Source organism: Diadema setosum, chromosome 2 (assembly GCF_964275005.1).
Source record: "Diadema setosum chromosome 2, eeDiaSeto1, whole genome shotgun sequence".
NCBI lineage: Eukaryota > Metazoa > Echinodermata > Echinoidea > Diadematoida > Diadematidae > Diadema > Diadema setosum.
Genome location: NC_092686.1, coordinates 39141373 through 39275118, shown reverse-complemented (window position 1 = coordinate 39275118; position 133746 = coordinate 39141373). Strand labels below are relative to the sequence as shown.

Genomic DNA, 133746 nt, shown 5'->3' with positions numbered 1-133746 from the left:
AGTCTTTTATCAATGAGACGACCGCTCATGATATACGCCTAAAGGCTAGTGCAGTATAATACATCACTGCTAACTGGTTTGTGGCGTTACTGTTTGGTCTCTCAAATGGTTCAACGAATTGACACTGTTAATTACTCACATAAGTTATGTATGGCATGCTGCCATGCTTTTAGTATAACTATTGCACAACTCCAGGATAAATCGTATGTTAAAGGATCAATAAATGCATATGATAGCAAAATACTAGACAGAGAAATAATAAACTATCGTGGAATGCTGCTGTATCAAACAAACTCAACTTTTTTTTTTAAGGAAATACAGTCGTTTTCCTGTTTCACTCACTATCAAGATTGCCTTAAAAGTATACTTAAGTAAATGACCTCCGTGTTTTGGCAGAAACATTCTTGTGTAATTGCCTTACGCACTATAGTGATAAAGTGTACTTGATATCGAATGGAAAAAAAAAATCTTGTGATGTGCTTAACTTGTACTAACAAGTGCACTTTATTGTTTCATATGTACTAATTTGTTGTGAGAATATCACAGCCCCCCTACTCAGATATTGATTGTAGGTCTAATAAATGAAAATTTCCCATCAGCAATTTCAAACCCTTTGATAGTCTTCAATATTGACTGACCTTAAGAGCAAGTACGCCATTATACTTCTAACCTTTGTTGAGAACTGTGAACATAGGGGGAATCGAAGATTAACGGAACACAAACTTAATGAACGTTAGAATCTCCAGACGTGCGTAGACAATCAGTGATGTATACAAATTATGTGACCCTCATGTATATAAAACTTTTATGGAATGGTATACAGGTCAATTCCAATCCAGATGATGAACAACTTTTCAACTGTAAGATGAACATTATAAAAGTTCATATACCCCACATCCATCCTATAACCCCGAGAAACACTGAAGCAGTGATTTACGAGCAAGTGGGCAATCCCCGCTCACTACAAACGCCAACCTCTTCAATATTACCTATATTTTAATATATAGAATACTGAAAATCCTTGACCACCACATTCCAATGTTTTGACAATACACAAGTGAAAGCTCACAGTGTCCGTAAATACCCATGTCAACAATATGGTCAACAAGAATTGTGTTCTTGTTCTTGTTAGGCCAGTGCTCTTGCCGCCAGGTAGAAACTATTATTTTCCTCTTCTTCCACTTCTGTCCCGATTGGGAGCATACTAAAGGTCCTGTTTACCTTTGGGAACAGCGATTTCAAAAAAAATTCAAGATATGACATTTAATGCATAATTCTATGTGTAGGTCTGTTGTACCACAAAATTTTTGCGATAAAGCCTAAAATATGAAGAGATATCTGTATTTTCTCAGTAAACCGTAACTGTATATAGACGTTTTATAATCTGGAAACATTCTTATTATAACTATTGTTCATATTTTGTATATTTAACAATTACTTAACATCGATTTTTCGATTCAAATTTTTACAATGCTTATTTCTATCCCTAACTCACATTTTAGAACTATTTTAAGGCACTAATGCTGGGTTTTTGTTTCATCTGCAAATGGTAAATTATGCCTTTAAAATACCAACTGTTCTATTCAGTAGGCTATTGTCTTCATCAGTTGTGCCGTTGTTCATTAGTACACCAGACGAAACTGGAGTTAGTGGAGTTAATTCCTTATGAATTTGCATAATCCGGCCTACCGGGACTCCTGCTTATCTATTATTATTTTGCCATATATCACTCCATGTATAAGAGAGTGCATCACTATTTTGTAAATGTCTCTAGGATTAGTTTTATATCATATACAATTGTATTGCATATGTTTAAATTTAGCATGTTTAGTGCATATGTTTAAATTTAGCATGTTTAGTCTACCTAGAGATATGCCCCATGATTAGCTTTTTATACCTAGAAAAGGACATTCTCTCACACGACACTACATGTATAACACGCCTGAGATGGCATCTTTGTCCTTTTTCCTAAAACATTCTACGGCGTAATTGATATTATGGTATGAATTCTATGTTTTGTGAGGAAGAACATGTGCACGACATAATCTGTCCTGCTTAGATAAGTTTGCCTTTGTCTATGCTTAATAATAAAAAAGACAGAAGCAAGTTTGTAGCCCAAATGCTATGGATTCAGTCGATTCCGTTGATCATCTTAAATACGCTATGTGCAGTGTATCATTAATGTCAATGTTGCAATATAATTGATTATATAATATAGGCATACATCAAACGCATCGTTGTTGATCAGAGTATGAATTAATATATGTATTTATTCATTCTGGCTTACAAAATCTGTATAAATTTCGAATGTGCCTGTCTATATTTGTGTCCTTCTGTCTGTGCGTTTCTGTGTAAAGTGGATGAATAGAAGTTTTGTTTGAGTTCAGATATGAAGATTATCCTCTAAATTTCAGTTCACTTGACCAGTGCTACCATCCTTATCTCAACAATTATATAGACAATCACTGCACTCCAAGAATAAACACAATTATCTCTACCACTTGGGTGCATAATTAATCTTACAAAATGGTGATATGAACCGTAAACAAAATAATGATTGACTGGGAGATATCACATGGCCAGTATTTGACTTTGCCTCAAGGTCTACATTATTTACACTTTTCACCAGGTGCTCGTAAATGGCATGTTGTATAACAATGACTGGTACAACTTCGTATATACTAAACTACTGCTCAGCTCTATTGTCTGTTTGCTACAAACGGATTGCAAACTTGCAATAGTTTGTGTACGGTTCAGTCAGCTTGGAGACGGTACTGGCCCTGAGAATTAAGTTCATATAACAAATAATGCACAATACTTATTCTGACGTCAGCAAAATGATCCATCTCACTTACAAATGTAATTCTTGAACAATCCGAAACGCACTCAGCCTTGTCGCTGGTTTCAGACTGTTCCAAAGATACTATCGGGTGGAAACAATAATATCTTTATTTAGGCTCTGTGTAAAAAGCGCACTATTTGTATACGTATACTTATTTATACCCCGTTTGCTCCATGCCTATCTCATACATGTACATGTATATGTACTCATACTGTACCGTATAAAAGTATATGAACAGGCGACTCCCGTTATAGCAATGTTCTCGGGACCGGCAGTTTTCCTTCGTTATTTCGAAATTTCGCTGTAGCAAAACAGTAAAAGTGTGTAAAGATATGAACATACAGGTGATAAATTGGGACCTGAATTTTGTTATGTATCTGTGTTCGTTGTGTGCAGTACTGAATACGCCAATCCACCGATGCGCTTGACGATGGACATAATACATATGTATCTGGTTCTGTATTTTCTTGCCCATCGGCTACCTCCTGAAGAGAGACACGTTCAACTCACTCACCTTCATCAATCTTAATGTGTTACCATGTAAGCCCTACTCTCCAGTATCAATTATACCCCCCCCCCCCCAAATGGCGCTTCTCCAACTACCTAAAGGAATTTTGCATTGTAATAAACACACACACACACACACACACACACAAAATAACAAATGCACAACTCCGAAAATGTCAACGTTTACAGAATGATCTATACAAAGAGCCATACAATAGTTCTGCTTGTAAATGGACATGACTTTTAATTTATATCACATAATTGCCAATAAAAACAGATTTGAATAAAAAATAACCAGTGAATAGGATACACAACACTGGGGAAAAATGTAGTTGACTGCAACTTACAGACACCTTACCAGAAACCAGGTATTTAGATTATGGGAACCTCTTGAACAGCGTAAGTATATCATGTGAACTGTATATTGTATTAAAATAAAAATAAGTCCGCTAATGTAAATAATCATCTCACACATACTACCTAATAAACTTTAGACATACTGCAAGTCGTTTGTGTTTTGATCTTTTCCCCCTAGAAACTTGCTAGATGGGTACACTGTATATGGGTAAAATAGTCGGCTCAGGCTGTGAATAGTGTACTTTACATACAGATACCTGCATATGATGGCAATAAGTAAAACTGAAAAAAGAAAATACTTCTCATTGATCTACTCAATTCAGAATACAATTTTTGTCTTTTAATGAAACATCCTAGTAAAAAAAAAAAAAAAAAAAAAACAGCACACGCACATGACCACATTTAAATGGCCACGTCAAGTTGATCCAAATGTTTTAGCAATTTAATTTCTTCTGATGCATAGAAAAGTGTGCAACATGAGAACATTATATCAATATAACAACCTGAAACTAATATCTCTGTACAAACACCTATAAGAAAAATGCATTACAGCCTATACAAACATACACAATAAAATAAATTGGTAACTTTTAGGCTTGAAGAATAACATCATCTTTGCATGTGGAAAATTGTTGAAAGACTATGAAAATGCTGCTATCATGGATATTGTTCATTGCTTCATAACATTTGATGAAATCTAACACATAAAAAAAGAGCCTCCAACCAATGAGCAGTTGCATTCTCTATTGTTGTGAGACGTGAGCTAGGTACACGGTTGGGCAACATGGATGAAGTTCTTTCATAACTGATGTACAAATTAATTGCACATTTTCAGAAATACAATTCATGCATAAATGCAAAAGTGTGAATGTTATCAAGATTTCTTCCAAGGATATTCCTGAGATAGAAAAAGCACGACCACCACCAATCTGCTACTTACAGCTGTCCAGACAGTGAAGGTGCTCATGCTGAACACATTGCACCACATAATACAGTACGTAGCTCTAAAATTCAATGACTAATTCAAAGTGACAAAGTCAAGAGAAGAAAACAGCCATTCTTCAGTAAAAATATCTTTGAACATTCTTCTTTTGACATACCATGTACAGTGTATTATGAACGTATGTTGTACTGACATGTAGACAATGTTTTCATGAAAAGATTTTACACAACACAGTACAGCCATTGAGCAGAATACACTCTATCACATGATTATAACCATTCTGTTTGTCATTTGCATTCGACAGTAGCAAGAGAACTAGTATTTACTGGACAGATTAATTATCTCAAGCTTGAACTTCTCACCATGGAATGGTTAGTTTCAGCTTCAAGCCATCATTTGTCTGGAAAAGAAATGAAAAGTTTTCATGCAAGTGTGAATACAAAGATATGATGACTAATAAAGGTAATAATATTAATAGGCACTTCGCACAGCAGGGCCACAAGGGTGGATGATAATATGGTTATTGTACAGTTTTCATTTGTAGCATGCCCATGTTTACTTATTATGTAAACTCTCTCTCAACTCTAAAAGATGCCCACCCCTCCATAAACATGTAGCTGATTCAATTTATGATTCATCTTCTGCATACTTAGACCAAAAAAAGCGCCAGACAGCATCACCCATTTTTTCACATTGAGGAAAATCTGTATTAAAAAATATATTTCCACCAAAACGAAATATATTTCACTGAATCATGCAACCCAGAACTTTAACCTAAGATAACAATCTCCATGAAAGGAAAATCTACTTTGCTGAATTATGGACCCCTTGATGACTCAAACCTAAAGATGAGGATTTCCTCTTTGAGGTCTCCAAGTCTCCAAGGGTAGAACTAAGATCATCCACCTCCCCAGTTGTAAGGTGGTGGTGCTCCTGCAGCTGTGTCATTGGCCTCTTGATACTTTGTGCCTGCATCTAAAAACAAAAAATAGAAACATGTAGCAGTGACAATAAAAACAGTGCAGTTACACTTAAAAAAAAAGAAGATACATGTAGTTGAAAACTGCTGTCACTGATAACTGGTGGGACTTCTTGTGATCAAAATTTGTGTATTCTGATGCAAAAGAGCTAAGTGAATATGGAAATTTGTGTCCTTGTATTTAAAAGAAAAACAGCACAAAAACAAAAAGCAAAAAGCACAACAAACAATAACAATTTACATAAAATGCTGGTGCCATGTTGTTGTTTCAGGGGGTGGAGAAAGACAAACCAAAATGAACAAACAATAACAGGAACTAACATCTAATGCAGGGCATATTATGTGTTTTGGGTGTTGCTTTTCTTATGGAGGTTGATACAAGTCAGGGACATAATTCATAATGTTACATTTCTGCCATGATTTTCATTGCAAAAAAGTACATAAATTTGAATTCATTTATTTTAAAGCACTGATGTGCTGTACATGCACAATTTGTTTATATGCAAAAGTATGAATGTACTGTCTGGGTTTTAATTGCACAGTCCTGATACTTTGGAAGCCAAGCGCTTTACTCCAGTGGAAAATGCACTTCAAAACTACAGTGTATGTATTTTTATCATTAGGATGCATACGTACAAGTAACTGCAATTTACACTGTAGACTCTCACCCTTGCTGTCATTGCCCCTTAGAATACAGTTAGACCTGCCATTGCTGTTTGGTGGACTCCCTGCCTTCTCTGCATTCTCCCCTTCTGCTTGCGAGCGAGACTTGAAGCATCCGCGGACAGCCCGGCGGATCTGAAAGCCTACGTAGCCGCAGGCTGTGTGGTACAACAAATTGAATGAGTGTAGAAACTTCCTTCTCTATTACATGTACATTTATACATTTATCTGTCTCTGGTCTCTGTAGATTTCTACACAATTACCAGCCCAGTGAAGATATGAGACAAGAAACACATGTCAACATCAAGGAGAACTAAAATAAAACATACACAGAAAAAAGAGAAAACTTAGTTGCCTGAATGGGCATACAGAATTGTTAAAACACCATCATTATTAGGCCTACTGTACTTCCCAATATTGATACTACTTAACCTAGCTGGATGCCCCCCCCCCCGAAAAAAAAGCTTAATTTTCAAAAAGATGTATGCATGCAAAAGACACATGCAATCATAGCTACAACAAATATGTAACATGAAAATGGAGCAATGAATGTACATACCCATTTGTTTTGCATTGTGGTTGTATTATAAATACACACGAGACATATCTGACATGTAAACTTGACATTATGTATACACTTGTCCTGAAACCTAATGTGATTTGCAATTTTAAGGCCGCAAGGGTGCTAGAAACCTACATACTGTAGCTTAATTGGTATATTTGTTATTAAAGCGCTGGCAATATAAACACTCTCTAACAGTGTACGTGTACACTCGTCATCACAGTCATAAGACTAAGAGGCCTATAGGTTATATGAGTGACACAATGTTACAGAATATAGAAACATAATCACTACACGAATACATACGGTTACATACCATGATATTTACGCAACTAGTATCTCAGCTCAGTACGAAGGTTCTGACTAGATTCTATACTGCATACATAAGCTCAGCTAACACTAGACGTCTGACGACCCGTCACGTCGATGTCAAATTTCAATTCCTGTATTATACACTTACCATCAATTATCAATCATACCATCTTTTGATAGTATAGCGGTGGTCAAATATCGTCAATTTGATGACAAATGTACTTGTATCGTTGCACTACCAAGCGGATTCCGCTGTGCTTTCTGAGCTGTATCCGGTACAAACTCTGTGTACAACGATGTGTTGTCATACAGTACGGTACTGTACTTCCCTGTTGACTGTGCGATATATGCGTTCATGAATGACGATGGTGTATGGGTCCTATTCGTGGCACATGATGTAATCTCAAAAGCAAGGGTTGGATGAACCCCGAGATATACATACATTCTTGTACACGCTTACTATAGTGATAGTATATGAATGATTTCGCTTCGTTTAGTTGTCTCTCTTGGAAACAAAATCTTGTGGGTATGATAACCACCCCTTTTTTACTCAAAGTACGGATGAAACATAATAGCAAAAGAATCTGATGAGATCTACAATGTATAGGATACAGCCTAATAACTGCCAGATAAGGGGTGGGGTGATCGATGGCCGGGGGAGGGATATGTAATATAGGTTTCTAAGTTGTGCGACCATGTTGTGGTTGTTAGTTTACCCAAGGAGCTATCTCCTTGGTTTACCTTAGTTGTCTCCTGCAAATATGGCGACGAAACTCACTGACACTCAAATCGTAATCCAGTCAGTGCATTAATGTACACTGTACCTTACTGATCGAAACATTTCTGAGGTTTCGTTAATTGGTGCATGATGAAACATGATCTTATTAGTGATATGATAGCGAATGATCTTGTAAAGAAAAAAAATAAATCAAAATCTTGAGTATAAGCCGAAGCGTATAATTATCATACACTGATAGGCCCTACTATTAGGCCTAACTCAACTAAAGTTGGGCTTAAACATCCCTATCAATTCTAAGGGTGGTCACTCTCAGGAAAATGTGCTACTGCATTCAGTCATTATATATAGTACGTCCAAACACCTCAGAAATGAACCCTCACAATGGCGTTCTTTTACGGCGCATCATTAATGTACACTCCTCATAGTGGCGCCACACCTGTAAAGCATGCCCGGATTGGCGCCACCAGGCAGCATACCTGAAATGGCGCGCATGTGGTCGTCATGGTACCCTATAAAAATGGCGCGACGAATCACAGATAGCGCTTCAATTCATATTCTTTTTCTATAGAAGAGTTTCATTAAATGCAAAATGAGTGAAGCATCACTTTTAAACATTTTGCAGAAAATCCATCCTCGGAGCAAGATAAAACCTGCAACTGATTAACAATAATTCGACGGAAGAATTTCATGAATTTGAAACCTTTCCACCGACATCTCACTTGTTGCACAAAGGTATATATTCTAGAAATTATGATAAAAATCTTATAAATTCTCATTAGGGCCCTACATTCTTTATTTTTAGCATGTTTGATCACATCGCAAATATTCCAGGTTAACAAGTTTGGAGTTAACTCTAGGTGGGTTCAGAATATCGATTTTTTTTTAAAGGAAACTTTAAAAAAAAGAGAGAAATTGCTACACATTTTTGTCGATCTCCCATATACGATTACGGATATCCACAAAGACTATCAGTAGTAGGCAAGGTTACCATTTGATGGCGATGATATGATGTACATCATTTCCGGTGTGGCGGCATTATCATTTGCTTTAAAAAATAATGGCAGAGCGTATTAGTTCTTACCTGCTGTTTTGAATCGAGGTTACGATGTATTTTTGTCATCATATTATAATTCAATTCAATTCAATTCAAATCAAATCTAATTTTCACTCTTTTTCAAAAAAGGTACAGAGAAATATGTGAAATTTGACATGTCTTTTGTCGAATCTATTCAGTCTATTCAATTTACAAGAAATCAGCCCAGGACATTAAAAACCTCTTACGGACAAAATCTTGTTCTCCTTCCCCCTTCACCTCCCCCCCCCCCCTCCCTCATCCACGATCACCGTCTCCTCCTGTCTCTCTCTCTCTCTCTCTCTCTCTCCCTTTAAAGGGATGGTACAAGTACATGTAGTTCTGGTTGAGACGGGAGTTAAAGGCTTCCCTTCTCTGAGCAAGGTGCTACATTAAAAAGTCAACTATAACTATAACGTATTCCCCCCCCCCCAAAAAAAAAAAAAAAAAAATACAACGGCTCCCTCTGCAATGATAACTTTAAAAATAGTGAACCAATCCAAATACAATTTCAGGGTATGAAACTGTAACTTATTACCTACATCTTACAGAACACCCCATCCGATTTGCTTCAGTGGTCAAAGAGAAATGAGGATCTTCGAAGAGCATGTCAGGAATCCCTTCACGCCACGTTCTGTCCATTGTGTTCACACATTAATGTGCAGTTCCCAGAGCATCCAAGTGCTAAACTTGGAAGAATCAGACTCATGACAGGTTTACAACGATCCACATTTCTCTTCAACCACAAACCAAATTAAATGGGGTTTTTGGCAAAAATATGGGTAAGATGTTATATTTCTAGACCTTGAAATAGTATTGATACAGTTTCATCATATTGAAGGTTATGAATGCGGAAATCTGGTAGTATTATTACTATTATTATTACTATTTTTTAAATTAATTAATGAATTTATTTATTTCTTTACTTTTTTATTTTTTTATTTATTTATTCATTTATTTATTATTATTATTATTTTTTTTTTTTTGGGGGGGGGACATACTGTATAATTATGTACCCATAATTACAAGTTTTCTCTAAGGATTATCAAAGAAGTCGCCACTCATTGAACAGCCAATTTAACATGTCTCCCCCTTCTTCTTCTCTGTATTTCTAGTTCTTTGAATGTCTAGTCACCATGCAGCCATATTTATTTGTGCTTAAAAATGAGATCATTAATACAGCCCTCATCATGGATGTGTCTCTCAATTACGCCTTCATTGTTTGTTTATTGTTATTTGTTTGTTTGTTTGGTTTTTTTTTTTTTGGTTTTGAGTATGTCAGCCTATATAGATGTGTGTGTGTGTGTGTGTGTGATATGTATGTGTGAGGGTGTGTGTGTGCCAGTGTTTGTTTGGTATAAAAGGGACTATGCAATGCACATGCATGTTGGCATGTATCGTTTCATAAAACACTGTTAATGTACATACAGTAATAATTTTTTCTACCATGTTTTTTTTTTTTTTTTGGGGGGGGGGGGGGAGGGGATCACTTGGAAACGCCCAAAATAAATCTTCCACACTAAGATTTTGTCAATGACATCATCTGTCAACCTCTGGTAATAATAAGTGGGCCTACTTCAGTGGCGGATCTATGCAGGGGCACAGCGGGCACGCACCCCCCTTTATTCATTGATCAAACAAAAGAAATAAAAGGAAAAAAATCTGGGGAGCACATGCGCCCCCTCTAATTTTGTAAAGGCACCCCCTCTTTATGGGATTCCTGGATCCACCCCTGTACTTGTAAAGCAAAAGTCCATTTCTTATCCCCATGTTCATGTTACAGCTCAGTCTCTTACAGCCACGTGAAGTCTCGAAATACATCAAACCCTGACCAATATTATAGAGGGTGTTTAATATCTGAATTTCATACTAATTTCAGACTAATTCTTGCAATGGTTAATGGTGGTGGTGGTGGTTGTGTATATATGTGTGTACAATGTATGTGTTTTTTCTTTTTTTTTTTTTTTTGCTGAGGAAAATGTTGGGCGTGACGGTGATGGTGGTGGTTTACGTGTTTGCATGAGAAAGAGAGAAACAGACGGGCAGACAGACAAACAAAAAGAGACAGAGAGAGAATATTTGTTCCAGCCGGGATACAGATTAGAAACACAGGTGGAGATAGATGTACTCTCATTGCAGTCGTACAAAAAACAACACCCGAGGTCGTATCAGAATTGTGCTCTGTTTTTCCACCTCTTGTCTGTTTAATTCATTCATAATAAATGCGTTTACATAATCATCTGCAGGTACATGATGTATTCACTCTTCCAACATTCTAGAGATTGTCGGACATGTGACACTTTTGAATTACAGGTCCATTTTCCATGGCAAACAGAGAAATCCTCATTAAAAAACAAAACAAAAACAAAAACAAAACTTTTTTTTTCTCCAATACATGTATTACCTCTTTGCAAAATTTGCATATACATCATTAAATGTACATGAGGAACAAGTACAATGAACGAGTAATACAATAACAATGTCTACCAATGTATTAAAAACACTAATGCATTCAAAATTGCATTCAAAACAGGTGGTCTACCTGGTAATCACGTTATTATGAACTTGTGATATCAAAAGAAAGCAGCATGGGCTATATGTAAAAAAAAAAAAAAAGGAAAAAAGAGGAATCCTGCATAATAGATTACTGGTACTTTGATGTAAATACGACTGTATAGTATTGCTGCCACACACTAGACTAAATACTTGTATTCTGTTTTCTACAAAATCCCAACTTCACCACCATAAATATGGAAGCATGGTTGGTTAGGCATACATTGTATACAATTCAAAACTAAGCATTCACGAGATGAACATTCTTGTGTGTGCCTGACAAATTTTATACAAATTACAAAATGCAAGATAAGTTATATATATTATATATATATATATTTTTTTTTTTAATGGAAAAACATATCATCATCTGTAGTACAGTACACTGACAAATAAATCCACACTAGGCATTTCTGAAGAAAAATTTCATTGGAATTGAGCAAGTGTATAGTTAATTGAGATGCTTAAGAGGAAAGAAGAGATGATTTAAAATGAGTTGGAGTAGATCGAGGATACACAGCCTACACAGGTAGGGAACATTGTATTCAATGCAATCTGTGACTTATTGTTGCTGTTACCGCTATACACTGCAGAACTAGACCCCACCCCACTCCCTCCTCCTCCTCAAAAAAAAAAAAAAAAAAAAAAAAAAGGAAAAAAAGAGAAAGATATATTAGCCATCACATATCTAGGCTATGCAAAAAGAGGTCTATCTATTGCTAAACCTCAAAAACCTTGAAAAAAAGACCAAAAAAAGAAAAGAAAAAAAAAGGAGCTCATCATGACAGTGCGCAAAGGTTTACCTGGTACATAAAAAGTTTGTCATGATATACATGTATAAAGATAAGACTCACCCATCATCAATTGAAATGTGCAGATACGATAGCTGCTCAACAGTGTCTCAATTATTAACCCATTGAAGTCACGGTCTAGTCAGGTCCTGAATATACTCGGCTAGGTGTCTATAGGAAATTTGGGCTACAGCAAAAATCAAATTGTACTAAATGGGTCAATAGATTATCTTGAAAGTTGATAAAGCCAGATTAAACGCACTGCTTTTGAGCTTTTGATGGCATTATAAGGTAAAGTTAAACACCTGATTAAAGCTGAGAAATGACCACTTCACTACATCACAGAATCTAATGCATGAATGTGTACTATCATCAACTAAATAAAACATACAAGGGACTTACCTGTCCAAGAGGAAGACACTGCGTAATGACTATTATTTTGAGACCTAAAGAGTATGTTGACAATCAAGGCACCTATTTCGTTTTGTTTCCTATTATTGTCATTGAAATTCATAAAGAGTGATTTGCAACTGCACTGATTCACTATGTATCAGGTGCTATTGAGCATGTGAAACATAGCATGGTATCAACAAATTTTTGGTAGAACAGGAACAAACACCCCGTCCGCACAACATCCAACAATGACCACCAGTCCCCCGATGTCTCCTTATTGTGCATTCCACATGAGGTTCTTGTGAATACAAGGAGATAATGAGCTACAGTGAATAGTGACCTACATGTTGTATATAGTGAATAAAGGGGGTCTGGTATCGGCAGACTACACGTCAATGTAAATTATCCACATAGATAGTCTCCTCCAGGGAGTTTTAACAAATATGATAATGCAGAGTAGAATATCAGACCAAAGAGGTTTTATATATGGAGTTCCAACTGGCTGCAATTATTCAAACAGTAGCGTTGTCAGATTTCTATTGATTTACAAAAGAATTCCACAGGTGCACTTGTGCCTTTGATGATCGATGTTCCAAGCCGCCGTCTTGCCAAGCAATCTGAAGATTCATTTTGAATGTTATCATAATGTTGGTCATATTTTGCTTATTTATTTATCAAATGAAATGAAATTTCACTTAATGACAGAGCATGTAAAACAAAAGTCTATCCTGTCCAGAAATTTGTGCAAAAGTGTAAATCAGAGCTGTATCATGTGAAAATGTTTACAACTGTACCATCCTGGAAAGCTGGTTTTATCACTTTTCCGCTTAATTTCCACAAATGAAACTAATATGGAATAATCTTCAAGTATAATTCTTTATTGATAGATATATCAGATTAGTGCCCAGGTATGCCCAGTCGAGTAATTTTCATCTTTATTTCATCATTTTTTGCTCAATTTCTATTCGCGCATCCTCGTATCTGTACCACCTACCTTTTATAAGAAGGGATAGCGAAAAGTAATTACCATCACAAAGACATATCTTCCTTTGAAAGTGGCTGGTGATTATGCAATGAGACACGAGTCAATTGTCTTCGTATCTGCGCTGCAGATCCTGTTTGGCACATGCTTTAAATATTTTTGAGCGGCGGCTTCGAACATCTAGCAAAGGGAATAAGATGGTTGTGACTCCATTCTCTAGAACCTCCTTGATCAGACCTTTACTACAACAAAACCAACGGATTGGAGAAACCTGTGTGACAAACATGTATTTAATGACAAAACAAAGGCATAGAGGGGAAAACTAGAAATGTCGCTACGGCGACTGATGCCTCCGCCATAATGCATGATTCTCCCAATAGGTGTATAGTACAATGTCTTGACAATGTGTGATGGCAGTTTCACATAACTGGCAAAATATCGAAATAACAGGTTTGTCAGAAATATCTTGAATGTTCACTTTCCACGAACTGGGTTTGCTATAATTGTCTATTAAAGAGTGCAGGTACACATATTTGGGGAATTGAAAATTTTTACTTGACTTCTGACCGACCTTATTATAAGTTTATGCATTGAGTATAATTTTCAAGGTATGAAGAAAGAGTGTAATTACAGTACAAAATATTTTTTTTTCATTTAAACCTGACCTTTGACCCTTAACCTTTGACCTTCTGGCTGGAAATTTCCAAGAGAATCTCCATCAAGTAATACATGTACATATATTAAACACTTTTAAAACTAATACTGCAATCATTGCATACTAGTATACATGTATGAGGGAAATACAGTAGTAACATTTTGAGGAGTTGACCTTGACCTTTGAACCCCTGACTATTGACCCATGACCCCTAAATTCCCTAGATAATCCCTGCCAGTCAGTACATGCATATGCACCATGTTCCATGAAGATACATTGAACCATTTGCGAGAAAAGTGATATTGCAACATTTTCACCTAACCTTTGACCTTATGACATGAAACTCTCTCTGGAGAATCCTTACGCAGTAGTACATGTCTACACTAAGTTTCAAGAAAATAACTGTGGGCATTGCATAGATATGGGGGAAATAGCAACATTTTTAGCATTTGACCTTGACCTTTTGACCTTTGACCTCTTGTCAATGTCACTAGAATCTACTTAACTAATTGTCCCATCATACATCATCCTTGGACCAAGTTTGGTGAACGCTGCTTCATCCAGTTTTGAGTTATCACATAAACAGATAAATTTTAGGATTTGACCTTGATCTTTGACCTTTGACCTCTGTCCGATTTCACTGAAAAACTAATCAAGTAATTGTCCCATCATACATCATTCTCCAACAAAGTTTGGTGAAATTTGCTCCATACAGTCTTGAGTTATCGCGTAAACGGATACAATTTCATGATTTGACCTTGACCTTTGACCTTTGACCTTTAGCCGATTTCACCCAAAATCTTATCAAATCGTTGCCCCATCATACTTCATACTTGGACCAAGTTTGGTAAAATTCCAGTAAATATTACTCAAGTTATCGCGTAAACGAAAGCGGACGGACGTACGGACGTACGGACGTACAGACGTACGGACGTACGGACGTACGGACGTACGGACGTACGGACGTACGGACGTACGTACGGACGGACGGACAACCCGAAAACATAATGCCTCCGGCACCACTTCGTGGCGGAGGCATAAAAAAGGTTATATATGTATTCAATTGAGCATAACGATCTGCATGAAAGGTGATCTTATCATATGATGTGGGAGGCATTTTATGTACATGTAGTCACATCCATGTAATATGCAAAAGTCTGTGGTGATCTAAATTAAGAGCACAAAATCAAGAGTTGAAAGTTACATTTTAGGTGGCCTTCTTTGATCTTCTATGGGATAAATGCTCACAAATAGGAAGACATTCTATTAAAGGTCAGAGAATGTTCCAATCATTTAACATAGATTGCATGCCTTAATGTGTCATCCAATGCTATGTTCTTATGTCATTACAGAAGAGGATTTCACATTACACTGAGGGGGAATGTTTTCCTGATAAGAACACAACATGATTTTTTTTTTTCATTACAAAGCGAGTATACTAAAAGCAATAGCTCTGTGTTATTTCTAACAATACAAACACATGACAAAAAAGAAAGAAAAGAAAGCTCTGACTACTTGCTATAAATCATCTTACAAACCTTTTAAAAACAGGTGTCTCCTTGGCATAGATAAAAACTGCTATCAAAATGGTCACAACTTTGACATTTGGTCCATTTTGTTTATATATTTGCTGATCTGTGGTCTTCACCTGTTATTTTCCTTAGAAAAAAAAAGGGAGAGATACATTTTAACTAGAATAAATTTGCACTTTATTTTTTTTTGTACAAATTTCACAGACACTAGAACCAATAGTCTCACATTAAGAAAATGTTTTTTTTTCTTCTTCTTAAATACATTACACCATAGAAAAAAGTTTATTTACAATCTTCTTTTCTTGACCAGCAATTTCATCTGTATATATAAGTCAATAACAAACAAAAATGATGGCACAGCCATATGCAGACACTTCTGACAAATCATTTCTAATCAGTAGAAAAATTGCACACTTACAACAGTGCTTTTCAACAATAACAATAGTCGCCATGCACATGAAACATGACACAGGCTTGTCTCTTATTACTGCATATATCAAGTCTCATTTCATCAAATACATGGATTTCAAGTTACACCATGACCTACCAAAAAATGCACTATCACACTGAAACATTATTGAGATACTTGAAAGCTCCGGTACGCACAACTTGTCTAGTAAAATCCAGCACCACTTCAAATATCATGAGAAACACATCAATGAATTGTGCATGACACAGGGTGCGTTCAAGCACTTTCCTAAAGCGTACTGAACCATACCGTTGCCACTACAGAGGAGTGCTCGAACGCTCCTAAAGTATACCGCACAATGCTGTACCGAGCCAATAGTGGACCACTTCCCGATGTGGTCCAAAAGGAGAGCAAAACCATACCAGAAGTTGGCATGTGAAGAATGCGTGTTACATATAAACACATCATAATGCAAAGAGTTTGTTTCTTTGTTCGGGACATATGTAAGCACATTGCAGCTTCAGCGCGCCAGGTGAATGACTCTGTTGCTACAAAATGTGTGACCCCCTCTACAAATAACTTATGTAACGCTCCACATCTGGCACAGTACAATACGGTTCGCATTGGTTCAGTTCACTTTGGTTTTCTTTGCTTTCACTTTTGAGCGCTCAAACGCACCCACAGATCAGTCAATCTTTCACTCTCCTTCACTTGAACAGTGACTTGGCAATCTTCATCAACTTAAACAAAGACAAAGAAGCCCTTGCACATCACACATTTTAGTCTCTGCTGGGACATCACTACAAACCAAAATGATTTTCTCAAAACACACGTGAGCAGAATTTTATCAAATTTAGTTTTGCTCCTCCCACTCCACTCTACATTAATTGAAACAACGATCTCACTAAATGAGCATCTTTTTTTACATGCAAGTCAACAAAGGAAGAAAAATATGTGGACCTTTTGATGTTTTGTTTGTTTGTTTGCTTTTTTGAAAAGGAAAACCAAACAGATATTTTACTTCAAGTTATTTGTTTGATTTACAGATCTCCAAAGTAAAAATGGAGCAGAAAAGAGAAAATTATTACGGAGTGCACAGATTTTACTCTGGCATTGCGACCAGATTTAAGGGGGGGGGGGGGATAGTCACAAGTTTTGTTTTTGAGCCTGAATATGAAATAAGATTGAAAACATACAAAAGATTCATCCTCAAGGAAGGAAGAGTAAGAGGAGTAGAAATTTTAAGTACGTCCTAAAGGAATTTCTGAGGATAGATCATATATACAATATGAATGTAATTATCACGCAACATGTACTCAGCATTTACTCCTCTGCTAATTGTATGGATGCTTTAGGAAGAAAACACTGATAAATAGTCAGTAACTTTATTGTCCAATCCACCCACAGCAAGAGATACAAGACTGCAGTGTGCATTCAATGATGCTGAAAAAAGCCTGCAACGATACTACAAGGGATCAATATCTCAGGATTTTTGAGTATAGCTGGCTGTGCATGAAAGACACATAATCCAATCTTCAATGACATTAAGAGCGAAAAAGGGAGAAAGAGGGAGAGAGAGAAAAAGGGAGAGAGGGAGAGAATCAACAATACTATGGTACAAGAATTGTTGCAATATTTTGGTGGGTCTGTTCCTCTCGTGTTAGTTGTGGGTACAATGTTCCCCTCTCTTCTTGGACGTCTTCATCTTTGTGGCTTGAGCGAAGAACTCAGTTACGGACAGACTGGGTCTCATAAGTGGACCTGCGCACTGCGAACATCGCTAGGTCGTAATGCCCATGTCCTGGGAGGAGATCGTGGCCTTCGTGGGTTGGCTACTCGCTTCGGAAACCCTGGAATGTGGAGAACGACCAGATGTTTGAGGAGCGTATCAATCAGTGTACTTTTAATAGACTGTGAACCCTCACATCAAACTGAATTTATTGCCACTTCCAGTGAACTAGAATCAGTTCCCTGTTACTCATTTACATAAATACATGCATACATACATACATGTACATACATACATACATACATACAGGGTATCATATACACATGTATTGCAAATTTTGCAAAGTGTAAAATTTCACTTGAAGAAACAGGACTGGTGTTTACTATGACTTGGACTATGTTTTGTATCCCTTAGTATCAATGCATCAAATGACATATTGCACATTTCACAGTGTTTTTGTTTGTCGCAAAAATACACATAAAGCCTCCTGCTAGCTGCACCAAGCCGCATAAAATAATATGATCCAAAGCAGGAAATCACTAGCGTTTCTCCCCCCCCCCCCCCCCAGGATGATATCTAATTCTCAGTCTGATACTGTGGTTATTAAATGTGAATTCAATCACTTAATATCAATTGCCTAATAACGTAATTACCAAATTGAAAAATACATGGCGTATCTATACAGTACCTCATAGCTCTGATGTTGATAAAATATCATAGGTCTTATATACAACAAAGTTTTTTTTTTTCTTCTTCTTTTTTTTTTTGCAAATTCCTGTGGATTCATGCATAGGTTCTCACAACATTTTGTGATTCTTTTTTTTTTTTATGAGAATCCACACTGAGTCAGACATTAAATGAGACTCATCTTTACAGGAGTGAGGTAAGATTTTCTTCTTGTTTGCCCCATTACGAGATATCCAACAAACTACAGTATTCCCCAGTGGCTCATGCTCAAGATTCCAACAGGTTTACAAAAGGAGGTAGTCTACCAATGAAACCTTTACAACAGAACAAGAAGACACATATGGAAAATTAATAAATGACAAAACCTTTGCAACAACAATTTCATGCATGGTTCTTGAGACCAACATTACATTCTCCACTACAGCCACATTTGTGACATAAACCTGTTGCATCATAAATGGTTGTAACAAAATCCACTCCTATACAGACATACATGTAATTTCACTTTTTCCCCTTTCTAAAAACACATTCATGATTGCAATAAATGAAAATAAAGTGGAGGCACATTGCTGCTTCTGAAAAATGTTGTTCATTTCCTAAGCAAACATAAAAACAATCAGAAAATAACTCAAAAGGGCTGGCGCTAAGGCTATAGTGTCTGCGGCAAAAGTGTGAGGGTACTTGTGTGATGTGACGTCATACTTACCTATGTCTTGCTCCTTGTACATTACTGGCCCCTCCTTGTATGTCGGTGGGTAATCTTTGAGTGTTTTCTCTGTTGAGAGGCATTTTGCAGTGTACAACATAATATATAATGTGCTGTGTTAGACTTGGTCATATGTGACCCGCGACAACGGTTTCAGGCAAAAGTCGCAAGAGCAAATTCCCTCCTAGGCGGGGTACAAAGATTTTGACCATTATTTTTGTCGATTTAGGTTTTTTGCAGAAATCGAATCTGTGATATGTTTTCTACATCTACACTAAATTTCATAGCATAAGACTAAGTTTTTCCTATCGAAAACGCAATTTTAAGCACCCTATGTTGGATCGCACTCGTCAGTTTCGAGCTTCTTTCGAACGCCGCGCCAATATCCCCAGCGTTGCTACGGCGCAGGGTCTCGCATGCGATTGGCTGTTGCGTCGCACACATTTACATAGTTCGGCTTTCGGAGACACCAGTTGCAGCGTTTTGTGAATGCTTTGTCCACGCGTGCATGATTACATGCTCCATTGTTCTGTTAAAATAGATACGCTCGCTCTGTAGTACGTGCTCTTCGTTTGGCTTTCTATCCGAGCTGTTCTACGGCAATGTTCGACAACGGAAGTGAAACAAAAAGTGAACAGCGCTAACATTCAACGTGAAAACAGATTCATGGGGAACGTGGTTTGATCACGTCAGAGTCGCAAATCACTACACAAATCGTGCATCATGCTATCGGAAACTCACCTGTCGCTTGTAGCATGACATACTTGTGTGTAAAGAAAACTAATATTCTTAAATTTGTCAGCTCGTAGTACAAATTATGACAGCAGGCTGACTCAAGGGAAGGTAGACGAGAGGAAAGGAGAGGTCACATATTATGACCAATTATATTCAAACACGACATGTCAAGATTGCACCTAACCAATGAGTCCTATTTGTTTGTTTGTTTGTTTTGATATAATAAGCATCACCGAACAAAGCATCATATGCATGGCTTGTAAAAACAAAACAAACAGGAAGCGTGACCCTTGCCAGCTCTAGTAATTTTCTGCCTTCAAAAGGGTCGCCAATGATAAAGACAAACCAACTACAATGAAAACGCTATTTGTAAATGTGTGGATTCGCCACCCGCTCCTGCTAGTGTTATAATAATTATACATGCCCACGGTCATGGCGTGTGGATACCACTGTGTAATGCGTGCTCCATACACACGTACACCATCACGCTTGCAATATCGTATCTGCCATCTTGAAAGACGTACTGGTAGACAAAGCCGAACGAAACACATTGTTTTTCGGCTCCCATACGCTGAGCTCCGAGGAAGGTGCCCGGGAAATTTGACTCTCTCAGTGAGCCAATCAGAAGGCGATGTGGTTGCTAGAGGTGGAGCTTAACATCGATTGGCACCACTGTACGGATGGGTGATTCTCACCTCGCATCGCCGCTTGGACATTGTCTTTGAGAAAGAGGTGAATCTTCAAAGCCCGTTTTCTCGCAATTTTGTCAGGCTAACAACTTAAAAAGCCCACTTTATTTCGCTTTCTGTGCCCACTTATGGTGCCGAAGAATACAAGTGTTTGATATCAATGGAAAGCTTAGGAAACGGGCAGTGTGATTCAGTGAAAAAACGAATTTTCAAAATTCCCGACTTTTGCCTGAAACCGTTGTCGCCGGTCACATATTTGTGATATAAGCAGCAAACTTAAAAAACAGCATAAAAAACAATGAAGTGAGATGTTCTGTTGCTAATATAAAGATATATTTTTAAAGGGAAACATTTAATAGGCCTAATGCATTAAGAAATAGTGACTGTTAGTGCTGGTGATTATAATGCAGGGATTTGATATTCACCTTGAATTCTTATTTTTCAGTTATTAGCTTTCCATTTCATCGCATCTAATGAAGCCTTTCATTTATCCTTATGGTATGAGATATCTTTCTTATAATCTGTTTACTTAGCTTCAAATTCACACATGTAAATGTTAACCATACTACAACTCCCTCCCTCTTTCATCATATAATCTTGGTAAGTAGCCATATTTGATGCATGCACACTCTTCATCAAGGGATTTGTACATTAGCAAAGCGTTGGAAAAAAATGGTCAAGAGGACATAAAATAATGAGCGGTGATACACTCTTGTTACCATTGCAGTACAGTCGTCATTGTTTGACTGGAATATTACCAATAAATGGAAACACTGCTTTCGCGTAATAATATCAAGGTATGGTTTTTACGGCACATCATTTTACTGCTTTGTAGGGAGAACATGCTGAATGAGCAATGAGTGACAGTGAGTAACGTCAAATGAAAGTTATATAACACAGCAAAATTCCCATCTTGTTTGTGAACTTACATAGTTTTAACTGCAGTGTCAGCAAAGTGCTAAATGTCAACAAAAGTATTTCAATGAGCATTTGATGTAAAAGTTCTTACTATGAGCTCTCTCTCTCTCTAACACTTAATGTACATTAGCACAAACACCAACATAGACACACACAACCTAGAGGAATATACAAATTCTGCTTGTGTACTCACCTAACAGCTCATTGATATTTGTGTGTTTGGCTGTAGTGTCTGCCTCTGATGGGTTGCCATGGCTACCACTTGCCTCTGGTTTCAGCACCTCACCAAGCTGGAATGAACATGAACAAGAAAAAATCCTCTCAACAACACACACAAAACAACTATACAACAATAAAGAGAAAAGGGGGAACATCCTTAAGAATTTGTATCTTTCTATTACTTACCTTCAAAATCCAACAGATCTTTTGCCTTGTTAGGTCGACCAATGTGGTAAACTAAAAATTGTTCAATGCAACTCACATTTTCTTCTACAGTTTATACTGTAAGTTACTGATCAGTGTTGAACCACTACATTATGAATAGATTCATACTATATTAAATATTATTCTCTTCTTTTTTATCTTTCCTTTGTTGAAAAGTCTCTCTTGTTTTTGCATTGAATACAACACACATTTTCTTGGACAACAGCAAAGATTCATGGTCATCATGTACCATAAAAGGAACGACAGTTCTTCTTTTTTTTTTTCTTACCAGCAGCAGCATTGTAACACTCACAGCAAGGCAATCGATTCTGATACCATATTCATATACATCATGATGAATTGAAAACTATTTTGCAAATGTGATTTCTACATTAGAGAAGATTTATTGTTTTTTTTTTCATCAAGGTGATAGAAATGCAATGACAGATAGAAACATGCAGACATATTCACTTAAAAAAAAAAAGAAATGTTTGCCTGTTGGTAAAATGATACATCAATCACTGAGGTTTTCTATAGATAGCTCCTGATGGCACTCTTGAATAGATTTATTTCTTATTATCTAGTCCCTAAATAATGTACTTACTCCAAGAGCAAAATTTTTACAGCAAGAATATGACTCTGAAACATACCGGTATTCTCAACAATGCATGTACAGGGTCTATGCTTGAAAATTTCACTTAGAGGTAATAGTGGAAGATATGACAAAGGTCGGGATCCATTAAGAACTCTCTGTAAATTTAAAATTTATCATAATTTGTCTGAACGTGGCATTTGGTTCTTGACTGCATGTGCAAACTTTCACCTCAAACTGTCTCTGAAAATAGTAGAGAGAAGTGGAAGAGAGTAAACTGGGTGCAGGCGTGCAATTTTGGCATTTCTTTATCTGCACACGCCACCTCAAAACTGTCACTGGTATCATGCACAATCACGGGGGGTGTTTCATCAACGCTTGTCAGCGCTGACAACTGTCGGTGCTGACCAATTTCAGCAAAATCCTTGGTTTTGATTGGCCAAGATGCTCTGGTCACTGACTGTTACTATGGTAATTCAAGTTGTCAGTGCTGACAAACGTTGATGAAACACCCCCCAGGACACCATTGGTGATTAGACGGTTAATATGGCATTTCATATTCAGTATGTAATAAGCCGGCCATCCATTCAAGCATACCATTAGTTACCAACAACTTGCTTATTTCTGCCAATGGAAACCAACAATTTCATGCCTGTATCAAACACAGTGGAAACTACAAATAGACACATCTTGAATAATTCACAAGTACAACTGGGACTCAGAGTGTTTCCACTCTTTCTTCCACACCAGGAAGCTAGAGATAATATTAAAGTTCACTGGTGTCAAAACAAAACCACAAATTAAAGGAAATTTCATAGATACATATATCTCAAGTGCAATTCATCAATCTATTTCATTTGATGATTTCCTTGCATTCCTCGTATTCATTCAATGTAGAGCTGCAGAAATCAGGTTTCTTCAACCACCTCGTCACCAATATAGTTTGCATGGTACATGAAAGCATTGCATGTGTAGTATAGACAGAATATATAAAACAGTTGGTGAATAACTTGACACAGCCACTGCATAGCCCACAGAAAATCACAATAAATGCTTGTGAATATAATCATAAATATTCATTACTTCTCCAATATGTTACAGGATTATATAGAATACATTAGCTACTCATACTCATCTAGTGACTGGGGTCACACCAAAAAAGCACCCTATCCTAAGTGACAGTGCCCACCAAAATAGAGACTCCATCCCAAAGCATCTCTAAAGTAGGAGATCACGAGCACAAAGTGCAACATCCCTCGTGGGGAGACCAAGGCCCTTTGAAGTTTAACCCGTAGAGGATGGGCTGATTTGCTACAACACGCATTTCCCACAGAAACTTGCCTGAGTATACTCAGGACTCATCCTCAACGGGTTAAGGGCCTGAACGCTCTAGGGTCTATAGGGTAGATGCTTTTTGGTGCTCTTTTAGCCTTGTTTTTTTGTTTTTTATGACAAAACTAATTTTTGCTGAGAGAACACTAAATTAACATGTAAGTGGGAGAAAATACATCTTGTAAAATGTGAGACACACAGCTAGGGAGGGAGAAATTCACACTTGAGTTGGGAGAGTGGGAGATTTTTCAGAAAATGGCCTCAAAGTTGGGGACTCTACCTAAATGATACATGCACTGCGGAATGTATTGTATCTGGACCAACATACTTGACCAAATATTCTGTGCTTAAATCACATGAATACTTTGGCAGGCAGCTTGTGAAATCATGGGTGGTGATCATTCAAGGTCCCTATATTTGGCTGTATGACACTCCTACGAAACTGGAAATTGTGGCATTTTATAGTTTGTGTGGTACACTCAAATTGATGTCATGTGCAGTTGAGTTGAGAGTGCAGTCCTCCGCAAAAACCATAGAGCTACCAATGCCACAGAAGTGAACCGACCACATTAATGACTCTTTCTATCTATCTCTCTCCTTTTGAACACACAGTTGCACTGAATGGCCCGAATTCACGAAGGTGGTACAAATGAAACCATGGTTTAAACCATGGACAAAACCATGGAGCGCCAAGTGTAGCATGGAAAATTTTGTTACAAAATCTGTCTTTTCGTCGATTAAATGATTATTTTGTAACAAAATGACAACATTTTGTAACTAAATGAACATTTCGTCCACAAATCGATAATTTTGTCAATGAAACGGTCATTTTGTCGACGAAATGACCAATTTCGTAACGAAATATTCCGTGCGACACTTGGCACTCCATGGTTTTTGTCCATGGTTTAAACCATGGTTTCATTTGTACCATCTTTGTGAATTCGGGTCAAACTTTTGTTTTCACAGTCAATCCATTGCAATTGTTGTAGGATGCAAATATCCTGAAAACACTCCATTTGCCACAATGAAAATATTTTGAAAATGTCATCAAAGTTGTAAATAACTTTTTAAAAAATAGTACAGACACAAACTAATATAAGCCAGCAAAGACATAGCATCCTTGGTGGAGGTAGCAAACAAATCAACTAAAGTCATAAAAATAGTTCAAGAAGTTTCCAACAATCACCATAAACTGGGCATATATGTGTGTACAGGTATTAGTCTAGCAGCCAGAAAGGGTCCCCGTGCACCCCCCCTAAAACAAAATTCTACAATATGTTCGAAGATCGTCAGAACCTGTATTTTCCGAATCCGGTTGTCGCCAGTGGAAAAAAAGGTTGCGCGCGCGTCTAATTTGCATATTTCTAAGATGGGCGCCGCCCGTTGCTAGGAGACGGATTATTTTTGAATAACTTTAGTTAGGAATAACAAATTACCATAAAAATGGTATCATTTTGAAGAGAATTAAATTTCCTACAAGCTGATACCCCATTTGATGGGATAAATAGATGTTGTCATGAAATATTAAGGAAGGAATTATGTTTTTTAGCATTTTTCTAAAAAGATCCGGAATTTGGTTATAATGTTCTTTTCCATACATTTAATATGCATTTACAAATAACATTTGAATTTTCCTGTAATTATCCCCCAAACATAGCTATTATCATGTGAAAACGGCTTTCCAATACATCAATTCCTTTAAAAGTTACACGACATTAAAGGGGGATATGGTTCAATAGGTTTTACAGCAATATCTAAGGGTTATAATGTCTCCGCGCGCAATTGCGTAGGTTCTGTATGTGGGGTTTGTTGTAGATCACTGCTATCTATTGATCAAATCTCATCGAAATCGGCGAAGAAAGAAAAAAAATTACACTTTCTATTCCTTATATGAAATAAATTTGTTTTTTTCTATTCTGTGTTACCAAACTCAATCCATTCAGCTTCCCATATGAACAGTTTCTTGTCTTTTTGGATTCCCTCCAAGAACGTGAAATTAATCACAACTTATCTGATATTAAAAAGTTAAAGAAAAAACATTTACGTGACAGTTTCCTCTTATTGGAAGATTAAAGTGAAAAAAAAAGAAGAATCTTATGCTAAAAGCCCTAAGAAATAAAAAACTTGTTAAATGGCCTTTCAGAGTTTAAAATGAAACATGGCTATCTTATTTTTTCATAACAAAATGAAGGGAAGTATCTGTGTAGTTCATGTCGGCCCATACTGGGTTACATCATAAATTCTTCAGAAATGGTCCCCGTGCACCCCCCCCCCAAAAAAAAGAAAAATCTACGATAGGTCAAAGGTCAAAGATCAAGTGAAATACATGCTCTCCTATTCATCCAATTAAACCTAGGTCAAGGAAGGTGACCATTCAACACATTTGTGACAAACATGCCATTATAATATTTTGCCAATTTTGTGAAAATGTAATCACACATTGTCCACATATACTATAGACCTATTAGGAGAATCATGCATTATGGCGGAGGCATACCAGTCGTCATAGCGACATTTCTAGTTTAATATTACAACGAAGATTACGACTATTATTAGCAGTTGGTAATTAAGTGGTGTACGAAGACTAACTCAAACAATACATCATTATATGAGTGGCTATAATGTACAATTGATAAAAACCCAATAAATCTGTTTGGTTTTTTTTCAGGTTATACAGTGCGTATCAAAAAAAGGTAATCCAACTTTGGCGGGCTACTACTTTACAATTGTCAGCTATGGAGAGCTCAATGTTTTAATTCTAATGATATCACAAACCATCGAAAGCTATGCTGCCGGCTGAAAGCAATAACAAATTTACTTCTTGTATATTATAGAAAGAATGGCCACGCGAAAGTAACAAGATTAATGCTCTGTTACTGGGAATTTGAAAACAATAATGACATTGTTTCCATTCCTGTTGTGTCGTTGGTTGTTGGCGTGTTTCCTTTCAAAGAGTGAAAGTAGTAGTAGGTTAATAGATGTCGGCGTTAAAGCTTGTACAATATAACAATATTGGTCACAGTTTATTATTCCGAAGGTTCATTTTTTTTCCCCAAAGGTTCGTTATTCCGGAGGTTCATCATGATATAGATAAACGGGCCCAAATTTGTTATTGCTGAAAGCAATAACAAATTTACTTCTTGTATATTATAGAAAGAAAGGCCACGCGAAAGCAACAAGATTAAATGCCCTGTTACTGGGAATTTGAAAACGATAATGACATTGTTTCCATTCAAAATTCAAAATGGTCACCTTCCTTGACCTAGGTCTAATTGGATGAATAGGAGAGCATGTATTTGGGGATTTTAGGACTTTAACTTGACTTTGGCCCTTTCATAAGTTTATGCATTAAGTAATTTTCGAGGTATGGAGAAAAAGTGCAATTTTTGTATTGTGTAGAAAATTGTTACCATTTTCATCTGGCCTTTGACCCTAAAATTCATAAGAGAATCACTGTCAGGCAGAACATGCATAAATATGTACTGAGTTTCAAGATGCCATGAGCCACTTCCGAGACATGGAGGAAGAAGCAAGTTCAGCACTTTCTCTTGATCTTTGATCTTTGACCTTTTTGGCAAAAAGAAAAAAGAAATTGCCAGAGAATCTCTATCTTGGGTTATACATGCATACACCAAGTTTAAAAAAAAGTCCTGCTGGCATTGCATAAATATGAGGGAAATAGTAAAATTTTGAAGTGTTGCCCTTGACCTTTGACCCCATGAACCCCAAATTCCCTAGATAATCACTTCCAGTCAGTACATGCATAATATATACTATGCTCCATGAAGATACCTTGAACAATATCCAAGATACAGAGAAAAAAAGTAAAATTTTAACATTTTCACTTGACCTTTTCACATTTGACCTTAACCTTATCACCCCAAACTTTTACCAGTGAATTTTAATTGGGTAATACCTGTATACACTAAGTTTCAAGAAAATATCTTTAGGCATTGCAGAGATATGAGGGAAATAGTGAAATTTTAAGCATTTGACCTCGACCTTTTGACTTTTGACCTTTGACCTTGAGCATGTGCACCCAAAAGTTAATAGGCAGAATTTCACCCCCAATACACATACATGCCAAATTTCAGGGTTTTTTTTTGTTTTTGTTTTGTTACGCTGTCCGCAAAATTCATTACGGACGGAGAGAAGGACGGACGGAAGGACGGACAACCCGAAAACATAATGCCTCCGGCACCACTTCTTGGCGGAGGCATACAAAAGAATCTAGATTACATAGGTGAAGTCATCTTTGAAGATATGTAAATATTGATATGTACGGTATTGAAACTGTCGTGTTGATTATCCTTATGGTACGTTACCACTCTCGTGGAATTCACTAAGCTGGGTCCACTTTCTCGATTCGCCCGAAATCGTGGTCTTACTCGGGGACTAATCGTGCTGATCATCAGATAATCAAATCTTGATGTCAGTCAAAGACATTGTGTTGATCGTAGTAATTTTTCGAACAGACCAATAATTCTTCTACGATCAACACGATTACCACCATAGACCTCAAAATGTGATAAGCCATGATAAGATCACCACGGTCACTCGTAGACTAAGAATCGATTTGTGGTAGATAGTATACAAGTATTAGCATATCGAGACTCGCGACAATGGCAACCTAGTGAAAGTGTTTAACGTGCAATGTCAATAATCTTTTGGGTATCAATAATGCACATTTATAGTTACTCTATCTAAAAAGGACCGGCGGACGAGTAGGGCATGGATATCTGAAAACATTGGATGGTGCATTTAATTCATGCATGAGTTAAAATGTTATTCCAGCGGAACTTACATGCGCTCTAAAAGGGGATTGCACGTCAGATGCGCCTATAGCAGATACACTTCAAATCATTTTAGCAACTAATTTCTGTGGAAAACATGAAAATATTGTATTCGTTGTGGTTAAACATTTACACTCTGACTATGTCTAATGTTTAACACATTAGTCATACACATACATCCTTGAACACAAACACACACAACACAAAAGTATACAAACCTGCATAAATATAAACTTGATATATATATATATATATATATATATATATATATATTTATATATAGATATAGATATATTATATATACATAGTTATAGTATATACATGCACACATACATACATACACGCATGCATAGTTAATGTTCCCTCAGACATTTCCCTCATGTTTTATAGATCCATGCATTAAGGTCTACTTAACCATAACATTTTTTTTCTCTCTCTCTCTCATTTTTGTATAATATTGATTATTAGTCACTCCTAACGGATTTAACAACCAAGTTTACGTTGTATTGCATTTAAATCAACCCATGTAATAAAGTTAAGTGCATGAAATAATTTCTTATTAAAAAAAAAAAAACCCACAGAATTTGAAAGCGACTGGATTTGACTTGCAACTATTCGTTTTTATCAATGCCATTCCTTGGTATTTGTAATCTATCTATTAGTTTCTTGGCAATAATAAACGTATGAGCAATATGTGTAAAAACCATCAGGTGAACCACCAAAGAATGAGAACACGTATGTGCGATCTTATCTTAAAAAAATAAATTGATTTCATGCTAGAGCATGGTGAGAAATATTTCGCTTGTGCGGTATACATGTAACTCTTATTTCGACATCTAAATAAAGCATTCGAGTTTGATGTTCCATGAATGCATTAATGGCGTATTGAATAAATTCACGAAATTCATGACTGAGCTCATTTCCCCTGCATGAATGCCTGTGTGCGATACTGGAGGTGTGAGTATGTGTGTGAGGATGATCAGAAGAATGAGAGTTGATGAAGAGAAGTTTGATTAATATCGATATGTTGGAAACCCCTATCCAGGTAAGCCCGTTTCGGCCGTCATGAAATTACACCTCTCGTAAGGCCTTCATTCTATTTGATGAAAAAAGACGTAAACTAAAAGTGAAGCTGAGTAGATCAAAGGTGATAGCGAATAAAAAATTTAATTTGTTTTCATATTCCACAAGATTTAATGATATTTAATCAATAATTTGGATGTAAGAAGTGATAGGGTCTCATACTTGCAATGATTATTATAGTATTACACGCGTTACGCAAGTGCGGCCGTCGACATTACCCTTAAATTTCTGTATAACCGTATTGAACCTTTTCCCTTTAATGTCGTGTAACTTTTTAAGAAATTGGTGTATTGAATAGCCGCTTTCACAGAATAATACTTATTTATGGGGTTTAACTTAAGGAAAATTCCGATGTTATTTGTAAACAGAAATTAAATGTATGGAAAAAACATTACTGAAATCTGTATTTCTTGGGAAAAATGTATATAAAAAATCTTTCCTTCCTTAGTATTTCATAACAACAACTATTTATTACATAAAACAGGGTATTAACTTGTAGGAAATCTAATTCTCTTTAATATGATACAATTCTTATGGTAATTTGATATTCTTAACTAAAGTTATTCAAAAATAATCCGTATCCTAGCAACGGGCGGCGGCCATCTTAGAAGTATGCAAATTAGACGCACGCGCAACCCTTTTTTCCGCTGGCGACAAGCAGATTCGCAAAATACAGGTTCTGACGATCTTCGAACACATCGTAGATTTTTTTTTTTTTTTTTGGGGGGGGGGGGGGGGTGCACGGGGACCATTTCTGAAGAATAGTAACCCAGTATGGGCCGACATGAACTACACAGATACTTCCCTTCATTTTGTTATGAAAAAATAAGATAGCCATGTTTCATTTTAAGCTCTGAAAGGCCATTTAACAAGTTCTTTATTTCTTAGGGCTTTTAGCGTGAAGATTCTTCTTTTTTTTTTCACTTTAATCTTCCAATAAGAGGAAACTGTCACGTCAAATTTTTTTCTTTAACTTTTTAATATCAGATAAGTTGTGATTTTGGAGGGAATCCAAAAAGACAAGAAACTGTTCATATGGGAAGCTGAATGGATTGAGTTTGGTAACACAGAATAGAAAAAAAAAAACATTTTTATTTCATATAAGGAATAGAAAGTGTAATTTTTCTTTCTTTCTTCGCCGATTTCGATCAGATTTGATCAATAGATAGCAGTGATCTACAACAAACCCCACATACAGAACCTACGCAATTGCGCGCGGAGACATTATAACCCTTAAATATTGCTGTAAAACCTATTGAACCTTATCCCCTTTAATGTCGTGTAACTTTTAAAGGAATTGGTGTATTGGAAAGCCGTTTTCACATGATAATAGCTATGTTTGGGGGATAATTTTAGGAAATTTCAAATGTTATTTGTAAATGCATATTAGATGTATGGAAAAGAACATTATAACCAAATTCTGTATCTTTTTAGAAAAATGCTAAAAAACATAATTCCTTCCTTAATATTTCATGACAACAACTATTTATCCCATCAAATGGGGTATCAGCTTGTAGGAAATTTAATTCTCTTCAAAATGATACCATTTTTATGGTAATTTGTTATTCCTAAATAAAGTTATTCAAAAATAATCCGTCTCCTAGCAACAGGCGGCGGCCATCTTAGAAATATGCAAATAAGACGCGCGCGCAACCTTTTTTTTCGCTGGCGACAACCGGATTCGGAAAATACAGGTTCTGACGATCTTCGAACATATCGTAGAATTTTGTTTTAGGGGGGTGCACGGGGACCCTTTCTGGCTGCTAGACTATATGTGACCATCTGACTTCAAATTTCATACGATATTCCAATGCTATATAACACCTCATTTCCATGTGGAAACAATACCTGATTTTCTTCCCTTTTCTTCTTGCATTACCACACTTTGCAAGCCTGATCAAAACAAAAAGGAATAACTTGTATTCACTTTGCATTTCTGCATCTGATTTTCCTTTTTAAATGTTGCCGAAGAGCTCAGAGCTGAAACAAATTGGCGCAGGCAACAGACTTCATCTATCAATTTCAGAAAAAAATATTTTGCCAAGCCAGCCAGCTTTATCTCTATGACCTTCTAATTTCAAACATGAGCACCACACCTTGTTTGTTCAGTGTATGAACCATCTCAGTAACAGCCACACTCTCAGTAGGATATTTTTGCTCGTGAGAAAGAGTCTGCTCATGGGGGTCTGGGCAGCCTATTAAAGTATATGTCTCCATGCATCTCATTAACAGTCACTTACTACGCCTTTTTTTTAAATTCTTTGATGCCACTATAAAGCTGCTAACGTTACAGAAAAGTTTAACTTTTTCGATGAAATTTAGTAGTCCAGTGGGGGGCGTTTCATCAACGAGTTCGTCGGAGATTTCACCGACAAATTTGCTATCAGCCAATCAGACCAAGGATTTCATTAGCTTTTAACAGTTGTCAGCGTAAATCCTTGCGTCTGATTGGCTGATAGCAAATTCGTCGGTGAAAACCTCCGACGAACTCGCTGATGAAACGCCCCCAGGAAGTCAGACAATACCTCACAAAGAGGCATGTTGATTTACAGCCAAGTAGGCCTATTGGTGTTACTATTATAATGAACAACCTTTTGCATAAAAATGTCAAATCACATGATTAATCACCTTCTTATTGAAATCAAGTCATTCTAAAGTAGTTAAAATGAGCGCAGTATAATAGTAAAGTTGTATTACATAGCTTCTTCATGACCAATCTTTTCAATCACAGAATAACAACAAACTTTCCAATGATTAGAATATGCAACTGGAGTAATGGATAGTCACACATATGTATGCAGTAGATACTAGTAGGAGGAATTTATCTATATGCATAGAATACAGACAAAAAAGACAGTAGCTCATAGAATGAAATGACAGTTCATAGAATGTGGGATTTCATTGAGATTGCAGCAGGCTTGATAGAGTTTATGATATGAGCAAATCAGAAGTCTTTCTCTGCTTGTTTGGTTCAATGGTAGTTCTGTTCTCTTGGCTTTTTTTTATACTCCAGAGCGCTAGATTACTCTTATGATGTTGTGCTTTTTCTGAGTTGTCAACTTTAGTATTTGACTTATAATACTACTTTCTTTTATTTCTTTTTTGTTGATGCTGAATTCCTACAAGGGGCAACATGTGACCTCTAATCACTTTCATACAAGTTGGATGTCACACATTCACCAGAGTCTAGTTCACAAAAATGCTTGATGCAAACTGCACATGAAATGTTATGAGAATAGAGGGAGAGATTACTGGTTATAAGATGATACTGGTGGTGAGTCTAGAGGCATTTTGAGAAAAACAATGCAGAAAGTGCATTTTTATACTCGTGGATGGGGTTCAAAAGTCTTGTAACGAGGCTATTCACCTTTGACCAAGAGAGCCGCTGCTCGAACCAAGACGAAGTATATGTGCGGTACACCTAAATATATTTATGCGACAAGCAGTAATCATGTCCACAGGTTTGTTAGTAGCACAATGGAGACCAATGACTTTGAAAGCTACCGGTACATAATATGTAGGTATTGCTGTGCACAGGCTATTATTATGTGATAACATCCTCAAGTTTGCTGCTATAAAGTATTCTACATTTGAAAATTCACAGTGATGATACATTTTATGCTGACATGAGAATTCAAAAATGATTGTACAGATGAGTTAGTCCATGATATTATGCATTGCTTATTAATGTGTATATGGGTTTACACTAGAAGCTAGTCTCAAGTCAAAGACCCTTTGCATGATTTCGAACATCATGATTCTATATTTCTTTTTTTCTGGCCTATAAAAAAAGAAAGAAGAAAAAAAAAACAGCGAATAGTCGATGTACATATCTGGGACATCCATTCAACCCTACAAAAAAAAAAAATACTTTATCACTTCATGGGAAAAATTAAAATGAAATTTCCAAAGAAAAGTACAAAGAGGTACATGTATGCTAAGGCAAATATGGGTAAGCAGCCATGTAGTGCTGTTGTGATAGACGGTGACATAACATTTGCTCCGACGACAATTGGGCGGGTCTTATTTTCTCCAAGGACATAAGGTTAGGGTTAGGGTTGTGATGGGATTTTAGGTTTGGTTTGATGTGAGAATTAGGATTAGGGTTAGGGTCATGTTTGTGGGTAGAAATTACATTTGAATTAGTGTGCAGATATTCAATAGGAGCAATTGTCGTCGGAGCAAATGTCATGGAACAGTACCTCAAGTGATAGACAAGAGCTATCTAGTTCCAAGGCACTATTGTGACAAGGTAGGCCTACTGTAAAACTTCTTGCGAACTCAAGCCCGGGAGAAGTTGCATGCTACTGTTCAAAATGGGTAGAATTTTGATTAAAAAAAACTGAAAGAAAAAAAAAATTGCTTTACATTATTTTTTCCCTTTACATTATCTTTCCCCCTCTACGATCTGAAAGTGGGTGTGTGGATCATACACATTTGTGGGTTTTACACTGGCAAATATGGAATATCAAAAGTCTATCTTCAGTTGTCACATTCTGTCATACCAAGGCAGCAAATTACACAAAGTGCTGCATTTCCCATTAAAACATACAGTGTAGATATATCATTCTTTACCAAACCCAGTCATATGAGGCTCATTACCACCACATCATTAGTACTATTACTAGTATGTGTGATTTCTGCAGTCTACAGCCTCCAGGTGGAATATGACAAAAATGTGTAATAGCAAAATGCCATGCCTACCCGCATACATGGTGTATTTTGTATCTAAAATGAAAAGCAGCTTCACATGAGTACAAACACCTGGCTAAAAAGATCTACAGAAGAGAGACAATATTGTTACTCTGATTCTACACTTCTTACACCAAAGACAAAGGCAATATAACCAAGCCTTTACTCCCACACATGAGAAGAATGGTTACTAGTTTTTTTGTTTCCTCTTTTTTTAATGAATAGCAAGCATTAGAGTGTAATAGTGTGAAGAGCATAGGTACTACACCAGTCTCCTGAAAGAGGAAAGATCTAAAAGTGTGTATCAAATAGACTGGGTCTTACACTCTTCCTGGAATGCCTGTCGGATTGTTTCTTGGCATTCACTCTGACTGATTCGGAATGAGGGGCGGCCGAGGAGGCCGTGGATGCCCCCTTCTCCTTGTGCTTCTGGAGGGAGGGAAGGAGAGGCGAAGGCAGAAGACATCAACCAGAAGAAGTTTGTCCAGCCTAATGAATCTGACTCACCTATAGCTTTTACACCTACCGAGTTTGCTTTTTAATTTGAAACACGACTGTAGTGAAGCATCATTAGAATTGTGTTTCAAATTAAAGCATTCTTGACGAATGAATGAAAACCGGAATCACAGAGGGTGATTTCAAACTTAATTCCAATCATGTTTCAAATGACGGTTCAGAGGTGTTTATCAGTCACGTTTCGCCAGCATTATATTAAGCAACGAAACTAGCGTGTGAACATTATTCATATCGATTGATACCGAACTCCAGTTGCGTTTTGGGGGGCAGGGATTACAGTGACTTTCCAATCACTCTCACAGAGAGGAGGCTCAAGAGTGATTGATGGGAAATTCAAAACTGGTTGTGTAAACGGACGATGATTCCAATCGTTATTGCAATCGTGTTTGTAATTCAGCATTCAAATTAAGCACTCTCGGTAGGTGTAAAAGCATGGTACGTCACCCAGGACAATTCATACGATCCTCTTTTCTTTTCTTATGATTTGTGTGTGCGTGCGTGTGTGCGTGTTTTCAATTGAAATTTGCCTCAAATGATTTGGCACTTTCTACATATGAAATTCATTTGCATCTGGCTCTACACTACCTATGAAGTTACATAATGACACTACATAAAGTATATAAAAAATATAAATTTCGACCTGCAAATCAATACTGTACGAGCTGAAATTTTCGCGGTGGTTTTATTTTGGCGAATTTCGCGAATCGCCTTTGAATCGCGAAAATAACAACACGCGAAAATAACAACGCGCAAATAACTAAGTTCAGTTAGACCCTCGCAACCGCGAAATTAACAACACGCGAAAATGTCCTCTAAGGACCAATTCGCGAAAATATCTGTACGCGAAAATTTCAGCTCGTACAGTATGTATCATTTCTAGGTATTGTCTATGCAGCAATGCTCTGTTAGCTTGTCAACCATAAAATGTCATTCTGATGGCTTCAATCGATTCGTAAATACCACTACACTCCTTTCATCGATCATACCTGCGAGATCAATTGATCATTGCAAAAGACATTGTTAATGAAGCTAAATCAGCAGCCTAATAACGATACTGGCAGAGAAACACAGAAAACAAAAATGTGGTGTGGGGGGTGTGTTATTTCTGTTGTAAATGTTGTTGTTTACAAGAAACAAAAAATAGTTACCCTTTTAAAGAGGCCTCTGGTGTTGGTAGCAATCTTGGCCTGCTGCTGGCCAAAGATGTCCTTGGAGCTGGCTACTGTCTGCTTCAACATGTTTGTCAGCTTCCTGTTCGCAGAACATAACAGTGAAAACACACAGAATGCATGCATCAAAACACCAACAACAACCAAACCTTGAGCCTACAGCGACAAAGCAAATAACAAGATAATCCAAACATCTGTACATTCATGACAAATATGGAGAACATGTTCATGCACACAAAGAAAAAAAAATGACAGAATTGTAATGAATAAAAGAGATAAAAAATCAATGTCTTTACCTCAGCACACTACTCATACTGGGTGTGGCATTGCAAAAAATAACCGACACATCAAGGAACAAGTATTGTGTCAAGTTGGTTTTGGAAGTTCCTTTCAACACACACAGTACCTCCTTAATAATATTCTAAACTACAATTTGTAATTCATAATTCATGTTTGCATGTCACATGCATGGAAGTAATCTTATGGAGTTTACCAATGTCCATGTTTGCACAGAGAGAGAAATGTAAACAAGTTATTTCATTTCCTGGCTCAATATATATATATATATATATATATATATATATATATATATATATAATAAAACAAAGATATACTGTAATGTCATACTACTTCCTTGTGTGTTTGGTCTCCTTTCAAGTAATCATGATACTCCAGTAACAAAGTCACTTGATCATTCTCATTACTAAACTACCGTAGGCTACGATAAGAAATTAGAGCCTCCTCCTTCCCCAATTCAAAGATTTAAAAAAAAAAAAAATCTTGGCTGTCAGCCACAGAACTTTGTTCCTGCTTTATCGATAAAGTATCATGACTAAAAGTATGTTCTCTTTGATTTCAAACACATCGCACAGGTAACATTTCCTTAATATATGTGACAAATACCTAATTAAAACAAATCATAAACACAATATTGGTTGGTGAGAAACCAAGAAACTTTGTATGTAAGTGATATTTATCATAATATAATGAATGTGATGATTCTTCTAAGAATTATTTCTAGAATTGTTCTACTTGATGTTAAAAAGAAAAAGTGTAAGGCAACATGGAGATGGCAATTAAAGTTTATCTGACTTTTGACAATTTCTGCTACAATCGCATACACAATGTAGACAAGTAATGATGCCAAAGTCACATGTCTGTTTCTATGACTTTTATATAAAGATAGACCACACAATCATTCTCTTATCAATGCGTCTGCATCAATGACCATCCTCCTCCCATAATCTTTACCAAAGTCATTGTGGTAAATTGCGCTAGTCATGCTTACTTTGTGTCCCTTACTTCCCTGCAAAAACTGTAAATCAAGTGAAAATCATTCCGTCTCGATTCTAATTTTGACTGATTTTCTGCTTGAACAAATTGACTTTATTTCTTCAAAGAAGGCAACTAGAAAATGTAATGAACTACAGCACTGTATCATGTATTTGCTACAGAATATGAAAGTGGCTTACCCTCCAGCCGATGGAACCTTTTCATCATCTGCCACAAGAGAAACAGAAAGAATGCATGTGTTAGGACAGATCTAAAAACACATTTCCTGTCAATATCTGATGTCATACTACAGACAGCAGACATATTTTGTCTATAAAATCACAATTATTTACTGTACTTTGAGGAAGCTTGATTCATGCACATGCTGCAAACAGAATTGCTGCAAGGCGACATACATAAACTGCATACCTGCGCATGCAGGGATAGAAACATCTGTAAACATATGAACACACACAAACACACTATCCACACAATGCTGTCTTTTGGAGTTGCATGTGGACTTTGCTTCGTAATCTATGGAAACTTACAATTATTCCTTTCAAAACAGCAAAGCATGAAATCAAAACAACGTCACTGTCGCTCTTCATTTGAAAAGATTTGTGTACAAACTGTAAGTAATATATTTGCAGAATTTATACAATTACACTGACTGCTTTAAAGGGACATTCCAGACGATTTTCATAATTTCACATCATGAAGTACATAAATCGACAACTCCATGTATCGATCTCTGGAATTTGTTGTGGTTTTTGAGCAGAGAAACAATACTTTGAAAATTTTTAAACAAATTACACTGAACAAGGATGATGACATAGGAGGTTCACATATTTCAGAAATGTAGCAGTGTATTTCCTTTACAATACCGCTTGCTTGCGAGTTCACCTGTGTATAATCTATGCATGCCTTCTTCTTTTGTTCTGCTTCCTTGAGCCCCAACTCATGCATTCTTGTGGTGACTCTGCCATGTCACCATCCTTGTTCATTGCAATTTGTTCTAAATTTTGAAAATATTCTTATTCTTCATCCCAATCATCACAAATTCTGAAACTCTGTCCTCAGTATAACTAATTTATAGTTGTTCAAATGTAAAAATCTGAAAATCATCCGGAGGTCTCCTTTAATCCACACAAATATTCAAATACAGAACAACTGCATATATCTTCAGCACTCGTACTTTCTGTTCAACTAAATATTCCATGAAGAACAAATTTCAAGTGCATTGAGACTTCCTCAAATGCAAGATGATCTTGACATACATAAATGGCTTTATGTTGTCGTTTTCACAACACGAGGCCTCTAGAATAATGGTAGGTAAGAATGACATACATGTATCATTAAAGAGCATACACACATGGTTAGTTGGCCCATTAATTCTCCAAACCAGTTGTGTAGTTTGGTGCTGTTTCTTTTTCTTAGTATCATTTGGTGCTGTTTCTTTTTCTTAATATTTCTACTACAGCCACAGCCACATTATGTAAAACAATGGGTAGTTTGCTTCCCGACAACTTTCAGAAGTTCGAGCATGAGGACACACTACAAACAAAGCTATGTGTACTTTCAGTGATACAAAACTATCTGTAGTTTGTTCTGATCTCTAAAAGGCATGCTCTGCACAGGCAAACACTGTGCACCCTCCCTGAAAGTAAAAAATGTAAAATTTTGCGCAAGAGCTTACAGAAAAACCCCCAACAATAACAACAAACAAAACAAAACAGAACAAGACTGCACAATGTGCATAAACAACGTACAAGGATCTATTATCCCATCATACACTTCTTTAAGAAATAACAGTAACTTTGAAAGAAGCGAGAAATTTCCCTAGGTCATGCAGGTAGATCCACGGTAAGTTTTGCTGGTGACTTCTTGAGAAGTTTGTGGTCACACTTCCCAAACTACGTACGCGTAGCAAAATACTGGGTAGTTGCAACTACACATAGCTTTAATGAGAAATTTCCCTAGGTCATGCAGGTACTGTAGCTCCACAGTAAGTTTTGCTGGTGACTTCTTGAGAAGTTTGTGGTCACACTTCCCAAACTACGTACGCGTAGCAAAATACTGGGTAGTTGCAACTACACATAGCTTTTAATAATGAGTGTGACCGCACCTCATATACCACAGTGCATGAGACCACTAGCATAATTCTAAATGTAGCTAGGAATGGCATGTCAGTAAAGAGGATATGGTACACATGTGGTCAAGTGAAGAGCCCATCAACTCTCGAAAACCAGTTTTAGGGTTTGTCTCTGTCTCTTTTTGTTGTGATTTTACCATTTATTGGCACTTGTCTTTATTTTATGAGATTAATAATTCATTGTCAGTATTTCATAGGGTAGAATTGAAACTCTCTCTCTCTGTTTTTTAGCTCTGTTTGGACATTCTGTATCTATGTTGCAGAATTATCAACTTCCTTGAAATGTTTAAATTGAAAAATATTGTTTTCCATATGTGACTTCATGAACTGCAGTAGTCTCCTCATCTAGCAACGGTGGCACCAAGACTTCAAAAAACTTTGGAATGGATTGTCCGATTTCCCTCAAACTTTTCACTGATGTGTTCTAGTAATATTGCTGTAATCACTAAATCCACATGTACATGTATATCAGGGCTTCAACCCCCTTTTGCAATAATGAATTCAACCAGTTCCACCTGGTACTTTCTCAGTACGGGATTGACAGTAGGATTCAAGGTTGCCAATTTGATGAGGAACATGAGACAATGATTTCTGCAGCAAAATAACTGCAGTATCTGATGGGTTAAAGAGCATCATTATTTCCCTGAAAACGAGGGCAATCTGTTTCCACTGGCAATACAAAGGACTTTGTTTGAAGGAACAGAAACCAACCGTGTCAATCTGAACTTCATAGAGAGGAAGATGAGACAAAGCCAGAGTTTCACATTTTATACAGTCTACTTGAAAGACCAAGGCCAAAGGAAATATGCCTTGCACATTTAAAGGACAAGTTCACCTTCACAGACATGCGGGTTTAGTCAATGCAGCAACAATAGTAGAACACATCAGTGAGAGTTTGAGAAAAATCAGGCAATCCGTTCAAAAGTTATGAATTTTTGAAGTTTCTGCTTAGTCACGGCTGGATGAGAAGATTACTACAGTACTGTAAAAGTGGTTTCTTTCGCGGTGGTTTTATTTTCGCGCTTTTCACGCTTTGAGGTTGAACCACGAATTTAACATCACGCGAAAATATTTTGAAAAGTCGCGCAAAATTAACCACGCAAGGAAATGTTTTAAACTCGCCGCTTGTTTATACAACGCTATTGCGCACATGCACACACGAAGATTCCGGGCATTGAGTGTATTGATGGTCAACACACACAGAGCGATACCGCGCAATGTAGGTACAATAAAGTACTCGAGAGACAGGATTTCAAGTAAGCCTGCATTTAATTTTAATTTCTATTTAATGAATAAAAGAATAATTGGATGGGTTTTCATGTGCAAAATAAAACAGTTTTTGCCGACTGTGAATTCACAGATTTTGCCGATCGCAAATTTAAACACACGCAAAAAGTCGGCACCGATGGAAACCGCGAAAGTATCTGTACGCGAAAGAAACCACTTTTACAGTATACCTTTAGATGCCACATGTCTACAACGATATAAAGAAAGAATAAAGGAAATTAACCATGTTTTCACATTTCTCGCATAACAAAAGAATACTCGACTTTTCTCTTTCAGAAGGCAGGGGGAATAATATTACCCTTAATATACGTCAGTAACAAGTCAAAGAAATGTGGACTTTATTCAAAAAGTAAAGTTTTGTGAAATTCTCTTTTTATTTTCCTTATATCGTTGTACGCATGTGACATCATACACTGTGGTAGCCTTTTCATCCAGCAGTGACTGCGCAAATATTCTTTAAAAGTCATAACTTTTGAACAGATTGTCCGATTTTCCCCAAACTTTCAGTGATGTGTCCTACTAGTATTGTTGCATTCACTCAATCCACATGTATATGAAGGTGGACTTGTCCTTTAACAGTAAAACTGAAGACCTTCCTCCACACTCACAGTTTCTGGTCTGTGTTGCATTTGGCAGCGGTGTACAACTAGAGCCACACAGAAAGAGGAAATATTGGATGATCTGGAGGAAATCTTGCTGAACACTGATCTCTAGAAACATATTTCCTGCATTCTTTTTTTGATTTCTTGAGAAACGGATAAAGCGCAGCGAACAATGGGAAAAAGCAGACCAACTGTTTACTGTCTATGGAGTGCATTTCAGACAGTGGCAAAATTGGGCTCACAGCAGCTTTTGCTTCATACCCAACAGTGAAATGCAACCGTGATCAATATGCAGCCTCACTATAAACATTAAGATCAGGAAACCATTAAAGCACTGAAAAGAATTGTTACCAAATGGCACTAAAAATATCCCTCTTTTACATCAAAATCAAACTACATGTACCTCCAAGCATAACTGACATTAATGATGGTTTTACTCTGTAGAATATAGTTAGATTGAACATTGTGGCAGCACTGGTGAGCCATCAACTTTCAAAGAGCTTGTTTCTCCTAAATGTATTCTGTGATGATTGCAAACAAGGGTTTATAACTTGGACAGCATTGCATTCAGATGTTTCCTGGCATGTATGTGTTTGAAGATGCCAACTCTCATTATCTAAGCCTGGCATCAGGAAAGCCTGTGAACAAGCATCAAGAGCCAACTCAAAGAAGAGTCTGGGCCAAACTTTGATACACTCTCGACAAGTCCATCTAAGGGACACTTCTTGCAGCGAGCTGTTCGTCTAGCTTACCGCCTGCCAGCTGGTAGGACTCCGCCGTTCTGACTGGCACCGTGGGTACATCTTCATCATCATCCATGTCATCTCCTCGTGGGGGTACTGCCAAGGATGCAGTGCAGGTTGCCATGGCGAGAGAAATTTGGACAATGACATTAGAATGAGGAAATGGTGGCAAGTGAAACAAGATGCTTGGCTGAAGTCTGGTCCCTAGCCGAGCACAGCTCAGACAGCAAAATATTGCTTCAGAGTTAATGATCGCTCAGCCTACTGGTTTTATTGGTGACATTCATTTGTGATACATTCAAGAAAGATTCTAAATTCAGGTAAGCATCTGAATGAATTGTCATCACATGATCAAACCAAAATGTAAACATTTCACCACAAGAGGGCAGCCTAAGACATTATTTTCATTGATTGGGTGATGGGCAGAAGTAAAGGTAATTTCTCTTTTCATGACACCTACAATTGTACATGCAATTCTGCATACAGAACACTACAGTATGTCCCCCCAAAAAATTACAACGGGGCCCTCCGCAATGATATCTTTAAAAATAGTGAATCAATCTAAATACAAATTCAGGGAATGAAACTTTTTAACTCATTGCCCACATCTTACAGAAAACCCCATTCAATTTGCTTCACTGGTCAAAGAGAAATGAGGAATTTTGTAGAGGATGTCGGGAATCTCTTCCGTCCAAATTCTGTCTATTATTCACACACGAGAGCATTGAATTGCTAAAATTGGAAGAATCACACTCATGACATGCTTTACAACAACCCACATTTCTCCGTGAGCGTTTAACCAAATTGAATGGGGTTTTCTGCAAAATAGAGCTAAGATGTTATATTTCAAGACCCTGAAGTAGCACTTAGACAGGGCGATCATATTGGGTGTTATCAATTTGAAAATCTAATTGTAATTTTTTTTTGCGGCTTACTGCAGTATGTCCACAAAAATTTACAATCAGATTTTCGCACTGATAACACGCAATATGATTTTAATTCTTTTAAATGCTACTTCAGGGTCTTACAATATAACATTTAGCTTTTTTTTGCAGAAAACCCCATTCAATTTGGTTAAGCAGTCACAGAGAAATGTGGATTGTTGTAAAGCATGTCATGAGTCTGATTCTTCCAATTTTAGCAATTCAATGCTCTTGTGTGTGAATAACAGACAGAATTTGGACGGAAGAGACTCTGGACATCCTCAACAAAATTCTGTATTTCTCTTTGACCACTGAAGCAAATCGAATGGGGTTTTTTGCAAGATGTGGGCAATGAGTTACAGTTTCATACCCTGAATTTGTATTTAGATTGATGCAATATTTTTAAAGATATCATTGCGGAGGGCCCCATTGTAATTTTTTTGGGAGGACATACTGTACAGCCTGTAATGCAAATGGCAAGTACATGTACATGGTAAAAAGCTATTATTGTAACAAACGCCATCCTTATCTGTCTGTTTCTGTGCTTTTTTTCTTGCCAGAAAATTTACTTGCTTATATCATAAACATCATTCATTGTGTCAGTGATGATTGTTCCAGTATGACTGTTCCAAAGTCCACCCCTTCTTTGTTTTGTTTTGTTTTTCCTGGCCAGAGAGGGTCAAACCTTTTGCTGATGACTGAGATCTAAAAGTTGCAGTCATAATCAAATCAAAATGATGCCTCCTCTAGTTATTGTTAGGAGCAAAAGTTGTTGTTATTGTTGTTAGCCTGTTCCATACTGAATTCCGAAATGCCCACAGACTAAATACGCAGGCCATCAATTTCCCGTACGGAATGGGTTAACATTCAGTTAGGTACACTTGCTGGCATCAAATCTACAGTTGCATAATTTTTCTGCCACACTGCCATATTTTCAACAAGTTCTCTCTTACACATTCAACTAAGGAAGGGCATGTAAAATCATCACGATTTTTCAAGGAAATGAATGCCTCTAAAATATCTTGACTTTCAAATTGTAGATGTCTTAAAATGCTTCTCTCCTAAATCAATTCACCTTACAGTGATTTTACAAGAGGCAAGATAAGCAATTCATTCAAATGGAAAGGCATTAATTCATTCACAACACCTGTTACACATGACAAATGAAAGCATGTTCAAGGCTTGACTAATTTAACTTGGTGGAAAATTATATGTGGCACACAAGTATGACTAAAAGAAGAGGATAAAATGAACACCTGATGACTCTGTGGATTGGGCAGATATATTTCCAAGAATTTGAATTAAAAGTATACTAGTCTACAATATAATGTGTTTGCTCCATACCTCCAATGGGACCAACACCACAGTAAGTACCATCTACATCATTGAACGGGTCAACGCCAGGGTCAGGTGCTCCAATACCCACAAGGTCGTAATCACTGTCGTTGCCTACGTAGCTTTCCCCTCTTTTGGGCTTCTCCGGTGGTTTGTGCTGATCAGAGACGCCCGATGACCTCAAAGCAGCTTTGGGCGCATTGACTGGTGCACCTGTGACCTCCGAGTACGCCTCGGCATACACCGAAGATTGGGATAACTTCTGATGTCCCTCCTCGCTCTTCAGAAGCTGCTCCAACTTGCTCTGGGGTTGCTGCACGTACGCGTACTCCATGGCGTCTAAGCTGCTCTTACGCGGCGCCCTGCTGTCGGCACCGCCAAATGACGGGACAGAGCCATTTGAGAGTTTTCGGTTAGAGTCCGTCTTCCTGCGCACAATGCTGGTATCTTTACTGCTGTCCATCTGTGACGTAGGAGAACCCCTGACATTCCTCTCACTGGGCATATCAAACGTGTCCTTTTTGTCTGTCGGTGGGCTGAAATGGACTTGTTCATAGTCGTGGTGGGCTCTGACGATCACTTGCTCGTCGCCGCTGGATTTGGCCAGGGAGGGTTTGGGATTGGCTGGAGGCCTCGGTGGTGGCTGGGAGGGTCGCTCACCCTTCCCTCCTTTGGTGATTTTGGTTGCACCGTGACGTATTCCTGGTGAGCTTGAGCTGTCTCCACTCTCAGATTTACTCTTCTCCAGCAGTCTTGCTGGTTTGGTGGGCACCTTCAGGGCTTCCCTCTTCTCTGTGGGCTTCAGGGCCTCTTTGCCCACCCCTCTGGATGCCGGATTGGAGTCCTGCCTGGTGGCAAACATCTTACCCGCGGGGTTTGTCGTCGCACTGGTCCCGTCCACGCTGACCGATCTGTCGGGCGCCGCCCTGTGCCCAACTTCCACCGATGTGGGTTTGACGGGTAGCGACGGCTTCACCTTCCCAGGTTTCCCAGCAATTTGAGGTCTGGACAGTGCAGTCGGCTTTGCAGTCTGGGGAAGCTTGGGCTTAGTCTGTCCCTGTGTCTGAGAAGCTGGATTTTGTGTGGAGGATGCCGAAGTTGGGGGTGCCGGCTGACCAGCACATTCGGACTCAAAGTCCTTGAAGGCTAGCAGCGTGGACTGGAAGCTGTTCTGGTACCGTACATCAGGGCTCTGGCGAGGCTTGCCCTGTTTCCCTGCTCCATCTTGCATCGGTTTGGAAGCTTCTGGAGTAACGGACCCGATATGGTAGTTTGCGTAGGTACTTCCATCAGGGCTGTCGTTGCCTCTTGATGGCTTGGATGGAGCGGACGGTAGTTTTGGCATGGCCGGTGCCTCCGCATCCATTGAAACTACAAACAGAAAACAATGAACAAAATTACAAGAGGAAGGCTTGTTGCTAGCTTTCCCTGAAAAAAAAAATACATGTTGAAATACAAGACCAGCTGAAACGGAATTTGTCACTGATTGTGCTAATCATGTAAAACAAGAATTTGTCACTGATTGTGCTAATCATGTAAAACAAGATGTAAATGCAAGGGGTAGGAAGCCTCATTTGTTTTGTCACTCTGGGCTGTAGTGGATAGTGGTGTGAGAACTTGGTCCCCTGCAATATTTGGGCATTGAAAACAACACTGATGAGGCTCTCTTGGTATACAGAATTGTGGTTGCTGAATTTCTGTCATTGTAATGATGATGATTAAGATGAGTAGTAGAAGTAGTAGTAACAATAATAATAATAAGAATACGAATATCATTAAGAATAATACTGAAAATATAATCATCATTCCTACCAACCTTTATCGTTATTGTCCTTACCTCCTTTTGATGTAATGTTGCAGTTGACATAGTTGTGGCTCTGCGAGTCCCGCTTTTCTCCTGCTGAACTCTGGCTGGGTGGCTTGGGGGGCATCCTCGGCTAAGGGCAGCAGTGAGAAAAAGGAAGATGCCGGTCAAGAAATGGATGAGTGATACGGAGCTCTAACGCAACATCAACGCATCTCCCAGCAGAAACCTTTTAATTCTATAACTACACATACAGCCACGAATACACATGTCTTTCCACATGATCATGTACAACAAAGCATCAATTTGAGAAGAGGGTATGCGTGCAAACATTCATGGTGTCTAAATTTAAAAACTTGTGCACTTTTGTCACAAATGCAAAAATATTCTTTTACTGTATTGCACAAGTGATGCAGACATAGACCAAGCAAATAAAGTTTGATTTCATGGCTGCATGTTCTTTTCATTTCACAGGTATACGTATGATAGCAGAGTATGTGTCACCTGCACTTGTATTACTGCCTCAGTAAAAAGTCCCTGTTTCAACGGAAAGCACATCAGTGCATGCATCCAAGGCGGCCAGTCTCAGACACTCCATTTGGACTGTGCCTAGACTGAGCAGTTGTAATCACAAGTTTATTTTTACATGATATGAATGAAATCTTATTTTGTTTGCAATGGTGTAATTCTCCCTGTGTGCTACATTATTCTGTTTAACACAAGGCATGGGCACTTTTGGAAATCATTCTTTTTTTTTTTTTCAAAGCCATGTAACTCTTTACTGAAGCATTTATGCTACAAAGCGCTGTTAGCAATATCATAGCATAAACTTCTGGCTTTGATGCGATGTAAATTTTTTGACAAAGTTATAATGGCTAAATGGCCAGAGTTCAAAACAAATCAGTTCATGCGTGGTTGTGCAGTTGAGCAAAATATTCAAAGTTGTCATGCTGTTGACTGAGTTGAGCATGTGAACATGGCACACAAATAGACCAATGGCAAGGTTTTTTGGCGACTTCAAATGGAAATGAGTACTAATTCATAACCTGTTTTCAAAGGTAGTGGCTACAGAGTACAGAATTGTGCTCACACAGAAATACTACTCAATTTCACTGCCTATCAAAATTAAAGTAAAAAAAAAAAAAAATTACTGGGCACATGCCAATGCAACACATGAGCACATGAAATGGATTAACTGCTAATCGCGGCGCACACAGCTCGCGAGTGGCAATCAGCACGAACCCATTTGGTGCTAGCTGGGAGTGCAATCCCCAGTGTACACTGTAATGACCCGGGGTCAAGGGTACAGGGCATGGGGGTGAGTGCCAAGTCACCTGATGGCCTCGATCCAGCTCTGAACCCTTTCTCTATGAAGTTTTTTTTTTTTTTTCTGTTTTTCCCTCTTCCTTTCCCCCTTTTTCTCTCTATATCTCTGTCTGTCTGTCTGTCTGTCTGTCTGTCTTTCAGTCGGACCGAGAAAAGGTTGTGTTGCCAGAGAGGGGACTAATTACATTGACAGCCAGAAATGAATCACTCTCAACTTGTATTCATTTGACTGCACAGGAAGCAGCATTGCGCTGCTTAACTGCGATGCGACATTGACTCCTGTTCACATTCTTTCACCAACACAAGTAATGTAAGCCAGTAATGTCATTCATGATTATCACCACACACAGGGGTATTCAGTGAGGGTGAGAGACATGCCAATATCAATAGCAAAGGCACTGAAATAGATAGAAAGTAAATTTAGTACTCTGTCACTCATTACTCTAAACCTGGAATAATTTGAGGTGTGGATTTTTCATTGTGAATCACAGTGTATATTATGATCTATTTAATAACTTACACACCCTCCCCCCAAAACAAACAAACAAACAAACAAACAAACAAACAAACATTCAGGTATTTGAGGAGATAATAAGAGGTGTACCAAAATACTCTCAGCTACAAAAATACAGATAAGTGAAGTTCATTGAAATATTCCCAAGGAGAAGACCTGATTACGTGAATGTTTCTTCTTAAATTACTTTATCACAATGAACATGATTCAGCTCATAGGACATACTTCTGAACTATAAAGTACAATATTGTACTGTACATGATCACACCTTCATTCATAGATTGTCTACTGTCAACAGACCAGATTGGTTTCTCTATCACTATGATGGCTGTTAGTCATGACTACACCTGTAGATAACGGTTGAAATTGTGCCAGTCCCACACAGCCATATTTGACACGTAAATTTGAAGAAGTATTATTACCAATGATATCAGCTCTAATAACAATGCCTTACATCAGAAGAAGCTGAATCAAAGGCATGTAAATCAAATATGAGACACGCCTGTACCAAGATTCTATGCTTTGTGCACGTATTGCATTCACTTGCAGCATCTACAGTTGTAGTTCACAGAAAAAAACATTGGCTTGGCCTGTCAGGAACATTAATGTTGCGATACCTGTTCAACATGGTGGTCGTGTCTGAGTTGCACATTTTCGTAGTTGTGGCCGAAGTCGTCCTTGCTCTCTGGCTTGATACCGAGGGCGTTCTGGAACAAAGTGACCACCGCCCTGTGCACCAACTCGTACTGATTCTAAGAAGTCATACAATATCAAGAAAAGAAAACAACAACAAAGATAAAGAGAGAAAAAAAGACAGAGTGCAAGAATGCTGATAATTTGTTTTCATTTTTGTTGTTGGTGTTTTTAACCACAGGAATAGCAAATATTTTCTGCTCTAATAGCTTTAGTGAATATATCATTTGAATAGGATATAAAAGGCCCTGAGCAATAAAATGAGTTCTGATCTCATGAATATTGCAAAATCTGCATTTTTTTTTTTTTTTTTTTTTTTTTGGGGGGGGGGGCCTTTTTCCCCCCATAAATGTGGCACTTTAATAGCTGCAATGTACTTTATACAGTAGATGACAAGTAGGCCTGCATGAAATCTAGTGGAACCTGTATCTTTGTTATTACTTCTCCATTTATGCACAAAAAGTATCATATGAAATCAGTTCTTTACATAAAAATGAATTATATTGCATTGTACATTCATAACATTCTGTGTACATCAAATACCACATACCACAGTACACATCATTTTACCGACTCATAAACATGCATAAAATTCCCTTTACAAGTATGCACATACAGTATACTTATGGGGTAAATTATTTGTTGTATAGGCCCCTAAGTTTTCTCTCTTTCTCTTCTTTCTTTAAAACAACAACAAAAACAGTATGCATAAAACATATCACAGTTCCAGCAGTAAATATAGGTATGCAAACAAGAATGGGTTCATTTGCACTACACAACAAATGTTCAATCATATATCCAGGAGCACAACTTTCTGGGTTTGTGCAACCCAGGAAACGAGTCTACAAAATGGAGATATCACATTCCCCTTCCACATTGCGAATCAATGGTTCCCCATCTGAATACATGTTTTGTCCTGCCAACATGCCACCACAGATTGTATATTCTTTTTGTCTTTAAATTTGGTCCTTGGAATCATGCTCAGACTACAATGCAACACATTTACAATTCATGACAGAATCACGCACATTTCAGCCTGTGATCAAAATCCAGTAAGGGATTGTAGTCACTACAGCCTAAGTACAATTTATGGTACATGACTTCCCAAAATTAATTTCTTCTTCTTCTCCTTCCTTTTGAAGAAGAAAAATGTAAAATGATTCATATAACATCACTTCCTGTTTCCCATGACGGGACAAATGAAATGATTTCAAATCATTTTGGCTGATCTCTTATTTCAGCACTTACCAATTCTCATAACTACACAAGTTTGTTTCTTTTGGGTTTTTTTTCTAATAGAATTTGTCAAAATTTTCATGATAGATTATCACACTATCATTGCTTCATCTTTGAGATAAAGTTGTCCCATAACTGCCAGCACTCGTTAATATCATGGTATGACAAGTTAGTGTCTAGTATCTGCCATTATCATGGATATAGTGGTAGATTATATCATTTTGTTTACCTTCGTCTGGACAATGGCATGTCTCTGTTTCCTCATATCCAGAATGATGTCATACAGGCTGAAATTCTGGTCGATTCGCTGTAGAAGAAATGAATATGATGTGCATCCATATCATTTACATTGTGCGCACATAAGATATACAAGCATAGATACATCACACTGTATACAAATGTATATCCAGTGTTGTTTTCTCTTCCTGCATAGTGCAATTTTATCATATTTCATTTACTTATATTCCATATTTCCTTGTCAGTTCATGTTTCTCGTTTCCCTTTCACCTGGGAACCAAGGCAACCACAGAATTCTTTCCGCACAAACTCTTCAGAAGTTTCTACCAGTGAAAGAGCATTCTTTGGAAGATGATAAAACTTCATTCCTTTTTTAAGTAGAGCACTTGTTAACACAGTACTCATTGCTGTTCACCTTATAGCCTTGGTAAAGCTTTCTTAAGGAGCAATTTAAGCAACTCTGCAAGCAATGATGTATTTAGCAGTGAGCTTATAAAACTTGCAGCCCACAAGTGATCTGAAATTGATGAGGTCAGTACAGCATTGTTCAGTTGAGGTTTAAAAAAAAATTCCCTCATTTATTCAAATTCATGAAATTCTTCCGTCGAGGTGTTTTTCATTGCAACTGACTGACAAATTTCCCTACATTGACGCCTGTCCGGTGATCAGGAGGTCGTAGGTTCGAATCTTGCTCGAGTATGTACGCCCATGATTTTTTTATCATAGCTACTACTAAAAACACTGATCAATTCAGTGCTTATTTATGTAGGGCAATTTGTCAATCAGTTGCAACCCTCATTTATTCCTTAAAAATGTGGTATCATTGAGCAAGTAAAACAAACATATATAAAACAAGGAAAAGTAGAAATTACGCGGTGCGTAATATATGTCCCCGCCGGAAGTAGCATTTAGTAGCAAAATGTACAATATAGGTAAAAAGATGAAGGTCAAAGGTCAAAATTCTATGTAGAAGTTTTGAAGCCCTCACCTAGTGCCATCACATAAAGCAAACGGAATCGAAATCGGGTTAGAAATGGCGAAGGAGTAGCATTTTGTAGCCAATGTACAATATAGGTAAAAAAATCAAGGTCAAAGGTCAAAGAAGTCAAAGGTCAAAATTCTGTGTAGAAGTTTTGAAGCCCTCACCTAGTGCCATCACTTAAAGCAAACGGAATTGAAATCGGGTTACAAATGGCAAAGGAGTAGCATTTTGTAGCAAAATGTACAATATAGGTCAAAAATCAAGGTCAAAGGTCAAAGAAGTCAAAGGTCAAAATTCTGTGTAGAAGTTTTGAAGCCCTCACCTAGTGCCATCACATAAAGTAAACGGAATCAAAATCGGGTTAGAAATGGCGAAGGAGTAGCATTTTGTAGGCAATGTACAATATAGGTCAAAAATCAAGGTCAAAGGTCAAAGAAGTCAAAGGTCAAAATTCTGTGTAGAAGTTTTGAAGCCCTCACCTAGTGCCATCATATAAAGCAAACGGAATCGAAATCGGGTTAGAAATGGCGAAGGAGTAGCATTTTGAAGCAAAATGTACAATATAGGTCAAAAATCAAGGTCAAAGGTCAAAGAAGTCAAAGGTCAAAATTCTGTGTAGAAGTTTTGAAGCCCTCACCTAGTGCCATCATATAAAGCAAACGGAATCGAAATCGGGTTAGAAATGGCGAAGGAGTAGCATTTTGAAGCAAAATGTACAATATAGGTCAAAGGTCAAGGTCAAAGGTCACAATTGAAATTCTGTATACAAGTTTCAAAGCTCCCATGTAGTGCTATCATATAAAGCAAACAGAATCAAAATCGGGTTAGAAATGGCGAAGGAGTAGCATTTTGAACATTTTGATCACACACGGACGCACACACGGACGGACACACGGACACACGGACACACGGACGGACACACACACGTACGGAGCCCGTTTCATAGTCCCCTGCTCGAACTCGTTCGGCGGGGACAACAAATATTGATGACTTTTTCATTTGGACCAGGGTGAAATTCCTAGTCAAGCATTGATTCTCATTAAATTGTCAAACATGCCATAACCTGAGGCAGGGCCAAGGGTAACAATACATCTCTCTAAATAGAGTCAACTATGGTCACGGATTTGCATTATGACCCTGATGGCAGTCAGTATACAGTATGTCCCCCCCCCCCAAAAAAAAAATAATAATAATAAAAAAAATAAATAAACAAATAAAATTACAACGGTACCATCCACAATGATAGCTTTAAAAATAGTGAATCAATCCAAATACAATTTCAGGGTATGAAACTACAACTCATTGCCCACATCTTACAGAAAACCCAATTTGATTTGCTTCAGTGGTCAAAGAGAAATGAGGAATTTTGTAGAGCATGTCAGAAATCTCCTCCCTCCAAGTTCTGGCTATTGTGTTCACAAATCAATATGCAGTTTCAAGAGCATCCAAGTGCTAAAACTTGGAAAAATCAGACTCATGACATGCTTAAAAACAATCCACATTTCTCTGTGACTGCTTAACCAAACTGAATGGGGTTTTCTTCAAAATAGAGCTAAGATGTTATATCTTAAGACCGTGAAGTAGCATTTAGACGGTTTAATCATATTGGGCGTTATCAATGCGAAAAGTGGATTGTAATTTTTTTTTGGGACATACTCTATACGACAAAAAGGAACATGAGCCAGAGTGTACACCCTGTTGATGTTCAAGAAGTACAAGGACCTCAAACTGTCTCACCTCCCAAGCCAGTGCATTCCTGACGTAGTCAATCACACATATTGTGCCTGTCCTTCCGCAGCCAGCACTGAATACAGGGATAAGGGGCAGAGAAATGAAGAGAAGATAGAGGGAAGGAGAGATGGAGAGAAAGAGAAAGAAAAGGAGAGAGAGGGAGAGAGGGAGGGGAGGGGAAAGCAAAATAATAAACTGTTTCCATCACATGTATGATGTTGTGTATCGACACTTCATACTATAGCCATCAACCACTTCCCGTTGGGGTTTGGTTTACATTTACAACAGTTTCCACTTCAGCAACACTCTAGAGTATAATGGGAAACAGAGGGTAAGGGTCTATCAATATGCATAGACTATGCAGTCCACATGTAATATACATATATGCTCTACTTAAGTAGTAAATGGTAATGTACTGCATGTGTCTAATTAGATTAGTGACCACACACACACACACACAAAAATGAGGATTTTTGAAGTCAATACAGGGTAAAGGAGCTATTAAAGCTAATCCACAAAAATGAAGGGGAAAAAAGAGCAAGCAGGCGTGAATTCACAGAGGTGAAATTTGTCATCATACTCCTGGGGCATGTGAATCTGATTTCTTTCTTTTTTTATTTCTAGCAACGTCGCAAGTAATGTGCAACATACATAACAATAATTTGTAGTAAAAAATAAATAAATCAATCAATCAATATTAAAGTACTTAGGTAAATACCTATAAACAATTTACACCTGTATGATGAAAAATATTGAAAAAAAAACCCCTAAAAATTCACATACTTTCCCAAAATGCGAATGCTGACAAAGGGATGGAAACATTTTGTACCAAAAAATAAAAAGTCTAATATCTGACCCACTGAAGACAAGTCCCACGTATACTTGGGCAGTTATCAGTATAATAAAGTGGCATACATGTACATTTCTTAATACTAAAGACATACATTTTTGATGTACTTTCCCTTTTAAAGGGCATGCCTCATTTAAAACACAAGTACTCTAATATGCTTGCCCCTAAAAGAGGAAAGGCACTTGAAGTGATTATTAAAAGCTATTATTCCACTTTAAGCTCAGGCCTGTAACGAATGACAGATCACATTGCCTTGTTATCTTAATGATAAACACTTGGATAAATATATTTCATGTGAATAAACATTACCATGATTGTACGGAGGAAGTTATTCTACTCAGACAATGTAAGTGGATCTCTATTCTAGAACACTGCACAGGTCCGGCTAAGACTTAAAATAGATGAAGTCTGGTATGATATACTATGATGTCGATGAAACGAACCCATGCCTAAAGTGAATGGTTAATGTCTTGCATTCACTGTTATTCCATATTTGAACATGTGATAGAAGGAAATCTTCAGTATCTTTAATTTTAATCTGTTTAATAGTTTTATTTACATGGCCCTTTCAAAATCCATAGGAAGAGAGGATCTTAGAATCACAGATAGTTTAAATACAATCACCATTTTTTTTATAACAATGCCAGCTAAAAACAAATATTACGATGCGGATCCTGCAATAGGAGTCATTGTTTTCTCAACCTGTTATCAGAGCACATCATAAACTCATATTCCTGCCTTTTTGTCAGATTATTTTTCAATGCTTGTTTTGAATAGCTGCTGCTGAGTACTGTCAGCAAAGTGCATTAGGATGCAACCATGGCGGCCCAGAATTCTCTGTACAACTGTAACAGAATATGGGGACACCAGCTTTCAGTGATCCAACCGATAGAGCCCCAGTCAATCCGCCTCATTACAGCACAATCACATCAAATTACACTGACAAGCCATTATGACTCTGGTGCTTCAAGAGCAGTTGAGGTCACTGACCTACTGCACTGACACAACAATGGGCTAAAATGAAACCAGATCAGGGGAACCCAATACCTGGCAAATTACCGCGATCATTAGTAAACAAACATTTTACCTTAGATATTTATTCTATGTGTTTCTATCTATAAAACAAAATGTACCTATGCAATTCAGTTTTTGTCTGTATGCTAATTGGACATCTGTAATTGTAGCTGCCCATTCTGAACCTGATGTGAAAAATACTTGAGATATCAACCAGAATTACTGGACATACCTCCCAACCATCCCCCCCCCCCCACCCAAAAAAAAAAGGGGGGAAATGTATTCACAATAAAATTAGTTTGATAAATAAGAAATCCACTGCAGTTGAGAAATATAGATTCCTCTATGTGATCCACCTTACACAGAAGTTGGAATAACGCTTTTCGTGAAATTTGTCAATAATATTTTTGTTCAGAACTGCAATTGCATGTATACACAAGTCATGCAATCTTTGCTGAAAGGATAAAATGTTCAATGAGATGTAATAAACTGGAGAACGTTTGTGGAAAATGACTAGATTGAAACAGAAACTATATCAGGAGCTTCTGTAAACGGTGAAATTTTCCTTATTAAGACCTGACGTCATCTCGACTTGATGACTCTGCCACAGTAGACACAGCACGTTCCCAGCACAAACGCATGCATCTCCACATAAGCAATCGTCGCAATCAAATTAAGAACTTGGCGGGGTGGAAAATTGCCCCAAACTATACCGGCATCACTCCCTCTACAAATCCTCCCCCCCATCCCCCAGGCTCATGAAGGAGGAACCTACCCATTCTGCAGAATCTACCGACACAAACTCCACCGCCTGGCAATCAACAGGATCGCAAGCGGGGGGAGGCGCATTGTCGGGCACGCGCCAAATTAGGCAGCCGCGCGGAGTGCAATTACCTCCAGTGATAATGGTCATTGTGTAGCATTAGTCACATTTGCCTTGGGGCAGAATTTGCACTGAAGATATGCTACCATTTGAAAGAAAGGGAGAGCGTTGGTGTAACTGATCTTCTCTGTAGATCAGCCATACTTTTCCATTGCAAAGCTCTCCCCTTGTCTTGAGCGGGGTATACACTGACATCTGATTTACAGTAGTTTACAATTTAAAGGGACTGTACAGTACTGGTTGAGGTGGGGATTCATGTTTTGAATATTCCTAAGTGAGATAATGAAAAGCCTCTTATGAAATATGAAAGAGCGTGTAATTTTAAGAAGAATTCAACGTTTACAGTGTATTTGATGAAAATTGGTTTTCAAATGGCTGAGATATCCAAAAAAGTGCTGATAATAAAAGGCGACATGCCACAACTTTATTAGGATCTCTTTGTTTCACCTTGTTTTTGGATATCTCAGCCATTTCAAAACCGATTTTCATCGAATAAACTTTTGATACCCCTTAGAACTGCATGCTCTTTGACATCTCATAGAGTGATTTCTGAATATCTCGCAAAACGTTAAAAGCTAAATCCTCACCTCGACCAGAACTGTACACACCCTTTAATTCTGTATTTCATCTATTATATCTACATGTACTGTAACTGCCCTACAGGGTGAGATGAGGAAAAGCATTAGCTGTTGGTAAAGGAATATCACAAAAATACCCTTACTCATCCTACATGACTTGTATGATAATGGGGGAAACATAATACTCTTTTAAAGGTCCAGTTTACCTTTGGGAGCAGTCATTTAAAAAATGTTCAAGATATCACACTTGATGCATAGTATTGTATGTGTAGGTCAGTTGAATCACAAAACATCCTACCATATAAAATTTTCGCGATAAAGCTGAAAATATAAGGAGATATCAGTGTTTTTCTAAATGAACTGTAACTGTAGACGGTTTAGTCTGGAAACATTTTCATTATAACTATTGTTCACATTTTGTGTATTTAACAACACTTTACATCGATTATATGGATTCAAATTTTGACAGTAGTTGTTTCTATTCCTATCTCACATTTCAGAACTATTTTAAAGCACTAATGCTGGGTTTTTGTTTCATCTGCAAATGGTAAATTATGCCGTTAATACGTATCACATACAGAATATATAGTCCATACCAGGACAGGGTATTCCGGTATTCAATGAAATAGGGCTATTCATCATAATTATCATTTATCACTCATCTGATTTACCCCTCCAAGAAAATTTCATTCCATTCTTCACCATTCATGGATGCGTATTATTAGCTGCTGGTTGCCGACAATTGTATCAGTAAGTACGAACTACACTAGCTGTACTGATAGGTGCACAAGCTGGTGTTATTCAATGAGAAGTCACATAGTCTAGTGTATACACTTCACATCCAACTGCACACTTTCCAGAGTTTTTGTGCAGTTCTGCAACGTCAGCTGAGAACTGGTTGTTCTGCAAAGCTGATGATATCATTACACATTACAGTTGTACATCACTACACATGCACACTTGGGACAAAAAAAAAAATTATTACATTACACAATTGGATGCTGAAGCAGTACAGTACTCACTATTCTATGGGGGAAAGAGGGCATGATTAACACAGCACATATAGGACACACTCTGAGATAGGAGATGCTATAAATGACCCACGGACATGAAATGTAGACTTCTTCAGTAATGCTATTTGAAGTGTGCGATATACCAGATACGTATCAACTGCTAAAAAATACAGCTCCAACATGATGACATATTTATGTACGAAAAGAAAATGCAAAATTTGTATTGAGATGTCCTTCAAAAAATGCTATTGCATGCACTAAGTTTCTGTTTTTCAAACATTCACCTGTTTAACTTCAATCATGAGTATCAATAAGATCATGACATCACTTTAGCACTTTTCCCACACAACATCTGTCAACATTTTTTATTGTCTGTGAGTCTACCAGTTTTTGAGTTTGCCTCTGCAAGAGTGTCATGTACATGTGGCTGCAACATCTTTTTTTTAAAAATAATTCTTTTTTCCAAGCTCGTTGACTGCACTGCAGCTGATGATGATGGAGCAGATGGATGAACGGCTTCTTGATACTTTAATGATGATAGCTAAGTTTGTGATTCATATCCCTGAACCATTTGTTTTGACATTGCCTAGTTGTAAAAATGTAAATATTTTTGAATGCAATGCACTAACAGATATGAAATGGTATTTATTCAACATCACCTTCTACATGTATTGGATATTCTGTAATGTAAGAGGTGGGCGGGTCCAGTATGATACATTGTATGCAATCAAGATGAAATGACAGAGGGTAGTACAGATTAGCTATTCAATGAATTCTGACTATCTACCACATAATGACATGGGGAGGAATTGGGAACACTGCTCATCTGACATTGGACGTTGATTAGCGCTCATTCACATTGGAGTCAATGGCGTTTGCACGCGTGTGCCACTCTTTGCGCGAGCAACCCCCGTCTCCCAGGTCTCACTATCAGTGATGCATCAAGTCTATTAGGGACTCAGCAGTCTGAATCATCATGGCAAATAGAAGTCAATCTAGCCGTGAATATCAACAGACGGCTCATTCACGTGACCGAAATCATTGTTCATCATCGTCAGGAGTAAAGCAGGAGAGCATTCTGGCTTTGAGCACACACTGGAATTCAATATTAGTTTGTCATTTCTATTTGTGGCATTGACATGATATATAACTTCGGACCAAATTAATAAATGTCTTTGCTATTGCACACTTTTCATTTTGCATGATTAAGGAAAAGAAAAGACAAGGAAACCATACATATGTCACACAGTTGTGTGTATTATGAAGTGAATGTGTCGGTTCACAGGCACCTTCAATCAAATGGTTTTGCAGCTGATTTCATGCACACACATATATGTAGCACCGGTATGGCAAAGGTAGTGGGGCAGTGTAAAACGTAATTTTAGCTAATTTCAGTGTTTATTATTATAGACGCTACGTGCCCACACGCACGAGCTAGCACACATAATCACATGATGCATTCTGTGCCCCCAAAGTAGATCGTTGCGCAAAGAGACATCATTGCCCCGCAACGCCACGTGACATAATCCCACGAACCCTCCTCTGCGACAAAGCCCCTCCCCCCGTCCTCCCCTTTTCACTCTTTCGGTGTTCATTCGCGTCACTCGGGCCCGGTGACTCAACCCATTGTCAGACACCATCCTCCCTACGAGCCCGGCTAAAATTAGCCTCAAACAGAGCTCGAACACCTTCCTGAGTCTCCTTCAAAGTGTGCATGTCGTATATTTAGCACTTCACTTGTACGCAAACAATTGCTCACTTGTCGCTACACATCACATTGTTCACACTGTGATGGAATAATGCATCAAATGAGTTGTTTTCTCACTGGACACACCAGTTCATCGGTGTACCTAGTCTCAGTCTTCCTACGCCTTGTATCAAGAAACACAAACCGATCATATTCACATGGAGTAATAACCAGGGCTAGCAAAGTTTGGCCCCATACTCACATGCTTCTCAAAGGGGAGGCAACATACAACAGAAATCTGAATGCATCGTTATTATAAAGGCGTGCAAGCATTTTTTCACTCACGGAATCGACGGAAAAATGCTTGTGTTTTGTAGTGCTAACGCTTGCATTGGTTTTTATCTTGCGAGAATTATATTACATCCCTCAATGACATGGTCAGTCATCAGTCTTACACAAATTATTTTGAGCAATGATGATACTATTGTCACTACAAGTTCAGACTTGAATGGCTGATGCATATTTGTGCATATATATATGCAACACAGAGAACACTGCCTGTGCATAACAGGGTAACATTTTGCTACAGAATACGTAGTACTTTATACTTTCATAGACAGTGGGTAATCAGGAAAATACAGATGTAGCAATGTTTTGTATGCACACTCTCCTACAGTTTGCTGCCACCTACAGTAAGATCAGTGGATGAGAAACTTCATAAATCCAGTTACTTTCACAAGGATGCTCGGAGAGTCAGTGTGCATCAGGAAACTAAAATCACGCAGTGAAAGAGCCAATTTTCTTGTACTCAATCAGTACATCAAGGGTGACACGAAAACCCCCTGAATACGCACCATGTGACCTGGAAAAACACATATCGCATTATAACCATGATTACAGCAGAGCTTATTTCTATCAGCAGAATGCAGAGTAGGTTTGCTCGTTTCACTGGAAATTCTCATAGTCCCATTAATTAACTTGTAAGTTGTCACTTCAAATCACAGCACCATGCATGTGACTTCACAGCCTGTTACTTTTTATTGGAATGATGCTTTTTCCTGTAGGATTTTGAAGTCTCTGGAAAAAAGAAGAAGAAAAATTGCAGTTTCCTTCCAGGAAAGACTTTCAGCAAGTTGGAAGTGATATATTGCTAATTCTGTCAAATAAGGAAGTGTCTAGAAAGGAATTGCTATATGCATGTCACATGCATATCAGAGTTGTTACATACCAGTGTACACTTTTGGTTTAATAGAAACATTGTAAAAGTATTCTAAGAGTTGTAATTTCATGGATATCTTCTTGTCAATACATGTACTTCTCCTTTCTTGTTTTCAACTATTTCATGCAACAGTATGATAACTACTGGTACTGTATACATGTATATTACAGATATTTTTTGTGTATGTATAAGTAGGATTTTGGTTGTTGCTGGTTTTCTGCTATACATTTACTGATCTATTATCATCTTTTTTAGCTTTGGATGAACCTTTGCATTGTGAGTTCTAGCGCAGAAGATCTGTAATCACAAGTTTTGGTTGGCTATGGCATGTGGTTGAATGACAAACCATCCATGTTATCAGTGTATAGCTGTCAATACAGACAAACACGTCCCAAAATGTGAGAACTAATTTCGCGCATAATGCTCATGAATAGTTAACAGAGGGTAACAATCTTGTGTGAAGGCAGCCATAATTTCTTAATCTAGGACTTCATTTGCAGAATCACAATCTTTCATCGCTAAATCCGCAATTAGTGCTCAACGGTACAAAAATATTAGCCATTGACGCAAAGATAATCTGAGACAATTTACCAAGATACGAGGGGGGGGGGGGGGAGGGGAGTATTCTACTTCAGAGCTATTTCCCAAAAGGGGGGGGGGGGGGTATCCTGGTTAATTGGGGGTATTAACGCGTGCAAGGACCTGCACAATGCTCGAGTCAAGACGGCAGAGCAGGATGGTGCTAACATTTAGGGATCGCCTTGCCTCGTACCCGATGGGTCAAACTATTAATAGAAATGGGGGGTATGACACAAGCATCATGGAGGGAACAGATAGGTCCCTTTTCAAGCGAAAGACAATTTCATTATATTTGACGCGAGTGTCATAATCCATTGCCGATGGAAATGCGGATGGACAAGGGGAAGATGCTCTGAAATTAGTAGTCCTGTTCTACAAGCCCCCCTCAATTTCCACAAAATGTCATCTGTCGATGGGTCTAGCCACGTGGATAAAATGCATCCAAATTAAGTTTCTATTATGGCATTGAGAAAGGAACTTAGTCCACAAATTTCTCTCATTTTCTTTTATTTCCTCAGACCTCTTCTGATCAAAAGTTGGTCGAGGGAAATTAACTTTCCAATGCAATTGTTGCATTTAATGTTGATTGCCAATTGCAATATAATTCCAGAGTATCTGAAATTTGAATTTCAGAAAAAGAGGAATACACAAAATTAAGGCTCTAACTGTTTTCAACGCTTTTCAACAAGGTTCATGATTTTATGAAAATCATATCCAAAATAGACGTCATGGATATGCTCAGATTCTGTAGGCACCCACTGTGTGAGCACAAGGACATCTGCACTCGTGCAACCGAGTCAATTTGCTTTCAACATGCGCGTACCGTTATCAGCGTGGTTGTCAGCTCTGGACATAGTGGGCTGTTGTTATCAAAATAATCATTTATATACAGTTTGACTGACAGGTCTAAGATGCTGTGTCTTTATATCTCAACAAAGTGTTTTTATTTCACAACAGTGTATCAAGAACACTCAATTACCTACAATACTGAAGAATCCAGATACAATTTCATACATATACGCATGTCCCCAAAATTCAGGATTTGACAGCTGTGTTTTTAATTTGTCTGGCCAGACGAGAGGACTCTTCGTTATGACGCGTGGGCAAAGACCATTCAGCCCACCCCCTTTTTCAGAGATATAAATTGTAATAAAATAAACAAGAAGTTGCATTTACTTCTTTACAGCTGTTCTTTTGCATCATATGAATTTTCCCACATGGGCCTAATGATCTGAGTTCAAGCATAGTGTTTAACTCTCTGCATGCCACATTACTGTAAAACGAGGAATATTCATGTGCATTTTAATTCTGCGAATTTCGCGAGAGCCAAGACTCGCGCAATTAAAATGCACATGAATATTCTTGTCTACACTATATGCATTGAATGTTAGAGGCAACTCGCAAAAATTTCATGCCGCGAAAAAGGCCATCGGCTCCAATTCGCGAAAATTTCATGCCGCAAAAATATTGTCTTTTACAGTATTATCTACTCACAGGATTGTGTGTAAACCTTGAGCTTTTCTGACTCAGTGGCGCAGAAATGTTTAACCCATTGAGGATGGACTGATTTTGCTACAACACGCATTTCCCATAGACACTTGCCCAAGTACACTCGGGACTCGTCCTCAATGGGTTAATGTCTGTGATGAGCTTCCTTATTTTCTCTGAAGTTCTCAAACAATTACACATATTTCTGTAATATCTAGACAATTATTATACTCATAGATATCCTACACTTTTATTTTGTTTATTTTTCTTTTTCTTGTAAAGCTTATTTGAATATATTTGGCATGGCTGAGGATTAGTCAAATCGGCCGAAGGTCCCGAGCGGTCTTTATGCTTTCTTCGCTGTAGGTTGGAATCCTGCTGAAAACTTCATTCACGATATATCTCATGAGGTCATTGCCTGACACAACCAGAAGCGGTCAAAATTCTGCATAATGAAGCAAAGACGAGGATCTGGCTACAACTGACAGCACCTCAATGTCTTGAAAGTCAGTATACGTCATTCCCAATGAACTTGGCATAAGTTACTATTGCTGGACGTTTCTGGAAATGCAATGAGCCACACCCTTCTCCTATATCCTACTCCCTCCACTTTGTTTTGTTCTGTTTTTTTTTTTACTAGAAAAAGGTAATCTGGAAAAAAGATTCATCACAGACTCCTCCTCCTTCCCCTCCCTCCTCCATAATGTATGTCCCTTGCTGAGCAATGCTTTTATTGCATGGTAGTTTTGAAATAAATAGTCAAAAATGAAGAATACTCTTTTGCTCCAAGCCTCAACAAGTCTGACAATGATTAATACATGTATGTGATGTGCCTTTCACAATTGCCATAAAGGTGTTGGAGCACTTTGTGTGTCAAGCTACTGAAAAACAGAAATATGTGTCACAGGTCTCAAGTACCATATGAGATTGCATGATGGTGTACAAACTGTGAAAGAGCCCCCTTGAGCTACAAAAGCATTTAAACTAAATGATTGCACACATACATAGATGAAATAAATCTCGCTCAAGAAATTGCAGCATGTTCCTATGAGAGAGAGAGTCAAAAAGGTTGTGCAAAACGCTCTGTTTTCTCCCAAATTTGGCAACAATTTCGTTAGGAATGCAGCTGAGGCTCCTAAAGGTCATTCCACGCCAAAATGTTAAAATATCCGCGGCAGGATATCGGGAATTTCCCAAAGAATGTCACGTACAATTATCAGCTAATCAAAGCCAAACCGGTCGGCTGTGGAAATCTGGGATCGCACTGCTGCCGCGGAACCTTTCTCCATCGAACCTGGGTCTCCCTCCGATACTCGGCTCTGATAACGCGAGAAATGCGCAGCGTACTCGCGGAGGAAGAGGTGGAAACAATTTGGATGCACTTGAAAATGCCAAGGGACAAAAGGAAATCTCTCGCTCGTGGCGACAGACAAGAACCGCATTGAGATAATGAATGCTCAGGGAAATCATTCAGCTATCTCAAGAGATGAAACTACAGTGGATCATACATGTATGCATACATTTAAATGGACAGATTGCCCCTGTGCAAGATTAGAGTTTGTCAACACTATTGGGGTGGGATGAATTGGGCTGTGGAAACAAAGAAAGATTACGTAGCACAAGAAATCTCTTCAAACAGATTTCTTTGCCCCTCCTCTTCATCCTCTACCTTCTTTGATTCCCCCTTTTATTTTTACTGTTAAACTCTGATTCGGACCAAAGGTTCAATGTTTCAAAGGAAGTTTGTCTCGGCTTTATAGCATAAAGTGTAATGACAGGTTGTTCCTTACAATCATGTTCTACATCAAGAAATTACAGAGCACTTCAGAGGACAGCTACATGTATGTTTTGAGCACTAATCCTCATGACTTACATAATGTAAACAAAAGTTTTAAAAAAGGTTTGTTTGTGTGTGTTCGTTTTTATTCTTTTTTTTGTTTGACGTATGTGTGCTGTTTGAATTCATGAATTCTTTGTTATCATAGCTACTACTAAAACACAAATTAATTTGGTGCTTATTTACGTCGATATAGGGTGATTTAAAATCAATCAGTTGTGTGTATTGCATTTTGTTCTTGTTTGTTCTCTTTTTTTTTTCTTTTTTTTTTTGGGGGGGGATGTGAGGTTATATGGACATGAAAGAACAGTAAAAGCAATGAGAAACCCAGAGAGCACTCTACTAGAAAGATATCTTTCCAGTAGTGCTAAATGCATAGGTTGGTGTTACTAAACACATAATTTAAACATCCCATAAATTGTTACATCATTTATTCACAATTAGAGATAATTATGAAAACCTAATCAGTACTCGGATATATCTTTGCACTAGAGGTAAGAAAAAAAAAATGGAAACAGAAGCCACTGTTTAGGGGAAGTGTCAAGCTATCAACAAGAATTCTGATGGTTGATGATATCACCTTTTGGAATTGGAGAGGTGTATCTGGAGCGTGGAAATCCACCTGTGGTCATGAATGGTGGTTTACAATCCCTTGTGGTCATACGAGCTTACACTCAGGATCACTCCAGGTAATGAAATAACCAGGGACATAAACCTGATTAACTGCTGTGCAGAAACTCAACCTCATTTATCCTAATATCAGTCAATCATGATAACACTTCCCCTGAAAAATAGTCGTGATTAAAGATCATTATAGCCCTTTTTACACTTGTGTTTCTTAACCCCGTACTTTCTCTGACCCAGGACTATCGTTAGTCCCGTACCAATTTTTTCAGCTTTTTACACTCGCCAATTAGTCCCGTACTAAGCTCTCATTTTGTCCGGGGCTAAGGAGAAAATTGGCCTTTTTACACTCATATTTCTTAGTCCGGTACTTTCCAAACCACATGAATATTTATGATTACGCTGTGCACTGTACACGTACACGCACGCACTGGCAGCACTTGATTTCCTCGTTTCTGATTGGTCAGTGGGGGTCGGACTTCGTCTCCGTCGCTTAGCCCTGGATTATTTTTTCGTTCTGTTTACACTCGCTTGCTTGGCACCGCAATTGCGGGGTTAGCACCGCAACTGCGGTGCTAACCCTGCTATTTTGCAGGGCCAGATAGTACGGGACTATCGGTGGGGCTAGCCCACTTTGGCAAAAACAAGTTAGTGTAAACAGAAAGTGGGCTAAGGAAAGTCCGGTACCAACGGTGGGGCTAAAGCTCCCCCTTAGCCCCACCGTTGGTAAGTGTAAAAAGCCCTTATGGGTGTATGTGTATTATTTGCATTTGTTTTTTCTCTCTGTCTTCAAAGTATTGTAAATCGAATTTTTTCAGCATAGAGCAAAAGATATGATTCTTTTCCCCTACTAAATGTTTGTTGTTGGTTTTTTTTTTTGTCTTGGCTATTGTAGGCAACATTCCAATATTCAGTCTTCTTTTTCTATAAATTTATGGCCATAGATTTCTGAGTAGATCTTGAGTATCAATTATCTTTTTCAAAATATGTGTTGTAACATAGACTTTGTATCACTCCTGTCTCTTCATCAAAAGATAAAAAGATTTGAAAACTCACATTAGCGAAAAAAAAAAGGTCCTAAATGCATCCAGCTACTGTAAGATTGAAAGAACATAAAAAAGAGGGGAAAAAAGACCAAAAAAAAACCTTGATTGCACACACAGTGACTGACAAGTGTCATTGTGACAAGCTCTGTAATGAGATAAGATTTGGAAACATGGTTACAGAAATGCTTGAAAATAAAGATTACAAAAATTATGACAATGATAATAGTAATAACGATGATGAAAATAATGATGATGATTATTTATCATAATCAACAGTGTTATCTTTATTATCACTATCTTAAAGGTACAGTAAAACATTTTCTCCTGGTATTAACAAAAAATGGTGATTATCTGGCATCCTACAACATAAAATACATATTTACACTGTACTTTAAAGATGATAAACAAATATACAAAAACTGCATCAAAAATTCCCTACGAGGCTGCTGGTTTGGCCGTACTGATGGATGCTTATTGCATTTCCTCTATTCTAGGGTTTGTCAGAACTCTTTTGAGACCTGCCTTCTGGATTTCCACATAATTCCATCTGAAAATAGTATTTCGTGTGAGAATAGTGTGGGTGAATTCCACCTCAGCTCAGTTACACACAAAAAGCATCTAAAAGAGAGCATAAGGAATAATCACCCCTACAATAGCACAAATTTTATTTCACCACTATTCAACTGTTATTTTTCATCACTCTTCTTCTTAGTCTTTTGATCACAGCGTATTCTTATGATCCTCATGATTGTCATTATCATTATTCACAATCCTTTATATCATTGTTATAATCATTACTTTAATCCTTATCATAATTCTATTATCAATCTTATCACATCATTATTATTAATTGTCAGTATTCTTACTTTATTTGTTATTGTTATTTCTTCAAATGCTACAGAGTGTATTAAAGCAAGGTGTCTTCAGGTTGCACAGAAATAATACATTACAATGTAATACTTCATATCATACAAATATTGTATGCCTGTTTCCAGATATCTCACAGACTGCAAACAACGTTCCTCAAGCTTTGCTGCAAACTATAAAGTCTGTAAATAAAACATGAAACTCCCAATGGTGATACCAATTAAAGTAAGAGTATGAATGCTTCATAGAAATATCATACATCAAGCACACAGTTTGTCAGCAAAGTAAATACAAACTGACATTGAGCCCTTCCTCCTCAAACATGTTTCAGATATCAAGCTATTCAGGCAACAAATGTGCAGCCATGACAGAGCTTCACTCCACTGGAAAATGCCTAGGATCTCAACTGGTAAGACACAAAATTCAAAATATGACTATTAACCCTTTGAGGACGGGCTAATTCTGCTGCAACATGCATTTCCCATAGACCCTTGCCCAAGTACACTCAGGACTTGTCCTCAATATCATTGTGATCCAATTTAACCCTATGCATGTTTTAATTGAATGTCAATTGGCATACACACACACACACACATAAAATAACTTGTAGTGTTGTACAAATTGTCCAAAGTCCCTGGCACACAGTTGGTTAAGATGCACAATATAATGCACTGTACACTAGTGTACCTTCACTAGCAGCATCATGATCATCATCATCATACACATTTCTATTACCGTACTCAATTACCCAGGTGATTGCTGTTTTGAAGGGCCCCATGTGCCCATTTTTGCTTGACACATACCATATGATTGACTGAAAATAAGTGTCATTACAAGTAAGGCCTCTTCCACTAGCTTATGAAAAATATATAAGTATGCTCACTCTATCAAAACAAAGAGATCTCAAAATGGCCGGGTATCACACCCACATAGTGATATACGTAACATGTGCTTTAAATGGAGAGTTACAGTACATTATGTTTCAGTTTAATTTTGCTTCTCAAAGTCAAAACCAGCAAAGATTGCCAAGTGTGACATGCTTCCTTAATAAAACCATGTGCAATGAATTTATCTCCTTGTCTACGAAAACAGGATCTCTACATGATGTACAGATCTGATAAATGCAGGGAAAATCCCCTTGATGTGAGTGGACAGTATACTGTAAAAGTGGATATTTTCATGTCAGTCATTTTTTTCACACTTGGTTGGGTAAGGCTAATTTCATGTGTTTAACAATTCCACAAAGTATGATAAAGGGCATTAATTCCTGCAAAAACCAGAAATTTTCATGTGCATTTTAATTTCACAAATTTTGCGAGAGCCAATATTTGCAAAATCAAAATGAACGTGAAAGTTCCTGTCTACACTATATGCACTGAATGCGAGTGGCAATTTGCAAAAATTTCGTACCGCGAAATTTGCTAAATTTTTATGCCACGAAAATATCTTGCTTTACAGTACTGGAACATACAGGTATGGCATGCAAAAATATTTGCATGCTTTGATTTTTGTGTTAGCTTCTGGTTGCGTGAAATGTATGAACATTTCCACAATGCAAACATTTCTGATTTTACAGTAATTACGATAAAAGTGGATATTTTTGCACGAGTAATTTACTGCTCTGGACTGGGTATGAAGATGAATTTCATGTGTCTATAATTATGTGAAATCAAGACATTTAATAGTGGTATATTATATTCCCAAACAAGCTAAAAATCTGCATGCCTTTATTTTCACATTATTTTCTGGCAATGCAAAATCTCTGGCACACAGTGAAAACTCCTAATTTTACAGTAATTCAAAGAATTATGCAGAGAGGGGAATAGTACTGTAGACATCTGTACCTGATTGGTATAATGTACATGTACATTGTATAATATATCTACACAAACTCCAGTAGCTCACCAGTTGGCATTCGATATAGAATCAAATACTTAGTATTCCAGAGCAATTCTACAACCACTTCCTTATATTTTGTACCACACAAACATGTTGGCCCTTTGCAATGCCTGTACTGAATTAAACTGAATTATGATGTATTTGTGTGTCTATGTATGTATACATGTGTGTGCATGTGTGCATGTGTGTGTGTGTGTGTGTGTGTGTGCACTAAAGGCATACCAGGTGTGTTTACACATATGCTGTAAAGTACACATTCATGGCCGCATTAGCTTGTGCCTCAAGAGATTTTATTGTACATTAGTACGTTGTATTCTTGGATTATTTCCAGAGGACAATGTGTCTACTGTCCATTCCTCTCAATATTGCAGAATTTCCAACTTAGTTCAGCATCACTCCCCATAAGGCAGTTGTGGAATCCGATCGGGAGAACACAGGATTACTTCTTGCTGATAGCCAACAGCCATCTACCCGTGAAATGGCCAAAGCAGGCACAGTCTTTAGCCGGCCAATAATATTCAATTCAGATGCTTCTGCTGCACAGTAGGAATGGGTTGTCTATTCCCACAATAACATGGTTTGTTGCATTCACTGGAAAAAAAAAAATCTACAAAAAAAAAAAAAAATCTACAAAAAAACACCAACCCCTGCGCATACACTTTACATGACAGGCTGACGGTACATGGTATGTGAAAGAAATAAAAGTCTGAATAACAGGTTCACAGGGTAACTATGAACAATTATATTCCATGAATATGTCTAGTGTCATAAAGAAGTGCATGGTTTCACATGATAATGCCCACCTTTATCATTTATGGAAAGAGACATACTATGATTAATATCTCCTCATGATACACATAACACACAGGTACTTCTTTTGGGATATGTATAAGAGGAAGACATGGTCTGAAGACAAACTACCAGTATATACACATTGGTGACACACTGGTTTAATACAGAACATAATTCACAATCAGCATAATGATATTCAAATTTTCACCCGAATATCTAACTATTAAAAAAAAAATGGAGGCACACATTCTGCTTAAACTTGTAGAAAGATATGTATATAATGAAATAAGCGAAAGCAAAAAAAAAAAAAAAAAAAAAAAAAGAAGATAAAAATAAAAAATACCAAAATACTAACTAAGTACTGCAAGTGATTCTCCTGACCAGACTGGACATTGGGCAAATTTGGGCAGATTTGGGCAGAATGGCAAATTTTGTGTGTACTGAATATTCACAGGAATCATCGACTAGCATAATATTTTGGTTTGTATATCAAAGAAGAGGTTATGACATATAATCGATCACTCTTGGCAAAATCACTCCTAGGCCTTGGGGAGAACTTTGTATCACTAGTACAAATCTCTAATCTTTTACCGACAGTGTGGCATCGTTAGCGTACCACGATGAAAGCTTACAACACCTTGGTGTAAGTCACAGTGCACAAGTTTACAGACATAGACCAAAAGCCAACATGAGTTAAAAAAAAAAAAAAAAAATAGCCACAAAAAGAGCTTTGGGGGACCTCTCTCGCAAGAGAGCTGGTACTTGGAAAAGCGGAAGATCAACATGAGTAGATGGGGGACATCGCCACGGCGACACACTGTGCCACGACACTGGGGGGATGGGAGACACACATCTCAGCCATCCATCTAAATTTAACTCATCTCAGAATTGGGTTTCACGCCAAGCTTCCTATGGGAGGAAACTGCAGACGCTATTGGAGCGTACTCCGCTTTCTCTCCCACAAAAAAAATATAATAATAAAGAAATGAAAATAAAGAAATAAAGAAAGAAGAGAAACACAAATGTAACCTAGAAGTGACAAGTTTACAACCCCAAACAACCCCCATTCTCTCCCCTCACATCCCCATCTCATCACATAATCCCTCTAGCTTGACTCACTGCTAGAACTCTGCTAAAGCGGTAACATGTGCTTTTGTTTTTGTTTTTCACAAACTAAGGTAACATAATGGATGTCATTGCATTGTTATCAAAATACATCAGTACTTTAACACAACTTTAACACAACTAGACATTGCAATATTTCTGGGTGCTTTTATATCAATCATATCTATAACATTGGCCTGGTTGTGAGTAATACACCATTCTTCAAAGTAAGTACTTTTATACCATGGAATGTGCATCAAATTCAGATGCAGGGTGTAGCACCATGGCTTTCGTGTTTCCTATTGCAGAACCAAAAGAGAGTACACATTGACCTGCCTGTTACCCTCCTCGCCCTAACCCCCCCCCCCAAAAAAAAAAAAAAAGGTGACTGAATTTATAACAATCACTTTAACATGACAATGATGGACCCCCCCCCCCAAAAAAAAAAAAAAAAAAATAAGTGGATGAACAGAAAAGAAAATTCATGAAATGATGAATGAATAAAAACACAAACAGTAATTAACAAAATAGATAAATAATTGTATACACTCATATATGAATGTCGTCTTAAAACTGTACCTGGGCCCTGTTTTATGAAGGTTTATAATTGATTATATAGTTGATTTCTATGGTTAAATGGCAGCCTGTGTGGTAAGGAAATTTACGATCGATTATATCTGTTGATAAAATGACAATGTTGAATGACTTACCTGCAGTGTACGACAATTGGTGGTTCCTCCTCCGGCTGATACTCCCTGACTAACTTGATCATCTCCAGAATGGGTCCCACTGACGTGGGCACTCCGTGATCGGGCCACGCCGTGTAGTGGAACTGGTTGAAGATCTTCTCCTCTTTGTCCTTGTCATGCAGAGAAAAAAAAAAAAAGAAACAAAAATACAAAGATTATTGCTAATAAAATTATATATGTCTGAGGCTGCCAACATTACAGACATCAAAATCAGGGGGATTCTGAAAACAATCAGATACAGTACTAGCTATAATTTATATTAATAACAATGATGATAATGTTAATAATAATAGTAATAATAATAATATTAATAATAGTAATAATAATAATAATAACAATAATAATAATAATAATAATAATAATAATAATAATAATAATAATAATAATAATAATAATACTAATAATAATAATAATGACTTATTAAAAATAACAAATGACATATATAGTGCCAAATCCACTCTGAAGAGAGCTCAAGGCTCATACATACTATTTGTGTTTTACATGCATCTAAATTTACAAAAATTACATCAAAAGAAGAACCTCCAGTGTTCTCTAGTAGGAAAGTGAAGAAATGTTTAATAATAATTAAGGGAGCCTCAAACAGAATCAGAGACTTGGCATCTCCATCTGTGACCTCTTACTGAAAAACCTTGAGAAATAAGCCAAGAAAAATACAGAATATAATGATTTGGCAGTTTGTGAAACATATCGATACGGTGCTTTGAATTGCCCTATTGTGTTTGGATGCCTAATCCCCCCTATGCCTGACTGTAACGAACTTTCAAAGCCTATTTTCTCAAAACTGACTTTATGTGGTGACCAGCTTTTTACAGTTTCTGTAGAATGGAGTTTGGAAATGAAGTGGATTGTCCATCATTCAAAGCACCGAGTGTATCTGCAAACTATTAGGTGCTGTGATCATGGAATGACTGTTTCATAGTCATGTAATCAGATTTTTCCTACTGGAGAGTCATATCCATGAAATCCAATACTGAGAGTATTGGACTGGATTCTCAATATCTAAAACTCTTCTTTCAATGGATAGATAATTGTAAATCTGTACAAATTAAATAACACAATTGTAATTGATGTCTATTATGTCATCCACCTCAAGTGGGCTTGGTACAACAGGAATAAAAATATGATATAAGTCAGTGTACTTGCGTGTTATCAAGATAAGTGCTGTACTAAGGGGTTTCTTTCTTGAAAAAGTCTGTCTTTGTACTACTATACCCACATCTTCAATAATCCATTCTGCCACAAAATACATGACTGTGTATATTAACAGACATCGTATGCAATTCATAGAATAGAGAGAATATGTGTGGTATGCCAGCTCAAACACTTGCAAATTAGTGTATACTATAAAACTAGGAATGTTTGCGTGCATCTTAATTTCGCGAATTTTGCGAGAGCCAAGATTTGCGAAATTAAAATGCACGTGAAAGTTCTTGTCCACACTATACGCATTGAATGTTAGAGGCAACTCGCGCAAATTTCATGCTGCGAAGAAGGCCATTTGGCTCCAATTCACGAAAATTTCATGCCATGAAAATCTTGTGTTTTACAGTGTGAGCATACTATGTGTGCATATTCGCTATAGACAGACAGACAGACACACACACACACACACACACAAACATATATAGGTTGCATGGATGAATGCCACTCATTTATTCATGTACACTGTTTCTGTATGGATGTGTACAAGAGCTTCACTGGACCCCCCCCCCCCCCCCAATCTACAGGTTATGCTATCCTGATTCTACAGAACAAAATTCTCATGAATGTGAACTGCTATGCTAGCATTGATTCTACACAACATCAATGATGAATCTCACATGTCATCGCACTGAAAGATGAGCTCCATTCCATCTCTGTGGTAGCATGCTGTGGTGCATACAAGATTCTGGTCAAAGAACCATCCTGAATATAGATTTGTGGCTACATTCTAAATCAAAAGGGGTAGGATGAGCTTTGAAAAGAACTCCTGAAACCAACTTCCTCAAAAAAAAAAAAAAAAGAACAAATGCGAAACAGCATTATTCAACTGACTACCTACAGGCCTATGTATCTGTTGACAGGGAGTTTACCGATAGTATGGGACTGAACTCGTGGAGATAACATCAGGAAGTAAAATATCAAATATTCTGAAAATGATTATTGTTACTGAAGATGGGAGTACTCTACTTTTGCATTAACAGGATTCTGGTGTGTGACAAGATTGTATAAAAATGATGCATAGCCTCCAAACAGCACACAACAAAACTCTTGAGGACCTGGCTCTACTTTCAGTTTCTCGATGCACCCCTGCACTTGTATCCACTTTCAATTCCATATCTTTCACGATATCATTCAAGCTACCTCTCAGTTGAGAATTCCACTGATTCTTCACTCATGCCTACATCGTTTTCTACATAACAGTTTGGTTAGAAGTATTTCCTGTTTCGTGTCATTGGTAGATGATGACCATGAGAACATTGTCATGATTATCCACTCCCACAGCTCCTATTACACACATCGAGGAGGTATTGTTTCTGCCTATTACACCTATGTCCAATATATCTCATATCTCATATCTCAAGTTATCTAGATCAAAATAATGCATGAACAGGGGCGGATCCAGGAATTCTGTAAAGGGGGGGGGGCGCAACTAATATTTCTGGTGCCACATCCGGGTTTCATTTCATTTTTTTCTTTTTATTTCTTTTGTTTTTAACGAAAAATAAAGGGGGGGGGGGGCATGCGCCGGTTGCGCCCCCCTCTGGATCCGCCACTGCATTAAGAAAAATATAGATCATGTTCTCATTACCTCTGGTAGTATACACATTCTCTCTTTTTTTAAGGAAAAATGATGTAATCTTCAAAGTATCAACATCTTTTAGAGCACATTGTACTGTACTCACAATCTCACCAGCTATGGGTAGTGCATACTTGCCAACATTTCAAGATGAAATATCTTACTCATGGATTGCAAAAATCTTATTTTCTATGCAAACTGAAGTTAAAAATCTTACTTTTGGTCATTGTAGGTCCATGGTCAAATCTTCAGAAAATACACATGAAAGGTATATCTAAATATTTTTTAAAAATCTGATTTCTCTGACAGAAAATCTAATTTTGCTATTTTTAACATTAAAAATCTTACTGAATCTGATAAAATCTTACTAGTTGGCAAGTATGGTAGTGGAAATCGTAAGCACATGTATACCTAATTCAAAAGAGGAAACACATGTCTCATCCATGTGTGCAGTTAAAGTCATATGACCTCTGATCGCACTTGATATGCACACGCTGTGACAAATGCATTGTATTCTCGCAAGAATATCATTGATGATATTAGTTCTATCACGTTTGTGTAATCAGACTTTTCATGGATCCATAAAGGACTTGTGTCATCACTCACATACACAATTGCCTGAAAGGTGTGTTTGATTTGGAAAGAGGGAAATTGCCTGTACGCATGCCAATTTTCACTTGCACTTTTAAGCAGAAAGTGTGTCTCATGGACATCACTGAACAGTTCTCACAAACATAATGCATACAACTTGCATTTCACAAAGCCAGCCACCGACAGAATGCATAATAATTATTTGTATTCAACATTCACAGAGGATCTAATACTAGTCAAACTAATAATTTTGTGGCATTTGGGACTGCCTGGTGCAACAAACGGTGATGTACACATAGTCTTTTTGATACTGAATAATTTAATTCTTATAGTCTGCCCCATTCATCCCTATCTGTGCAATCACAGGGGCTACCACTGTCTCCTACCAACCACAAGAGAAGAGAGCTGGTCTCATTCTGCTTCTGTCACAGCAATTTTTCTCTGGAGGATATCAGCAACATGGGCAGCAGAATGTGGCTGAATGCAGAATGAAACATTGTTGGCTCCCAAAGATTTTGGGGATGTCTGATTGTCCAAGGCAAAAAGCCGTACTTACAATGTAGCACACATCCTCTCCATTACCTTGAAACACAACCACTACGCATAGTTATCACAGGAGTATTTAATGCTGAAATAAAAGTGTGCACAAAATCATAAAATTCTGATATCACTCTGCCTTAGTCTGGCAAGAAAGAAAAAAAGGAACAATGACAGCGAAACAAAAAACACCCAAAAACTAAAACCAGAACAAAATAAAGTTCATAGATATTTCTCGACAATTACTCTTTACTTAATTCTACAAAGTTACGAAATTACTAGGGCACCTTCAAAGTTGACATATAGGACTAAAGATATAAATGACTAATTCAACCAATCTACTGCAAGAAACCATATTTCTATATATTTTGGCGATTGATATTCATATTTTTTTTAAAGTAAAGCAAATATTTCTCTTTCAGTTGGGTCATGATTTGGTCATATTGTTTACAGCATTTGTAGAATCATCAGAAGGCCCTCCATCCCTACAGTTATTGCTGCTGTCCTTAAATTGGTATTTTTTTTTCTCAAATTGTTTTTTTTTTTTTTTTTTTTTTTTTTTTTGGGGGGGGGGGTTATATGATTTTTTTCCAGATTTAATGAATTCAGGTAGTTCATTTTTGGTGTGTTGTTTAATAGTTTGTTACTGCTGGACTTGTGCTCCTGTCATGAATACAAATCTATGCCAAGTGAGACAATATGAAACCTGCATGCTTTGGGACAATATCGCAAAGAATAAAAATTGAAAATCTGAGCAGATTGATGACTATGCATTTAGTGTATTGCTCAGTAGGGCATACATGCATAATGTACATACAATAAAAAATCACAGCCACAATAAAAAAGAAGGAAAAAAAAAGAAGCAGAAAATAAACAAGACAAGCATGCAGTCATTCACTATTTCAATGCATGAGCCCCAGAAACAGTATCACCAAGACAGTGCAGTTTAATCTACACTGCTTAGACATTATACATAATGTATAATGTACAAATAGCAGGAAACCCCCCTCAAAAAAAAAAAACCAAAACAAAACAAAACAAAACAAAAAACATAACAGACAGTGGTTTCATTGATTATGATCAACATATTAACAATGTTTGCATCGAAAAAGATCTCATTTCAAGAATAACACACATGAACACAAATACACACGCCAACAAGAAATCTTTTAATAGAACAGAGTAGGAATATTTTTGAAACAGGTGTAAGAAAGCTGTATAAACCTGTTTTTGTGAATGTGCTAAAGGTCCTGAGAAAAAAACCAAAAAAAAAAAAAAAACCCCACACATTTGCCTATTTGAAAATCCAGCATAAGGCAAATGTTTTACATAGCTTCAAATCAGCCAAAATCATGTATCTTGAACTAACATCCCAATACACATTTTCTTTTTGTCTTTTTTTAATGTGATATGGCCCAGGTACAGCCATATCTTACAAGTGTTATCAATGAGGATGAATATTATGATATGGCATTTTAATACACAAGTAATAAATCTAATGTATGGCATTATCACATCTTTGAAGCAGTGGGGTGAGAAGCTAATGATGAGGGTCATGCATTTGGTGTCAATCATTTGGGAAGAGTCCTGAATGCTGTAAAACCAGAAATTTTGTGAGCATGAAACTGTTGCCAATTTTGCGATGAGCCAAGATTTACAAAAGGAAAACGCATGAGATTTTTCTTTTTCTTTTTCTTTTTTTTTTTTTTGTCTACACAATGCACTGAACGCTGGTTGCAAATTCGTGAAAGTTTCATGCCGCGAATGTTTCTGGGTTTTAATACTGTACACGTGGCCTGGGCTCCATAGGGAATGTGTATCATGTGGCAGATGATTGAATAATGTTCAACAGGTTCAAAAGATTTTTGTTTTTTCGTTCTTGTTATATTGTTGTTTTTTTTTTCCGGAAGTACAAGTCTCTCTATTCTGTCTCTGTACTACAAAAATTCCTATCATATGAAATTTTAGCGATGAAGCCTAAAATATATACGGAAATATCTGTACTCATCTCATTAAACCGTATCTGTAGACAGTTTAGTGTGGAAGTAATTTTATTATAACTTTTGTTCACATTTTGTATATCTAACAAAACTTAACATCGATTTTACCGATTCAGTTTTGTGCAGTAGTTGTTTCTATCCCTAACTCACATTTTAGAATTACTTTAAAGCACTAATGCTGGGTTTTTGTTTCATTTGCAAATGGTAAATTATGAATTTAATTAAAGTTACAGAGGTGGACATGCCAATTACAGAGCATGGACCAGTCTTTGGCCACAATGTGGTCAATTAAGAGTCATCATCCAGTGCATTGGCCGGCAATGAAAACGGTCATTCTGGTATTATACACAGCATGCTGGGAATAGGAGCACACATGCACATGAAACCCGAGGAAATTTACCATGACATTTTTGTCGCAGCCATGTTCAATCCTGGTCCAGTCTGTTTCCTGGGTTGGGGTGGGGGATTAGGGAAGGTGGGGTGGGGGGGGGGGAATGTTTTGGTGAGAGAAGGTCACATTTTCATATTTGTAATGATCGCTGAGGACTAACAAACAAGGCTCTTGCATGCCAGACTTACAAAGGAGCGAGGGTTAATGCACACTTTGTGGTTAATACCAATGACGATGACAATGACAACTACTATATCATCTGAATTGGGGGAGAAAAAGCAATATGAATGATATTACTTCTACTGCTATTACTTCTTCTGTTCCACATAACATTATAGTCTGATAAAACAATGACAATAGTGATGGCACTCATGATGTTACACAAGTTAAAGAGCAAAAAGACACTAAATGATGATAATAACTTTGTCAACTGAAGATAAAAAGTCTAAATATCAATTACCATCATCAATAAAATTTCCATCAAAATACTATTGGGTTTCTTTATTAAAGTAATTAAACGGAAGTACATAATATCTGAAAACTAGAGTATGTGGTTTTACTCGTGGTCTCCTTTTATCAATTACAATTACGAAATCCACTATTAAACAAAACTATATTCTGCACTTCTATCCTTCATGTATCCAAATTTTATCACCAAGCTACTACATGTAGAAAGCACACAAAAACATTTAGATAATCTATGTAATTTAGCATAAATAAAAAACCTCTGCTCTCCCAGACTCTAGGAGGCTAATGGAAAAAAACAAAAACAAAACAAATCTATGGCCTTTAGCAGAAACACAATTGTAATGAAATTTATTAATCATGGCTCATAAATTCCACTTTTAACAAGCATAAAGTCACATACAGCTAAAGACAGTAGAGTCAGGAACAGTCACATGGGCTTATCAAACTTAATCTCATCTTATCATATTTATATTTCATTTGCAAGGTCATCAGCTATTAGCTAAAGATCAACAGAACAGCCACTTAAGAGTGTTTGTATCTCATTACCATGTGATTTAACTCCTGACATTAAAACTGTCAACCTGATTGCATACAGTGTCAATAACAAAATGAAGATGCTGGTACAAATCATTCAGCATAATTTGAGTTCCACAGAGCTATTGTCAGAGGCTTTCAGCTCAAAATTCAGTTAGATCATAATATGACAAAATATAATTCATTTTGAAAAAAAAAAAGAAGTCTAAAACAGCACAAGAGAGCATCAAAAACCCTAGAGCTTCCAGCACCCTCATTAAGTGGGCCCAACCTTAGGCGGACCCAGGTCGCAAGGGATATCGGACTTTGCGTTTGTACTGCGTATATGTTAGCACAATCTCGAGTCTCAAGTTTGACAGACACACACACACACACACACAGATAAAGTCTCATATTTAACCCAATATGCAGTTCATTGAGTGATATTTGGTTACTTTCCAGGATTCATTGCTTTTTTTTTATTTTGATGCCATAACTCCAAATCTGAACTGTGTCAATGTTCAATTGCTACAACTGTACACGCTAGAAGACTCAATCTTGCACACAAGGTACTTGACGTCATCATGCATTATGTTTTGACGTTCCAACGGTTCCAAAATGTCATATTCATAACTATCAACATGATAAACGGAATATATAGTGGCGGGTGTCTGATAATAAAAAATGATTTCCACATCAACTAAGGAAAATTCTTCAGCCGAGTAGGCAGGGATTATGCGGTTTGACGGAAAGGGGCAGGTTTCTGGGGGCCACAAGGGGAGCAAGGAGCTCTGAGAATGGTGATCTGAGGAGATCATTAATAAAACGATTTGGACAACAGCCAGATGAAGATTTCATACTCTCCGCCTTGGTCAGAGTAATAGGGAGCTTTAGATTTTAGACGCGCGGACGTTCAAAGGGAAAAAAACATGGTCTGAGCGTGCGCAGTAGCTTGACGTGTGCTACTGCGCACGCTCAGACCATGTTTTTTTCCCTTTGAACGTCCGCGCGTCTAAAATCTAAAGCTCCCTATTGTCTGCTGTCAGATCCCCGACGTGTTGCAAATAAAGACACACAAAAAAGGCTTACAGTTGCCAGTGTGGTTACAAGGACCACTTTTGTTTCTGCAATCATTTAAAATGCTAAAGATATTTGAGTGACACCATCGATCATCACCATCTAATTATTCCAACACTACCTAATTTACTGCTGCTGCAGCAACTACTACTAGTACCGCTAACATATACCACCACAAATAGTACTCACTTTCCTACAAGCACCACACACTTTACAATAGTAATGCTTTTTGGAACTGCAGAACTCTTGCTTTTATACTGTATACATCATGAATATAGCTAATAGCTAGTCTGATTTTTTGCGGATTGGGACTTCCCGACAACTTGGTGTGTGGCTACAATTGCTACTGTGGAGTACAGTGAAGGACGAATAAAGTAATATACATATACCATGTTGCATTCATGTTAATAGGATCAGTTATTTTTTTTTTCTAGCATTGTTAACCTCACAAAAAAGCATCCGACTCGCAAAATTTGCCAAAATAAAAACCTCACTACATATACATGTATACTGTTTACCTCTTCATTTTGGTACTCAAGACGTGTGTGGATACCATACATGGCTAATATCAGTGAGGTTTATAGCTAAAGGTGGAAGTGCAAAAGCTTCCTTCTTAGCCAGTATATTAAAAAAAAAAAAATGTTAGCTCAAAGGACAGGATAACTCACAGCTTTGAACATATTTGGCTTGATTTCAGTCGATGCTGGAGGGAAAACTTGCCTTCTATGCACACTTGTTTTGACTGAAAGCAGTATTAAATGTCAAGAGTGAAAAATCGACCCAAGTGTTACAGAACTCTTGAGGAGATTGAACAATCTTTTAATGGTTCAAGTTACCTGTGAATCATCTGGCTCAACATTGTCATGAGGGCTTTGCAAGAGACAATGAATTATCCAACAGCTGTGATGTCACTTGCAGACAATTTGTAATTTTTGTTATATTACAAGAAAAAAGTCTAACAGGACACATCTTTGAATATGCATGCATCAAGAAATATCATTACCTTGTCTACGGCTATGAGAAATGATAACCTAAATACCTCCACATATCTTCAGCAGAATCCTGTGAATGTTAAGAAAATATCAATTTCAGAGATATTAACGCAAAACATTAAAGCTAAAGTGTGATTTCATCGCACAGTATTGAGGTCATTCTTTCCATAATCCCGACGTGAAAAGCCACACTCAAGGATTTGTAACTTCCTCGGCATTTGTGGTCCAAATTTTCCTGATATTTTACCTGAATTGTTGCTACTCTTTATCTGTGCTTTTGGCATCACCACACCTCTGGAAGGCATATTAAATAGTTTCTTTTCTTTTTATATCATATTTTAACTTCTAATAGTTGCCATTTCTCCCACGTTAAAATTGGTTTACAGCAATTTTGGGGTTTAAACTGTAAACACATGCTGTGCAAGTCAGTGCTAATGCCTTTGCCTGTCAAAAGAGTTGAGGAAAATAAATTTCGGTAGCTATGTCTGGACTTGGGAGAAACAGAAACAAAGGAGGGTGGTGCAGCTGCACAGGAAACAGAGTGTGACCCTGGTGCCGTGGATTTCCTGACTCTCTGGTGGAAGGTGAAGTGTGTGTCATCAAAAAAAACAAAACAAAAAAAGACAGAAACACCAATCACATAGCTAAACATGACAAAAAAAAAAAGAAAAGAAAAAGAAAAGAAATCACATATCAACCTTGGCAGATCCCTCAAAAAGTTTGGTAATTCTGGCTCACTTGGAGAGAGTCATTTCCAAATTGTATAAGAAGGTAATTCATGGGCTAAAATACACCTGTAGATATATGATAATAAATGAGAATGCAATGCTTACTTGTATTTACACACACACACACACACACACTAAAAGCTTCCATACAGATTTAATGTGTGTGTGTATGTGTGTGTGTGTGTGTGTGTGTGTGTGCTTTTTTTATTGGGGGAGGGGGGGCTAAAGGAATCCTATAACTATTGTTTGACAACATTTCCCAGTTCAATAACAAAGCCCACAACAAAGAAGTTTGCATTTCTGTGTTTTCATACATGTACACACCAAGGACTGTCACATCATTATGCCATTCACTTCCCTACGAACACACAACTTTGAGTGGGGCTGAGGTACACTGTACTTCACAGGAAAACACTGGCATTGTTTGGTGCATGTGATACTATGACCATGAATCAAATGTTGGGATATAGGCCTTCTGACAAGACAAACCCATTATTTTTAGCTCTAAAGAACCTATTTCTGCAGCCCTGGACGCAAGATATTTTGGTGTGGAGTTCAAATAGGCCTATCTACAGCTCTGTCCGAGCAATTTCCTTTGCACTGGAAGACATGGGACTGCACTACATGTAGATACAATGTATATGATATCAATGACTAATACCACACTAATAAAGCTGGTTAGAATAAGAGATAAAAGTTCAAACAAACCACCTGCAGAAGTATTGCATAACTTTGTTTTTCCTGTCCAATTTAGATGAAAGATACAATGTATAGCCACACGTTGCTTGAAATATAGGCTTGCTGTGCAAATGCCAGTAGAGTCCCAAAATTTCAAATCATGATACATGTATTTACTGTATACGCCGAATATTTCGCGAAGATTTTATTTTTGCAAATTTTGCGAGTCGGGTGCTATTTGCAAAATTAAAGACGCACGAAAATAATAACTCTGATCCCGATATGAACGTCAGTGACGCACACATATAAATTTCTCCGTTCAGCACCATGCTTCACTATCGCGAATTTAACCACTCGCAAAATTGTCGGGAAGTCCTGATTCGCGAAAATTTAGACTCACTAAATATATGGCACATACAGTAAATTTGGACAATGCATGCTTATTATGCAATACTAAAAAGTGTTGCCAATGCACCTTCACTGGAGCAACACATACACATGTATTGCAAAACACTGAGCTATATTTTCCACTGTATCAAGCTATTTGGGCCTCCAAATTGGTCATTGTGAAGCATAATTATAGACTTACATGTACATATCCAATCATGAAGTGCATGAAAAGTGTATTGTAATGAACTGATAAGGCTGTACCTCATGTAGCATACTGGTAATTTTCACATTGTATCTTTGCACACTGTACATGTATAATTCACTAGCCTATAACCGTTTTAGCAATGGAACTTCTCAAAAACCACAATGTAAGAGTAGACAACAGACTACACGTCATCAATAATTAATTGTCAGATAGAGCAAACCTGTAAAACTCTGAACACTGCAAGCGACTTTTAACACAGACTCTTATCAGCTGAACACAAAATCACATGAATTCTGTAAGCAGGACGTGGTTCCGTGATTCACAACGAAACCGATTCAAACAGCACCAATTTGGCTATTCCAAAACTTCCTCAATACTCTGATGGCATTGTGACACAGTGTAACAGCATGTTTGATACAATTTGCAGGGTATATCATGTGACTGTAAGAAGTGTTAATTATAATGTATAATGAGGTAAAAATTACAGTGTGATAGTGACATACAAGTAATATTACACTTTAAACGACCATCAGTTCCTGCAAAACCAAAACTTCGCTAAGAATCATATAAAACAAATAAGGGCCGCACGGCTATAGCCTATTGTGCAATGCAAATTTATTGCTTGGTGGGAGTGCGAGTTATTGATCATTATTCTATCTTGATGTTGTTGAAACAGGATCTCTCACAAGCACATTATATCTTAAAGATCCAGTAGCATGAATATTCATGGGTGGCCCATTTTATTCCCTGCCCACAGGGGTAGGGCCCACTTTCGAAAACCAGGAACAGCATATTGGTCGGCGAATATGTTCATCAAAGCCTATGTTCATTACTAGCAGTTGACTCTAGTTGAGATTCTTTGTCTGTGTGTTTACTTACACAGATATCAGTGATAAAGCCGTACACACTGTTCATTATGGGGATTCTCGAATACACCTGAACCAGGCTAGCCTTCCGGCTCCATGGATGCTTCAGGGTTTTTTTTTTTTTACTCTTTTCACTTTTTTTATACACCAGATTTGTAGCTCTTATGTAAATGTCGATATTTCAATTTTTCGCAATGAGCAGCTGTTAAAAAAATCTTTGCGGATTCTTGAATTCACTCCGTGCAATTGTAAACCCTTTCAATATGTGAAAGAAAATTGTGATGATATTTTTGCAGTTTTAGAATCCAACCTAGCCAAAAGTAGCGCAAAACAAGTGAAAATTGAAGTTATTGTACAGCAAAAATTTTTGCATTTAGAGTTAATATTATGCAATGACCATTCCCCATCCCCCCCCCCTCTCTCTCTCTCTCTCTCTCTCTCTCTTTCTCTGCTTTTCTCGACTGCATCTACCCAAGTATCTACTTACTGGATCTAGATCTACACATTTCTATCTTTCTGACTCATATACCTATCTATCCATCTATTTCTGAATTTCTCTATCCAGCACTCTGGCAAAAAGAGGGCAGATGCAGTCATTTGCACATTCCACCATAGTGTACTACATATCAAAACATAATGAACAGTAATGTTATACACACTTGTTATATACCACTCAATATCTCAGACTACGTACATGTACCTCCACACATTATCACACACATTTCTTTTTTCTTCATTTTAACAATACCATGACAATGTCATGTGTTTTCAGGATCATTCAACCTGAATTATGATGTCATGACTAACTGTACAGATCAGTCAAAGGAAAACAAAGATGTGCTTGGAAAAAAAATAAAACAAAAAACGATTATGGAATGTATCTTTTGTTCTGCCAGTTCCTGGTTTACTCTGCAAGTGCACAAATTATTTGTTCAATTTTTTTTTTTTTTCCATGATCAATTTTCCTCCTTCCAAGAAATGAGATATGAAAAGAAAGATGTGCAATAATTTTTTTCCTTTCCTTTGAAGTCTGCATTAAAAGTGAGGTGATACTGTAAAACGTGATATATTCGCGGCACGAAATTTTCGCGAATTGGAGAAGGCCTTTTTCGTGGCATGAAATTTTCACGAATTGCCACTGGCGTTCAATGCATATAGTGCAGACAAGAAATTTCGCGTGCATTTTAATTTCGTGAATCTTGGCGCTCGCAAAATTCGCGAAATTAAAATGCATGCAAACATTCCTCGTTTCACAGTACACAACTGTGAATCACAGGACACCTTTATTCCTGCAATGTTCTAGCACTGAAACTTCTTAGCTGCGATAGTAGAAGTCTGATTCACCAGCCTAGACTCCTGCTTGTTCTGCTGGGGTTTTGTTTAGAAATCAGTGACCACACGTTTAGATATTCTATTTAAATGCTGGATTTCTTCTGCAGTATTAAACTGGAATCAAATATTGTCTCTGTTTCATGAATATTTATTTGAAAAAAAAAATTTCCTTTTTCACATAACATCGTAGCCAAGTGGCATGATGAAAATAATGTCCAATGGAGGAATCATCACAGAAATGCATGTATGTATTGTCTATGCACAAAAGGATATAAAATCTATAAAACTTCTAATACTAAATATAGCAACTTGAATTCTTTGTGTCTTCCTAACATAAAAAGAAAGGTAGCCATTATACTGAGGAAAGTGGTCTGTGATAACCATTTATTCCACTTCATTTTTTCATTGCGATGCTGAAATACAGTTTCAAATAGTAGTAAAATTTGCCAGCAGGGGTTTTTCAGTGGATGGCACTATACTTGAGCATTTGATAGATTTTCAAACAACGTAATTTTGACATGCTGAAACTGCACTTATCTCTGCTCGCTTAAAGAAAATTTGACATAAAACAACTGTAGCACAGTCTCCTCTCTACAACCAAATAGCAGCACCCCATCTCTCCCTCCCCTTCTCATCTGTCATGTGCATATGTGCTGCTTTGTTTGGTACCACTACCCTAGTCCCTTGGCTAATCCAATTGAGCTTCAATTTTGACCACTACATTCAGCCCTTCATCTCCAATCAACTAACGCCTACATCAATTTCTGACCACACTTTACGAGACTTGGGCAGCTACAGGGGATAACGATTCCTTGTGAAGATATTAAAAACTGCGAACAGTGAATGAATATTCATACATTATATATTCATACCAAGCATACACACATATACATACATACATTGTACATAAACATACCAACATACCCACACATTCACACAATCAATATATACATATATACAAACATACATACAAACACACATCAGTCACATAAAACGTAACTACTCCAAATAGACAAATTAGACAGGCCATTGTGAGATCTCATAGTCATCGTGTAGTATATTGTGAAGTGATAGTTCACATGCCATTCTATAAACCTCTATACTTTATGAAACACTTGCAATGAACAATATAAAGCTCAAAAGGATGCAGCACCAATTTAACCTACAGATATGTAGTTTCCCGGAGTGAATGGGTCAACTGCTCTCCCTACTGCAACAGATATTTCTTTGATATTCATACCAGAAAGGAGGAGATTACACAGCATGAATAAAATGAAAGAAGAGGGAGAAACAAGTTTGACTATAAAAATTAAACCATCAGAGATCGGGTGTGACCACTCTAGTGTTGCTAAGCCATCTCTAAATGTGACAAGAGATGCTAAAGCCTGAATTACTTTACAGCTCTTGGGGTCATGTGACCACTCAACGGCTTGTGTGACACACCTCATTTCACAGGGTAGTAAATCAAAAGATTCATGAGGTATTTGGAGAGATCTGCAATATGTCTGTACACCTAAAGTAGACATTTATGTGCATTCACGGTCAGGTATAAACAGCTGCCTGTCATATACTTGAAACTGAAATTAATGCATACATGGCACACCATTTACTTTTCCTTTCACTAACTTCTCATTCATCAAATTTCTAATGAAGTTTAAAGCATGCCCTTCAATAAAGAGAGAATAGCCTGATCTTGTAGAGTAAATTCCCTTACATTTACATCACATCCAGTGCCATGAAAATAATTGCCACCTTCATTCTTCAAGTCTACTACAGCACAAAATCTTCAAAGCTTCTACAATACTTCATCCTACATTTGTACGTGCAGTACTCAAGGCAACAGTAAGAATGAACAACCTCCACTTGACAGTCAAAAGTCTTGTCAACTACATCACAGTGCCCACATCTCAAAAAAAAAAGTTGCCCTAAGACATTAGGAATTGCACCTGTAAAGATTTTCCTACACACAGAGACAATAAACAAAACAGCCCCTTAACACTCTCTTTCTAAAAGAATGCCTGAACAATCCTAATATGATATGAATATGAAGGTTCATAGCACTCAAAACAATTTATCCGTGTTGCTAGAGCATAGGAAATAGTCTTTGCAGATAATCCTTTTTGCCCCAGCAGGTTCAAGCTTTACCACAAATCAAGTAAGGTTCATTTAAGAGCGAGAAAGACACATATCATCTATCTGTACGTATAATATATTTTTATCTGCATGTACATGTATGTATGACATCACACACATAAAATGATAGGATGAAAAGTAACAAGTTTCCTCAATTCCAAACTTGGGACAACATAAGTTTTCGGTGCTCAGGAACCTGCCCACTGTCAATACCAGGCTGTGCATCTGCACATATAACCTTGGTGCAACCTTGATCCAATTACCAATTTAGCACCGATAGGAGATTCGGTTAGTAGCTCCGTGCCTGGTGGAAGGATGGAGGATGTTACGCGCTTCGGCGGCACAGGCAGCTGGCTCTGCGCTCGACGCTTACCGCCGCCTACTGGAGGGCTCAACTCGGGGGTAACGAAATGGACCCGAGAATAGCAGGCTTTCAGGGAAGGTCACGCCATGTTTGGTGTAATTGAGGGGAGGTAATTCAATAATGAAAGCAATCCTCTGTCACTCTCTACTTCGAGCTTCAGCGTCTCCATGTCACCCCTCTCGTTAATCTCCCCCCTCTCTTCCCGTCTCCATTTCACTCTCCTCCTACCTCTACCTACAATGTAATTCAATTTTGAGGCTTGTTTGATCTTTTCCTCTTTGCCTCTTAAGAGTAACATTTTACTGTAGTAATCTTGCCAATCTCTTCCTTGTATATCTACTTATCTATCCATATATTCATCTATTATCTATCTGTTTATATATCTATCTATTCATCTATATATCTACCCATCCATCTATCTATCTATTTGCTCTATTTCCCTATCTCCTCTTATATATTCCCATTCAGCTTCACATCTCTCTCTCTCTCTCTCTCTTCCCCACTTTTGCTCTTAGCACTTTTTACCATTCCCTACTTACTTTGGTAGCTTTCAAGGTTCTGATCATGAAGTCTTTGGTAACTCTTTGCTGTCTGATCTGAAAGATAGAAATGATTGAAAAAAAGAAAAAGCAGATGATAGAAATTTGTGTATCATATGGCCCAAAAAGATCAGTACTAAAGCTGTTGGCTACTACTGGCGTACTCATAACGTCGTGTTTCATAGATTGTCAGCATGCAACTAACTTCATCATGATGTCAATGTGGCAGTACACACTGACGAACTGAAGACAACTAGTTTTTCAGCACATTATGTCACTTGCATTTTGATTGCTTTTTTCCAACCCGGCTCCTTAGGGAAGCTCAACAGGGAAAGCCTGACACTTTGTTTTCTTGTGTTTTGCTTGTTTTATTTGTTTCTCTGTTGTCACTTGTATTGTTTTGCAATTGCCGAATAAATAATAATAATAATGATAATAATAATAATAATAATAATAATAATAATAATAATAATAATGATGATAATAATAATAATAGTAATAATAATAATAATAATAATAATAATGATGATAATAATAATAATAATAATAATAATAATAATAATAATAATAATAATAATAATAATAATAATAATAATAACAAACATTCATAGATGAGGTGATATTTTCTTTTGGGGCTTCTGTTCTCTGCTGTTGTTCTACACCTCACAGCAATTGTGGCCAGTATTTTTATGTTTCTGTTAGTTATGAGAACATGTCAGTTGCCTACATCATTTCTAACTTATCTGCAGGTACCATGCATTGTTTTATTTCAAAGTCAACATTCTAAAATGTTGAGTTTGAAATCTGAACTTACCTGTGTCACGCAAATATCCCCAAACACATGTTCCTCTCCCTCGTCGACCCAGTAACGTTCACACTTGTGCTGTTAAAAGAAATAATTTATATGAGTATATGATTTTTTCAAAGTCAATAATAAAGTGCAGTGTAACAACTGATACCTAAAACATATATACTAGCAGGGAAAATTCAATTGAGATCATTGATAGCAGTATCAAACTTTATGCTGTGGCATTACATGTGTGCAGTAGTAAAACTCCCAAATCTTAACCATGCTACAAAAATGGCACTTAATTTTTTTCATTCATACCGCTAATGGCCCAGTCATCCCAGTGCAGAACGACCCCAACAAACAGATGAAAATTCTAGAAACAAAGGAGCATGTGTGGGAAAAGAGAAGATGTGCTGGAGAGACATTGTGAGGAAGAGAAACTATTCAATGCAAACAATGAATTTATTTAAAGAGAATGAATAGCGATATAAAGTGAATGAATAGAGAAAGTGATAATAACAAAGTATGGAAAGAGAAAGGGGAAGCAAGTTGAAGGAGAAAGGGGGAGAGAGAGTGAGAGAGAGAGAGAGAGAAAAGAACCTGGTCAAATCCATACTTCCTGGAAACTTCAACCACAACCATGTTCCAGGGACCTCACAAGCCCCAAGAGAGTCATAAAAATACCTCATAGCAATCTTTGCCCTGGGTATTTTATGAAAATGAGCCATCCCTGTGACCAGCTGACTTTTGGCAGCCACAAAATCGATATTTTTGTCCACCGCCACAAAGAGCTAATGCTTTGAGGAGATCACTGCATGCCATGACAGTTTTAAATTTGATACCAGTTATTCCTTTTTTCTTTGCTTTCCCCCTCTTTTTGCTCACATTAGCACTTTCTGTACCATCATGTGACAAGTTCATTTTCAATACTTTTTGAGTGCTATACCATCAGCTCTATTATGATCTGCTTATGCTCAGAGATGTCACTCTACATACTAGGAATCCCCAATTGACTGTCATGAGGTTTTAATACCTGGCACTATTCTCTTGCAATGCATCTTTCATATATCCAAAACTCATCAATTAACTCTTATGACTAAACGTGTCATCAAAATCACGTATGACAAATTATAACTTGAATTCCAATATTAAACTCAGTCAAACAATTGTCTGAAACGAGACTCCATGCTTCAACCTGTGATGAAAAGATCAATGTCAAATAGAACGATAGAGATTGCGTCCAAATTTTAACATACATGGGATCATGTCTGTCACAAGTCAGTCACAGCCACATCTACAAATCAGACATGGTGATTTCAATTCCTTTCTTGTGTCCAACTGGTCTGTATAATTGTGTACATTTGTACATGTCAAATAACAAAGAAATCATGTTTTTTGTCAATTATTCAACAAATAAAGCCACCTCCATATTCTTGTGTACATGTCATCCTTCCTAAGCTGTCACAACTTGTAAACTAATTCGAAGTGTAGTGTTTTGAACATTTGTGAACAGGTCAGTCAGAGATTTGTAGTTTATAAGACAAAACCATATACTGGTCTGCAACCAACCATTACTGGTAAACAAAATGTCGCCGTCTTGTGGAGACATGAAATACTTTGTAGGCCCTACTTCCTATCCCTAATATTTCATGTTCCAAGTTTGATTGGGAATTTAAAGATTCCCTTCATCTTATTTCACTTTATCAAAGCCAACTTTAATGACAGTGCAGTATTTCATTTCATAGGCAGGCACTGTATTTATTAGATTCAAAGTCCAGTGTTGTATAGTTCTGCTACTGTGTTTCCAGCCTGGCTTGAAATGCCATCATTCAATAGAAACTATGTATGATTATCTGCAGAAGCCTGTCGTTCAATGCAAGCTGTCAAAACAACCTATGTCCCCATTCCCTGGTTTCACTCCGATTCAGCTATGGGAGTCTGCTGGATCATTTCTTGCAGTTTCAATCACCAACAAAATGTAGAGACAATGAGCTGCCAATGTACAGTACACGCATTAAAAAAAATCGAGGATATTTTAAAGAGCAATCGGGGAGATGTTTCCAAGTGTATTACAACAGGCCATTTAAATGCATTTCCTCAATCACGGGAGACTTTCTATTTTTGAGACATAAAAAGAAATTTCCAGTCTTTTTGGGAGCTTCCTCCATACTATAACAGGCGCGGCGCTAGGGTGCAATTAACTCGCCAAAAGCTTATGACCTCGAAGCCTCAGTTGCAAAAAGTAGACAGCTTGTGTGCGTAAAACCGCTGGGGAAGTGTTGCAGGACAATCGCAATATCTCACCTCAAAGCCATCAAATGATTAAATCTATACAGCAAACTGAAGAAGAAACTATTCTCTAACTCGTAATGTTAGTTATTTGGGGTTTTATTGAGGATAAACGTGTGAAAATAATGTCGAAACTTAGCTTCCAAAACAGAAAATTTGGTCTCAAAACAAGTGTTATTTTCTCACATTTTCCTTCATTGCACAAAAATGAAACTTCGGTATATGACTTATGGTAGTATATCCATGCTGCTCTCCAAATATCTTTTCTGTATCATTTGGCGCACAGCTATGTCTGGAAAAAATCGAGATCACTGTCACTTGTGACCCACGTAAAATCCATGGCGTAAGGAATACGCAGTCCGATGTATTGGTTTTTGTGCTGCTTGAAACAGTTGAAGCACAAAGCAGGGTTCCTCTCTTGCCCACTCACCACCCTGCTGACCGAAAATCGACCTCTGTCGCATTGCGCCGAGCCTGACACCGCTGATTGGCTAAGCGTGCACTCACCAGTAGAAAACGCATGCGCAGGAGGATGATCTAGTTGCGCAGGAGGATGATCTAGTTGTGCATGTCCAGTATCTTCTCTTAAAGTTGGTTGTCTTTTTGCTCTTATTTTTACCTAACTACTAATTGCACAAACACGAGACTTCGCAGGTAGTGAGTCTGGTGTATACAGACTAGTAATATGTTGATCAAATGCATATTCATGCAGGCGCAGACTTGTGTCGGGAAAAAATCGTAACCCTTTCCCACAGTCGACTCAAGCAGAAAAATACACATATCTCGAAAGATACATCAGCGTTTTCGCCCAAAAATCATATGAAGGATGATATATTCATATTTGATATATGTGTGAAGTTTCAAGGGATTTGGTGGTAAAATAAGGGAGATACGAGGAGGTGAACTTTCGAGATTTTTTGTCCTTCCCTCCGCACAGCGCTTCGATGACCGTTAAGAATTCAAAAGCTTTGGCCTCTTATCAGTGAGTTAATTGCACCGTAGCACCGGGGCTGATAAAGGGTGCCTTGGCAGCTATCAAATGTACGCAGTATCATACATCCTAGAAAAGCTTATAACACATTCTACAACTGCCATCTATGGGCCTTCCATTCAATCAGACATGGAATAGGTGGTCACAATATTAGCACGACTAACTGAAAATGAATTATAGATTGATTATGATGACCTTCCATCTCATAAGTCATCACTTTTCTCTCTCTTCTATTTTTGTTTATTTATTTATTTATTTATTTTTTTTTTTTGGGGGGGGGGGGGGAGAGGTGGATGGATAAAGAGAAGGGGGAGTGGAGGTGAGGGGTTGTCTCTTTGAGGTGTTGAACTCATCAGGATCCAACTATGACGATAAAGTTGCTTTGGGCTGCGGACTATGAACATGTGCATCTAAGCTGCAGTCACAACCTGCAAGACCTTGTGTTTCTGTTGTTGACATTCAAGGGTCGTTTAAAAGCACTGCAATACTGGCGTATCATAAGATCATAATCAGCCTTGCTGGTGTTTTGGAATCAACCAAACATCCAAGTATCCAAAACTTTTGTCAATACTAGTGGCTTGAAAGGGTGTGTGAATTAAAAAAAAAAAAGACAGAAGACCAAGACCATCTAGAGTATCTATTTCAGTGTGTATGAGTGTTAAACTGACCACAAACTTGTGTATGACATCAACATTGCAATTGTGACGTTCATGCACACTCACATGAAGAGGTAATTTTCAGCTCCCAAAATGACAGTGTACCAGTGTACAGTATCATGTGTGGAGCAGTCATTCATCTTGTGCATATACACCAAGGTGTCCGGGCTCCGTGTCTGTGCAAGGCCTCACAAGGAGCACGTCGGACAGATTCAAAGTGTGGAAACTGGTGCATGGATGCACATCAATGTCCAATTTTAGTTTCCCTGTCAACGTGTGACTCGCAAGAATTACTTGTTAACAATGGCTCATACCATTGTCAATACACAATTATGGTCAGTGCTTTAGTAGAGAATTGTACAGTCTCCACATTCAAAATAGAGTCATTCTGTGTATACCCAGCAAGGATTATTATAGACATACATTTAAAACTCAAACAAGAACAAAAACAGGATTTCCAGGATCAAGGAAAAAAGTTGGAAATAATATACAAATGCCTGCTGTATACCATTTCACCGCAATATCATGTCTCTATCATGCAAAACCTTTGTTTTCCTGTGGAAAAAATTTCATATAGCCCATAAATACTAAGCCATAAAGTATCTCGCGTCGACACATGGGTGTTCTAGTATACAGACATGTACAATGTATAATCACACAGTTCATGAATCAATGGGTGGTGATGGCTATCCAGACCGGAACATCTTTCAAACTTGACCCTGTGGCCAGTACCTACCCTTCCCTGCTCGAACTCGTTGCAGGCCATGACAATGATCGTTGCATTACTCTCCCACAGCATTCGCCAAAAGTCGACGACAGTGTGCGGGAGTGGTCCCTGTGCGGCCAGATACGCATGGTCACTGTTGACACCCTGTTGAACATAACAATAAAGTGTGACATATAAATTCAAAAATAAAAGCATAGAGAGTGGAAAGACATTTCTACCTATTAATCTGCCATACATGACCAAGAAAAACATAAAGAAGCGACACTTACTACAAAAATAAAATGTCTCTGTTCACACAAAATGCTCTCCTGCTAAATCTAGCATGAATCACACCACAAAAAAGCATACAATTCAGAAAAACATTTTACAGCACCGATTCTAGATTCGAAAGATTCGCCTTCACCATACACAGATCTTCCAAAACAAGTACTTTCAAACCTTGTAGCATGGATATTCAGGGTGACCCAACTGGGGTGCACTCGAAAGCACATTTGTCAGCAGTGGTCTGGAAGACGGTGTTTTGAATCCAAATTTTGATCAATTCTGTCGCTGCATTTTGTTGTCTCAATATTTTAACTTCCAAAACACATTCAGGGAGGCAGAACTTTACTTTAAAACCAATTATCTATTTCCGCTATTCAACAAATGATGCACTTTTCAGACATGTGGGCATGTTTAGGATTACCTGGTAATATTTGTAACAGTACTGTACGAGCTGAAATTTTCGCGTACAGATATTTTCGCGAATTGATACTAGGAGAACATTTTCACGGGTTGTTAATTTCACGGTTGCGAGGTCTAACTGTGCTTATCTGTTCGCAAGTTGTATCTTTTCGCATGTTATTTTCGCGGTTCAAAGGTGATTCGCGAAATTCGCGAAAATAAAACCACCGCGAAAATTTCAGCTCGTACAGTAATGTATGCATATCGCATGTACAATGTATAGTGTTATGTACTGTAACACTAGAAAATTTTGTGCGCATGAAACTTCTATGACTTTCAAGTCAAGAATGCAACATATTAGTTTGTTTTTCATTATTTAAATATGCCGTTTCTGGCAAAGTTTTTATCTTATTATGCCTTGTAAGACATACAGTTTCATTTGCACAATTTGTGTAAATGAGCCCAAATGCTGATACACGAAAATCATGTCCATAATCTACAAAAGGAAATAATACTGATAATGCTACAGATATAACTGATAAACAGAGATGAAAATGAGATCTCCAACACACATACTTTTAAAGTTCATCATACCAGCAATTCCACAGTTACACAAATGATCACAAAACCTGAATGAAATGAAAGCTATGTGTGTATAAATTTCTGCTTTTTCTGATATGAGATCATGTTATCACCAGCTGTGTTCTGAACTGAAATGCATGTAATACTTGATTAAATAGCCACTTAACAACATGGGAAAAGGAATCATTACAGATGGGTCTGTTTTTTTAAGCTACATTTGTACTCCTGCAAATTGCCCATTCATTCAAAGACAAACCACAACAGGCTAATAACCACAATACAGTAAATCTCAGCATGTGACGATATGACAGACAGTGCTGAAATGGACTTGAATTGTTTCATGGACATGGACCGCACCAGCATAATTAGCACAGGATGCTGTAACAAGGACTCTGCCGGATGTCATCGGGAAATGATAGATTTGCTTTATTGTACATATACGTTTGTACATAATTTGTACTATGTGTATGATATACTGTGCGGTAGAATTCCCGTGATGGCTCATTGAGGAAGTGCTTGAGCATTCTTGCTGATGATGTCACAGCGGCGGTGACATTCACACGAGCCAAACATTGGACAATGACCTTTCTCTTTGAATGGCGTTTCTTGAAATCACCCGCCTCTTGGAATGACTCCACAGCCTGTCCTATATGGCGAGGGTTGCGATCTGAATGAGCTTTTAGACAGATTGCTTTGTCACTATCACACGCTCTCTTTCCAACCTTGAATTCTCAGATTGTATTATCTACAAACACACATACAACACATGGCTCACTCGTATTATGAATGAGCAATTCTGTGCATATCATATAGAAGATTAATATTACAACATGTACCTTATTGCAAGGATGTCCAGACCAATACTTTCCTTCAAATGCATGTCAGTGGTACGCTGTAATTACATTAGTACAGTAGTTCATCACAGCAGTACATTAATACAACACTAACACTAATAAATAATGAGCACACATTTACACTACACATGTACATTAATATAAATGCCATGAGGAGTTTGCCCTAATTTCAGATACATGTGTAATGCTTTTATCACAAAACAAGTTATTTTCCTTTTTAACTGAAGTTACATAAATACAAACAGGCCTGGACTTTGTCCCTTTCAGAAAATGTGGGGAAATAAATGTTCTAAAGTGTAATAGATTATTATTATCATTATTATCATTATCTTTATTATTATTATTATTATCATTATTATTATTATTATTATCAGCATTATTATCATTATTATCATTATTATTATTATTATTATTATTATCATCATTATTATTATTAATATCATGATTATTATTAACTATTTCTATTATCATTATCATTATCATTATTATAAGTCAGGACTTTAAATCTTAAACAAAGTAAACAAGAAATTGCTCAGAACTGCAGAATGAACTGACAAACAGAGGAGTACAATGTAAACAGTATGATAATCACATGACCATACATGGCTCCATTCTCAGGTGACTGTGACTACTGGAACCCCTGTGTCGTTGATTGACAATCAACTTGTCACATCATTCTTAATAGTTTATCTGATTTGCTTGAAATACTCACTGATATGATCTTTTTGTTTAACTGCTTTGTCAAAAATAACTTTTTCATTGGCTGAAATTTTACCTTGATAACAAAAAAAAAACCCCAAAACATTAGTAGCTATTGATACAATGTACTTGTACATGTAGTCTTCGCACACAGTCTTTATTTTAATGTGATCATACGGCTTCATTTCCCATCACCATTCATCATTCCCCAATTTTCCTGTCCTATCTGAGACTATTAGGCTTAAGTTTCATCCACACTTTTAATTAACAGTCTTTTTTTATTCAAAACTTTTATTGGAGTATAAAATATTTTAAATAGTGTACATACAATCTGTACAACTTTTCCAAGGATATAACACATTGCCTGTGTGTGAGGAATACAACAATGAATGATGAAATTAACAAGCTAGGGGGATTAAATTGAAAGTAGAAAAAAAACAGTAAAAGAACAACACATAGTCTTGTTCTAACTCAGTAGAATATATATTGTAAATCATGCTTGTATTATGGTTGGCTTCAAGAAAAGCTCGAAGGGAAACACTCATTTATAACATGAGCTCGTGGTGCTGACTTGCCTTCAGTGACCTCATAGAGGGGGAGGGGAGTATTAGGGTGTCAAAAAATACAGTTTTTATTCAAGTCTTTCGTAGTTCATTATTAACATTTCAATAGACATGTAGGTGGAACTTTTTTTTTCTGGTTGCTATTGTGCATGTCATTTCGGGGAGCTAATCCTTGCATTCTAAATCAGGCTCAAAGTGGGTTAAAATTAGCACAGCTTTGCCATGGCAGCAGGATATGTATGCAAGTCGTCCCCCGATTGACGTCAGGGACTGGAAGACGTAGCGCTCCTCATGCAGTCTCGGCCCCGCAAGGAGAGCTGAAACCAGGGAGCCCCAAGACCACGAACCACTTTACAACTTCTCTGACTTCACACGATCATTTCCAGGGGTGGTTACAGCTTCCCATTTCTTAGGTAACCACCTGTGACTGCCTTTAAAAGAGCTCAAACCACACTGACAGTTTTTTTTCTTTTTTTTTGTGGGTGTTTTTTTTTTTTTTACCAACAGCAATCTGAGCTCTTTCTTCTTTTTTTTTTTTTGTCAACTACTCTCAAACAACAGATATCCTCCTATAACTGATAACAGTAGCCAAGCAAAATCTAAGCTGATAATTTTCAAAAATTTTACTCCTTCAAAGAAAACAAGAGACCCGCAGGTCTAGCGCTCACCTGAGTATGGCAAGTTCACCTTTCACGCAGTCACTAATCTAAATTATTCACAGCTCTACTAAAATTTGACCAGGCATTCTCAAGTAGAAGATGAAAATGTACAATAAGGGCCCAAATTTTTTAAGATTCCTTAATTTGTGGGGATTGGGGCCCCCTGGGGCCCTCTGGGTGGGGCATGGTGCCCATTTTGATAAATTGAGATCCTGACCCCCTAGGGATGCTACCTGCCAAGTTTGACGAAAATCCATCATGAGGTTTTCAGGAAGAAGATGAAAATGAACTTCCACAAAAATTCATTTTTCATTAAAATTACAAATTCCATCAACTTGATACTGACAAATGTTAAGGGTAGCAATTATTCCCTCTGCTTTCTGAAAGCGGTTAGTCAAGTGCTCTTTCATAATGCTAGAAAAGCGAATTTTTGTTGAATTTCCTTTATATTTTCTTTGTATTGTTGTCCACTCATACGTCATAACCTCTAGTAGTCTCCTCATCCAGCGGTTCCAACACCAAAACTTTAAAAATTCATAACTTTTGCATCGATTGTCCGATTTTCCTCAAACTTTCACTGATGTGTTCTACCAATGTTGCTGCTCTCACTCAATCCACATTGCTCTTTGGGTTTGCGTTCCCTTTAAAGCAATCAAGCTGCTTTATTTTCATTTTTTTTCCCAAAAATTTGCAAATCAAGTGCTGCTTTAGAAAAAAAAAATAGAAATGTCGCTATGGCGACCTGGTATGCCTCCACCATATTGCATGATTCTCCTAATAGGTCTATAGTACATGTGGACAATGTGTGATTACATTTTCACAAAATTGGCAAAATATTAAAATGATATGTTAGCCACAAATGTGTTGAATGTTCACCTTCCTTGACCTACAGTTGTACATTTGTAGGTTGGATGAATACAAAATTTGTAGGAGAGCATGTATTTGGGGATTTATTAAAGGACCTTAACTTGACTTTTACCCTTTCATAAGTTTATGCATTGAGTAATTTTCAAGGTATGGAGAAAAAGTGCAATTTTTGTATTGAATAGTAAATTGTTACCATTTTCATCTGGCCTCTGACCCTAAATTTCATAAGAGAATCACTGTCAGGCAGAACATGCATAAATATGTACTAAGTTTCAAGATAACTTAAGCCACTTCCAAAATATATGGAGGAAGAAGTGAGTTCAGCACTTTCACTTGATCTTTGACCTTTTGAAATTTGACCTTTTTGGAAAAAAAAAAACTTCCCAGAGAAACTCTTATTGGGTTATAAGATGCATACACCTAGTTCTTAGATAATCACTGCTAGTCAGTATATATACAAATTTGTACATACTACATTGTATGTTCCATGAAGACACCTTGAACAATTTGAGATACAGAGAAGAAAGTGAAATGTTAACATTTTACTTGACCTTTTGACCTTTGACCTCATGACCCCAAACTTTCACCAGAGAATCTTCATTGGGTAATACATGTATAATACTATGTTTCAAGAAAATATCTTCAGGCATTGCATAGGTATGGGGGAAATAGTGAAAATAAGATTTAAGCATTTGACCTTGACTTTTTGACCTTTGACCTTGAGCATGTGCACCCAAAAGTTGATAGGCACAACTTTACACCCTAATACATATACAGTCAAACCTGTCATAATAGCGGCCACCTCTCTATAGCGGCCACCTGCTTATAACGGCCACTGAAAAATCCCCTGGATGAAATTACTGTATTTTGGACCCTTAATATAGCGGCCACCTGCCTAACGCGGCCAGCGGCCACTCACTTTGTATCCCATGGTGAATACACGTATCTACCTGCATATAGAGGCCATAAAAATTTAGTTGAACCGTTAAATCAGCCATGAATACGATGTCTTTTACAATCATTGTGTGAATTCTACCTAGTCCTAGCTCAGTCACAATCACACAGACACCACTGACAACTCCTCATAACATTGTAGAATTTGACTAAAATACCGACTAATTAGTGTTTAAGTATGGTACTTGTCTGGGTACTGTTTGTTATTTATGTAAGCTTCACACATTATCAGTCTCCATTGAACTCGGCACTCGTGAACCCCATTCATGCAAACCGGTATAACGAAACAGAGCAGTTCTTCAGGTCCAAAATGTTGTTCTTAATATCAAAAGAACAGAAGCAGGCAAAGAAAAAAAATAAAATGAAGTGAATTGTGCATCAAAAATCCCTATAGGTAGCTGCACATGCAAAGGTGTTAATTGTCTTTGTTTTTTTAAAAGAATAACATGTTATATTTTCTGCTATTAATATAAAATGCAAGTGTTGAAATTCAAAATGGCCGCCAACCTGTCTATAGCGGCTACCTGTCTACAGCGGCAACCTGTCTATAGTGGCCACTTTTGTTGTTTCCCTTGGGTGGCCGCTATAGACAGGTTTGACTGTACATGCCAAGTTTCATTTGGATACCTCAAAAGGTTTTTTAGTTATGCTGTCCACAAAATTCATTACGGACGGACAGAAGGATGGACAACCCGAAAATATACTTGTACTGCCTCTGGCACCACTTCGTGGTGGACATAAAAAAAGTATGATGTATCCTTTAAAACAAACCTGGAATTATATCGGAATGTGATTACCATGCATCATGTTTCAGTGCATATGTGGATGGCTGAGCATGTGTGGAAATGTAAAACGAACCCTAGCACGAACGCATGATTACTGACAGTCACACTCAACAATGGGGAAAATATTAATTTGTTGCTACAAGTGTAGGGAGTCTGTTTCATTGTGAAGTTAAAGACAATGCAAACTTTATAACACAAATAATGTATAGTTCTGAATGCATCAGCACAAATAGCATGCATAAGGAAACTAGGGAATTGTTTAACCCATGAGGTGCAGCCGAGTGGGTTTAGACTACAACTCTGTACAGTATATTCCATGGTAACCGCACACACACTATTCCTACTGATGAACAAAAAGACATATTGTGTATTATCTGTTTTATAGGACAGTGGACAAATTTTTGCCAGAATCTGTCATTTTTATCATATTTCCTACAATAACTGATGCTTGGCGAATTTACTGGATGTATTTTCTTTTGGCCTGCCAACAAATCAAATATAGACACAAACTGTATTTGTAGTGTTTTTCTCCAGCGATCACAATGATTATTTGATATCCACCATGCTGCCAGTAAGAATTGATGGACGGCCTTTGACTATTAATGAGACTGCAAGATTTTCTTGACCTGTTCTATATCAAAGTACATCTTGTTGAACAGGTTTTATTACAAATCATGTCTGGCAGCCAAAGGCAGAATTGCACATGTTTTACAATCATAATTATAAAAACAGGCAGATTATTTCGGTGCTCTGTACAAACAATGATATAAAGACAAAAAGAATAAATATTACAGTGGTCACATGTGGCAAATCACAAGAAGTGATCAATCAATGAGGGTACCAGCCCAATCAATTCTAAAATTGCTTTTACAAAACAAGATAGACAAAAAATATCCTGTCAACATGGCAACACTGCTCAAAACTAAAAAAAAAAAAATCATTACTGTTACAACTGATAATGAAATCAGTGAGGGTACCAGCCCAATCAATACTCAGATTACTTTATCAACAAGAAAACAAAAAAAGAAGAAATGAGGAACAGGGGGAAAAAAAAGAATTCACTGTCAACATATCATTACACAGCTAGTCATTGAAAAAATGCCGTTACTATTTCATCTACATATGATGACACAATGGGTATCCCGGGGTACCAAATAAAAATCAGCCATTTTGTTGAATTATTATTTTTTTTTAAAAGGTTGTACCCTGGGTGCCAAAAAGAGGAATTATTTTGGTGCTGAAGCTAGCGCGCACTAGCTACTGCACTGCGCTGCACTGAAGCACATGCTAGTGGTATCACAGCGTGTCATGCATGCATACTGTAGTATAACATGCAGTAGCATGGGAATGACTATGTACACGCACACACAGTGCATGCATTTTTCTCTGGCTGTCCTCGAGTGGACGTGAGGTGGCGCTACACAATGTGGTAACCCGGGGTACTACGGTACCCCGGGGTAACGCGTGATGCATCATATATTGATTTTGATTTAAAAAAAAATAAATAAATACACACTTGCACATCAAATTAATCACATGTGCCAAATTTCAATAAAATGAACAATATTTCTTGTTTTTTTTTTACAATTATCATCATGACAGCTTATCCTTCAACATAAATAAAACATATCTTTAAGGCCTACATATCAAACAAGAGACCCGCGAGTCTAGCGCTCACCTGAGTATCGCAAGTTCACCTTTCACGCAGTCACTAATCTAAATTATTCACAGCTCTACTAAAATTTGACCAGGCATTCTCAAGTAGAAGATGAAAATGTACAATAAAAAAAGGGCCCAAATTTTTAAAGATTCCTTCATTTGGGGAGATTGGGGGCTCCTGGGGCCCCCTGGGTGGGGCATGGTGCCCATTTTGATAAATTGAGATCCTGACCCCCTAGGGATGCTACCTGCCAAGTTTGACGAAAATCCATCATGAGGTTTTCAGGAAGAAGAGGAAAATGTACAATTCAGGCCCCCATTTGGACCCCCCCCCCCCCCCCCCCGCCCCCAAGAGGGGCACTCCTGGATCTGCTATGAACAAACTTGAAACTACAGTCATTAATGTACTCACTCATAGTATTATCTTAGTTCTATAACTTCTGATTCTAGAGAAGATTTTTTAAAGATTTCTTCATTTTGGGGGGTTTGGGGCCCCCTGGGGGCCTCCTGGGTTGGGCATGGTGCCCATTTTAACAAATTAAGATCCTAATCCCCTACGGATGCTACCTGCCAAGTTTGGTGAAAATGGGTCATGGGGTTCTCAAGAAGAAGCTGAAAATGTACAATTTAGGCCCCATTAGGACCGCTCCCTACCCCCCTCCCCTGGGTCCCAAGGGGGGCACCCCTGATTCTGCCATGAACAAACTTGAAACTACAGTCATCAATGTACTAACTCATAGTATTAACTTAGCTCTATCACTTCTGGTTCTAGAGAAGAAGATTTTTACAGATTCCTTAATTTTGGGGGGTTTGGGCCCCCCTGGGGGCCCCCTGGGTGGGGCATGGTGCCCATTTTAACAAATTGAGTTCCTAAATCCCTAGGGATGCTACCTGCCAAGTTTGATGGAAATCAGTCTTGGGGTTTTCAAGAAGAAGATGAAAATGTAAAAAGTTTACGCACAACGGACGACGCACGACGCACGTCGGACGAAGGGCGATCGCAATAGCTCACTTGAGCCTTTGGCTCAGGTGAGCTAAAAACTATATCCATCAGAAAAACTAAATCTCAAATCAAAATCTGAGATGAAAAAAAAATCAACTCAACCCACACTTATTGTTTTTCTTTATTAAAAATGTGGTTAACATAACAAAATATTCAACATTGAAAAAAAAAAGCGAAATCTACCCGTCTCCATGTTATAACAACCATAAAAATTATGTCTCAAAACCTGATAAAATCAGTTAAATCCTCACTATCATTTCTTATATACCAAATATCAGGTCATTTACTCAAATCCGCAATATATTTTTCTATTACAAATAATACCATCACAAACAACACAGGCAGTGTGGGAGTCTATGGGAGTTTCTGTTACAACTGAGCAACAAGCTTTCACACGAGGTACACAAGCATACACAGAGCTGTTGAATATGATTTAAAAGTGCAATATTGTTTGACACTAACAGTAGTAAAGGCAAAGTCCTTCATGAAACGAAGCTACCATGTCAAGCAGTTTCCATGTTATTAACAATATAATATGAAACATGTTTGCATTACGCGGGTCAATGCACAGACAGTATGGCATGCTGAGCTTTTATTTGAAGATCATCTCATTGTTCAGTGATTGTGCCCATGTTGACATAAGATGTAAATTGATATGAAAGGAATGGATTTGGTTGCAAGCATTAATTGCCATTATATTATTGTAATCCATGAAAGAGCCATACAATGCTGATGAGAAAGAAAATCCAATGCTCTGCTCTGTCAGCGTGTTCACTATACAACTTTGCAACTCTATTCCAATCCATTCTACATCATCAAGTTTGTTCTGCTTTTTTCTAACAATAGGCCTCAAATTCCATTTGATTTGGGTCATGGCCACTTTGGCCTTGAATCTCAAATTTTTTGAAGGAGGAATCAGGATGAGTTAGGAGAGCACCAAGGCCAAAATTACTCTACCTTAATTTTTTTTCACTTTTTACTGATGATTTGATAATTGATATGTAAACTGATTGTTGATTGTTGCCATTTGGTATGTATTTTTCATTCCATGGACTAAATTAATTATTTGTTCACAGTTTTAATGTAATAATAATAACTCATACAAAGTGTATTTTATTATGCATACACTGTACATCTGTACATGTACAATTGTATGTTACTCTACAATTCAGCTATTTGGCTGCTATGGCAGTTTGTGCATGAATAAACCAGAATGAATTGAATTGAATTGGCACTGACATTGATTTGACACTCTATGCGTAATATCTTGAAATACTGGAAGCAAAATGTAATGGGTATGTATGTGACAGTGTAGATCTATGAAAAAGTAGAAGAAAATTTCAATTTTTGTCTTAATAACTTTTATTGGATTTTCTGGTTTAACTGTTACTTTACAACCAAAAAAGGGTTATGACCAGTATACACATAGTGGTTTTAAACCTGTTGAATTTTGAAGGGGCATCGTGGCCCGTTGTTGAGGCATCATGACAGGATTGGTCTCAGTATAATTTGAGTCCTGTAATGAGGTCTATTGAAGGAATAAATAAGAAGACATGGATGCATCCTTTGAATATACTTGAGAGTTTTTCATCAACCGGAGGGTATTTTTTTCTTCTTCTTCTTCTTCTTCTTTCACACTCACGGGAGAGAAAGGGGGAAATACTTAACTTGAGGATATGAACATTACACCTCGATGTTATCACTGTATGGGTAGTTTTTCTTCCCTAGGCACTTTTTTTCATTATAAGTGACAATTTCCTAATCTGGATCCTTTTCAGACCGCCTCTGTTTTTGTTTGGTGGAGGGCTCACGCACATTGAATTTTTGGCAAATTTCAGCACAGATTGTCACCCAAGCATGTTATGACTAATCCTGGCTATGAATAGCTACAATTGCAGCTATCATCAGTGAGTGAAGATCCAGTAATCGGGGCATGACAAAATGACTGAACTACAAACTTCTTGCACAATGGAAAATGCAGTGCAAGGTCAGACGAGACCCAGCTGAATTGTCTCCAGAATAAACACTGCTATCTGTTTGGCTGATACGATGTGCCATGTATACATTACAATGGGAGGTAAAGTTCCGTATAATCATAATATTTGACTAGAATTTGGTAAACTGTTGGAAGACTTCGCAGTAGTATATCAGCTCATAACAGAGAAGAAAATGGTCTGTACCTACACTTAGTAGCCAATGTAGTATGTTGAAAGTCATCAGCATTGACATCCTGCTTGGTAAATGTGCAATTAACCTCATTACTTTAAATCAGAAGGTCCACTTGCAAAGTCGCTCATTCATATTGGTATTACTACATGTAGTAGTAAATGGAAATGGTCTTCAGATGGTCTGTATAGATTTAACCTCACAAGAAGGTTGATCCACCACTTCCTATTAACCCTACATAAGAATTTACGCTCGCTAAATTAACAATCACACCAAGTGGACTAGGAATGAGTACTGTATTCACATTTTATGGAGAGTTCTCCTTTCAAACTACTCCAATGAGTGAGGTACTTCTCACCTATTCCTAAAGGCTTGCTGTATTTCAAAACTTGGAATACTGTTTGCACTTTAAACTTGCTGATACGACAGGCAAGTCTTTTAATGGTAGGCACATATGCAGATGGTAAACTTATGCATTGATCTAAAGCTGCGTTACATCATGTTCCCGGCAGCCATGGCAGCCCCATTTGTCCGAAACGTAGATCGCCGTGGGTAGATGAGACATTTTTCTGTTTTCTCCTGTTTTCCCCCTTTCGCATTCCAGTCTTGTTCGTTCCAGTCCTCGCCCTGGTGAACTTAAGATATCAGACGCTGTTCTCACGACGTCTGGTCAGTCTAGACTATCATTATTTTCTGTTACGTCCCACTACCGACCGCCTCCAAGTTTTGTTATGGCCTATTGCGTGCTGTTGAGATTTGTTGCGTTCAACCCGTTTTATCACTGCATACAAGATTCCTCATTAGCAACGGGACTGCTGTGGCAAATTTGTCGGCAGTTTAAAAATCTGGCATGATGTTCACGGCAATCACGGCCTATCGAGTTTGCCTATCCTGTCTCACCGCATTGTTTCACATCCATCCCGCTTTGTCCACGGTGGCCTGAAACGTGGCTGCATGTCGTGGTTGCAGGAACATGGTGTAAATGCAGCATAATGCAGCCCCAGTGTTGTGAAACCACAATTTCCAATGGGGATCTTTAACCCTTAAGCAACTGAAGATTCCATACATAATGGCCTATTGTTCCCCGGAAGGTACGGCAATAACACTCTCTTTTGGACAACCTTCCAAATTATGCAAAATAGCTATTATTTTTGTTTATCATAAGATCAATGTTCATTTGAAAGCCTATTCAGATTTTAACAAGAGACTTGTGTGTCACAGAAGTACAGTTCACTGACATACTTTTGTTGACCTTTGACCTCTTTCAAATGACATACAATTTTGTAATTATACACTTCATATGAAAACAATAAAAATGAGAAAACAATAAAAATGGTAAAGCATGAAACTTTTTTTTTGAAGCGAACTGGCGGTTTCGGGCAATTTGGGGAGTAGTAATATGGGTGGTTTCGGGCGCTCAGTTACTAAATGAGTTAAAGAGACATTACATTTGTACATAACTATGCACTGCCCAAACATTTTTTTAACACAAATCAAGTAGCCTTTTGGCAAACTTTACCTTGAGGTAATTTGCATTGATGTAGTCTGAACCTTCCTGCCCATCACACGTACTCAGGATATATCTGGAGTGGTCGACTGAGAGCAGTGAGAAACAGAAAATGGAGAAGCAATGATGATAATGACAGTAAAAGAAATTGACATTTAATAGTCATAATCACAAAAATGCCAATGCTAGTACTGTTAAACCTTATGTTAAAAAATCAAAGAGCTTCAAAAGGAACAATGATGACAATTACAACTGTAATGGTATCTTGTCTGCAAATAGTACCGATGCCCAAACCATGTACATTATGTACACTGTCAAACAAGCCCAGAGGCCAACCGCCTAGAAGGCCTACACTACACACTGTTCAAAGCAATCGGCATATATATCAGCACAGTATTCACTGGTGATAAGGCCGCAACGCCAGATAAGCTGCATCCAGAATTCAGCGACAAAAACAAACAAACAAACAAAAAACCCTGAGGGATTTTGTTTTGATCAAAACTTCATAATTTTTCTACATTATATTTGATTTAAAAGAAACTCTGTTTTTTTTTTTTGCATGTTTTTGTGTGTTTTCTAACAAAAACATTCATTTGTTTTATCTCCAATTTTTCTGAATGATACAAGGTGCATGTCGGGATTTTGAATATTTCAGTTTGTAGGCCTACATACACGTAAAATCATGTAGGCAAATAAATCTTCCACATACTGTACGAGCTGAAATTTTCGCGGTGGTTTTATTTTCGCGAATTTCGCGAATCGCCTTTGAACCGCGAAAATAACAACACACGAAAATAACAACGCGCAGATAGTTACGTTCAGTTAGACCGTCGCAACCGCGAAATTAACAACACGCGTAAATGTCCTCCAAGTAGCAATTCGCGAAAATATCTGTACGCGAAAATTTCAGCTCGTACAGTACACTAGACAGCATCTCAAGACTTGAATACATTAAAAACAAGTTTTACTTTGTTGGAACTCTGATTAACAGTACACTTGTGGTCATGAAGAACAACTACGGTACAATAAAGATCCTTTACATGAAGATCCTGATACAATGTCTGGCCTACCTATGAACGTACAGTTGTACACGTACAGTGTACATCGTACAAGATAAATGTACGCCTAAACAAGTGCTACATAATATACTGCTTATGGTCAGTGGTTCTTTAATAAGAGCCTTTGTCCATTAAATAAAATGCATTCACATATCTTACACATTATTTGGCATCAGTTCTGTCAGAAGACACTGCCATCATACATACCAAGCTTTCTATTATATGGCCAGGGGATTAAGACATCTGTCTGTGAGACAGTCATCTTATCCCACCAGAGGAATACTACAGATATGCTGCTGTCATCAAAGGCAAGTTTGCCCCATCAGCATATTACTGCACAAACAGCTGTCACTAAATGATTGGCATTCCATTCATACGTGTATGGTCATACGACCCAGCCATGCGCCAGAACACATATCGGCCCTGCTGTTCAGACTGAGTCGCCATGGCAACAAATCCCTATAGCTTCTTTGGAACTTGTATATGAGTGTGGGGCTCTATATCTGGAGTGAAATGTTATTATAACACCAGAGTATACAGTGTACATTGTACAACTGCACATGAACTTGTCAAATGCAGCCCTTCACAAAGCAAGTCACGTAATGCAGACTGCTGTTGGTTGTACACTTTTCCAAGTAAGTCATAATTAAGCGGCACATAAAACAGGATAAACTTGAAACAATTTTGTTTTCTTATTTCCTCATAAGCTTGTACATTGGAAAATGGAGACTTTCAGTTTCAAGTGAATATCATATCACAGAAATCTCAAGGAAATGAGTTCACCATGCATATCACATGTAGGAACTACAGTGTACAATACTTGTAGGTTGCATTCACACTTACCGCATTCTAAGCAAAGAAAACAAGGAAAAGTAGAAATTACGCGGTGCGTAATATATGTCCCCGCCGGAAGTAGCATTTTGTAGCAAAAGGTACAATACAGGTCACAAATCAAGGTCAAAGGTCAAAGAAGTCAAAGGTCAAAATTCTGAGTAGAAGTTTTAAAGCCCTCACCTAGTGCCATCACATAAAGCAAACGGAATCGAAATCGGGTTAGAAATGGCGAAGGAGTAGCATTTTGTAGCAAAATGTACAATACAGGTCAAAAATCAAGGTCAAAGGTCAAAGAAGTCAAAGGTCAAAATTCTTTGTAGAACTATTGAAGCAGTAAGAAAAAAAAGGAAACTGGTTAAGCAAACAGAATCGAAACCAGCCAAAGAATGGCGATGAAGAAGTAGTCAGTAGCAAATCTACAATAAAGGTAAAAAATGAAGACAAAAGGTCAAAGGGGTCAAAGGTCAAAATTCTGTGTAGAAGTTTTGAAGCCCTCACCTAGTGCCACCACATAAAGCAAACGGAATCGAAATCGGGTAAGAAATGGTGAAGGAGTAGCATTTTGTAGCAAAATGTACAATATAGGTCAAAAATCAAGGTTAAAGGTCAAAGAAGTCAAAGGTCAAAATTCTGTGTAGAAGTTTTGAAGCCCTCACCTAGTGCCATCACATAAAGCAAACGGAATCGAAATCGGGTTAGAAATGGCGAAGGAGTAGCATTTTGAAGCAAAATGTACAATATACAATAGGTCAAAAATCAAGGTCAAAGGTCAAAGAAGTCAAAGGTCAAAATTCTGTGTAGAAGTTTTGAAGCCCTCACCTAGTGCCATCACATAAAGCAAACGGAATCGAAATCGGGTTAGAAATGGCGAAGGAGTAGCATTTTGAAGCAAAATGTACAATACTGTAAAAGTGGATATTTTCGCGCGACTAATTTTTCGCGCTTGGCCGGGTCAGAAGAGTTTCGCGTGTTTTTAATTCCGCGGAATCTAGACATCACGCACAGGAACATATGGCATGCAAAAATATTCGTGGGATTTTATTTTCGCGCTAGTTTGTGGTTGCGCGAAATGCGCGAAAATTTCAACACCGCGAAAATTTCCACTTTTACAGTATACAGTAGGTCAGAGGTCAAGGTCAAAGGTCACAACTGAAATTCTGTGTAGAAGTTTCACAGCTCCCATGTAATGCTATGTTAAAAGCAAACAGAATCAAAATTGGCTCATAAATGACAGAGAAGTAGCAAATTGAACATTTTGATCACACACGGACGCACAGACGGACGGACGGACAGACGGACAGACAGACGGACACACGGACACACACACGTGCGGAGCCGGTTTCATAGTCCCCTGCTCGTACTCGTTCGGCGGGGACAAAAAAAATAAAATAAATGAATAACAAATAAAAAATAACGAACACAAGACCATGTACGAAAAATGTATATGCCCACTTTTACAGCGGGCTTGACAACTGTGCAGCTTGGCATGGGTGTAATTCAGCCCATCTCTATAACAGCAATAGCTATTGGCAGTATTGCTACGGCAACCACTCAAGCATTACGAAACCCCATTACCTACTATGCATACAAATGATATTGATAATTACTATAAATTCATCAAAAGTTTATCTAAACCTAAACAGGGAGTACCATTCAGAGCCCAGGGATCGAAATTTCCTTGTGAACTGTATATCAGTTACACGTATTGCAAGTTTAAAATCATTAAAAAAAAATATTACATACTACATTCATGAAAAAATACAACTATAGAATTGTATATAATATCAAGTACAGTACATCAAGACATGATTAGTCAGATAGAACAAAGGAAACAAAAAGGAAAAAGAAAAACACCATGTACAAATGTGTAAGCAAAGGGCATCAAGGCACAATTCCAAGACAAATAAAAACAAATTAAATGAAAGAAAGATAATTATTCAGAGGGGTGAAGGTTCAGATTCGAGTTTCTTCACTTTGTCTCCCTCTACAAATTAAATCTGTTAAGATTGCAACTGCTGATCTGTAAATTAACAAACAAAACCAAAAACAAAGTAATAAGGAAATTCATGCAATTACAGTGTACATGTATACCAGGAAACAAAGCACAAACAACATCAACACATGTGAAACAGGACACTCTCAATTGCCCATTGACACGGCAAAATTGATGCTTGAATTCAATTTGCTCTTCAAATTTGTCTCTCATACTCACAAATCTCTCAAGAAAGTGGGATATTTTGATAAAATTTGGAAGCTGGAACACAGCAACATTTAAGGCCTAGGCCTACTACAACTGTATGTAGCAATGTGGGAATATGATTTTGTTTTTTAAAAGGTCTGTATTGGAAGAGAACTGTAGTCGTTACATGACAGAAATAGGATATGCCTGAACCATTCAGAACTTTGTATAAAATGCACTGTATGCAGAACCAGAAATGGATATTTACAAGTGTAGCTATGTTCTTTTGACAATGTACAGGTATATCAATGGAAGCTTAAACTGTAAAAGCACAGTTCTCAATTTTATAAATATCAAAAGGATTTTGCCATATTTTCTATGAAGGCAGATCCCCTGTACATGTCTCATGAAGGGCTTGAAAGAACAAAACATCTTCTGTACATTTTAGTGTGCAGTGGCAGATTTATAATGTAGGGAGAAAATGTTTACCTCTTTCTGGTGAACATCTCCCTCCCACAAGCACTAGAAGGATAATACTGTGTGTGTGTGTACATACAATATATATATGTTGGGGTGTGTGTGTGTGTGTGTGTGTGTGTCTATGTGCCTATCTACAAAGTGTAATGCAACCACATGTTTGGACTTTATACCAACATGGGTCTAATTAGACAACAGGTGCAGTCTAGACTGCCATCTGAACCCAACTTTTTTACTCTTGGTACTTGTGCCTTCAAACTGTTGTGCACCCCCCCCCCCCCAGCACACACATGTACACACAGAAAAAACAACACACATTGTACTCTGAGACAAATAAACAAAATGAGCTCATTAAAACAAAACCAAGACTACAGTTGCAAAGGTGATTTTTGGACTATGCTTTGAACATCAATGTTGTTCAAAAATATGCATTTGGAAAACCTGGAAAACTACAGTGTAAATTTTCTCACCTGGAGTGAGCTTTACTAGCTGTCATAATATCTTATTCAATGACCTGAGAATGACATCCTGCTTCTTATATTGTTTCCTTCTTATCTACTAAAGTTCATTTTGGTCTCCAGGTCAAGCATCATCTACGTACATGTACGAGATGCAATATCAGCATTTAATTAAGATGTTTCAAAACTCAAGGCCCATTCACACACATTCAAAATTAACAGTTTTTAAAATCTACATGAGGGAGCTCTAGATTTTCGGGATGTGGACATTCAGGGAAAAAAAAAAAATTCTGCGCAAGCACATATTTGCTTATAAAAGTCGACCTTGCGTTATTTGGGTTTGCATGCTCTGTTCTGGGCTGTTTTTGCGTCCATTTGAATATGACCCTATTGGGGTGCCATTTTACTCTGAATAGACTGCATCCTTGCGCAATCTTATGCTTATTTGCAACACGATGCAGGGAGAAAAGCGAATGGCCAGTCCTCGTCTTAACATATTTGTCGTGAATCTAAAGATCCTTATTTTGGCAACATGATGTGCAAACCATTCATTCTTGTGTGTGGACACAAAACGCTTTTTTTAACTCTTGGGATACACATCAAAATGGAAAAATTGGACTCATGACAGCTTTAAAACAAACAAACAAACAAACAAAACAAAACTCTGATGATAATTTGCCTACACTGCGCCTGCTAACAGCATGCAAAGAAACTACCAATATATTTTCCTCCAATGGAGCAACTTCCAAAACTTGATTTGCACACTCAGGTGCTTCATGGTCACGTTTAGGTACATGTACGTAGGTGTATGTACAACCTGCAGATTCCCTTCATTTGTTGTCAACTAATTTGTTTTTGCTGTGTATGAAGTGGCAAACAGAATAGATTTTTGCATCGTGATGCAAATAGCGTTAACTACTGAGTATGTGATTGCAGCCCATGTGCATACACTGTGTGATTTACAGCAACCTTCTCAGGGCCACCGAATGTTACAAAATCCCAATGAGCTTGCCTCACCCCCAAAGAGGCTTATAACGCAGACCATTTGAACCTATAAATGTATTTTCAAGTTCAGTCTGTTAATAACCTAAAAGAAAAAGGGAAGACAGACTTTAAAGGCATAACTTACCATTTGCAGATGAAACAAAAACCCAACATTAGTGCTTTGAAATACTTCTAAAATGTGAGTTAGGGATAGAAACAACCACTGTAAAAATCTGAATCCGTATAAACGATGTTAAGTGTTGTTAAATACACAAAATGTGAACAATAGTTATAATAAAAATGTTTCCAGACTAAACCGTCTACAGTTACGGTTTATTGAGAAAAACACTGATCTCCTTATATTTTAGGCTTTATTACGAAAATTTTATATGGTAGGACGTTTTGTGATACAACACACCTACAAGGATGCGTCAAATGTGATATCTTGAACATTTTTGAAATCACTGCTCCCAAAGGTAGACTGGACCTTTGATCAGAACTACAGAAAACCATCCAGGATCAAAGGGGTTATTTGCTGTATCACAAAATGTTAGCAGTGATGGCAAATGTCCAGTCAAGTACTCGTACGGACCTTTTACGGCCATTTTCCTACTGGCTGAACAGTATTTCTAGAGTTACAGAAAAATCTCATTGTGGGGGGAGACATAATCATTCATGATTATATTTGCACTCATATGCTCCAACTTACACTGTTTGACAACCCAAATCTTACAATGCCTCGAATGTGCAGATAAAATGTGAGCAATTTGTGGTACATTTGCCTCAAAAACAGTTTTGAGTGTTCAGGAAGCAATTGGTTTTTAATGGCAATTTTTCAGCCCGTGACGTGATCCACAGTGGCAAAAGGTATTTTCGTCCCATATTAATCGCCATGTTTTGATTATCACCGAACAATTCAGAACTCCTTTTTTATGGGTGGATTGCATACGAAGTCCCGACTCAATTCCATATGGAAGGTTAAATTCATTTCCTTCTTGACGGAGGGAAATGGCATGCTGAAGTACACACTGCACAATCCAGGAAACAGCACACTACAATTGTATGTCAGCCATCTAGCTTCTGCTACAAGTGTGCCTACTTGTGTTCATCTACAATTGTACATAACAAATAATAATGGGCGTTTTGGATTACTTTCACGCACAATTTAACATGGCATTTTTATGGTGGAAACTAGTCTCAAAGTTCTGTTTGCCTGCAGTGCATATTGGCTGCTACTCACTAGCGGTTTCACTTCCATTCACTTTTGTGGAAACTATGAAACTTACTCTTCAGAGTCTGGCAAAAGGGTAGGCCTACACTGTACGTGACAGGCCAACTTTGCATCATAAGTGTTCCTCAAGTCTCAAATACTGTAAAAGTGGAAATTTTCGCGGTGTTGAAATTTTCACGCATTTCGCGCAACCAGAAACTAGCGTGAAAATGAAAGCACACAAATATTTCTGCTTGCCATTACAACTGTATATGTTGTACAGTACAATGTAGCTCGTGTCTGATTCCGCGGAATTAAAAACATGCAAAACTCTTTTTACCGAGCCGAGCGCGAAAAATCAGTCGCGCAAAAATATCCACTTTTACAGTAATCCGTTCTTACAGCCTCCATGGACAACATGATTCCCAGACGCACAACAAAGCACAAAACTGGCCTTTAATACTCAAAATATACAACGGTATGTTAATTAAGTCAAAAAGGAGAAACATACAGTGTACATGTAGTGCATCCTATCTTCACATTAGAAGCCAACAGTGAATGGTTTGATTGTCATCACAGAAAAGAATTTACTGTAAAACCAGAAATTTTTGCATGGACAAAGTTTTGGTGACTTTCGCAAGAAGCCAAGATTCTTAATTTCAAAATGCACAGATCCATTATCTCATGCATTGAATTCCAGTGGTACATACAATACACTGTATCCATGCACGAGTCCGTATACTCACAGGGCAGTATGTCTTTGTATCTGTTTTTTCTCATGTTGATTTCAGATTCCCCTGCAGTTGTTGGGTAGACCTTGTCTGTCCGGTAACGCTGCGAGATTTGCTTCAGGTGCTTTAAATAGATGGGAGAAAGAGAGAGAAATATAAAGCAATAAAAAAAAGACATGTTTGACTACAGCGTAAACTTCAGAAACATTTTGGGAAATAAGCAAAATATCAAATACATTTGTTTCTTTCACATTTCCCTTCACTCAGTGACATTGACAAATACTCAGCAAAGGTTCAATCTCTTACAAGTGTAAATATCACATACACTGTACAAGATGTAGTTGTACACTTGTTCTGTTTTCTTGCAGCACATCCAACTCTATAGAGTGATACATGTATTTGTACTATTAAATGAACATTACAACTATTATTATTACAGAGTGGGATTTAAAAAAAAAAAAGAGAGAGAGAGAATGTGCTACACATTCATGTGGACACTTCATACGGAGAGGTACAGTATGAGAGACTCAGGACTACAATGTACAATATCATATTTCACACCTCCCTGTCATACAATGTACAATGTACATTGTAACCTAGCAAATACTGGTAGCATAATATCCGGGAACAGAATGAGACCAAGAAATATTAATCTCACCTTTCTTCAGTCTTCTTTTAGTGTATAGGGTCTATATCAATGTAATGCTGTCATTAATGCTGACATTTTTTAGTGAAAAGAGCTAAAGCTGAGTAACAGTACATTTATGTTTTAAATACCAAAATAGTGTGAGAGCTTTTTGAGATCTGTGAACATGACTTTAATTCATAAGCCTGTAGGGAAAGCCTGCATTTACAAATGTAAGTACATAATGTAACCCAACATATACCACTCCTATTGAATACTTCAATACTGAAAAGTTCAATTTCTCACTTTTTCCAATGAAATTATGAGATTAACGTATTATACTGTAAATGCAGTGAATATGGGTCTGATCATGCCTTAAACCCATACACAGATATATGGGAAAATACAGATTTTCCTATGAAGCAATCACAACCTGAAATCAGTTCCAAAATCATACTAAACAAGCACCCTTATGACAAGCCTTGCAGGTCTTTATTGGAGAATATGTAGTGAGACAATACTCATCTTTTAGAAAGAACAAATATTCAGTAATGTACTTCAATGTACTTTACGTTCTTAAGTTAAACTTATGACCAAATTACAAGTACAGTACATGTACCCACCATTTTTTTAAATGTAATGTGTACTGGCAATAATTTTTATCACTCTTCAGTAAACTGTACATGCTACAAATGTAAACTACAATGTAACAACTTGAGTGAAGGGCAAGTCCAAGATAATGCGCGTGTTACGTACATGTATGGGACATCTCATGATAGGACACGAGCTAATTTGCATAATCATTTGCATAATCCCTAAATTTTTATATCAAGTTAAACTATTTGATGAACTTCTTATGTCCACATATTAATCAAATATCATTTGCTTTCCTTTGAATAGATATGAATTTTTATAAATGTCCCATACGCAACGCTGTATTTCACATTTATGCAAATGAAGCCCTTGAAATTTGCATAAATTTACATAGTATCATTTTTTTCTCCACAGAAATCAAAACTTCAACTCGTAAGATTCAAAACGATACCAAACATGTCAATATTGAGCAAAGATGAAATTTTGCCTTCTGAGGGGACCTTATCTTGGACTTGCCCTTATGTTATTTTGTTAATCTCACATTTTGCAAAATACAGCATGTGGTCATGTTGTAAGATTACCACTGTAGCTCTGCATTATCATTGTGAATTATTTTTCTGTCAGCACATACAGTGTATTATACAAACATGAACAGCATACACAATATTGACAATGTATACAAGTTAATCCTGTAATCTTGAATTTGTGCAGAACCTCTGAAAAAGCCATTGACAGTGCTGCCAGTACCCTACATGTATATGTACTGAAACAAAACCAAAAACTAAAGATAAATTAATAAAAAACAAATGAAGATACAAGCTTTTCCAACAGAGCACTGTTGATTGGTTGTGACTTTTGCTACCCAACACTAGCAGCAGATATAAGTTCGACTGGCGATGAAAGACAAGAACTTTGCTGGGCTTGTCAAGGGACCTGTTGCTCTCACAAGCTTGCCCCTCGACGGCTGCTTGACTTCTTCTTGTGTGATGTACATTTACAATTTCTGCTCCCTTCTCTTATAAGTTATAATTTCTTTTGCAAGAGAACCATTTTCTGGTGTACAGTTAATAATGTCCACACATATATTTTTGTTGTTGTTGCTGCTGTTGTTGTTTCAGACCTGTACCCTCTCGTCCAAACCCTCTTGTCCAAACCAACAACAGATGTGTCAAGCTGACCACTACAACTTCTAAGTAAACATGGAAGTATGGGTCCCTGGGTAAAATTGAGGGAAATTCCCCAATGCAGTTTTACATCCTTTCACAAAGTCCTTCACTTTAGAGGAAGAGGAACAGAGGGGGGGGGGGGGGGAGTGGGAGGTGAGGAGAGGGGGCTTAGGATAACATCAACTTCACACATCTGCCAAGAAATGCAGATTACGGAATACAGCTAGCATACTACCAAATGGAAAAAAGAAAAGAAGATCTTGTTAAATGCTGCTGTCACCCGAGGAGCACAACAATGTTTATCATTGTAACAGGGCATCTTATCTCATAATTTACCCATGCCATGTTACACACAATGCTACAAATGTATCTGAAAAGAAGACTGCACATTTGAACAAAAGTTTACAAAATGTGTAAAAAACATGTACACTGTAGACCTGTGTAGATTTGTAAAACTTTGTAAGATTAAAGCATGCTACAACTACACTGTATGTCACAAATGTGCATACAACTGTAGATAGCAGTTGCTTTTGCCACCAAGTATTCACAGTTATTAAATGTACAATGTATAGTATTTTCCATTTGGTTACCCTTGACTAAAGGGGAAGTCCCAAATATGGGGGGGGGGGGGGTGCATACTCAGCATCCATATGTGACCCGCTACAACAAAAGGATCCTAAAGTCGCTGACGGCTGAGCAGAGAAAATCGAGTTTGACATCACGTCATCGAAATTAGTCAAAACAATCGGATTTCTGTTTTTGGCATAATTTTGTAGTCTGATGTTTTGTCTATCATCTGCCAAATTTCCGAAGCAAAATGATCAAAGGAAAGGCAAGAAATCAGCGTTTTTCTGGGCCATGATTTTTCGACTCTCAATGTAACAGAAACGTGTCCGAAGATTTGCATTTAGCGCCGCACCTACATAGACTCCGCTCCTAGCAACGAGGGAAAGATCTTTATTGGTCAGGGCGCGACATCCTGATTACTGATTGGTCGTGCATAGACCGTTGGTGCTGAGCTTGAATGAACATCGCAGAGGTCATTAGGAGCATACCTTCTATTGTCAAGCAGTAGAAGCCTGCCTCCATTTGATCATGATAGCGTCGGAAGGAAAACTTTGAAGGCGTTTTTCTCGAAACTCTGATTTCCTCAACCACTTGACATGCGCGAATAAAATCTACTTTTATGAAGTGTGCTATATATGAAATTAAAGAAGAAGAGTAAAGGAATAATGTCATGCCATTTTCAGAAAATTGTCCTTCCCCGACTTTCGGATCCTTTTGTTGTAGCGGGTCACATATATACAGTAATCACAACAGGACAAGGAAACAAAATCACATTGTGTCCATACATAAAAAAGAAAAAAAAAAAAGATAATCATTCAAGTCATCTCACCTACTGTACATCACATATTTTTTTTTTTTTTTTTTTTGGGGGGGGGGGGGGAGGGGGTAAAATGTTTTGCACTGCATGACCAAAATATCATCCAAACATGTCATACAATGGGATAAAGTAGAATTACAATGCTATAATGTTTCAACAGAACAAAGTCAAAATATTGAGGAATTCAATAATCGTAATTTACACCATGCCTGATTGTTTCCGTAATTTGTGGGAAATGAAATAAAACTGAATGTTCACAGTTTATATTGTAGTCACAACTCTTGGAAATTTTGCAATGCCCTCATTTCTGTACAGGACTACAAATATAACACTGTATTGTCAAATCAACAAAAGCACACACAATACAGATCGATGTACAATCTTGTACTGTACAATGTGTACACTTGTACATGTTAGATGGTGGTGAGAGGAATATACAATAAAAACTTCAGAACTTTGTGTCTCATTCTCATATAAACCACAGACATTCTTTTGATACAGGCAGGTGACCAAGTAAGGTTTCAAAATTTATCTAGATACATGTTTCACACAATAAATGTTGTGTAGTTAACATACAAAAAAAAAAAAATGGCAATAACTTAGTAAGACACAATGGACAGTATCTCTAAGCATTATCCCACTCTTAAAATGTTGTACAATGTAAATGTACAGTGTATACACTGTACACCAAGAACAGTTGACAAAATACACATTACAAATTGTGTCCAGTGCATTATACATTGTACTATGACATATTCTATGGTGCTTCCAAGCTCCTTTCACAGAGCAGGTCACTTAATTTATCATATAGTTTGTGAATTTGCAGCTTGCAGCATGCAGCATGAATACTTCCCCTTTTCCAATATTTTGGGCCGATTCAAGATCTATGGATTCAAGTCCTTATCAAGTTCGTAAACAAATGTACTACTGTACATTGTACATACAATGTAGTAAACCAATCCTTGACCTTGGGAGATACAGTGTACACGTTTACACTTGTAGATTTGAAGCTGATAACTCATGAAACAAACAACTGTTACCCAGTACTTTGAAGCCTGCTAAAGCTAAGCTTTTCAGTTTTTCTCATATCTGATTTTTTTGTGTGTCCCAAAAAACGAGATGTGCTGGCCTGAAATGAAAGGACGTACATGTACCAGTACATGTACAAATGTCCGGCACCCATATCAAGGTTCAAATTTTGTATGGCGATTTGGTCAAATTATGGGTGGCTTGTGTTACAATGTATATGTACAGCTGTACATGAACGTCCATAAATATAAATTACCTTACAAACATGGAATCAATCTCCTGCAAACCCACTACAGGTAAACAAATAAATGAATAAATAACTAAATAAAATAAAATAAAATAAAAATACTTACTGTAAATTCCATTTCAAATGAATCTGCTCCATCCAGCGACGTGGAGAGACTGGTCATGTTGTCGTAGTTTTCTAAAAAGTTTTCTAAATTTTCCTTTAAAGCCATGGTGGCTAATTTCTTCCTTCCCGACAGTCTTGGATTAGGCTGCTGAGCCAAACACTCTGATCAGCTTCGCCAGCAAAGAGAGAGAGAGCAAATGACTCTCTAGCAAATGTCTACAGCAAACAGTGCAGACCTACACAGTGTACATGTATGTTACAATGCCAGTATTGTTGGTGACCAAGCTACGACGATGCCACAGACAAGTTCTCCTGCTTCAGTCCACGCTGGTCGGCTGTACACTCCGAGAAAATTGACTCTCTCCTTGTCACAGTTGTTCTACAAGGTACAGCCTACAGGTATGTGTCAAGTCCCATACCCATATATTTTAGATCTAAGCAAAAAAGTTATGCATTCGCATTCAAAACAACATTGGAAATGAGAGACACAGTGTGAAAGGACACCTTTATTGTCTATCATTATTTCTGCTTCATTTACATGTAGATAAGTAAATCTAACACCTTTTTTTGACAGCGAAGAGGAATGCTTTATGCAAAGGTTGATGCTCACAACACAGCGGCCGTGGACCTTGCCTTGGTGCTAATGAATGGTGGAAGTGGAAGGTCGGAAGTGGGATAATACATGTAGGTAGCAGGTATACATAAGGTAGGCCTATTATTATGTAAATTTAAACTAGGATGCCTAGGTTGTGTACTATTTTTATGACAGCAATGGCCAATGCAATTAAGTTAAAGATATGACTTTATTCCAGGTCCAGACTGTTCGCTTTGCAGTGCGTTGAAGGGTTCTTTTGCACCCTGTTTTCCGACTGGCTCTCTTCCTTGCTAGCATCCACGGCATTAGCCATCTAAAAACGATAAATGCTCACAACACAGCAGCAGAGCAGAGGTAGGTAGAGGGGTCATCAGCCATCCCTACCGTGTTGCTGATGTCATGTCCACGGGCAGTTCTCCCATATGGCACTCGCGAGTTTACGTACCAAAGCTCGCGGCTTCGAAGCTCAGCTCCAGCGAACAAGGAAGTGCTGGCGGCGAATGAACCGACTACGTGAAAAATTATCCCGAGTATTATAGAAGGGCACACGGGCTCTCTATAATCAACTTGAAATGAAACAATGATTATCAACAAGTGACAGAACACAAAGAGTTCTCTAAATCCACAGGATGAACAAACAAACAATCGAATGCTGAGTAAGGTTTCTCGCCTTTTTGCACGCAGTGCAGTGTAACGTTGTGGTATGGAACATGTTGCATGGATCTGAACGGAATGCCGTACGTAGATATATATACAGTAACAGTGGGTACATACGTTGTATCAACTTGATGCTCACACACACACACACACAAACACACACACAAACACACACTGCTGGGTTTATGGGCAGAGCGAGTTGAGCGATGGGGAGGGGAGGGGTATTGTTAATGCACAAAAGAGGGCGCTGTGCTATAAAGAGTTTTTCGACGATTGCGTGGTCTTTTTGTTGTAAACGAAGAAAAAAAAAATAAAAATGTAGGATACACTTCTCCTAAACTCCAGTAACGATACAATATAATACAATGCAATGAATACAATACAATACCATACAATGCAATACAAAACAATACAATGCAATTAATACAATACAGAACAATACAATGCAATTAATGCAATACAATACAATACGATGCAAACAATTCAACACAATACAATATGATAATACAACACAGTAAGAATAATACTATATTCAGGCCCTGTAATACTAGGTGTTACAAAAAACATTTCCCACTTTTGATCCTTAATAGTTCAAATACTATCATATCAGAGAACATTGATATTGATATAAGCAATAACTGAATAGTGTACACTTTTGTTGGAGGTAATTCTAAAATGAAAGCATAATTCAGTTTCATTAAATTCGACATTAATTTTTCAGGGATAGGTTTCAGATTTTTGCTATGAGTTCAGACTAGCAGTGCCTAGTGCAATCCATCATGAATATTTGATAAAGGATTCATGTGCCTTGGAGAAGAGCTCTGAACAGGTGGTATACATGCCCATTGTTCAGGGTCAGTAATTTGTATAGTACACACTCATAATCACAACATTTGTTCCTGTGTAAATTTCAAGTTTTGTAAAGAGGATGAAAATTTGACCAAAATCTGGGACCTAACTTTGAAATTTATAATGGATTTCATGCAACTGATATTGGTTTTCATATTCAAATCACCTCCAACTAAAAATTGTACACTATTCATCTATTACTCACATCAATGACAGCTTTATCTGATATATAGTTTTCGAACTATCAAGGATCAAAAGTGGGAAATGTTTTTGTAACACCCAGTTTAATGAATGCCTGTATAGTGTAATACTCTTCCGTGAAGCCGTCAGTGCGCCTAAAGAATATTATTGCAGAAATAGGGAATTGACAATACAACGCAGCATGATAAACGATGGCAATTTAGTTTCAGAAAGCTTTGGTCCATTATTTTGAGTCCATGGACTCAAAATTTGAGACAATAATGTATGGTAACATCAAACACTAACACAAAATCTAACCAAAGACGTGTATCGTAATTATTATGGAGTTGATGGTAGTGATGGTGACTTGGTAATCACGTGGTAATAAAAGGAATTACTGTTACTAAGGTATAGACATATAGAGATTGCCTAGGGGTGCGATGGATGGAGGATAGTGATGGGGGAGTGGGTCATCTGATTATTTAAGGGACTTTAAGCGTTGTGCAATTTAACTGACTGGAAATGAAGAGTTTGTTTGCAAAAACCGATAAGTCCATTTCTGAAGATTTTGAAGTACGGTCTCTGTCATAAAGTGCAAAATAATACCTTTTAAATGATATATCGGTCACTACATACAAAGGTATATTTTTTAATTTATGGTCAAAAGAAGTAAAAAAATTCTTATTATTCTCTTTATTTTTCTCGACCTTTCATCGCAAATATCTCCATTTGGCAAATATGGACTTATCGCTTTCTGCAAACAAACTCTTCAAATATAGTAATAATAGATATTCACGTCAAACGCTGCTACGGGATGTGTTTTCCGGAAATGATAGATTTGCTTGAAGGAAAAGAAAACCAAAAGAGACAATGTGACTTGAGTGAAAGCAGCAACATCAGAACACATCAGTGAAAGTTTGAGGAAAATCGAACAATAGGTGCAAAAGTTATGAATTTGTAAAGTTTTGGTGTTGGAACAGCTGGATAAGGAGACTACTTGAGTTTATGATATCATGTGTGGACAACAATTATAATGTAAATATAAAAAAAAAAATCAAAATGCTTTCACTCTTCTAGCACAATGAAAGGGCAATTTACAAACAGCTTTCAGAAAGCAGGGGGAATAATAATTATTGCTACCCTTAACATGTATAACTATCAAGTTGATGGAATGTGTAATTTTCATGAAAAAAAAATGAATTTCATGAACTTCACTTTATTTCCTTATATTATAGGAATATTCATGAGTTTATTTCAATTCTTATCAATGATATGCAATATCATGTAAGATAATTAATCTTATTTGTAATTCATTAAAGATTTTGATTAGGCCTATGTATTCTTTGTTTGTCTGCTTATGTTTTGATTATCAATATAGTTTTATGTATCATGACAAAATGAAGTGACATTTTTTTCCCAAAACTGGGTTTTTTAGTCACTTTCTGATATATTTATCCTGTTTGCACCATAGCAATGTCACTGACTTTTCTATCATGAAATAAATTATCATTGATAGTTCAAACGAAGGAATTGTAGATATTGTAATCATGTGTGAGAGGAACAGGTTTGGGCCATTTACTCCCAAACTCCCTGTTTTCACGTGCTTCCTTTTGTCAAATTAGAGCAGTCATAATACAAGGTGAAATTTTATCAATTCCAGTTTGGAAGGACAAAATGAATATGATTCTGAAGTAATATATGTATAAAGAAGATAGTAGCAAAAAAGAATAGCCTCATGCACACTTTGCCATTGTAACAAAACAAAAAGTAATGATAGTCATGGCGATGGATAAGAGTGTTCCACTAAAAAGCAAGGCTTTTAAGTATAGCATTTAAGACGTTCATCTGGTCACGGGTGGCCACTGAACTTATAAAAGACAGATTCAGGAGAGTATGTTTACAGCTATTGCGCACAACCTAAAAAAAAAAAAGAAGAATATTTGCCCCATGCATCTTGTCCTTTAGCGTAAGTGCCTACACAATCCCATGTATCAACAGTAGACTAATACTTCATGGCTCACTTTCTAATCAGCGAACTGGCCCAGGTTTGCTTTCATGATTACTAGTTTATCCACATTATCCACATCCACGAACTCTGAGGGCGCTCTTACTATAAACTATACGGCACTGAAACTATTTTATATACAACTCACTGCCGAAAGTATAGCCAACTGCAATTGGCAAGGTACGCCATGTCATATTTTACTATAATAGTGCAATTATTCAGTGTATTACCAAGAAGGTTCAAGAGAGTGGAGTCAGTTACCAAGCGGTCTTATACCCTTTGATCCCATGTTTAAAGCCGCCACACAGAAGTATTTGAAGTACATGTATGTCCTATGTGCTAGACAGGACTACTGCAACACAGATTTGAAGACAATATTGATTAATGTGTCATTTTTATCATGACTTGTCATTCTGTATAAGCGTGTCTGTATGATGGTAATTACTTTTCGCCGTCCGTTCTTATATAAAACATGAGTGGTACATTTAGGTTGCAGGCACAAGGGTGTACAAATAAAACTTGCGCGAAAATGTATAGTGAAACAGAAATTCTAATTACTCGAATTTACATTAATCTAATAAAGGTCTATTATATGCATAAGCACCTTATACGTGGACTTTGTATTTTAAGTTGCATTATATACTAGGTGTTACAAAAACATTTCCCTGATCAGTTCAAAAAACTATATCAGATGACACTGGCACTGATATGAACAATAGCTGAATAGTGTATAATTTTGTTGGAGGTAATTTGAACTTGAACTTGAACTTTATTCTGTTTACTTTTAAAAGGCACACCATTCGTACAATAACAAACTGAGGACAGGGAACGAGTACATGAACATGCAATACATAATATATAATAACTATGAATGAAACATGGAAACTGCAAAAGACCAGGGTCTTGTCAGGGTAGTTCCCAACAAAGGAAACAATATGGCTTTACGATCAAAACATGAGACAAGTGAACATATTACAAAAACAGACACACACACATAAACACACACACAAAAAAAAAACATTATTAAAAAATGAAACCATAAATCGGTTTCATTAAATTCAAGATTTACTTCTAAGTTAGGTTTTAGATTTTGCTCTCTTCAACTCTTTACTTGTACAATATTTTAATTTTGCAAACAGAGATCAATTGGTGTGTATGGGAGTGTGTGGTTAACACCCGGACAATGGTCCTGAACAATGGCAAGGGTTTGAATGCTCCATTACATATTCATGACAAATTCCACTGTCAAAGCTAGTCCTTGTTCATCCTAAGATGTAGCGTATATGCAAGCACATGGAAACATGTACTTATTCTTTTCATGTGCATCATGCATTTTACTCTTTACCATAAATTCAGACTAGCCCATGGCAATCCATCATGAATTATTAATAAAACATTCATATGCCCGAGAGCAAGAGTCAAGAAGCCTATTGTCAGCAGACTTCTGAAAAATGTGGTATTCATGGGATTCATGTCTATTGTCTACATCATTGCACCTTGTGTAAAATTAAATCTTGTACAGAGGGTTCGAATTTAACCAAAATCTGGAAATTGTGCACTTTACAATTAATTATGAATTTAACGAAATTGATACATGCTCTCATATTCAAATCACCTCTAACTAAATTGTGCACTATCCAGCTATTACTCATATTAATTACAATGTTATCTGATGTATAGTTTTCAAAAGTGGGAATTTTTTTTGATATTCAATCCCAATTTAAATTGCTCTGTGTTGAAAAACTTTGGTCTGAACATTAGACATTAGTTTATACGTCCCGCTATTGGAAAAAACCTCCTAATGTACGTATGTATATATATATATATATATATATATATATATATATATATATATATATATATATATATATATATATATATATATATATATATATATATATATACATATATATATATATATATATATATATATATATATATATATATATACATATATATATATATATATGAAGAGTTTGTTCGAAAAAACCGATAAGTCCATATTTGCCAAATGGAGATATTTGCCATTAAAGGTCAAGAAAAATAAAAAGAATAATAAGAAAATGTTTGTTTCTTTTGACCATATCTTTAAAAATGTACCTTTGGTAGTGACCAATATAATCATTTAAAAGGTATTATTTTGTACTTTATGATAGAGACCGTACTGCAAAATCTTCAAAATTGGACTTATCGGTTTTTGCGAACAAACTCTTCATATATATGTATGTTTATAATCATGATTGATTATATACATACCTGACGATTATACTATATTGGTTTCATTTATCGGAAGTGATCGGCTTTCCAGTGAGAGTTTACAGTTTCAAAGATTTTCACGGCATCCGGGCCCGACGTACAGTGCAGATCCAACACTTTCACACATGGTAGGTCTGGAGGGGTTTTCTTTTGTTTCATGCGCCTCATCATTCACTGAATTTTCATTGTATGCATTGAATAGATAAACAAGCAAATTATAGCAGACATTAATGTTAGCGTTAAGAATGAATTCTCAGATTGCTCAGAAAGACGGCGGCATCGAACCCTGATCATCAAAGGCAAAAAATGCACTTGCTGAATTCTTTTGTTCATCAATAGAAACTGTCAGCTCTTTCAATGGATAACCAGTTAGAACTATACCTATAAAAATTAATGTAATTCAACTTGCTCAGACGTCATGGAGCCCACGAGTTCGACACTACGTAAACAAGGTCAATGAGTGCGGCAGTATAGGCAGACTGTTCCCACGTGTTCGACACTCAAGCAAACAAGGCCTACGAGACTGATACGTAATAATAATGTCGAACCCGTGGACCTTTTTTGCCTGGTGTCGAACACATTGGGTTTGTGACTTGTGGGCTGTATGACTCACGGACTTTTTTTTTTTTTTTCAAAGTCGAACTCGTGGGTCGTACGACTCGTGGGTGTCGGTCTCGTTGGATGACCCCGTCTCGCTATACCAACGTCAGATATTGTCTATGAATTATTCATTTATGATTTATCATTGTAGGTAGTGAAAAAAAAAGTCAGTGGAATATGTTACACTTTTTGCCTATTTTGGATAAAAAATCCTCAAATACTCAAGCAACTCAAAACCTTGAAAATACACGATCTTCACACATACCAATCTGCTTTTCTGATGTTTCAGTAAATTTCAGTAAGTTTTATTTCTCCACTTGTATAAAAGAAATTAGTATAACAAAATAAAAAGTTAACAAGAGTTATCATTACAAATATGCAATCATGTGAATAATATGAACTTATACAATTCATGGTGTATCTTAAAGTATACAGGTGGAGGAGACCATTATCGATAAGCAAATCGCTTGATTTGGACAACGGCTTCTAGACGTTATGCAATCATTCTCTCTCTCTCTCTCTCCCTCTCTCTCTCTCTTTAGCTGAAGGAACAGAAATGTTTACACGGCCAGAGTAAATAATATATAACTTTCGAGATTTTTTTTTTTCTTCAGTGTCATTAAAATCGAAGAGAACAGCGCAAGGGGGACATAACAAGACAGAAATGTAACTATATAAAAAGGGACAAGTAATGGGAATACATGTACTTGATACTGTAAGGCTTCCAGACAGTCTGCTTGTACTATTATTTCCTTCGAAGAATTTTAACGCCCTCTATCGACAAAAGAAGTAGCAGGTTTAGCTGGATGGTCCTGCAAATGAACTAGGAACGTCTATCTAGTTCAGTGGGTCCTGCCTTCAAAGGCAGCGAATTCGTCGTCGTGGAGGGTGCATTTTTTTAAAGGAGTAAGTTTGCAAAGGGTCTGAAAACCAGACTAGGAGAATATCCAAAGAAGGAAGAGTAGAGAGAAGAGAAGACAGGTGATAAAAGGTGGTAAACAGTGCTCAGGAGTTGGGAATTTCATAAGGAAAACAAAAACAACTGACACTAATGTTCAAGTACATTGTACATCTACAAATTACATGCACTACGTTTCTTTGATAAATACTTTCATCCCAAATTACCCTTTGCGGCTCGCATCAAACACGTCACCACTATTGACTATGACTTTTTTTTTTCAAAATAAACAACACGTAGCTATCTAAACTTTTTCCCATATATCTATCAAACACTCCGATCAAATTGAATTATACACATCAGTTTTTTTTTCTTTCTCAAAGCCAAGATGAAAAAGCAATTCATATCAAATAATGAGAATTATTCCATTCCCGACCATCTCAACTAAAAAATGTTTCTGTCAGTCAATATTCTTGGTCACACTAGAGGAGCCCTTTCAAAATATAGAAACCATTCAAAAAACGCATTGAAGCTTAGCGACATATAGAAAGGCACATTGTCGATAATACCGCCCGCTGACTAAGCACACACACTCGCACCAGCACTTAACCAAGTTGTCAACAGCATCCCCTCATACCTAATACAATGTAAAATTGTTCATTGTCAATACAAAGCCACTATAATAAGTTTAATGGATAACCTGATTTCCCTTTCGCTTTTTACATGCAGTATTGACATTACACCTTATTTTTTTTTCTTCAGGCTCTCGACACTTTATTTTAACGACAGCGTTTTCTATTCCACTCCCACCAATACATTCCATAACCAAGTCAGATCACGATCTATTCTTGTTGATTACTCCGTATTTCCATTTTTTTATCGAACTATTGTACGTGTAATTTAGCTATGTTTGGTTGCACTATGTCTTACCATGGACCTGGTTTTTCTATATTCGTGTTTTAATTACATGTAATAAAGAGAGGAAAAAAGTAGATATGAATTCTGTGTAATGCGCTGGGAAAATCACATATTGTTGCAGTGTCGTAAAAGCGTGTAGACTAATTGGAAATCCCATAACACTCTGTGTTCGATTTCGATGAAATAGCCAACATGTTTGCATGATAGTAATCTATTTGGAGTAGAATGACACATCCGCTTTTGGAATTGTCGAGAACGTTCTAAGATAGTGTTTGATTTGTTTGGGGTTTTTTGTGTACAAATTCATCAGAAAATATGACACTCGTGTTTGAGGGCCATCGTGTGAGTAGTCCAAAGCAAGTGTCATCAGTTCCAAGGAAATATATATATATATATATATATATATATATATATATATATATATATATATAATTTTTTTTTTATACCCTGTATATTTTCATCTTCTTTGCTGGTGGAGAATAACAAAAAAAGAAACAGAAGAAAGCGTTACAAAACTAGGAAATTTTGAAGCACTCACAAATTTGATATTTCTTGATATTTCTTGAACACGCAATAGCGTGATGGTGAATCTGTCGAATTCGGGTTGCCGCTCCTGGTTTGAATAATTCTATATTAATTCTATATTTGTTTTATTATTTTCTTCCTACAAATCTATTTTTTCAGTATCAGTTGTTGTTTCTATTTACCATATATGCTTTATTCATCTCCGTATAATTCTGGATACAATATGAATTAAGAATGAAATCGAATATTATGACTACAGATTAGACATCGTACGCAGTAATTACTGAACAGTATCTGAGCAGCTTTGCATCTTTGAGCTATATAACCTTATGGTCCTTATAGGATGACAAAGAAAAGGAACACCAAGAAATGACATGCAGACGAGACTGACAAGAGATATCTACCAGTGCTATATATATACATATATATATATATATATATATATATATATATATATATATATATATATATATATATACATGTATATATACATATGTGTGTGTGTGTGTGTGTGTGTGTGTGAGTGTGTGTGTGTGTGTGTGTGTGTGTGTGTGTGTGTGTGTGTGTGTGTGTGTGTGTGTGTGTTTATAATCATGATTGATTATATACATACCTGACGATTATACTATATTGGTTTCATTTATCGGAAGTGATCGGCTTTCCAGTGAGAGTTTACAGTTTCAAAGATTTTCACGGCATCCGGGCCCGACGTACAGTGCAGCTCCAACACTTTCACACATGGTAGGTCTGGAGGGGTTTTCTTTTGTTTCATGCGCCTCATCATTCACTGAATTTTCATTGTATGTATTGAATAGATAAACAAGCAAATTATAGCAGACATTAATGTTAGCGTTAAGAATGAATTCTCAGATTGCTCAGAAAGACGGCGGCATCGAACCCTGATCATCAAAGGCAAGAAATGCACTTGCTGAATTCTTTTGTTCATCAATAGCAACTGTCAGCTCTTTCGATGGATAACCAGTTAGAACTATACCTATAAAAATTAATGTGATTCAACTTGCTCAGACGTCATGGAGCCCACGAGTTCGACACTACGTAAACAGCAGTATAGGCAGACTGTTCCCACGTGTTCGACACTCAAACAAACAAGGCCTACGAGACTGATACGTAATAATAATGTCGAACCCGTGGACCTTTTTTGCCTGGTGTCGAACACATTGGGTTTGTGACTTGTGGGCTGTATGACTCACGGACTTTTTTTTTTTTTTCAAAGTCGAACTCGTGGGTCGTACGACTCGTGGGTGTCGGTCTCGTTGGATGACCCCGTCTCGCTATACCAACGTCAGATATTGTCTATGAATTATTCATTTATGATTTATCATTGTAGGTAGTGAAAAAAAGCCAGTGGAATAGGTACACTTTTTGCCTATTTTGGATAAAAAATCCTCAAATACTCAAGCAACTCAAAACCTTGAAAATACACGATCTTCACACACACCAATCTGCTTTTCTGATGTTTCAGTAAGTTTCAGTAAGTTTTATTTCTCCACTTGTATAAAAGAAATTAGTATAACAAAATAAAAAGTTAACAAGAGTTATCATTACAAATATGCAATCATGTGAATAATATGAACTTATACAATTCATGGTGTATCTTAAAGTATACAGGTGGAGGAGACCATTATCGATAAGCAAATCGCTTGATTTGGACAACGGCTTCTAGACGTTATGCAATCATGGCAATCATTCTCTCTCTCTCTCTCTCTCTCTCTCTCTCTCTCTCTTTCTTTAGCTGAAGGAACAGAAATGTTTACACGGCCAGAGTAAATAATATATAACTTTCGAGATTTTTTTTTTCTTCAGTGTCATTAAAATCGAAGAGAACAGCGCAAGGGTGACATAACAAGACAGAAATGTAACTATATAAAAAGGGACAAGTATTGGGAATACATGTACTTGATACTGTAAGGCTTCCAGACAGTCTGCTTGTACTATTATTTCCTTCGAAGAATTTTAACGCCCTCTATCGACAAAAGAAGTAGCAGGTTTAGCTGGATGGTCCTGCAAATGAACTAGGAACGTCTATCTAGTTCAGTGGGTCCTGCCTTCAAAGGCAGCGAATTCGTCGTCGTGGAGGGTGCATTTTTTTAAAGGAGCAAGTTTGCAAAGGGTCTGAAAACCAGATTAGGAGAATATCCAAAGAAGAAAGAGTAGAGAGAAGAGAAGACAGGTGATAAAAGGTGGTAAACAGTGTTCAGGAGTTGGGAGTTTCATAAGGAAAACAAAAACAACTGACACTAATGTTCAAGTACATTGTACATCTACAAATTACATGCACTACGTTTCTTTGATAAATACTCTCATCCCAAATTACCCTTTGCGGCTCGTATCAAACACGTCACCACTATTGACTATGACCTTTTTTTTTTTTTCAAAATAAACAACACGTGGCAATCTAAACTTTTTTTTCCATATATCTATCAAACACTACGATCAAATTGAATTATACACATCAGTTTTTTGTTTCTTTCTCAAAGCCAAGACGAAAAAGCAATTCATATCAAATAATGAGAATTATTCCATTCCCTAGCATCTCAACCAAAAAATGTTTCTGTCAGTCAATATTCTTGGTCACACTAGAGGAGCCCTTTCAAAATATAGAAACCATTCAAAAAACGCATTTAAGCTCAGCGACATATTAGTCCGGCAGCCATGGGGGGTAAGGTTGCATTGGAATGTTATAGTTTTTTTTTTAATTGATATTGACTGTTAAGACCTTCTCTTTTAACAATCCACATGCTGGAGCTCTGTCAGCATTGAGCAATTTGAGATATACGCGGAAATCCAAAATGGCCGCCGGCGGCCATCTTGAAAATGCTATTTACTTTCTTTTAACCCCCTATTACATCAAAAATGGGCATTGAATGTTTTTAGGGATGGAGAATTCAAATCTGAGGTTAGTTTCAGGATATTACTATGTTTTGATGTCTTAAAATAAAATGGCGGCCATTTTTCAAGATGGCCGCCATATAAACATACTGTAATGTAGACTACGTAGAATCGCGCAAAGATCTGACTTATCATTTAAGTTTTCCTTCTTTTTTTTTTTGGACAAGGGAGGTGCATAATGTAACAAATTTATGAAGATTAAGGCCTGTAAAGCTTAGATTCATTGATAAAAATAATACAGGTTACCTGTTATAACGAAGTCGCTTATAACGAATGACCGCTTACAACAAAGCAATGCTCGCTGAAGTCCCGATTCTCTGTACATACAAACCTATAGCACAGCGATTCGCATACAACGAAATTCGCTTACATAACGAAGTATTTTATGTGATCCCAAGCATTTTGTTGTAACAGGATTCGACTGTACTATTACAGGGGCCGCGGAACCGGGGGGGGGGGGGGGCTGCAGCCCTCCCCCCCCCCCCCCCACACACACACACACACTTTTGGTTCGTGGAAAAAAAAAAGAAAAGAAAGAAAAAAAAGGAAAAAAAATCGGGGAAAAATCAAAATACCCATGGATATGAATATCCCAAGATTCCGCCCTTACATAAAGTTCCCGTCTAAGCACCAGCATAGCAAAAGCGGGGGGAGGGGGGAGGGGGGGGGGGGGGGGGCATGGGGCAGTCGCCCCCTTAAGATTCTGAATGATTCTGAGTGCACAAGACTTATCACTTACATTCCGAAAAAATCAAAAGTTCCGTCATGTACAAGGGGAATATCCCCTTTTAATCAACCCTTTCCTCTCTCGCTTCCCATTTTTTAAAAATACTTTCCCAAATATTGTTCCATCAAATATGCGTATACGAAATATAGATCTCAATTTCAATTTTAAAAAGGCAAAAGCTCCCTGTACGGGGAGGGTGAGGATAGCACTCTCCCACGCTTTCTCCCCATCCCCCCCCCCCCTCCCGTGCAAACAAGTAGACTATGGCTACACTTCGAGTTTTCCAAACATAATACGTGTACCACAAAATGTGTACACAAAAACGTTTAACTGCAATCAGAGAATACAGAATAGGGCTTATCCCCTCCCACATCATCCTGCTATGTCTCCTTCTGCAGACTTGCACTTCTCTATTTGACAAATTTTCAGATATGCCAACAGAGGTGTGCGCCAGATTGTTGAATTTCAGTTCTAAAAATGGGAAAAAAAAAACCCTCCCTCGAATATGGGAGAGGTATCTTGCCACCCTCCCGTTGATTGGTCCCCCTCTATAGACTAAGTACACTTTGGGGAATGGCAATTTCCGAATTTCCCACAAAAAGTGTGCTTCAGATCGCTTTATTTCAGTTTTAAAAACTCAATAGCTCCGTCGAGTGGGAGGGGGCATACCCTTCCCACACCCTCCCCGTCTAGACTTTGTACATACACACAGGTGATGCACATGCGGAATAATAGCTAAATCCCGTGATTTTGCTATTAACATTTCCCTGAAAAAAGCCCTAATTGTTTCCATTTTTTTTTTTGGGGGGGGGGAGCTAAAAAAAACTCCAAGTATTGCAACAAAAGTTTGCACCAGATCGCTGAATTTCAGGTCTGAAAATGTAAAATCACCTCAGTGTGGAAGGAGAAATATCCCTTATCATACACCCTCGACGTGTGCATGCCTTTTCCGTTTGATTGCTCTACAAGAGACAGCGTTCATGAAATTCATTAATTGATACAAGAAGTTTATTCAAATGCTACCACTAATGTCTTTGTAGGCAAGTTGTTCAATAATAATCCACATCTAAATATCCCGCTACTTTAATTAAACAAGTGTGGCCGTT

At 37.3% G+C, this 133746-nt stretch overlaps 1 protein-coding gene and 1 long non-coding RNA gene across 2 annotated transcripts; both read right to left on the bottom strand.

The window, feature by feature from the left end:
• Positions 1-3575: 3575 nt before the first annotated feature.
• On the bottom strand, positions 3576-7463 carry LOC140243410 (uncharacterized). Its single transcript, XR_011902235.1, has 3 exons — positions 7314-7463; positions 6297-6449; positions 3576-5624 (listed from the first exon to the last, which is right to left on the bottom strand). It is a non-coding gene; the product is annotated as an uncharacterized lncRNA (long non-coding RNA).
• Positions 7464-17859: 10396 nt separating this feature from the next.
• LOC140243282 (uncharacterized) lies at positions 17860-119637 on the bottom strand. Its single transcript, XM_072322954.1, has 18 exons — positions 119522-119637; positions 114386-114494; positions 106452-106528; positions 93488-93622; positions 88840-88908; positions 88026-88082; positions 71383-71531; positions 53199-53265; positions 50472-50549; positions 48931-49065; positions 46507-46606; positions 44679-46040; positions 42421-42507; positions 37828-37855; positions 36335-36437; positions 21949-22045; positions 19414-19482; positions 17860-18141 (listed from the first exon to the last, which is right to left on the bottom strand). Exons 1-18 carry the CDS (start codon positions 119624-119626, stop codon positions 18041-18043), a joined length of 2928 nt encoding a protein of 975 aa, XP_072179055.1. The 5' UTR covers positions 119627-119637; the 3' UTR covers positions 17860-18040.
• Positions 119638-133746: the final 14109 nt, after the last annotated feature.

What these genes read in the sequence shown, in the direction of transcription:
- LOC140243282 (XM_072322954.1), bottom strand. Translation starts at nt 119,626, where the DNA reads ATGGCTTTAAAGGAAAATTTAGAAAACTTTTTAGAAAACTACGACAAC. An exon ending in ATACAAAGACATACTGCCCT is followed by an intron (nt 106,529 to 114,385) that starts GTGAGTATACGG and finishes CACTGCTCTCAG; the next exon opens with TCGACCACTCCAGATATATC. An exon ending in GGAATGCACTGGCTTGGGAG is followed by an intron (nt 50,550 to 53,198) that starts GTGAGACAGTTT and finishes TTTCTTCTACAG; the next exon opens with CGAATCGACCAGAATTTCAG.